At 51.0% G+C, this 136,690-nt stretch overlaps 5 protein-coding genes across 11 annotated transcripts; 3 read left to right on the plus strand and 2 right to left on the minus strand.

Moving 5' to 3' along the window:
- Nucleotides 1-17,756: 17,756 nt before the first annotated feature.
- On the minus strand, nt 17,757-72,352 carry Iqgap3 (IQ motif containing GTPase activating protein 3). Its single transcript, XM_045138219.1, has 38 exons — nt 72,257-72,352; nt 68,765-68,852; nt 66,522-66,678; nt 64,616-64,693; nt 62,709-62,785; nt 61,565-61,632; nt 61,363-61,476; nt 60,979-61,157; nt 60,490-60,568; nt 58,724-58,887; nt 57,235-57,322; nt 54,997-55,160; nt 50,645-50,802; nt 47,256-47,377; nt 47,018-47,181; nt 46,019-46,109; nt 44,238-44,405; nt 44,019-44,158; nt 43,739-43,909; nt 39,054-39,137; nt 38,892-38,963; nt 38,731-38,800; nt 35,686-35,894; nt 33,991-34,143; nt 33,171-33,334; nt 32,638-32,862; nt 31,734-31,874; nt 30,028-30,112; nt 29,433-29,665; nt 28,995-29,127; nt 28,774-28,876; nt 27,438-27,564; nt 26,038-26,125; nt 24,607-24,795; nt 23,443-23,609; nt 22,746-22,847; nt 22,348-22,456; nt 17,757-18,999 (listed from the first exon to the last, which is right to left on the minus strand). The coding sequence occupies exons 1-38, from the start codon at nt 72,291-72,293 to the stop codon at nt 18,886-18,888; spliced, it is 4,875 nt and encodes a 1,624-aa protein (XP_044994154.1). The 5' UTR covers nt 72,294-72,352; the 3' UTR covers nt 17,757-18,885.
- Nucleotides 72,353-76,655: 4,303 nt separating this feature from the next.
- Nucleotides 76,656-84,792, plus strand: Ttc24 (tetratricopeptide repeat domain 24). 5 transcript variants are annotated; one of them, XM_045137876.1, is made up of 12 exons: nt 76,713-76,771; nt 77,083-77,230; nt 78,170-78,296; nt 78,433-79,145; nt 79,301-79,504; nt 80,386-80,514; nt 80,644-80,756; nt 81,084-81,182; nt 82,215-82,330; nt 82,421-82,527; nt 83,338-83,545; nt 84,318-84,792. In XM_045137876.1, the coding sequence occupies exons 3-12, from the start codon at nt 78,268-78,270 to the stop codon at nt 84,499-84,501; spliced, it is 1,902 nt and encodes a 633-aa protein (XP_044993811.1). In that variant the 5' UTR covers nt 76,713-76,771; nt 77,083-77,230; nt 78,170-78,267; the 3' UTR covers nt 84,502-84,792. The 5 variants fall into 5 exon arrangements, with proteins under 5 accessions (XP_044993812.1, XP_044993811.1, XP_044993815.1 ...); XM_045137880.1 differs by having other exon boundaries at nt 84,334-84,792; XM_045137879.1 differs by having other exon boundaries at nt 83,404-83,545.
- A 3,081-nt stretch (nt 84,793-87,873) lies between these two features.
- On the plus strand, nt 87,874-90,260 carry Naxe (NAD(P)HX epimerase). Of its 2 annotated transcripts, none has more exons than XM_004667286.2 (6): nt 87,874-88,043; nt 88,111-88,219; nt 88,318-88,428; nt 88,510-88,623; nt 89,325-89,469; nt 90,007-90,260. In XM_004667286.2, exons 1-6 carry the CDS (start codon nt 87,874-87,876, stop codon nt 90,207-90,209), a joined length of 852 nt encoding a protein of 283 aa, XP_004667343.1. In that variant the 3' UTR covers nt 90,210-90,260. The 2 variants fall into 2 exon arrangements, with proteins under 2 accessions (XP_004667343.1, XP_044994301.1); XM_045138366.1 differs by having other exon boundaries at nt 88,018-88,043; nt 88,115-88,219.
- Nucleotides 90,261-90,726: 466 nt separating this feature from the next.
- On the minus strand, nt 90,727-99,151 carry Gpatch4 (G-patch domain containing 4). 2 transcript variants are annotated; one of them, XM_045138837.1, is made up of 8 exons: nt 99,076-99,151; nt 96,418-96,554; nt 95,973-96,046; nt 95,789-95,881; nt 95,607-95,693; nt 92,571-92,662; nt 92,324-92,374; nt 90,727-91,981 (listed from the first exon to the last, which is right to left on the minus strand). In XM_045138837.1, the coding sequence occupies exons 2-8, from the start codon at nt 96,494-96,496 to the stop codon at nt 91,240-91,242; spliced, it is 1,218 nt and encodes a 405-aa protein (XP_044994772.1). In that variant the 5' UTR covers nt 96,497-96,554; nt 99,076-99,151; the 3' UTR covers nt 90,727-91,239. The 2 variants fall into 2 exon arrangements, with proteins under 2 accessions (XP_044994772.1, XP_004667166.2); XM_004667109.2 differs by having other exon boundaries at nt 99,052-99,094.
- An 8,082-nt stretch (nt 99,152-107,233) lies between these two features.
- Nucleotides 107,234-119,925, plus strand: Hapln2 (hyaluronan and proteoglycan link protein 2). Its single transcript, XM_045138016.1, has 6 exons — nt 107,234-107,325; nt 117,683-117,785; nt 118,155-118,511; nt 118,612-118,728; nt 118,826-119,008; nt 119,633-119,925. The coding sequence occupies exons 2-6, from the start codon at nt 117,701-117,703 to the stop codon at nt 119,923-119,925; spliced, it is 1,035 nt and encodes a 344-aa protein (XP_044993951.1). The 5' UTR covers nt 107,234-107,325; nt 117,683-117,700.
- Nucleotides 119,926-136,690: the final 16,765 nt, after the last annotated feature.

The following is a 136,690-nucleotide window of genomic DNA, read 5'->3' on the forward strand; positions in this document are numbered from 1 at the left end:
TGCTAGGTAAGGCTGGCTTGCCCCAAGACTTAAGGTAGGCAGGGGCTCATCTGCCCCCCTCCACTTGGAGAGCAGACCCTTGTGTGGGCTTGAGGCTGTGGTGGGAGCAGGGTAGGAGAGTGCCCCTCCAATGTGGAACCTCCCTCACTTGTAGCCTCTATTTTTAGTGCTTCCCCAGGCTGGAGAAACCGTTTAGTCATCAGGGTGTTTATTTTCCGGCTGTTTCCGACGTCGGGAAAGCAGAATGTTGAGACTGGAGAGATCCAGGGCTTCTGGAAAAGACTTCTTAGGAACAGGCCTGGGAATACAGTCTTCAGACCATTGGGTCCCAGCTCACAGGGAAAAAAGAAAAAAAAAAAAAAAAGGCCTGGCGGGGGGCGGGGGTGGAGAGTGGGGGGACGCGGCCAAGCTCCCAGGGGACCAGCAGAGCTGAATTCTCAGCCTGCCTCCAGTGTGCAGGCCCCCCTAGGCCAAAGACCCCTCTGACTCAACACTGCCTGAAACTTTTCCCCACAAACATAAGGTGACCCAGAAAGAACTCCTCTTCCAGAATCCCCCTCCCCAACCTCTTGTAGATCGGCGTGGCAAGCCTCCCGCCAGCCACAGTTCCAGCCAATCTCTGCCAGAGGCAGGACTGCCCGAGCTCTGATTGGCTGCCTGGGCCTCCCAGGCCTGGAATGTTGGGTCCTTAACAAAGGAATGAGGAAAGAAGGTGAGTCACCTGGGGAGGGCATTAAAGGGCCAGCAGCACCACGGGAAAGGGAGTGAAGAGCTAGCTAGCTCTGTAGAGATGCAGATGCAGATGGTGACACAGCACGTGGGGCAGAATTTATAGTACAGAGAAATCGTCTTGTGAGAGGAAGAGTAACAAGCATGAGGCCTTGATCTCCATGGAGGACTAAGAAAGACCAACGTGGACTGGAGCGATGGCTCAGCGGCTAAAGGCACTTACTTGCAAAACCTGATGGCCTGAGGTTCGATTCCCCATTACCAGATGAACAAAATGGCATGAGCGTTTGCAGTGGCAGGAGGCCCTGGTGCGCTCATTGACAGTCTGTGTCCAGAGAGTAAGAGGCAGAGAGAGAGAGAGAGAGAGAATGGGCGCACCAGGGCCTTCAGCCACTGCAAACGAACTCCAGAGGCTTGTGCTGCCTTGTGCATCTGGCTTAGGTGGGTCCTGGGAATCCACCCTTGAACTGGGGTCCTTAGGCTTCACAGGCAAGCGACTTAACCACTAAGCCATCTCTCCAGCCCCTCAAATATTTTTAAATTGTATTTATTTTATGAGAGAGAAGTGCCACCTTGTGCATCTGGACTTTATGTGGGTACTGGGGAATCAAACCTAAGTCCTTAGGCTTTGTAGGCAAACACCTTAACCACTAAGCCGTCTCGCCAGACCAATAACCCCCCTTCTTTTTTTGAAGGGCTAGAGAGATGACTCAGCAGTTAAAGGTGCTTGCTTGCAGAGCCTGACAGCCTGGGTTCGATTTCCCAATACCCACATAAAGCCAGATGCATCCCCATAGTCACTCTGTCTCTCTCTCTCCCTCAAATAAATAAATACAAATATTTTTTATAAAAGTAATGTTGGAGCCGGGGTTGTGGCACATGCCTTTAATCCTCAGGAGGCAGAGGTAGGAGGATCGCCTTGAGTTCAAGGCTACCCTGAGACTACATAGTGAATTTCAGGTCAGCCTGAGCTAGAGTGAAACCCTACCTCAAAAAATTTTTTAATTGATTAATTAAAAGAGGCCTGGAGAGATGGCTTAGTGGTTAAGTCACTTGCCTGTGAAGCCAAAGGACCTCGGTTCTATTCCCCAGGACCCATGTAAGCCAGATGCACAAGGTGGTGCATGCATCTGGAGTTCATTAGCAGTGGCTGGAAACCCTGGTGCGCCCATTCTCTCTCTCTCTCTCTCTCTCTCTCTCTCTTTTATTTGAGAGCGACAGACACAGAGAGAAAGACAGATAGAGGGAGAGAGAGAGAGAATGGGCGCACCAGGGCTTCCAGCCTCTGCAAACGAACTCCAGACGCGTGCGCCCCCTTGTGCATCTGGCTAACGTGGGACCTGGGAAACCGAGCCTCGAACCGGGGTCCTTAGGCTTCACAGGCAAGTGCTTAACCGCTAAGCCATCTCTCCAGCCCCCATTCTCTCTCTTTCTCTGCTTCTTTCTCTCTCTCAAATAAGTAAAATATTTTAAAAATACTTTTAAAAACATAAATAAATAAGTAAAAGTAATGTTGGGGGCTGGAGAGATGTCTTAGCAGTTAAGGTGCTTGACTGTGAAGCCTAAGGACCTAGGTTCGATTCTCCAGGTCCCACATAAGCCAGATGCACATAGTGGCACATGCATCTGGAGTTCGTTTGCAGTGGCTAGAGGCCCTGGCACGCCTATTCTCTGTCTCTCTCTTCCCCCTCTCTCTGTCTTAAATAATAAATAAATAAACAAAAATTTAAAGTAATGTTGAGCTGGGCGTGGTGGCACATGCCTCTAATCCCAGCACTTGGGAGGCAGAGGTAGTAGGATCACTGTGAGTTTGAGGCCACCCTGAGAATACAGAGTGAATTCCAGGTCAACCTGGGCTAGAGTGAGACCCTACCTTGTATTTAAAATATATATATACATACATATATATACATACATACACACACACATATATATAAAAAGCTGGAGGGGCTTCAGTTTTAGTTTGCAGCAGTAATAGAGCGCGCGCGCACACACACACACACACACGTGCAAGTAAATAAATTAAAAAAAAAAAAAAAGGAAATGACTCACTGAATTATTTTCTTCTGGCCCCTGGACTTTGCATCCCAGAATCCTCTGTGTGTTAAATGACAGCGGGCTCTGAAGCCTGGTTCTCATGTTTCCTCCCTTAACCCTGCTTGCACACCACTCTCTTCTCGAGAAAAGTCAGCTAGCTGCCCAAAGTTGCTGTACAATCCCTCAGGGCCCTTAAGGACACTTAGATGCCCATCAAAGTCCTAAAAAGAATACTGTGTTAACTCGGTCAACTCCCCTGCGGTGCCGTCGTCACGCACTCCGACTGGGACCAGAACTCTACTCGCCTCTTATCCTCCCATTCCTAGGCTTTCCCGGTCTAATTGAGTTTATACAGGTTTGGCCGTCCTCTCAGCCTTCCTTCTCAGGGCTGTCTGTCTGTCTGTCCCGCCACAATGCACAGCCGCTTTCCTGCCCTGGGCCTCTAGGCTGCGGGGCAGGCGGGCCTCCTCTCTCCTTTCCCTTCCCAATCCCCATTCCCACCCAGCTCATCCACCAGGCTGAAATTCTTCCTCCAGTTTTTGGGTGATCCCAGCAAAGATCCCCCCCCCCCGACTCTCCCCATATCTGCCACCTCGCTCGTGAACAGGACCCTCAGCAAGGGTAGGGTAGGGTAGTTGGGCGCCTATAATCTCCGCGTGTGCTGGGGGCGCTCAGCGCCTGCTCGGAGGGTGCGGGTCACTCTGCCCCAAGGCGACCCACGCCGCCTCTTCGAGTGCCTGTCTCGGCAGCTCCCAAGCTCTAGCTGGGCAGCACACTCGCTCAGGGGCTGCAGGGCTGTGCCGAGCCTGCCTGGAGTGTGCTCAGCAAATGCGTGGGGATCTGGGCCCCCCACAACTTCACTTGAGGCCAGCGTGGTGGTGGGCCGGGGGAGGCGGGATGACAGAGTCCAACAGCTGACCAAGGCCATGCGGAGCTCTGCACGGGGGTGTCTGAGTGTCTGGGACCACACTCGGGGGCAAAGGGCAGACGCCCCACCCTAGAGGTGAGGGGCAGGGATGGGGTGCCAAAGCTAAGGCCCAGGTCCGAGCACGCCCCCCTCCCCGCAAAAGCTCCCAGCCCCCCGGCTGGGCAGGATGTGGTGGCAGCTGCAGAAGGGTGGGCAGGATGTGGGGGTGGGGGCAGCTGAAACGCAGTCATGTCCCCAGCTCCTCCCTCCACCTCTCCTGCCCCCCCTCCACCCCCTGCCTGTCACGTGCTCCCAGCCTGGGCACCGACGGACTATTTCCCCCTTCCCGCGGAAGGACATGCAGACGGCGCACACTCGAGCGGCCGCCGACTTCAGCCGCACCTCTCCATTTTCCTGCCCTATAGCCTCGGACAGAAAGTTTGCTCCATCCACGATTCCGTAAAGCACTGATCACAACTCCAAAGCGGTCCCTTTAAATGCAAATGAACCGCCTTCTCCCTCGCCTTCCCCCCCCCCACACCCCCTTCGCAACTTGGCTCCGCGTGCCCAGACTCCACCAGCTGCTATTGACGTCACGCGTGCGTCAGCGTCGCCAGCCCAACCAGACGGCACGTGGAGGGGAGGAGGATGAAGCCTGTCTTAAAGGGCCAGTGACCCCGGGTCGGCTTGCCTGCCTGCCGGGTTACTATCGTGAGATTTAGCCTCGAAAAGGAGGAGTAAAGTGGGATGCTGGAAAGATCTGTGGGAGCAGGAAGAAGTGCAGGGTAGACATTAAGAAGGGCTTCACAAGATAGGAGAATGCATTCTTTTTCTCTTTCTCTTTGTTGCTAGGGCTTGAACCCAGGGCCTCACACATGCTAAACACACACACACACACACACACACACACACAAACACACACTTTGCCACCGAGCTTACATGCCCCAGCTCAGGAGGGTACAGCCTGAGCCAGGCCGTTCCTTTAGATGCCTCCAGAAGTTTGGGTGTTTGTGCCTGAGAAAGAAACCCAGGAACAAGAAAAGTAGGACAAGTCAAAGTAAAGGAGGGCTTTAAGACTAATGACGTCATTCTTTCCCCTCTCACTGCCCGGTGTGTCCACCGGTGCAAGGACTTCCGCTCTCTTCTGTCCCCGCTCCTGGCACAGGGCACACAATGGGAGCTCCGAGGGGCTGCAGGGTGTGTCCGTCGGTGGTCGGAGCCCTGGGGTAGAGCCACCCCCTTTAAGGAGGTTCTCCCCATAGAGCTGTCGCGCATAAGCACACACACTCAGCTATCACCTTGGGCGCACCAACCTCCCTTCCTTCCAGCCTTTAGAGACCATGGGGCAATGGCGTCATACGAACCTGGGCTCCAACTCCGTTCCTACTGTGGAACTCACAGCGATCTTCCTACCTCTGCCTCCCTAGTACTGCGATTAAAGACCTGGGACACCGCAACTGGCCTGCTAGCCCAGGCTGACCTGAAATTCAGTGTGTAGTCTCAGGGTGGCCTCCAACTCTCTTGGCGATCCTCCTACCTCTGCCTCCCAAGTGCTGCGATTAAAGGCATGTGCCCCGCTTTGGCATTTTTCTTTTTTGTTTTTTTACAATTTGTTATTGACAACTTCCATAATTATAGACAATAAACCATGATAATTCTCTCCCCTCCCCCGCTTCCCCCTTTCCCCTTCTCAAATCCACTCTTCATTATATCCCCTCCCCCTCTTAATTAGTCTCTCCTTTATTTTGATGTCCTCATCTTTCCTTCTTATTATAAAGGTCCTGTTGGGCTGGAGAGATGCCTGCAAAGCTAAAGGACCTTGGTTCAATTCCCCAGGACCCACATAAGCCAGATGCACAAGGGGGCACATGCATCTGGAGTTCATTTGCAGTGGCTGGAAGCTCTGGCCATACCCATTCTCTCTCCCCCTCTCTCAGCCTCTTTCCCTCTTTCAAATAAATAAGTAAAAATAAAGGTCTTGTGTAGGTAGATTCAGGCAGCGTGAGGTCATGGATATCAAGGCCATTTTGTGTCTGGAAGATTGCATTGTAAGCAGACCTACCCTTTCTTTGGCTCTTACATTCTTTCTGCCACCTCTTCCACAATGGACCCTGAGCCTTGGAAGGTGTGATAGAGATATTTCAGTGCTGAGCACTCCTCTGTCACTTCTTCTCAGCAGTATGGTGCCTTTTGAGTCATCCCAGAGGTCACTGCCATCTGCAAAGAGAAGCTTCTCTAAGTGAGAGTAACAGTTATATATGGGTATGAACATTAAGAGAAGTGATAACTTTTTTTTTTCTTTATGCTTTCTTTTTTTTTTCTTTTTTCTTTTTTTTTTTTTGATAAGAGAGGATGAATGTGCTAGGGCTTCTTGCTGCTTCAAACAGAACTCCAGATGCATGCACCACTTTTACATCTGGCTTGATGTAAGTGGGGGGCAGGCTTTGCAAACAAGCACCTTTAACCACTGAGCGATATCTCCCCAGCCCCTTAGTGTTTCCTAGTTGGATGACCTTGAACCTGTCTCCACCTCTGATGGGGCCAGTGTTATTAACTTCTGTGTAGACTCGCTGTGAGCATTAAATGAGACCTTAAATGAGAGTTCCTGACTCTATTTTAAATTTATTTATTTTTTATTTATTAAAGACAGCCAGGGAGGGGGAGAGAGAGAGAGAGTAAGAATGGGTGTGCCAGGGCCTCCAGCCACTGCAAATGAACTGCCACCATGTGCATCTGGCTTACTTGGGACCTGGAGAATTGAACCTGGGTCCTTAGGCTTCACAGGCATGCACCTTAACCATTAAGCCATCTCTCTAGATGACACCATTTCTATGAAGCTCTTACATGACATCTACTGTGTAGCAAGCACTCAGGAATGGTGAGAAGGTGGGAGGGGCATTGCTCATTTGCTTTGCTTCTTTCAAGAACAGGGCCTTAGCATGCAGCATAGACTGGCCTCGAACCTTCCATCATCTGCCTCGTGACTATAGGGATTGTGGGCGTGTGCACCAGGTCTGGCTAAGAGCAGGTTTTAGGATGGCCCTCTCCCTCGCTAAACTGTGAGCTTCTCAAGAACAAAGCAGGGCTGGGGAGGTGACTCAGTGGTTAAAGGTACTTTCTTGCAAAGCCTGCCAACAGGGGTCCAATTCCTCAGTACCCACGTGAGCTGATTGTACAAACTGGCACATGCATCTGGAGTTCATTTGCGGTGGCAAGAGACCCTGGCATGTCTATATTCTCCCTCTCTCGCCTCTCCTTGCAAATCAATAAATAATTTTCTTTTTGTTTTTGTTTGTTTTTTTTTGAGGTAGGGTCTCACTTGAGATCAGGCTGACTTGGAATTTACTATGTAGTCTCAGGGTGGCCTTGAACTCATGGCGATCTTCTTTCCTATGCCTCTCAAGTGCTAGGATTAAAGGCATGTGCCACCATGCCTGGCTCATAAAATATTTTTTATTTAATTTTTTATTTATTTGACAGAGAAAGAGAAAGAGAAACAGGCAGATAGAGAGAGAGGGAATAGACACACCAGGGCCTTCAGACACTGTAAAAGAACTCCAAACGCATGCGCCACGTTATGCATCTGGATTTTGTAGGCCCTGGGAAATTGAACCTGGGTTGTTTGGCTTTGCAGGCAAATGCCTTAACTGCCAAGCCATCTCTCCAGCCCAAATAAAATATGTTTTATTTTTTATTTTTATTTATTTCAGAGAGAGAAAGAGGTCGGTGGGTGGGGGGGAGATGATGGGTGCATCAGGGCCTCCAGCCACTGCAAACAAACTCCAGATACATGTGCCACCTTATGCATCTGGCTTATGTGGGTCCTGGGGAATTGAACCTGGATCCTTTGACTTTGCAGGCAAGTGCCTTAACTGCTAAGCCATCCATCCAGCCCCCCAAATAAAATATTTAAATGTTTTTTAAAAGAATAATATTCTGCCACCAGTGGTGGTGCACACCTTTAATCCCAGCATTTAGGAGGCAAAGATAGGAGGACTGCTGTGAGTTTGAGACCACCCTGAGACTACATACATCCAGGTCAGCCTGGGCTAGGGTGAGACCCTACCGGAAAAAAAGAAAACAAAAGCAGGGCTGGAGAAATGGTTTAGCAGTTAAGCGCTTGCCTGTGAAGTCTAAGGACCCCAGTTCGAGGCTCGATTCCCCAGGACCCATGTTAGCCAGATGCACAAGGGGGCGCACGCGTCTGGAGTTCGTTTGCAATGGCTGGAGGCCCTGGCACGCCCATTCTCTCTCTATCTGCCTATTTATCTTTCTGTCATTCTCAAATAAATAAATAAAAATAAACCAAAAAAAGCAAAAATAAAAAAGGAATAAATAAACCGGGCATGGTGGCGCACGCCTTTAATCCCAGCACTCAGGAGACAGAGGTAGGAGGATCACTGAGAGTTTGAGGCCATCCTGAGACTACATTGTGAATTCCAGATCAGCCTGAGCTAGAGTGAGACCCTACCTCAAAAGACAAAAAAGAAATAAATACAGGTTTATACCATACTAATTTAATTCCCAGCACCAAGAGAAACATGAGACCTATAACTGGTGCTTTTAAAATGTTTGAATGGGCTAGAGAGATGGTTCAGCAGTTACGGTGCTTACCTGTAAAGCCTAAGGATCCAAGTTCATTTCCCCAATACCCACATAAAGCCAGATGCACAAAGTGACACATGCACCTGGAGTTTGTTTGCAGTGGCTAGAAGCTCTGGCGCACCTATTCTCTCTCTCTCTTTCTCTCTAAGTTTTTTGAGGTAGGGTTTCACTCTAGCTCAGGCTGACCTGGAATTCACTATGTAGTCTCAGGGTGACCTTGAACTCATAATGATCCTCCTACATCTGCTTTCCAAGTGCTGGGATTAAAGGTGTGCGCTACCACACCTGGCTCTCTCTCTTACAAATAAATAAAATATTAAAAAATTGTAAAAAAAATTTTAAATGTCTGAATGAGGGCTAGTATTGTAGGTCAGTGGTAGAATGTTGCCCTGGGTCTGTCCTCAGCAGAGAGGGAGAAAGAGGGAGGGAGGGAGAAGAGAGGAACATACAAAGTAGAAGTAAAATTTAGCCGAGCGTGGTGGTACACGCCTTTAATCCCAGCACTTGGGATGCAGAGTTAAGAGGATCGCCCTGAGTTCCAGGACAGCCTTAGACTACAATTCCAGGTTACTCTGGGCTAGAGAGAGACCCTACCTCAAAAAAACAAAATAATAAAATAATAATAATAACAAAATAATTTTTAGGGCTGGAGAGATGGCTCAGATGCACAAGGTAACACATGCATATGGAGTTACTTGCAGTGACTAGAGTAGATGTGAGCCCATTGTCCCCCCCTCTGTGTGTGTTTTTTTTTGTTTTTGGAGTGGTCAAGGTACAGTCGCTCTAGCCCAAGCTGTTCTGTAATTCACTATGCAATCTCAGCCTGGCATTGAACTCACAGCGATCCTACCTCTGCTTCCTGAGTGCTGAGATTAAAGGCATTTGCCACCACTCTCTGCCCTTTTTCTCAATCTCTGTCTTTTTTGGGGGGTGGTTGTTTGTTTGTTTTGTTTTGTTTTGTTTTTATTTTTGAGGTAGGGTCTCGCTGTAGCTCAGGCTGACCTGGAATTCACTATGTAGTCTCAGAGTGGCCTTGAACTCACGGTGATCCTCCTGCCTCTGCCTCCCAAGTGCTGGGATTAAAGGAGTGCACCACCATGCCCGGCTTCTCTCTCTCTCTCTCTTACATTAATTAATTAAGAAAGTAATTTTAAGGAGCTTATTATTAGCTCAGCTGGTAAAGTCCTTGCCTCGCACGCAAGACGCCCTGGGTTAGGACCCTGGCATTGCATAAAGCGGGCATGGTGGCACTCACTCATCTTAAGTGGCAGTTTTTGGCTCTTCACCCAGGCTTGGCTGGTTTGCATCGAAAAGTCAACCCCAGACAGGTGTGGTGGCACAAGCTGCCTGTCATCCCAGCATTAGGGAGATGGAAGCAGGATCAGTTTGAGCCCAACTTGGGCAACATAACATCCTGTCTCAAAACAATAAATAAATAAATAAATAAATAAATAAATAAATAAATAAATAAATTTAAAAATAAATAAATAAAAGTAAAAAGTGTGTTGAATGAATAAAAATAGAAAAGTGAATGACTTTAGTATTTCCCAAAACCTGAAATTTGTTCCCACACTGACATGGTCCCGAGGGAAAAAGAAAGCACCCATCTTGCCCCTCCCATGCTCCTTCTGTGCCCCAGATTTTAACCCTCTAGGGAGAATTGAAATTCATCTCTATAGCTGACCCAAAAGCACTGTACAAGCAAGCTACCCATGGAGTGACCCCTCTGCCTATCCGGCTCCTGAAACCCGTACCAGAAGGTTGGGGCCTGGCTTCTGCAGTGTGGCCTGAAAGGGAGGTGTAGCAACATCAGGCTTGCCCTCCCTTCCTCCCGCTCACCCTCACTCTTCCTCCCTTGTTCCTTCCCTCCCTCTTTCCCTCACTTTTCCTCCCTTCCTCCCTTCTCTTCCCCTTCCCTCAGTCTTCCTCTACTCCTCCCTCCTTCCCTCCCTCCTTCCCTCACTCTTCCTCCCTTCCTCCCTCCTTCTCTTCCTCCTTCCCTCACTCTTCCTCCATTCTGCCCATTTTCCCTTCCTCCTTCCCTTCTCTTTCCTCCCTCCTTTTCTTCCCTTTCCCTTCCTTCCTTCTTCCCTTCCTTCCTCTTTGTATATGTGTGCCACAGTGCACTTGAGGAGGTCAGAGGACAACTTTTCTGGGTCTGTTCCCTCTTTGAACCTCTTTTTTTTCTTTTAACTTTATTATTATTTTTTTTTTGAGGTAGGGTTTCACTCCAGCCCAGGCTAACCTGGAATTCACTATGTAGTCTCAAGGTGGCCTCAAACTCACGGTGATCCTCCTACCTCTGCCTCCCAAGTGCTGGGATTAAAGGCATGCGTCACCACGCCCGGCTCCTTTTTTAACATTTTATTTATTTATTTAAGAGAGAGAGAGAGGGAATAGGCATGCCAGGGCCTCTAGCCATTGCAAACAAACTCCAGACACATGCACCACCTCCTTGTGCATCTGGCTTATATGGGACCTGGAGAAGCGAATCTGGGTCCTTAGGCTTCACAGGTAAGTGCCTTAACCACTAAACCATCTCTCCAGCACTTTTTTGGTTTTTTGAAGTAGGGTTGAGCTCTAGCCCAGGCTGACCTGGAATTCACTCTGTTGTCTCAGGGTAGCCTCGAACTAATGGCAATCCTTCTATCTCTGCCTCTTACACCTCATTTTGAGGTAGTGTCTGGTTATTCCCCACTGCATTCGACAGGCTGGTTGATCTTCTGAGAAACTGTCCTTTCTCCCCTTTGGTGTGCCTGCCGCAGCTGCCACCTGGTCTCTGGGGATATGATCTCAGGCACTCAGGCTTGTGTGGAAGTGATTCATCCATAGAGCCATCTTCCAACTCTTTTTTTTTTTTTTTCCTCCCAGAGGCAGGGTCTCACTCTAGCCCAGGCTGACCTGGAATTTACTCTGTAGTCTCAGGCTGGCCTTGAACTCACAGCAATCCTCCAACCTCTGCCTCCCGAGTGCTGGGATCAAACACACAGCTCTCTTCTCACTAGTTTTGCCTCCACTACCCCCACCACATCTTTTAAGCCTTCCACAGCCTCCCCTGGGTGAGGGGTCAGGACCTCCTATCACCTGATTCCAGCAACTTGTGGCCCAAGACCACCCCATTACATCTTGGTTCAGACTGACTATCTGTATCTGTCTGAAGTCCAAGGCCTGACAGGCGCCAGAAAGCACTTCTGTAGCCGGGTTCAGAGGCAGTGGCACCCTGTTGGGCTTCTTTGAATGGGAGGCTCGGATCCTGGTGAGACCCTCCTCTGGCTGGGAGCAGCCCTGGGGGTGAGGGCGGCTTTCCCCAAGGAATCTCCTAGCAGCCTTTCCTGCAGGGGTGGGGTCCCACCATGAGCACTATGTTCCAGAAAAAAATAAAAACCAAAATAACCCACTGTTACTGTCCAGCTGCTATTTCTGTCCACCATGTTAAATTATTCAAACCCAAGTTGGGGAGTGAGCTATAAAAAGCTCTCCTACTTGGGGACCCAGGAGGGCTGGGAGACTCGCCAGGTCACAACGGCAGCAGCCGATGGAGTTTAGGTGAGATCACTTGGCTGGCCTCAGACTGAAGTTCCTCCTGCTGTCAGCCTCCCTCCTCAGCGAGAAGACGGCCTGCAAGGCCACCGCCGTCTGCTGTGTCCTGCTCTGTCCTCTCTGCTGCTCCGAGGTAGCTTTCCGCCAGCCCCCCACGCTCTGCCCTCAGCTGGCTCTGTGCTGGCCTGAGCCCTGACCAGCACCTTCTATTCTCTGCTTTTTTCTTTTTTTTTTTTTTCTTCCAGGTATGGTCTCGCTCTAGCCCAGACTGACCTGGAACTCACTATGTAGTCTCTCGGTGACCTCGAACTCACAGCGATCCTCCTACCTCTGCCCCCTGCGCACCAGGCGTTTGCAGGAACAACTAAGCTGCCAAAAGGCAAGTTAGACATAAGGAGGTTCCAATCTGCAGGGAGGGAGATGGGCATTTCCAAAGCTCCAGGCACTTGTCCCACAGCCTTTCTGGAAGGTTGGAGAAGAAAGGACCCAGTAGAGTTTGCTGACCCCAGCGGGACAATCAGCGTGGTAATAACAGCTGCACTGAGGGCTGGAGAGGTGGCTTAATGGTTAAGACACCTGCCTGTGCAGCCTAAGGGCCCATGCTCGAATCTGCAGATCCCACATAAGCCAGATGCACAAAAGGTGAGGCAAGTCCAAGGTCGTACATTCCCACTAGGTGGCTCAAGCATCTGGAGTTCAATTGCAGAGGATGAGGCCCGCAGGTATGGGGTGCTGGGGAGATGGCTCAGTGGTTATAGGTGCTTACTTGCAAAGCCTGGTAGACAGGGTTTAATTCCCTAGCATCCATGTGAAGCTGGACCCAAAGTGGCACATGTGTCTGATCTTTGTTTGCAATAGTGTGGCTTACATGGGACCTGGAAAGTCAAACATGAGTTCTTAGGCTTCGCAGGCAAGTACCTTAACCACTAGGCCATCTCTCCATCCTGCAGCAAGATTTTTTTTTTTTAATTTATTTGCAAGGAGGCAGGTGTGTGTGTGTGTGGGGGGGGTTGCATGCCAAAACCTCTGGCTGCTGCAAATGAATTCCAGAAACATTTGCTATCTGGAGACTTACATGAATACCAGGGAATCAAACCCAGGCCATCACCCTGATGGCTCTGCAAGCAAGTGCCTTTAACTGCTGAGCCATCTCCCCAGCCCGAGATGCTATATTTCTCAAGGAAAAGGTATAAAGTCTTTTCTGACCACCTTCGTTTTTTCGAGGTGCTGAGCATTGGCCCTAGGCATTGCATTAGACAAGCACTCTCTCACTGGGCCACACCTCTAGTCTGTAATCAAGCCAGGGGTGGTGGTGGTGGGCCAGGAGCTCTGCCGGTTCAGGATGAGTTGCGGGGGGGGGGGTCATTTGGGTCTAGGAGTTCAAGACCAGTATAGGTATGGTGAGGTCCCATCTTGAGTGAATAAATGAATGAATGAATGAATTGTAACCCTCACATCATCATCATCATTATTATTGTTGTTGTTTTCGAGGTAGGGTCTTGTTCTAGCTCAGGCTGACCTGGAGTTCACTATGTAGTCTCAGGGTGGCCTTGAACTCATGACGACCCTTCCACCTCTGCCTCCCGAGTGCTGGGGTTCAAGGCGTGCGCCCCCGCGCCCGGCTCCCTCACGTGACCCTTGTCCTACTGCCCCAGCACCTCTTTCTCCGCGGAGGCTGCCCTACACCTGTTCTGTTCAGCCCTGCGCACATAGAGGGCGCTGCGTAATACTTGTTAAGGATTACGGTTTTTCCAAGGACTAGCTGCTGGCCAGGGTGTGGTGAGACCCGCGCTTGAACACACTCATAGAGGGACTCGAAACTAGGTCAGTCGTGTTTATAAAATAAATTCTGAATTTGGCATGATTTTGGATTTCTGGACACGTGACAAAGCTGGCACAAAGAGTCCCTTGTGCCCCTCACTGAGTTTCCCTAAGGTAACCACTTGGCACATTTGTAAGGAGCCGGAGAGGCGGATGTGAACACACTGCTGTTGACGGCTGTCTAGAATGGATTCTGTTTAATTTCTTTTTCTTTTTTTTTAAAATTTTAATTTATTTGACAGAGAAAGAGGACAGATAGATAAGGAGCTCACCAGGGCCTCAGCCACTGCAAATGAACTCCAGACACATGTGCCACTTTGTACATCTGAATTATGCAGGTCCTGGGGAATCGAACCAGGGACCTTTGGCTTTGCAGGCAAATGTCTTAACCGCTAAGCCATCCCTCCAGCCTGATTCCATTTAGTTTCTTCCCCCACTAATATCCTTTTCTCTGTGCCAATCCCAGCCAGGGAAGCATGGTGCATCTGCCAGATGGATTGCTAAGCACCGATGGTCCTCGAAGAGAAAGGACCCTCTTATACTTCTCTGGCTGTCGCTGACTTGGAACATCACCAGTCTGAGCTCCTCCATGGTCCCAGGAGTATGAACGCAGTCCTTCTTGCCCTGGCATTTTAGGCCAAGGGAGGAAGTAAGTGGACAAATTGCAGTGGCCACTCAGCAGCACCCACTCACAAGCTGTGAGGAAACCAACTCACATCCAGTGATTCGCATGGGTCTGTCTGCTCCTTCCATGGGCCTTAGGGGGGAGAGTGGTCGTTGGGGGACTCTAGCCCAGGCTGACCTGGAATTCAAGTGCTTACAGGGTAGTTTGGTGAGCATAATATTTGTATTTAGCCAGACACCAGCAGGCATCACTCTCCAAGCTTTTGACTAGGTTTTCAGAACCGGGCATGAACTTCCTCCTGTGGAGTGGGCCTCTGGTCCAATGAGAGAGCGGTAGGATCCCCCATAACAGACAAACCACTACTGCAGCAGTTGGCACATTTGACCTGGTTGGCCAGTCTCGGGCTTGCAGTGTCCACTGCTGTTTAACACTGCTGATGACTTCTCTCTCCCAGAGAGCTGCATACAGAACAGCTGTTTGCAGCTTCCTGACAGCTGGTCAACAGGGAGGAGGTTTCCAGCTCAGCTCCAGCTTGCTTTCTCAACAATGGCCTCATTATTCAAAACAATTTTTTCCTTCCGTTGGTTCACTTTTACTCACGTGTGTGCATGCACGCCAGGGCCTCTTGCCACAGCGAATGTGCCACCTTTTGCGTCCAGCTTGTGTGGTTTGCTTGGGAATCGAACCTGTGTCGGCAAGCTTTGCAAGCAAGTTCCTTTAACCACTGAGCCATCTTCCCAGCCCCCCGTGCACACGTGTTAGCCCAGACAGACCTTGAACTTGTGGCTTTCCTGCCTCAGCCTCCCACATGCTGGGAGTATAGGTGTGTGCCACCATGGCCAGCTTCAAAACAGATTTTTCTTTTTTTTTTAAATTTTTTTGTTTATTTTTATTTATTTATTTGACAGTGACAGACAGAAAGAGGCAGAGAGTGAGAGAGAGAGAGAGAGAGAGAGAGAGAGAGAGAGAGAGAGAGAGAGAGAGAGAGAGGGAGAGAGAATGGGTGCGCCAGGGCTTCCAGCCTCTGCAAACGAACTCCAGACGCGTGCGCCCCCTTGTGCATCTGGCTAACGTGGGTCCTGGGGAACCGAGCCTCCAACCGGGGTCCTTAGGCTTCACAGGCAAGCGCTTAACCGCTAAGCCATCTCTCCAGCCCCAAAACAGATTTTTCTTTACCACTTCCCCTGCCCCACTAAGGAAGCTCCATCTCCATTAGTAGCCACTCTCCAGTCTCCTCTTTCCTGGGACCCTTCACTCCCTTTGGGTATGCTCATGGCGGACGCTCCACATACATGCAGCCATACTCTACATGGCCTTTCCACGCTCCTCTGTACTTCAGTGCTCCATTCCTTTTTGTTTTGTTTTTGTGGGTTTTTTTTGAGGTACGGTCTCACTGTGGCCCAGGCTGACTTGGAATTCACTGTAGTCTCAGGGTGGCCTCGAACTCACGGCAGTCCTCCTGCCTCTGCCTCCCCAGTGCTGGGGTTAAAGGCGTGCGCCACCACGCCCGGCCCTGTACTAACACTTCCAACAGTGCCGGAGCTTCCTCACGGAGGCCGGTGACCACGAGCACCTGCGTGCCCCTCAGACTGGTGGTGCCAGGCTGGGCTTACTAGGGGCCTCAGCAGGGCGGGGCTGTGGAGTCGGCTTGAGAGTGGTGTGAAGGGGGCTCACGGGGCTGGAGAGGCGACTTAGTGGTTAAGGCGTTTGCCTGCAAAGCCAAAGGACCCCGGTTAGACGCTCAGGACCCACGTAAGCCAGATGCACAGGGGGGCGCACACATCTGGAGTTCATTTGCAGTGGCTGAAGGCCCTGGCAAGCCCATTCTCCCTCCCTCTCTCTTTCTTGCTCTCAAATGAATAAATATATTAAAAGTGAAAGGGGGCTAAAAAGAAATGATGTCTCCTTTAATCCCAGCACTCGGGAGGCAGAGGTAGGAGGACTGCCGTAAGTTCGAGGCCACCCTGACACTACATAGGGAACACACAGGTCACAGGTCAGCCTGGGCCAGAGTGAAACCCTATCTCGAAAAACCAGAAAAAAAAAAAAATGCTACCCCCACCAGCTCAGCAGCCTAGGCCGTCGTCCCCTCTGAGCTCACACGCCCCATCCGGTCAGCGAGGACGGGCTTCTCCGCTCGCCCCAGCCTGGGACCAGCTCACAGCATGGAGCTGGTGTGCCATTTCCCCCTGTGGTGCATATGGCGGAGGAGCTCAAGTGCCTGGGAACACCGCAGGGGACAGTGTGGGAGCCATTGAGTGAATCTGGGAGTCTGATGACTGAGCATGTGTAGACACCAAGATCTTGGTGTCACTGTCGCCCAGAGCCGGGCAGTACTTGAAGTCTTTGCTGGGACACGCTAAGGGGGAGAGGCTGTGAATGAAATTGAATATGACAGCGAGATGGGATGGGTCGTGAGAGACAGAGTGGAGAAGGGTGGAGGGAGGGAGGAGGTATCAGGCCGGCGTGAGGCTGCTTGTGAGCTCAGATGTCAGGCAGGTGTCTGCTCTGTCCTCTCCCCAACAGGTCCCTGAAAGCAGGGGTTGGGGGGAGGAACTTTCCCTATGAGAAGGAGATTCTGGCCTATGCAGCTGTGTGGCTTAGCACACTGGGTGTCACCCAGGCTGGGGAAAGGTGGCTGCTAGAGTTATGACAAACCAGGTTGGGGAAGGGTTCAGATTTGGTTCTCCTTTCAATCACAAGTTTTTTTTTGTTTGTGTGTTTTGTTTTGTTTTTTTAAGGTAGGGTCTTGCTCTAGCCCAGGCTGACCTGGAATTTACTATGAAGTCTCAGGGTGGCCTCAAACTCTCAGCAATCCTTCTACTTCTGCCTCCCGAGTACTGGGATTAAAGACGTGTGCCACCAAGTCTGGCCTCAATTACACTGCTTTTCTTTCTTTTTAAAAAAATTATTACTTATTTATGTGACAGAGAAAGAGGGAGAGAGAATGGATGCACTAGGGCCTCCAGCCACTGAAAATGAACTCCAGATGTGTGCGCCCCCTAGTGCAGCTGGCTAACGTGGACCCTGGGGAATTGAACCTGGGTCCTTTAGCTTTGCAGGCAAGTACTTTAACCACTAAGCCACCCTTCCAGCCCATTTTTTCAAGGTAGGGTCTCACTGTAGTTCAGGCTGACCTGGAATTCCCTATGTAGTCTCAGGGTGGCCTCAAACTCATGGCAACCCTCCTACCTCTGCATCCTGAGGGCTGGGATTAAAGGCGTGCACCACCACACCTGGCTCAATTACACTTCTTAGAGTGTCTGGTAAAAACAGAATTAAAACCTCAGCATTCCTCCCCTTTATCTCCGAGGAGGGAAGAGGGGAAGAGATTCCCAGCGTGTCACACTTGTCCCCGTCTGGACAGCCCGCACTCACAGCAGGCAGGAAGGGCCTGGGGGAGGCTGTGGGATGAAGACCCCAGTTCTGGGAAAGTGTGCTGCACAACTCAAGGCCTGTACGGTGGGAAATGAAACAGGGATTGACGACAGATGTGTGGCAAGAGCTGCTTTTATTAAGATGAAATCAGACAGGCAGCAGAGACAGGAAGCTGGAAGGTGTGGGGTGGACAGAGAGACGATGGCGGAGGCAGGCCTGCAGATCTCCGGGAACGGATCAGAGGATTGACTGGGAGAGGGCAGGACTGAGCTTTGCTCTGTATGAGGCTGGGCTAACGAGCTCTCAAGGCCAAGACACATTATAGTCACTGAAGGTGACTATAACGCGAGGAAGAAGAGCATGGCACAAACACTGGTTTGAACAGGAGAAATGAACTTTTTCTTTGAGCTCAGACAGAGGAGAGAATTAAAACCACGATCAGGACGCAAGAGGAGCGGGACAGGCCGGGCGTGGTGGCGCACGCCTCTAATCTCAGCACTCAGGAGGCAGAGGAAGGAGGATTGCCGGGGGTTCAAGGCCAGCCTGGGAGTGCAAAATGAAGTCTAGGTCAGCCTGGGCTAGAGTGAGACACTACCTCAAAAACAATCAAACAAACAACACACACACAGAATAGGACAGTAACGACATAAAAACAGACGTAACGGCAGAGTTGAGGTTCACACTCGCGCTGTGGCGGAGGACGTCAGCAAGGGCTGTACCTAGTGCTCAACAGCTCATGACTAGGGACACGGCGCAGAGACCCGGGATAGGTGAGGCGTCAATGTCCACAGCTAATTAATGAGGGGGAGGCAGGAGCAGGCAGCCTGGCCTTGGCTTTGGGGTTTTGTAGGGAAGAAGGCAGAGGGGAAATGGGGCTGCCTGGCAGTCATTGTCCTAGTGGGCTGGCCACAGGGGGGCAGCAATATACACAAAAGGGACAGCCTTTCCAGGCACAAGGTTACACCAAAGATGACAGGGACATCAGGCTGGAAAATCATGAGGCTGTCATACGTGACAAAAGACATACACAGCTAGACTTGAGCAAGGCCCCCTTCAGCCAGGCAGAAAGAACAGTGCCTGGCGATTGAGTTGGCCAATGGCTCCGTGGCCTAGGAAGGGGCCAATGTTAGGAGGCCAGGCCAGGCCGGAGCTGGGCGCCGGCAGGAAAGCCACATATCCAATTAGTGTTAAAAGAGGAGAGGTCATCCGGGTGGGCGAGGCCTGGACAGCGCCACTGCCTCGGTCACTTCCGCAAGAACTTCTTGTTGAGGAGGAAGATGAGAAGGTTGACGTTGACTTTGGCCTTGTTGAAAAGCTTCATGACGGCCACACCCTCATACTGCAGCTGCAGGAGGTCCTAGGGGGGACGGGACGGCGGGCGGCTGAGGACGCCGGCAGTGGCCCAGCCAGCCACTGCGCCATCAGTCCTCACCCAGCCCCCACACAGCACGGAAAGCCCATTTCAACAATGAGGAAACCAAGACCAGGAGAAAGAACTAGTGACTTGGTCAAATGTCAAGATAAGTAGAGGGCTAGAGAGAGAGCTCAGCAGCTAAAGGCGCTTGCTTGCAGCTGGGCGGGCAGCACATGCCTTTAATCCCAGCACTCAGGAAGCAGAAGTAGGAGGATTGCCATGAATTTGAATACACAGTGAATTCCAGGTCAGCCTGGGCTAGAGTGAGACCCTACCTCAAAAAAAAAAAAAAAAAAAAGGTACTTGCTTGCAAAGCCTGATGGCCCGGGTTCAGATACACAAAGTGGTGCATGCATACAGAATTCTTTTGCAGGGCTGGAGAGACGGCTCAGCATTAAGGCGCTTGCCTGCAAAGCCTAACGACCCAGATTCAATTCTCCAGTATCCACGTAAAGCCAGATGCACAAAGTGGTGCATGTATCTGGAGTTTATTTGCAGTGGCTGGAGGCCCCGGCTTGCCCATTCTCTCTCTCTCTTTTTCTCTGCTTGCAAATAAATAAAAATATTTAAATAAACAGAATTATTTTGCTGTGCCCAGAGGTCCTGGTATGCCTATTGCACCCTCTCTGTGCAAATATATTTTAAAAATTCAAAAATAATGAGGGCTGGAGAGATGGCTTAGTGGTCAAGCACTTGCCTGTGAAGCCTAAGGACCCTGGTTTAAGGCTTAATTTCCCAGGACCCACATAAGTCAAATGCACAAGGGGGCACACACATCTGGAGTTCATTTTCAGTGGCTGGAGGCCCTGTCATGTCCATTCTCTCTCTGTGTATCTGCATCTTTTTCTGTCACTCTCAAATAAATAAATAAAAATTAAAAAATTAAAAAAAATAATAATGAAACCAGGCATGATGATGCATGCCTTTAATCCCAGCACTTAGGAGGCAGAGGTAGGAGAATCACCATGAATTTGAGGCCACCCTGAACTACATAATGAATTCCAGGTCACCCTGGCTACAGTGAGTCCTACCTCAAAAAAAAAAAAAAAAAAAAAAAGCGGGGGGGGGGGCGGGGCTGGAGAGATTGCTAAGTGGTTAGAGCCCTTGCCTACAAAACTTAACAACCTGGGTTCAATTCCCAGCTACCCACATAAAGATGGATGCAGAAAATGGAGCATCTGGAATTCATTTGTAGTGTCAAGAGGCCCTGGTTCACCTATTCTCTCTCTCTCACTGTCTCTCTCTTCCTGCAAATAAATAAACTACCAAAATTAAAAAAGAAATAAAGCTAGGGGATGGGAAGATGGCTCAGTGGTTAAGGGCACTTGCTTTCAAACCCTGAAGTCTGGGTTCAATTGCCCATTGTCCACATAAAGCCAGATACACAAAGTAGTTCATGTGTCTGGAGTTTGTCTGCAGTGGCTGGAGGCCTTGGCACGCCCATTCTCTATCCCTCTGTCCCTTCTTTCTCTCTGGCTCGTTCCCTCTCTCACTCTCTCAAATAAATAAATAAAATAAAAACAACAACAAAACACAAGGATTAAATGAGACAACATGCAAACAAAAGCCCATATGATAGGGCTTCATGAATTAATGTCTCTTCTGACAACAGTAGCCCACTACATGGCCCTAGCGCCGGGGCAGCGGGCCTCAGCCTGCATTCATCCCCACTCTGCTCTCTAGGAACAGACAGACAATTCGAGACTGACCAGCATCTAAAGCCCAGGGGCCTTTTAGTTTGTGGTAAAAAGAAGCGAATCCAGGACCTCGTGCATATAAGCAAGTACTCAACCACTGAACTATATTCCTAGGCCCCTTAAAAAAAAATTAGCCAGGCAGACCCTAGCTCAAAAAACAAAACAAAACAAAAAAAATAGTTTTATTGATTTGCAAGCAGAGACATAGACAGAGAAAGGTACAGAGAAAATAGAGAGAGACAGGGAGGGAAAGAGTATTTGCATGCCAGGGCCTCTAGCCTCTTCAAACAAACTCTAGATACATATCCCTTCCCTCATTTTTTTTGAGGCAGGGTCTCACTGTAGTCCAGGCTGACCTGGAATTCACTATGGAGTCTCAGGGTGGCCTCAAACTCATGGTGATCCTCCTACCTCTGCCTCCCAAGTGCTGGGATTAAAAGCGTGTGCCATGGGCTGGAGAGATGGCTTAGCGGTTAAGCTTGCCTGTGAAGCCTAAGGACCCCGGTTCGAGGCTTGGTTCCCCAGGTCCCACGTTAGCCAGATGCACAAGGGGGCGCACGCATCTGGAGTTCGTTTGCAGAGGCTGGAAGCCCTGGCGCGCCCATTCTCTCTCTCTTCCGCTATCTTTCTCTCTCTCTGTGTCTATCGCTCTCAAATAAATAAATAATAAAAAAACTTTTAAAAAAGCGTGTGCCATCATGTCTGGCTTCCCCTCCCCCCACATGTGCCACTTTGTACATCTGGCTTTATGGGGGGACTGGGGAATTGAACCTGGGTGGTTAGGTTCTGCAAGCAGATACCTTAACTGCTGAGCCATCTTTCCATCCCTCCAGCCCCTTTTAAAAATCATTATTATTATTATTTTAGTTTTTTGAGGTAGGGTATCACTCTAGCCCAAGCTGACCTGGAATTCACTCTGTACTCTTAAGGTGGCCTTCAACTCACTGCAATCCTCGTACCTCTGCCTCGCGAGTGCTGAAATTAAAGGCGTGCACTACCACACCTGGCTTTTCTTTTTTTTTTTTTTGTAAAAATTATTTTGAGGGGCTGGAGAGATGGCTTACTGGTTAAGGCACTGGCCTACAAAGCCTAAGGACCCAGGTTTGAGTCCCCAGGACCCACCTAAGCCAGATGCACAGGTGGTGCAAGTGTCTGGAGTTCGTTTACAGTGGCTGGAGGCCCTGGCATGCCCATTCCCCCCACCCCTGCAACTCTGTTTGCAAATAAATAAATAAATACATATTTTTAAAATTTGTTTTGAGACAGTGTCTCAATAAGTTGCCCAATCAGTGTATGGTTGGGGGTGGGCTTATGGGTGTTACAGACAGCTTCCTCTTGCCAGAGTTCGGCACACTCTCCTGCTGCTGTCGTCCACCTGACGTTGGCCAGGAGGTGACGCCCACCCTCTGCTCATGCCATTGCTTTCCCCTGCCATCATGGAGCTTCCCCTCAAGTCTATTTGCCAAAATAACCTTTTTTTATCCACCTCCCCCCAAAAAGTTGCCCAAGCTGGCCTTGAGCTTCTGACCCTCCTGCCTCACCTTCCCAAGTCGCTGGGTGGCAAGGTGACACTGGAGGAGGTGGGGTTCCTCACCTGATAGCACAGCTGAAACTGCTCCACGTGGACACCCAGGAACTTGGCATTTACCTCAAACTTCCCCGCCTCGTCTCCGGGGGCGATGTCAAAGATGACGTTTCTGAAGCTGTCAGGAGCAGGAGTCAAGAGATGGAGCCCCTCTCCTCTTCAGAACCCCAGCTTGGCTTCCCCTCTTGCTCCAGGGGTGGCCACCGCCCCACCTTCTCCCGTCTCTCTTGTCTGCTTCATGCTACCCAGCCTCCGGCGAGCTAGCCCAGCCCCCTGCGATGGAGGGTCTCCAAGCCCATGCAAGGTCCTCTGCTTCCACCCAGGGTCCAGCCCACAGCTCCGCCCTCAGAGCTGTCCCTCCCGGGGGACTGGAAACGTCTGACATCTTGCCCTCCAAAGACACATACTGAGAAACAGGAAGGTCTTCAATTTCCACCAAGACGCCCTTTTCCAGGAGCTGGATGGCTGTGTAATGAAGAGATGGCTGCTTCTTTCTCTTCCCAGAACTCCTGCTTAAAAGAAGACCCCAGGGCTGAAAAGATGGCTTAGCAGTTAAGGTGTTTGCCTGTGAAGCCTAAGGACCTGGGTTCAGACCCCCAGTACCCATGCAGAGACAGATGCACAAAGTGGCACATACATCTGGAATTCATTTGCAGTGGCTAGAGGCCCTGGCATGCCCATTCCCTCGCTCTCTCTCTCTCTCTCTCCTTGCAAATAAATAAAAATATTAAAAAAAAAAAAAAGCCAGATGTGGTGGCCTTTAAGCCCAGCACTCAGGAGGCAGAGAGAGGGAAGAGGATCGCTGTGAGTTCGAGGCCACACAGAGACTACGTGGTGACTTTCAGGCCTGCAAGACCCCAGATCACTTGCCAACAACTCATCACTGGAGATGCTGGCCCTCTGTGGCTGACCAAAGGCCAGAGCCGAGGAAGCCCTGGTGTGGAAGGAGAGGGGAGAGACCCAAAGGCCAGTCAGCAGCGGGGCTGTGCTGTGCCGGGGCTCACTCCCAACCACTACTCGGCAGTGGGCGGACAAGGGCGGACACGGGAGACGGGGACAGGAAGAAGGAGCGCTGGCGGGGGCGGGGGGCGGGGCCACACTTACTTGGGGCCGGGGGCCAGGTGGTCAAGGCAGGCCCGAATGTACTGGCTGTAGTAGTCGCTTTGCTCCTCAAAGAAGGTGGTCTTGGCACTCAGGCCGCGGAGCGTGGCCTCGAGTTTCAGCAGCTCCGCCTTCCGCCGCTGCCGGTGCTTGCGTTGGTGGCGGATGTCCTGCAGTTTGGGGACCGAGGGGGCAGACCAGTGGCCTTCCCGGCTCGACGTTTCAGGGCCTACTGCAAGTCCCAAAACAACTCACTAGTTCCCAGTAAGGGTGTTTTAGGAAAGCAGGACACGGGCCTGGGCAGGAGGAGGCCAATTTATACACTGCCTTTTATAAAAACATCAATTTTTGCTTTTTGGGTTTTTTTTTTTTTTTTTTTTTTTGAGGTAGGGTCTCACTGTAGCCCAGGGGGACCTGGAATTCACTATGTGGTCTCAGGGTGACCTCAAATTTTCATCAATCCTCCTCCTTCTGCTTCCTGGGTGCTGGGATTAAAGGTAAGTGCCACCACACACCTTTTTTTTTTGAGAGAGAGAATGAGTGAGAATGGATGTGCCAGGGCCTCTAACCAGTGCAAAGGAACATCAGACACATGTGTCACCTAGTGTATCTGACTTACATAGGTACTGGGGAATTGAACCTGGGTCCTTAGACTTCCCAGGCAAGCACCTTAACCACTAATCCATCTCTCCAACCGCAGACTGCTTTTCCTAGGAGGAGGACAATCTTGAAGACAGTCTCTCTGACCTCCCAAAGCAGTACTGAGAGCCTCTCTCCAATCTCAAGAAATAACAAAATAGCAGGGTGTGGTGGCGCACACCTTTAATCCCAGCACTGGGGAGGCAGAGGCAGGAGGATTATCATGAGTTTGAGGCCACCCTGAGACTACATAGTGAATTCCAGGTCAGCCTGGGCTTAAGCAAGACCTTACCTTGAAAAAATAATAATAAAATAAAAATAACTGGCTTCCAGGTTTTAGTGAAAGAAAGTTGGAAGAACATCTACCTCTCTGGCTAATTTCAGGACCTTTCCTTCAAAAAGGGCCCCAGACCTTCCTCGGGCTGGTGGCAATTTGGGGCAACACCCACCAGAGAGAGGCCTGCCCTTGGAATGGCGGTACGGGGGTTCTGTCCACACGTGCGACACGCAGTCCCGGCCCGTCATTACCTTGGCCAGCTCGTCCACCAGCCCCTGGTAGCCGTCGCTGGCACTGACCAGTCCCAGGCCCTCAAGTTTGCGCAGGTTCTTCAGGACGCGCCTCTGCTTCTCCGCCAGCGGCAGGAGGGCGTGCGCCGCCAGCGAGCAGCGTCTCCGCAGGGGCTCCGGGGTCCGCGCCAGCCTGGCCTGCGCTGCTTCCTGGGGGCAGAGGCGCGGAGGGGTGACCCAGGCCCTGCCGCCCTGCCCCAAGCCGGGACGCCCCGGCCCACCGTGTGCGCACTCCTGTGTGAGGGCCAGAGGGGTCGCGGCAGGGGTCTTCTGCAAGCCCTGCCCACCTTATTCTTGGAGACAAGGGCTCTCACTGATTCCCGAGACCAGACTAGCCAGCGCGCCTCGGGGACTCCCCGAGTCTGTCCTTGCCGCTCCTGCGCTGGGATCACAGGGGCGCGCCACCCCATGGGCTTTCTATGTTGGTGCTAAAAATACAAACTCAGGGCCCCAGGCTTGCCTGGCAAAGTACTCTACCCACGGAGCCAGCTCCCGGCTTCTCTGTGCACTTCTCTGGGTGTCCTTAGGATGGTGCCTAGAGCTTAGCTACTGGTGGGGGATTACCATGGGGGAGGAAGGACCCAGGAGGACCCAGATGGAAATACAGCAAATCTATTGATCCAGTAGACGCTGGCTGTGGGTGGTGATCTGACCACTGAGCTCTGTGCTTGGCAGGTATGTGGGCCACTTTCCTGTCCATCCTGTTTTTCTTTAAATATGTGTATATTTACATATATATGTGTGTGTATATATACATATATATATGTGTGTGTGTGTATTTTATTTTATTTTATTTATTTGAGAGAGAGTGGGGCAGAAAGAGAGACAGAGAGAGAATGGGTATGCCAGGGCCATCAGCCACTGCAAACAAACTCCAGATGCATGCGCCCCCTTGTGCATCTGGCTTAGGTGGGTCCTGGGGAATCGAACCTGGGTCCTTTGGCTTTGCAGGCAAACGCCGTAACTGCTAAGCCATCCCTCCAGCCCTGCATTCTGTTTTGGGACACGCGTTTGCCACCAGCACCTTCTCTCTGGGAACCTTGGCTTGGCCTTCACTCCAGCCAGCACAGCTGCCCTGGCACCCCTCCTACGCCACGCCTCCCAGCAGACCACCTCCTTTCCCACACAAGGCCCTCTCAGCCTCCCAGACCTCCCTCCAGCACTCCCTGACCCCAGTGTCATGTAGGGAATAGGGAGGGAGGGGGCTCTCTCAGCCTGGTCTATTCCTCAGCCTATGGCCTATGAGGTGAAGGGCTGAGGTGGCCTCCCAGGACCTCATTACCTGTGGACTGGGGAGGGGGATTCTGGGTGGCAAACTGGCTGGGGATGAGTGGTGCTGGGGGCGAGGTAGGGTGAAGGCCGCAGGCCCTGTAGGACAGCCCGGGCGCTTACCTGCTCTCTGGAAGGCGAGAGGGACAGGATCTCCTGGAGGGAGTCCCCAGGGAGGAACTGGAGGAGATCTGCCAGCATCTGCTTGGTGCTGCCAGGGGACAGTGGCGAGAGGGCTGAGGTCAGGAAAGCGTGCCCAGGGTGGTCCAAGAGCGAGGACAGGCAGGCTCTGCCCCCATGTCTTGGCTGCTAGGAACGCTTAGGAGGCGAGGAGCAAGGGCCTGGGGAAGGTGCTGTCTCCTAAAATGGCTTCCCTCAAACTGCCCTCTTCAGCTCTCAGTCAAAGCATGCGTGACTCTTCCCAGCCCCTGCGTCCCTCCTCCTGAGCTCTCAAGGCTCGGGACCCCTGCTTTTCGGAGGCTCTCTGCCGGTGTCGCCCCAGCCCTCCCCACTCTCAGCCCCTTAATGACAGGACAGTGTGTCGTGTCTGCTGCTGTGGAGAGACTGCATGACTGAGCTGAGGTCCGCCTGGCTGGCAGAGGCAGGCTGCTCACTTGTCCTGCAGGGCTCTCTCTTTCTTTCTTAAATAAATATTTTTAAAATTTTATTTATTTATTTGAGAGAGCAAGAGAGAAAGTCAGAGAGAGACAGTGTGGAAGAGAACGGGAGCACCAGGGCCTCCAGCCACTGCAAACGAACTCCAGACGCATGCATCACTTTGTGCGTCTGGCTTACATGGGTCCTGGGGAATCAAAGCTGGGTCCTTTGGCTTTGCAGGCAAATGCCTGAACCGCTAGGCTATCTCTCCAGCCCATAAATAAATATATTTTTAAAAAAGTAAATAATCAAGCATCGTGGCTCACAGCTTTAATCCCATCACTCAGAAGGCTGAGGCAGGAAGATCACCATGAAGTTTGAGGCCAGCCTGGGCCACATAGTGAGTTCCAGGTCAGCCTGGGCTAGAGAGTGAGACCCTACCTTGAAAAACCAAAACCAAGACATATAAGCAAACGAAAAGAGTAAATAATCAAAAGCATTTGGTCATCCACAACACACATGTGCAGAATATCTTTTTTCCTTTTTTGGTATTTCAAGGTAGGGTCTCTCTGTAGCTCAGGCTGACATGCAATTCACTATGTATTCTCAGGGTGACCTCGGAACTCTTGGCAATCCTCCTAAATCTGCCTCCCAAATTCTGGGATTAAAGGTGTGAGCCACCACTCCTGGCTAGAATATCTTCACACACCTTAAGTGACAATTATGCCAGAGGCCAACGAGCCAAGCTCAGAGACTTCAGACCATTCCTTTGCTTTGTACTATGACCCTGAGCAAAAGGATAAGGTTCCCAGAGAGAGAAGAGCTGAGACTATGGAAGGTTAGGCTTCAGGGAGAACTTCCCGACGGACAAGGGGGGCTGTGCGCTAGCAGCAGTGCTGGGGTCCTGAGGGAGCTGCCACACCCACCTCAGAAGCAGGCTCTGGGTGTTGGTCTGGCCAGCATCTGTCTCCAGACCTTCGAATTTGTTGGTGAGTGTCAGGGACACTTCAAGCTTGCTCGGGTCCACCTGTCCATCTGTAGGTATGTTCTCGCCTGAAGTGGGATAAGAGATGAGTGGGACGGTGTGCACACAAAGGAGTCACACGGCTCAGGTTTGATTCCCCAGGTCCCATGTAAAGCTAGATGCACAAAGTAACGCACGTGTCTGGAGTTTGTTTGCAGTGGCAGGAGGCCCTGGAACACCCATTCTTTTTTTGCGGGGGCGAGGAGGGGAGGTCTGAGGTAGTGTCTTACTCTAGCCCAGGCTGACCTGGAATTCACTTTGTAGTCTCAGGGTGGTCTCAAACTCACAGCAATCCTCCTACCTCTGCCTTCCGAGTGCTGGGATTAAAGGTGTGCACTGCCATGTCTGGGTGACTTTTTTTTTTCTTTTCAATTTGTTTTTTTTACTAACAACTTCCATGATTAAAAAAAATATCCCATGTTTGCCAGGTGTGGTGGTACGCGCCTTTAATCCCAGCACTCGGGAGGCAGAGGTAGGAGGATCGCCATGAGTTCAAGGCCACCCTGAGACTACATAGTGAATTCCAAGTCAGCCTGGACTAGTGTGAGACCCTACCTCGAAAAGCCAAAAAAAAAAAAAAAGAAAAAGAAAAAATTATATATATCTCCATCCTATGGTAATACCCTCCCTCCTCCCACTTTCCCTTTTGAAACTCCATTCTCCATCATATCCCCACCCCATCTCAATCAGTCTCTCTTTTATTTTGATGTCATGATCTTTTCCTCCTATTACGATGGTCTTGTGTAGGTGGTGCCAGGCACTGTGAGGTTGACTTTTTCTTGAAAGGTGGAATCACAGCAGTGGTGTTCCTCCACATACCTCTTCCGGGAACCCTTCCCATATCGCCCCATGCCACCACACCGTGCCCTCAACCCATATCCCCACGGAAGGACCTATGTTACTGGTGAAGGGCATCCACATACTCTCCCAGGGGTGCTGGACTAGAGCTTGTAGGGTGCTCCATTCACATTTTCTTTCCATATTCCTCCTGTTGCAGAGCTCTGATCCGCGCAGCTCCCACCACGTGTGCTTAGTGCTAGCTGGCCATTGGCACGGTGGTTCAGACTCTGCTGTGTGCACATTCTGCCCACGAGCCGTCAGTCTGTGTCCACTGGGACCAGAGGCAGCAACGGAGGAAGAGCGACAAGCTACCTGTTGCCTGACCAAGGCCACATGCACATTCTCACGCCCTGCCCGCCCGCTGTTAGCTGGCCCTAGGCACTGAGGAGGGAACCCACCAATGAGATCCAGGATGGTGGGCAACTCCCCAAGGTCCTGTAGGAGCTGGTGCAGAGGGTCTCCCTGGTCAGGGGCAAGCTGGTCCTCGTGCTCCAACAACAGCTGTGGGTGGTGGCGGGGAGGAGGAGCAGCGCTGAGCTGGGCCTGGCACCGACGAGCAGCCCACCTCCCCCTCCACTGTGGACCTGTAGCCACTGGCCCTCCGGCGCTGACGCCTCACCCTGTGCGTGCTGATCAGCTCCCCCACGGTGAGGTACACGACGGGTTTGGCCACAGCAACAGTGTCTGAATACTCATCCATGGCGAAGTGCTCTTCGGGCTCTGGCACCTGGCAGGCTCTGCAGATGAACTTCCTGTCCGGGGGCAGAGGGGAGGATGGGGGGGCACCAAGTAAGAATCATCCAATTCTCCTCAACCGATTCTGAAGCCTGTCTAAGCCCCACCCAGCTCCTGTCTGCCCAGCCTTTGTCCCAGCATGCTGCCTGTTGATGGTCCTCTCCTCTCTCCCCTGGGAGACCTCCTGTTCCCTCTAGCGCATCCCTTATGCCATAGGCCTCTGGGCCCCCATCCCTGAGACTCCAGAAGGGAGAGCCGGGATCTGAATCCTGAGAGGTGGGGAGAAAGGGCCAGGGACGAATAAGGTATCAGGAGCCAAGACCTGAACTTGAGGTGTGTGGCCTCCAGATAGTCGTTCAGGACGCGCAGGTGTTGACTCTCCCCGGAGAAGGCCTTGCCAGCAGCAGCGAGCTGCAGGAGCTGGGCCACAGCCCCCAGGGTGTGACGCTGGGGCGCGGCCAGGGCGCGGCCCGCTGCCAGGGCCACTATGTCGAAGGCGTCAGGGGCCACCACAGCTGGGTTCAGGAAGCGGTAGTACAGGAGGTTCCCAACCACCTGCGGATGCAAGAGAAACTCTCAGATGGGCCCAGAACTCACCTTGACAGCTACGGCCCTGCATCCCTAGTTCACGTGGCCAAAAGAGACCATCTGCACCCCCCCCCAAGAAAACAAGATCTAGACTCCGAACCAGATCTCCCAGGAGCTCCACTGAATTAGCTCACCCCAACCGGCTTTTCTGTCTGCAGCCACCCAAGGCCCCCCATGGTGGGCCAGGCTCTATTTGCAGGGTAGGGCCCAATTCCCTTCTGGGAGATTCAAAGCACCGGGTTTGGGGTCCTATTCCTGTCTGTCTGGGGTTCACGGAGCGCCAGCCGGGCAAGGAAGGCCTGAGAGGTCGGGAGGGCTACAACACTTGCCTTAAAGACCTCCCTCTCTGTGGCTTGGGGAAATTTCTCCTCCAGGCTTGTCTTCAGGACTTTGGCCACATAGCGCATCCCATACCTTGGGGCAAAGCAACAGGCACACTGTAGACCTGCCCATCCCCGTCCCAGGGCTCAGGGTGTGGAAGCCTGGCTGCATCTCCTCCCAAGCCCAGTCCACACACGGTTTATCCACCCACAGGGGGGCCCCTGCTGAAGTCTTCCATCTCTGGGCTTTGGCCCCCTTCCTCCTGCTCTTGTGCCCAAATGAGGGATCGGACTCTATCTAGAAAAGCCCTAAGGAGCCGGGTGTGGTGGCACACACCTTTGATCCTAGAATTTGGGAGGCAGAAGTAGGAGGATCACTGTGAGTTCAAGGCCACCCTAAGACTACCAAGTGAATTCTAGGTCAGCCTGGGCTAAAGCGAGACCATACTGCAAAAATAAATAAATATTTTTTAAAATATTATTTATTTATTTATTTGAGAGTGACAGACAAAGAGAGAAAGAGGCACAGAGAGAGAATGGGCGAGCCAGTGCCTCCAGCCACTGCAAACGAACTCCAGACGTGTGCGCCCCCGTGTGCATCTGGCTAATGTGGGTCCTGGGGAATGGAGCCTCGAACTGGGGTCCTTAGGCTTCACAGGCAAGCGCTTAACCACTAATGGCTTAGCAGTTATGGCACTTGCTTGCAAAGCCAAAGGACCAAGGTTTGATTCCCCAGGACCCACATAAGCCAGATGCACAAAGTGGTGCGTGCATCTGGGGTTCGTTTGCAGTGGCTGAGGCCTTGGTGTACCCATTCATTCTCTTTCTCTCCCTCTCTCAAATAAATAAAAATATTTTTAAAAACCTAAAATAAATAAATAAATATAAAAGATATCTCTACTTCCTGAGACAGGAATTTATGACTCATTGTGTATTTATTTCCCTTCTTAGACTTAAAACAATCTTTTCTTGCCTCTCACTGCAAATCCTCAATCTAGCACTCCAGTATGGGGCTCAGTTGTGAACATCTAGGTTCTCTCTCCAGCACCCAACCTCCCCCTGGCAGGGCTGAGCACCAGGAGAGTGGGCAGCTAAATGTTGGTTCTAAATAATATTCACCTAGTCACATTTTCAACCAGATGCTTTTCGGATAACAGCTACTGGCCAATATTCTTTTTGTTTAAGATAGGGCCTCATGTAGCCCAGGCTAGACTCAAATTACATATCTTGCCAAATCTGGCCTTAAGCTGCTGACCTTCCTGCCTTTACCTTCCAAGTTATTGAATGAATTTTAAGAAAGAAGAGCTCTTTTTGGGTATGATGGTGTACACCTTAATCCCAGCACTCGGGAGGCAGAGGTAGGAGGATTGCTATGAGTTCAAGGATACCCTGAGACTGAGACTACATAGTGAATTCCAGGTCAGCCTGCACTAGAATGAGACCCTACCTCAAAAAAAAAAAAAAAAAGAGAGTCCTATTTTTTCTTCTTTTTGACTTTGAGAACCAAAGAGCCCCACTGGTCCTCAGATAATAAACATAACCGCATCATCAGTTTGGATTTCTGCCCTTGGCCCAGTGACATCCAGCCAGTCACAGAGACCAGCTCAACTTCCTGGAAGGCAGGGCTTCTAGGGCCTCCACACACCCAGCTCCTGCCTTCTCACCCTCTTCTCCATCCTCCCAGCCTCAGCCGGCCTAGGGACTGCCACACATACGGAATTTGGTCCACAGCAGAAATGATGGCGACCAGAAACTTATCAGTCATAGAGAGAAGGTTGCGCAAGGAGATATCGAGTCGTCTCTGGACCTCGGCGTGGCTCAAGGCCTGTTCAGGGGTGACGTCATAGGGGAGATGGCTGCGGGCAGAGAGATGAGGTGAGGCTGGGGCTCCCTCCTCCTTCTTCCCTCCCTAGCCCCCCCCCCCCCCCGCCTCAACTCTTCTCTGACTCATGACAGCCCAGTGCGCCCAGAGGAAGGGCCACAGTAAAAACCAGGGCTCCTGGAGGACCCTGGGGTGCATAAGGATGAGGAAGGGTTGGAGGTCCCCAAAGAGTGGCTAGAAGAGTGAAGGGAGGAAGGTAGGCCCAGAAGCAGAAACCAAGGGGCTGCAGCTGGGACGGACAGCAGGGAAAGCCAGGACCTTGTACTTCCCACCAAAAAGCTACCGGTGGCACGCTGACTCGCCAACATGAGCACCAGCGTGCCTCAGCGCCTGGACACCCTTAGGACTTAGTGCTGACTTCTCCCACCATCTGTGGGCCTAGTTTCTGCTAAACCGAGTATCTATCCATGCTCCTATCAAAAAGGAGCCTAGATCCTAACTCCCAGCAGATCCAGCATGTGACCGGCAAACCCAGAAGGTAGTAATTGGCACATTTGCATATTCATCTGTGTCATCCTACATGGACCCCACTGGTGTGGAGTCATTTACAGCTGTGTCATGCCGGTTACCAGAGGGGTCCTGAAAGGCAACGTGATGATGCCTGTAGGGCCAGGGCCAGCTTTGCATAAGTCAGCACCGTTTGTATGACAACCTCAGGCTCATCCAGGCTGTCCCAGGGATGCCCCTGCAAGACCCGACCAAAGCGTGCCCGTCCCCCCCGCCCCCCGCTGGCCCACCTGCGCTGCCCAGTCTGCATCTCCATCTGGTTGATCCAGCTCTTGTAGATGTGGACAGGGTCTGTGTGGACGCTGAGCTCCCGTCCCTCCAGCACGTCCTGGACCACCTTGCCCAGGATCTCCCGGAGGGCGCTCTGTCCCCGCCCGTTCCGGTAGAACCTCACCGCCAGCCTCACCACCGTTGGATTGCCTGTCACCACATCCTGGGGCTGCTCCACCTTTGACCTGTGGGCCAAGAGGTCACTGGCACTAGTCCCGTAGCTCCGGGGAGGACAAGCAGCTGCTTTTCCTCTGTGAGGTCCTCTGGTCTTCAAGCTCTGGTGTCCCCACCTTGAGCCAGGTCCTTCGTGCCAACACATCGGCCCATATCTTCCTACTGCCCTGCCCCAGAGATCCCCACAGCCTCTCTGCAGGCTAGAGAAGAGCACCTTCGGGGGCTAGTCGAGCTGAATACCTCAAGGAGCTATCACCCCCATAATGCAGCCCCGGAGCCGTATCCAAACCCCACCCGCTCCTGTGTCAGAAGAACCCACTTGATTTCCCCCTGGAGCGCAGTCTTGAGCAGCTGCAGCAGAAGGTAGGCCTCCCGGCGGGTGGAGGTATAGTTGTACAGGCTGAGGATCACCGTCTCCATGAACTTGGTGGTTTTGCTCTGTGGCATCTGAAGGATCAGCTTGGCCAGGTACATGGGCTGAGTCTGGAAGTAGTTGGGGAGAGAGGGCTGGGGATGTTCTCGGAGAACTAGCGACGGGATCAGCTGTTTGAAGGAAAGGCTTTCCCCATAGAAAGCGGAGTGGGAGGGCTGGAGAGATGGCTTAGCGGTTAAGTGCTTGCCTGTGAAGCCTGAGGACCCTGGTTCAAGGCCCGATTCCCCCAGGACCCACGTTAGCCAGATGCACAAGGGGGCACATGTGTCTGGAGTTCGTTTGCAGTGGCTGGAGGCCCTGGCACATCTATTCTCTCTCTCTCTCTCTATTTACCTCTTTCTCTCTCTGTTGCTTTCAAATAATTAAATCAAAATGAACAATTAAAAAGAAAGAAAGAAAGAAGCTGGAGTGGAAGAAGTATCACCTTTCCTAGAACAAAGAACACTCTAGACAAATTCTGAGAGGCGGGCTTTCTCCCTGAGGACAGGGCATTGGGATTATGGGAAAGGATGACTTGCATGGGAGAGAAGGCCTCAAGGACCCAGGCCTCAAGAAGTGGAAGATAACTCTCCTCGGTTTTTTATTTGGTTTTCTGATTCTCAGTGCCAGGGGTTGAACCCAGAGCCTTGTGCGTCCAAGGCCAAGTGCCCCACCACTGGGCACAACCCCCAGCCAGAGACTTCACCTTGGAAAGTCCTCTGCCCACCTGGAGCAAGTAAAAGAGGTGTTGGTAAGCTTCTAGCTTCTGCCGTTTCTCTTTGCTCAGCGACTTTAGGCCCTTCTGCTTGTCCAGAACCATCATGTCCGACAGCTGCTCCTTATTCTTCCTGGTCAGTTTCTTGCAGTGGGAGACCACCTCCTGAAAGGGAAGGGGGGGCAATACAGCGGGCCCAGGCGAGCACCACGTGGAGCATGGAACATATGGTCCAGCGACAGCAGCTGGACAAGCCACAGCTCTCTGCCGTTCAAGGACTTGGCGAGAGAAGACCCTTCCTACTGCCCGAGACTCCATCCAGCACCTCTGCTCTCCCAGGGGTGACTCTCCAGAGATGACGGGGCTGCCAGGCAGACACATGGTGCCCAGTTGGGTGTGTTTTTGCTATTATTTCTTACTTGCTAGATCTACAAGCTTGGAGTGGAGACGTGGATATCAGTCTGTCACTACATATCTGAATGCAATTTGCCATTGAAAGAGCTTTCATATCTAGGCTCGCATCCAACCCGGGGAGGCAGACGCTCGTTACTCCAGCTTGCTAATGAGGAGACAGACTTCAAGGTTAGCTGACCACCTGCGGCCACATCACTAGGAGTCAGCAGATCCAGGCATTACCATCCAATCTACAGGGTTTTTGTTTTTTTTTTCCCCCAAGATAGGGTCTCACTCTGTAGTCCCAGACTGGCCTTGAACTCACAGAGATCCTGCTACCTCTGCTTCCTGAGTGCTGGGATTAGAGATGTGCGACACCATGCCTGGCTAAAAGAGGAAAATTCTTTTTTTTTAAACTTTATTTCTATTTATTTATTTATTTTAGAGAGAGAAAGGGGGAGAGAGAGAATGGGCAAGGCCAGGGCCTCCAGCCACTGCAAATGAACTCCAGATGCGTGTGACTGCTTGTGCATCTGGCTTACGTGGGTCCTGGGGAATTGAGCCTTGAACCGGGGTCCTTAGGCTTCACAGGCAAGCACCTTAACTACTAAGCAATATCCCCAGCCCCGTTTATGTTTATTTTTATTTATTATTATTATTATTTTTGGTTTTCCAAGGTAGGGTCTCACTCTAGCCCAGGCTGACCTGGAATTCACTCTGTAGTCTCAGGGTGGCCTCGAACTCACGGCGATTCTCCTATCTCTGCCTCCCAAGTGCTGGGATTAAAGGTGTGCGCCACCACGCCTGGCCTATTTTAGGTAGGGTCTAACTCTAGTTCAGGTTAACCTGGAATTTACTATGTGATCTCAGGCTGGCCTTGAGCTCACAGCGATCCTTCTGCAAGGTGTTTTTCTCCTTGGGCTGGAGCGATGGCTTAGCAGTTAAGGCACTTGCCGCAAAGCCAAAGGACCCAGGTTCTATTCCCCAGGACCCATGTTAGCCAGATGCAAAAGGGGGCACATGCATCTGGAGTTCATTTACAGTGGCTGGAGGCCACTGGCCTCACCTGTTCTCTCTCTCCCTCTTTCTCTCTCTCTCTCTCACTCTCTGTCAAATAAATAAAAATAAATTATTTTTTTAAAAAAAGGTTTTTCCTCCTGTATTCCACTCATCCACAACCAAGGGCAGAGGGCCACTGGCACAAGGAACGGAGGCAGGTGGCAAACTGCTCACACGTGACTAAGACTGCATTCGAAGGCAATGCGCCTTCAAAGCCAGCTGTATGGGGACAGGGTGGCCGGGTGGGCCCCTCACCTGCAGCGTGATCCGGTTCTTCACCAGCAGGCCTATCTTGATGTCCATGAGGCTGAGGTCCCGCTCCAGCTGCTGATTGGACCGGATCTTCCTGACCACCTCCTCCTGGAGCTTGACCAGCTCTGCCTCGGCCAAGAAGTCCTCCTGGCTCTGGTTCAAGAGGTGCACGAATTTGCGCACCACACTGAGGGGAGGGTGGCGGGCGTGCACTGGCGGGGAGGGAGGCGTTGGGTCAGGCAGGCCTCCCCGCTGCTCCCCAACCCCAGGCCTCTTCTGACCACCAGGCCTGACCCTGAGCTCCTTGTTTTGCACCCTAGGGTGACACACAGGTGTTCTCTGACCCCGATGTGCCCTACCTAGGTCTCTCCAGTGGCCTCTCACGCTAGAGCCAGAGCTCAGCTCTCTGATGTTTCTCACAGGAATCCCTCACCCACTTCTCTTCCTGTTGGGCCAACGCGCCCATCCTCCACCTGGCATCCTGCTCGGCCTCCGCGGCCCGCTGGCCTCCTGCAGAGCTTGAGCATTGTTTGTGACTGGGCTGCGCCCAGGTGGGCAATGGGCTTTGTAAAAATATGGGGAGTCGGGCATGGTGGTGCACGCCTTTAATCCCAGCTACTCAGCAGGCAGAGGTAGGATCACCATGAGTTCAAGTCCACCCCGAGAATACAGGGTGAATTCCAGGTCAGTCTGGGCTAGAGTGAGACCCTACCTTGAAAAACAAAATCTAAAAAAACAAAACCAAAAAAATAAATAAATGCTTGCTTGCAGAGCCTGTTAGCCCAGGCTTGATTTCCTAGCACTCACTGGATGCAACATAGTGCATTTGTTTGGAGTTTGCCTGGCACCCCTCCCCCACACCCTCAAGCACACATGCAATTAAATACATAAATTAAGAACAAAATAGGGCTGGAGAGATGGCTTAGCAGTGAAGGCCCTTGTCTGAAAACCCTAAGGACCTAGGTTTGATTCCCTAGTACACATATAAGCCAGATGCACAAGATGGTGCATGTGTCTTGAATTTGTTTGCAGCAGCTGGATGCCCTAGAGTGCCCATTTTCTCTCTCCCTCTCTCCCTACCTCTTTTCCTCTCTCTCAAGTAAATAAATAATAAATAAATAAGCAACAAATAAACCAGAAGCCTGAGCCAAGCTTTAAGTGATAACAAAACAAAAACTAATACACACAGTGTTCATTATAGGACAGTGCATTCCAAGTGTTTTGTTCTTTCTAAATAAAGGTAGTCTTACTTTTAGCCTAGGTTAGCCTCGAAATCAGGACCCTCCTGAACTGCCTCCCACTGCTGGCATTACAGATGACTGCCACCAGGCCTGGATCTAAGTGCTTTCTTTTCTTTTTTTTTAATTTTATTTATTTATTTTGGTTTTGCAAGGTAGGGTCTCACTCTGGCTCAGGCTGACCTGGAATTCACTCTGTAGTCTCAGGGTGGCCTTGAACTCATGGTGATCCTCCTACCTCTGCCTCCAGAGTGCTGGGATTAAAGGCGTGTGCCACCACGCCCGGCTTGCTTTCTTTTCTTTTCTTTTCCTTTTTTCTTTTCCTTTCTTCCTTCCTTCCTTCCTTCCTTCCTTCCTTCCTTCCTTCCTTCCTTCCTTCCTTCCTTCTTTCCTTCCTTCCTTCCTGCCTGCCTGCCTGCCTTCCTTCCTTCCTGCCTTCCTTCCTTCCTTTTTTTTAAGTAAATTTCATTTTTATTTATTTGCAAGGAGACAGAAGACAGAGAGAGAGAGAATGGGCATGCCAGAGCATCTAGCCACTGCAAATGAACTCCAGATACATGTGTCCCTTCTGCATCTGGCTTATGTAAATCCTGGGGAATCGAATCTGAGTCCTTTGGCTTCACAGGCAAACACCTTAACTGCTAAGCCATTTCTCCAGCTCCCCCGCCTTTTTTTTTTTTTTTCTTTTAACTGTTACTTACTTATTAGAGAGAGAGAGAGAAAGAGAGAGAAAGAATGGGCACATTAGGGCCTCCAGCTACTGCAAATGAACTCCAGATGCATGTACCACCTTGTGCATCTGGCTTATGTGGGTCCTGGGGAATTGAACCTGGAGCCTCTGGCTTTCCAAACAAGCACATTAACCATTAAGTCATCCCTCCAGCCCATTGTTTTATGTTTTTTTATTTTTTATTTTTCAAGGTAGAGTCTCACTCTAGCCCAGGCTGATATGGAATTCACTCTGTATTCTCAGGCTGGTCTTGAACTCACAGTGATCCTCCTACCTCTGCCTCCTGAGTACTGGGATTAAAGGCGTGCACCACCACACCTGGCCAAGTAGCTTACTTTTGGAATCACATACACCTAAGAGATGGCCAGCTCTGGGCACTGAGGAAGTTGAAGGAAGTACTAGGAAAACCCTTTCCTACAGAAACTGTGAACTGAAGAGGAACACACAAAAAAAGAAGCCAGCCACAGCAGTTGCCTCAGTGCAAGAGAAAGAGAAGATGGTGACGCCAGGCAGAGGCCAGAGCAGAGGGAACTCAGCTGGGGCTAGAAGCAGACTGCCTGGGGCCGCTGGTCAGGGGGCTGAGGAGAGGAAGATGATGGGCTGCGTGGCCTGAAGCCTCAGAGTAGCATCTGCCCTGCAGAAAGGGGCTTGAGGCTGACGTGGAAATGGACCACTGATTCATCTTCCCCAAGACTGGGTGAGAAGCCCCCCCCCACACACACCCCAGGGCTTCTCAAGTCTCCAGGACCGTGGCGAGGCTATGTACCTTGCCAGGCCTGTGTGTCTGTCTGTCTGGACCACAGAGGAAGCTTAAGATGGAGAAGAGAAGAAAGCTGAAACCTGGACACCCAGGGAGACAAGAAAGACCCTGGGACAGGTAGGCATGCTACCTACTAAGAGGAACCTTGCCTTGACAAGGCTATCTACTGTTGGAAGGTGGGGCTCCACATCCCCCCAGACAGCTTGCACCAGCCGGGCCCTTAGTACCTGCTAGGCATCCCCAAGGGAGATACCAAGACCTGCCTGGTTCTGGGGCTCCTGATGCCCTACCAGACAGGACGGGAAGACTGAGCAGCTCACCTAGCATCCTGTAGTCACCCCGGGCTTTCCTGGCTCGGAAAAATGCCTGGATCTTCACGATGGAGTCAGCCTGCCATGGGCACAGAGAACAGAGTGGATGTCCCCTGCGCCCCCTTACTCGGGTGTCTGGGTAAGCCGGGGTGCACAGAGGCAGCACTCACGTTGTCCTGGAAGTAGCGCAGACGCCTGACGTATCGCCTCCGAGTTATCCACATCCGGGCCCAGGCCTGGATCTGGGGGCGAGAGACAGAGCCAAGCGAATTCAGCCCACTGCAGGGCCCCGAGGAGGGAAAGTGCTCTAAGGGTCTTTTGACCAGAGCTACCTTAATCACAGAGTCCACGTTTGCTTTGAAGTACAGCCGGCGCTCCTGGTAAATCTTGCGCTGTCTGTAACCCCGCCAGCGAGCCTATGGGGCAGAAGAAGGGACACCCCAGTCAATCTCCTTGGGCCCAAGAGGCCTGTGGGGACAGAACTGCGCTGGGCTCTCCAGGAAGGGGAGAGGGAGGGGAAAGCTGCCTCATCCTCAAAGGTCTTCCACTTTGACGGAGAAGACAGACAGCTGCACGTAACCGTCAGCCCTCACCCATGCTCTGTGGTCTCACTGGACAGTCTCTAACTGTGAGCCAGAGACCCGAGAGGTATTTATTTATTTATTTGTTTTGTTTTCAAGGTAGGGTCTCACTCTAGCCCAGGCTGACCTGGAATTCACTTTGTAGTCTCAGGGTGGCCTTGAACTCGCGGCGATCCTCCTACCTCTGCCTCCCAAAGAGTGCTGGGATTAAAGGCATGCGCCACCACGCCCGGCGCAAGAGGTGTTTATGATGCACACTGCATGCCCTCGGGTGTGTCACCCATCTGTGGGCTCCTCATACTGTGTCACCCACTCGCCTCCCTCACGTTCACAGAAGCTGGATGGGAGCCATCAGGAGTAGCTTAGGGCAGCTGGATAGGCTATATATAGGCACTGAGTCATGTGGAAATAATCTTCTGGTCCTGGGGATGGAACCCATGTCCTTGCACATGCTCGGTATGTGCTCTCCAGAGCCACGTCCTTTATCTAATGCTTCTGTGACACAGTCCAGCGCCTGAGCCCCGCTCTCAGCAAATCTTCCCACCGAGCTTCCTACAGTTCACCTGTTTTGACAGCCTCCTCCCTAAGTGGTCTGCTGCGAAGGGCCCAGCTGACCACCATCTCCCACCCTGTTCTAAAGCACGAATCTCTCTCTAGTAAGATAAAATAAAGCACGAATCTCATACCTCTGCTATTCTGGTCTCTCCTAGGAGCCTGGCCCCATTCCTCTTGTATGAAATTAACTTTCCTGAAGTAGCACTTGCACAGGGGCGCGCTCATGACACATCACTTCTTCTAAAAGATGTCATGTGACATTTTTGCCCCGAACCTCTTCATACACCCTCTCCTCCAGCACCACCTCACTCCCTGAAACCCTTCCTGTCTCCCCCACCCCCGAGGAAGGGTCTCACTCTAGCCCAGACTGACCTGGAATTCACTCTCTCTCTCAAATAAATATTAAAAATAAGAGGGCTGGCTTAGTGGTTAAGGTGCTTGCCTGCAAAGCCAAAAGACTCTGGTTCGATTCCCCAGAACCCACGTAAGCCAGAAGCACAAGGTGGCACATGTGTCTGGAGTTTGCCCTGGTGTGCCCATGCTCTGTCTCTCTCTCTCCCCCTCCTCTCCTGTCTATTTCTCTCTCAAATAGATAAATAAAAATATTTTTTAAAAATGAGAACAGGGCTGGAGAGATGGCTTAGTGGTTAAGGCACTTGCCTACAAAGACAAAGGATTCAGGTTCGATTCCCTAGGACACATGTAAGCCAGACGCAAAGGATGGCTCGTGTTTCTGGAGTTCTTTTCAGTGGCTGAAGGCCCTGACATGCCCATTCTCTCTGTCTCTTAAAATAAATAAAATAAAATAAAATAAAATAAAATAAAATAAAATAAAATAGAGGGCTGGGGATTTAGCTCAGCGGTAGAGCGCTTGCCTAGCAGGGGTACAGGTATAAGGTCCTAGGTTCAGTACCAGCCCCTCTGGCGCACACACACACACACACACACACACACACACAAATGCACATTTCCAATACTCGGCATGGTCGTGCATGTTCATAGTCCCGACACTCAGGAGCTGAGGCAGGAGGACTGTGTTCCAGGCCAACCTACCAAAAGTAAACAAAACACAGAGATGACCAATCCCATTACCTACTTGTCCTCCCGGCCTCCTAACGCCAGTTCTTCCAGCCAGGCTTCCCCTGAGGCTCACATAGATCGCTCCTCTGTCAGGAGATGTCAGAGGCAGCCGGGCCGTTTACAGATGCCAGAGGTCAGGACATCCCATTTCCAAGCCTACCCTCAGCTCTGCTTCCTCTCGCATCCCAGGAGCCACTGAGGAGACCTCTCTCTGCAAGTGCTGTAGGAAGAGGCAGAGGGGTGGCCTTCTGCCATGCTCCCACCAGCTACCAGGGACGACCCCCTGGAAACACACCTCCCAGGTGGACAAGGTGGCACACACCTTGTCTTTAATCCCAGTACTTGGGAGGCAGAGGTAGGAGCATCACCATGAGTTTGAGGCCACCCTAAGATTACATAGTGAATTCCAGGTCAGTCTGAGCTAGATGGAGACCCTACCTTGAGGGAAAAAACAAAAACAAAAACAAACGCCTCACAAAGTGGATTCATCAGCGTTCAGAACCTTGCCACAAGTTCCAGATAGGGTCAGAGCTTCTGAGAGAGAGGACAGTCTCAGGTCATCCCAGCTGCCTCCTGTCTGAGTCTCCGTCCCTCACAGCTGAGGCAAAGGGCCCGAGGCTCTGGGCTGCCTGCGTGCATGTGACTGCGTCTCAGGCCAGAGCCCATATAGCTCCACAGTGTGAGATACAAACACTCCCACCACCCCATCTCCATTCCGCCTGTGGCTTTTCTAAAAAATATTTTTATTTATGTATTTGAGGGAGTGACGGATGGAAGGAAAGAGAGAGAGAGGCAGATAGAGAATAGGCGAACCAGGGCCTCCAACCCCTGCAAACGGAACTCCAGACTCATGCGCCACCTTGTGCAGCTGGCATATGTGGGTCCTGGGGAATCGAACCTAGGTCCTTTGGCTTTGCCGGCAAGCACCTTGACCTCTCAGCCATCTCTCCAGCCGATCCTGTGGCTTTTTTATTTCCTTAGTGACAAGACCCAGCCTGGGCTCGGCAAGGTGCGTCCTTGAGGTCCTCCTACTAGACCCTCAGAGTCACCGCAGGAGGCGGGCACCCTCTCCGCCACGGTGACAGAGAGCCTGGGGGTAAAGGCTTCCGTGGGGCTGCAAGGCCACGACTGGGAAGCTGTTAGGAGCGGGAAGCAAACTCTGTCCTCCAACTCCAGAGCCTGAGCTGTCGGTCATCCTGCCGGCTCAGCCGTGACCAGGAGCATGTGCTCTGGGGCCGCCTGTGTCCTGTCCTGCCTCCATTTCCTGCCAGGGGAGAGGTGCAGCCCCGCCCCGAAGCTCTCAAACCCCTGCCTGGTATCCCACAATGCTTTGCAGGTACTGGGCACCAGAGATGCTTACTGAACAGAATACCTTTTTATAAAATTATTATTTGAAAGAGAGAGAAAGGGCACACCTGGGCCTTCAGCCACTGGGAACGAACTCCAGACACGTGTGTCCCCTTGTGCACATTCGCACCGCTGTGCATCTGGCTACATGGGACCTGGAGATTCGAACATGAGTTCTTAGGATTTGAAGGCAAGTGCCTTAACTGCTGAGCCATTTCTCCAGCCCTACCTTTATTATTATCATTTTTTTTAGAGAGAGCAAACGCGAGAGAGAATTGACACTTCAGGGCCTCAGCCACCGCGATTGAACTCCAGACACCTGCCCCGCCTAATGGGCACGTGCGACTTTGCACTTGCCTCACTTGTGTGTCTGGCTTACATGGGATCTGAAGAGTCAAGCATGGGTCCTTGGGCTTTGCAGGCAAGCAAGCCATCTCTCCTGAACAAAGCACCTTTACACTGCCAACATCCCCACGAGGGTCTGCAGGTCACACCTGCCCAGGGAGAATCGTCTCCTTCCCAGTTCAGTGTGTTGGCTACCTTCCCAGACACACCCAGACACCTGCAGGCCACGCACAGGAAGGAATAATATGGAAAGGACAGGCCAGAGGACCCCGGCAGGTTGCTATCATCTGCAGAGCTCCGTGCCCCTGAGGGAGGCTTTCTGTCTAGCCTGCAGCGTCCCCTCACGACTCCAGCCAGGTTTAGTGAACACGCCGGGAGTGTCTTTGCTCTCCCCTTGGAATGGGATGAGGACAGTAGGAGGCTTGTATCACGCTGTACTGTCCACAGGTACTCTGGACACTATCTCACCTCACCCCCTTTTTTTTTTTTTTTTTGGTTTTCCAAGGTAGGGTCTCACTCAAGCTCAGGCTGACCTGGAATTCACTAGGTAGTCTCATGTGGCCTCGAACTCATGGTGATCCTCCTACCTCTGCCTCCAGAGTGCTGGAATTAAAGGTGTGTGCCACCATGCCCAGTTTATCATATTTTTTTTAAATAATATTTTTTATTTGTTTGAGAGAGAAAGAGGCAGATAGAGAGAATGGGTGTGCCAGGACCTCCAGCCATTGCAAATAAACTGTGTACATGCACACACCACCTTGTGCACCTGGCTTACATGGGCCCTGGGCAATCGAACCTGGGTCCTTAGGCTTTACAGGCAAGCACCTTAACCACTAAGCCATCTCTCTAGCCCTGACCTCACCTTCTTAATCACCCTATACAGGGTGTTACTGTCACTTTTCAGAGTAGGAACTGCAGCAGAGAGAGCAGCTTACAAGGTCTCATGGCTCACAGGCCCAGGAGCTGGAGTCCAGACCTCACGCCCTTCACCACTATTGTCCAGAGCCCCAAACATCATCCCATCCCCATGGGGGGCGGGGAAGGAGGGAGGACACCCAACCGCTCCGATCTGCCCAGGCCCTGAGCGTGCAGAAAGCTAGAGTTGCCACCTGGATCCTGATGACGGCCGGGAGCCGGGTCCTCAGCAAGTGGGCACGCTCAGTGAACTGCTGGCGAGCCAGGAAGCCCCGGAGGCGGGCCTGGAGCCGGATGACAAGGCCGACGTTGGCCTCCCAGAGCAGCTGGCGGTCATGGGCAGCAGTGACCTTGGTGAGGACGGACTGTAGAAGTGGGAGGGAAGAGCCCTTTGGCGGGTGGGAACCTCTCCTGAGAGATCTGAGAGATGCCCCCCATGCACCAACCACAGCCGTGGCAGGGGGACCAGCCAACCTGGATCTCCTCCCGGGTCAGGTGGGAGGTGTTGTGGCGGAAGTTGGGGGGCTGCTCCCAGGTCCCCCGGAAGGTCTGCAGGTGGAAGTAGTAGGCGGTGCCATCCTTCATGTCATGTTTAACCCAGAAAGCTGTGTCCCCTGAGGGGAAAGCAAGGAAGCGGGACGGCTCAGAGGAAGTAAGAGGAAGACGCGGGGGGCGGCGCGGGCGGGGCCTTACCTGGCCGTCGCTTCCGCGTCGCGGCACCGTCCAGCGCCCGCTGGTAGCTGTCGGCGCACGCAGGAACCACCCCCCGCAGGGCCACGTTGGGGTTCCTCAGCACCCGCTCTGTCTGGGCCGCCTTTCCCTCCTTGATGGCTTGATTGATGGCAGCCACGCCAAGCGCCACTGGTGGGCATGAAGACAGAGCAGTCAACCCTGCTGGCACCGTTCTCTGGGGTGGGGTTCAGGACACAACGTGCCCCTGTCTGATGGGGGGGGGGGGAGCTCCAGCTAAGGCCGTTGTGGGCGTTGGGGCTGGGCAGGGGCTTCGCAGACACAGATCAGCTCGGCCAGAAGCTCGGGGCAGGGTGCAGACAGAGAACCTCGGAAGTCTCAGAAGAAAGCGCAAGAAATGGTGATAGGGCTGGAGAGAGGGCTTGGCGGTTATGGCGCTTGTCTACAAAGTCTAAAGACCCAGGTTTGATCCCCCAGGACGCATGTCAGCCAGACGCACAAGGTGGTGCATGCGTCGGGAATTCGTTTGTAGAGCTGGAGGCCCTGGAATTCTCTATCTGCCTCTCTTTGTCTCTCAAATAAGTAAATAAAATTTTTTTTTCCTTTTTTTTAAAAATAAATGGAAGCTGGGCATGGTGGCACATGCCTTTAATACTTTAGCACTCAGGAAGCAGAGATAGGGGGATCACCACGAGTTCGAGGCCACCCTAAGAATACAGAGTAAATTCTGGGTCAGCCTGGGCTAGAAGGAGACTCTACCTCAAAAAAAAAAAAAATAAAAGAAAGGAAGGAAGGGAGCCAGTCAGGGTGGCACATGCCTTTAATCCCAGCACTCGGAAGGCAGAGATAGCAGGATCGCCGTGAGTTCAAAGCCACCCTGAGACTACATAGTGAATTCCATGTCGGCCTGAGCTAGAGTAAGACTCTACCTCAAAAAAACAAGAACAACAACAACAAAGAACTGGTAATAGCAGATATACCACTAGCCTTCCATCCATCACAGGCCCAAAGATCCAACAAGCACCCCCTGCATCCAGGCCAGCACGCCCTGAGGCTACCTGCTTCCCCAAACTCTAGCCAGCCTTCTCCTGCCCAAGACTAAACATTGTCTAGCCATTGCTAATGGTTGGAACCCAAACTTAGAAATGGGGATGGAGGGCTGGAGAGATGGCTTAGTGGTTATGCCGTTTGCCTGCAAAGCCAAAGGACCTCAGTTCAATTTCCCAGGACCCACATAAGCCAGATGCACAAGGTGGCACATGCGTCTGGAGTTTGTTTGCAGAGGCTGCAGGCCTTGGCATGCCCGTTCTCTCCTTCTTTATCTCTTGCTCTCTCAAATAATTAAATAAAATTTATTTTTAAAAAGCCAGGCATGGTGGCGTACGCCTTTAATCCCAGCACTCAGGAGGCAATCTCCATGAGTTCAAGGACACCCTGAGACTAAATAGTGAATTCCAGGTCAACCTGGACCAGACAGAGACCCTTCCTCGAGAAAAAAAAAAAAAAGCAGGGAGGGAGGTGATGGATTTTTGGCTCCCATGTGACTTCACCAGCTTGCCTCCCAGGGACAGTAGCCATGGGAACAGGAAGAAGGGACAGGTGGAGTCTGGGTTCTGAACTCCTGAGCATTTCCTGCCCGCCTGTGTGCCAGGAAATCCCCCCTGTGGCTGAAGAGCATGACAGCTCTATTTGGGCACAGCTGAGAGGAGGGAGTGGAAGTGCCCGTCTGGGCTGCTGCTGACCCAGCCCCTCTCCCTCCCGATGCCCCGGGCAGGTCCCTTTACTTTTCTGCGCTCTGTCTGAGTCCTCGTTGGCTCTGCGCACTCCCTGGCGGATGTCCTCCAGCCACAGCACCGCCCCGCGGTCTCCGGTCACCTGGCAAATGGTGGGAGACGGAAAGAGACCAGAGCCCAGGCTAGTCCTTCCAGGCTCTCGGAAGGCCCTCCGGGGGGGGGGGGGGTCAGACTTCAGGTAGACAGGGCCACCTGCAAGGGCAGCAGGCCTCGGTGCCTTCTTCCTGCCTGGTGGAGGCATGCCCAGTGGCCCCCGGGTGGCTCACAGGGCCTTTCCCTGCCCCGCTCTCAGCCTCGGCTCAGCACCACCTCCGGCCTCTGCCTGCCTCTCACACCTCAGTGCCCAGCTGCTTCTCAACAGCTCACTGCACCTTCTTGTTCTTGGTCCATATTTTAGTTTTATTTTTAAATTTTTGTTTTTATTTGCTTATTTGAGTCGTTTATTTGTTATTTATTTGAGAGAGAGAGAGAATAGGCATGTCAGGGCCTCCAGCTGCTGGCCAACTCCAGACGCATGCACCACTTTGTGCATCTGGCCTTACATGGGTCCTGAGGAACCGGACCTGGGTCCTTTGGCTTTGCAGACAAATGCCATACCTGCTAAGCTATCTCTCCAGCCCCATGTTTTAGTTTTCTCGAGGCAGGGACTCACTCTAGCCCAGGCTGGCCTCAAACTCACAGTGATCCTCCTGCCTTAGCCTCCCAGCGCTGGGATAAAAGGTGTGCGCCACCACATCTGGCTTTGTTCCATATTTCTTGGCCCAACAATGCAATAGGAAAATTAAAAGACCACAGTTGCCAAGACCATGCCTTCGTCAGTAATGGACTTTGCAAACTAATTTGTGTGCGTGTGTGAGACGTGTGTGTGCACGCACATACGTGTGTGTGCAGAGGCCACAGTGGGGCATTAGGTGTCCTCCTCTGTCACTTGTACACCTTACTTCCTCGTGACAGAGTGTCTCTCTGAGCCTGGAACTGCCCTCACCCCACCTGGATCTTCTGTCTTTTGGCCGCCACGAGCAGGTGATGGTAGCGAGGGGCGACGGGAAGGCTGACGTCGTCCAGGCCAGTGGAGGGCAGCAGCAGGGCGGAGAGAGTCTTCTCGGGGCAGCCCTGGTCCAGGGCCTCATTGATGAGGCTGATGGCGAGGACCTCTGAGGACCAGACCCAGAGTTAGTGGCCCCAGACTCAAGGCTGAGGGGAGGAGCCACCTGAGTGGAGAACTCACGGTCTGTCTCTTCCTGGACTTGGGTGTTGACCTGGCTCACGGTGGCCTGCAGGTCATTCCAGCTCAGGAAGGGCCCTTCTGCTCCCCGCAGCTGTCGCAGCCTCGCCAGGGCGTCAAAATAACTAGCAATGGCAAGGGAGATGGGGTGAGTGATATAGGCCCGTGTCAGCCACAAGTCTGGAGTGCTCCCCGCTGGCTCCTCCCCAGCCCACTGTGCGTTCCGTTCCATGGTCTCTTTGCCCCTCACCGGCTTTTATCTCCCCCACCCCCGGCAAGCTAGGGTCTCACTGTAGTCCGGGCTGACCTGGATCTCATTCTGTAGTCCCAGGCCGGCCTCAAACTCACAATGATCCTCCTACCTCTGACTCCTGAGTTCTGGGATTAAAGGTGTGCACCACCATACCAGCTCACAAGCTGTTTTTTCTTTATTTTTAAAAAAATTTTATTTATTTGAGAGAGAGAATGGGTGCACCAGGGCCTCCAGCCACTCCAGATGCATCACATTGTGCATCTGACCTTATGTGGGTTCTGGGGAATCAAACCTGAGACCTTTGGCTTTGTAGGCAAGTGCCTTAACCTTAACCTCTAAGCCATCTTTCCAGCCCCAGGCTGTTCATTTTAAGCCTCCTGTGTGGCTCTTCCCTGACCTTTAAAGAGGAGCATCTCACTCTCCCTCCACACTCTCTCCAGGCTTCTCGCTGCATGCGCTAGGCTCCCAAAGGAGCACCTCCAGCCCCCACAGATGCTCCCTTGGGCTCCACTTGAATGCAGGTCAGTACCTCACACCCCGCAGCTCACGTCCGAGCTCCCTGTCTGCCAACCTTTGTGTTTCCATGCCTCACGGACTCTCTTCTAGCCAAAGACCTGAAGTCATATCCTAATGCATTCCTTCTACCAAGTCCGGATAATTCGGCTTCCCAAACATCCATGCAGGGCACACACCTTTAATCCCAGCACTTGGAAGCCTGAGGTAGGAGGATCACTGTTTGAGGCCACCCTGAGACTATATGGTAAATCCAGGTCAGCCTGGATTAGAGCAAGACTCTACCTTGAAAAACAACAACAAAACACATTCATAAAGCTGCAGCCTTCTTCCCACATGCTGCTACCGCCCGAGGCCAAGCAGGCTCTCTAACAGGCCACCTGTTGCTCCCCTGGGCCCTGTCCTGTCATAGGATGACAGCCAGAATGATCCTGGTGAAACTAGTCAGAGGGTCTCACTCCTCGTTCAACCCCACAGCTTCCTGTTTCACGTGGAGTAACAGGTTGATGTGCTGATCCCTGCTTCTCTCCCCTCACTCCACTGGGCCATCTGGTGGTCTTTGTTTTTACATTATTATAGTGCTGAGTGTTAAACCCAGAGTCTTAGGCTGGAGAGATTGCTCAGTGGCTAAAGACATTTGCTTGCAAAGTCTGACTGCCTGGGTTCAACTCCCTAAACCCCCATAAAGCCAGATGTATAAGGTGGTGCATGTATCTGGAGTTCATTTGCAGTGGTGGGAAGCCCTGGTGCATCCATACTCTCTTGGTTTCTCTTACATATAGTTTAAAAATATTTTAGGGCTGGAGAGATGGCTCAGTGGTTAAGGCAGATGCCTGTGAAGCCTAAGGACTCAGGTTCGATTCTCCAGGTCCCATGTAAGCCAGATGCACATGGTGGCACATGCGTCTGGAGTTCATTTGCAGTGGCTAGAGGCCCTGGCATGCCCATTCTCTCACTGTCTGCCTCTCTTCTATCTCTCTCTCTGCTTGCAAATAAATAAATTAAATATTTTAAAAAAGATAAATAAATATGCCTGGAGTCTCACACATGCAACATAAGTGCTCAATCACTGAGCCGTATTGAAGCCCTTCCTAATGTTCCTGGACACAAAGGACGTCCCTCTGCCCCAGAGAGCCTCATTGCAGTAACTCAGGCCCTTCAGGTCTCTCTCCAAGTGACTCCCTTCCTCAAGAGCCTTCTGTAACCACACTCTGTGAATAGGAAAATTGTCCCCATGACCAACTCTTTGTCCTGATTTGTTTTTCTTTCTTTTTAATATTTGTTGATTTATTTGAGGGCGAGAGAGGCAGATAGAGAAAATGGGCATGCCAGGGCCTGTAGCCACTGCAGATGCATGTGCCACTATGTGCATCTGACTTTACCCAGGTACTGGGGAATTACTGATCCTGGGTCCTTAGGCTTTGTAGGCAAGCGCCTTAACCACTAAGCCATCTCTCCTGCCTGTTTTGTTTTTTTCATGATATCTCTGTGCCCTGTGAATCATGTTTCCTGTGAGAAGCAAACTGGTTTTACTTACTGTGTTTCTTTCTTTCTTTCCTTTTTCTTTTCTTTTTTTGGTTTTTTTTCAAGGTAGGGTCTTGCTCTAGCCCAGCCTGACCTGTAATTCACTATGGCAATCCTCCTACCTCTGCCTCCTGCACCACCGTGCCTGGTCTGTTTCTTTTTCTTTCTTTCTTTCTTTTTTAATATTTTTGGCCGGGCATGGTGGTGCATACCTTTAATCCCAGTACTTGGGAGGCAGAGGTAGGAGGATCACTGTGAGTTCTCAGGGCACCCTGAGACTACATAGTGAATTCCGGGTCAGCCTGAACTGAAGTGAGACCCTGCCTCAAAAGCCCCCCCTCACCAAAAAATTTTTTTTAGTTTTGTGGTTAAGGCACTAGCCTGTGAAGCCTAAGAACCCAAGTTTGATTCCCCAGTATCCACATAAGCCAAAAGCATAAGGTAGTGCATGTGTCTGAAGCTCGTTTGCAGTGGACAGAGGCCCTGGCATGCCCATTCTCTCTGTCTCTCACGTAAATAAATAAAATATTCTTAAGCCAGTTGTGGTGGTGCATGCCTTTAATCCCATGTGGGAGGCTGAGGTAGAAACTTCACCGTGGGTTTGAAGCCAGCCTGGAGCTACATAGTGAGTTCCAAGTCAGTCTGGGTTACAGTAAGACCCTGCTTTAAGAAAGAAAATCTTATTTATTTGCAAGCAAAGAGAGAGCAACAGCATGGGCTTGCCAAGTCCTCTTGCCACTACAAACAAACTGCAGATGCATGTGCTACTTTGTGCATCTGGCTTTACATGGGCACTGGGGAATCGAATCCAGGCCAGCAGGCTTTGCAGGCAAATGCCTTTAACCGCTCAGCTATCACGCTAGCCCCTCGCTGTGTTTCTTGGCACCTAGAATGGCATCTTGTGTGTGTAGTACATCCCCACGTGTGTGCAGATGCACATGCCAGAGGAGAATGCCAGGTGTCCTCGATCACTCTTCAACGTTTGTCTCTCACTGGACCCAGAGCTGGCCTACCAGCAAGGCCCAGAGTCTCTGGTTTCTAGTCTCTGCCACGTCTCCTCCGACCCCTGCTTCCAACGTGTGGCTAAACCTTCCTCACTCACCGATGAGCATTTTCTCTTTCCACCTGGACCAGGCCGGTAGCGGGATTCACCAAACTGCTCCAGAAGCCGCGGGCATCGCCGGCCTCCAGGGCGCGGTTGATCAGGACCACGGCTGACAGCATCTCCACCGCCACAAACAGCTCTTCCTGGCCTAGCTCCTGCATCAGAGGGTGGCGGGTCTCAGGGGTCGGGGGCGTGGCCTAGCTCCTGCATCAGAGGGTGGTGGGTCTCAGGGGTCGGGGGCGTGGCCTAGGTCCTGCATCAGAGGGTGGTGGGTGTTAGGGGTCGGGGGCGTGGCCTATCCCCTGCATCAGAGGGTGGTGGGTCTCAGGGGAGGGGGCGTGGCCTAGCTCCTGCTTCAGAGGGTGGTGGGTCTCAGGGGTCGGGGCGTGGCCTAGCCCCTGCATCAGAGGGTGGTGGGTCTCAGGGGTCGGGGCGTGGCCTAGCCCCTGCATCAGAGGGTGGTGGGTCTCAGGGGTCGGGGGCGTGGCCTAGCTCCTGCTTCAGAGGGTGGTGGGTGTTAGGGGTCGGGGGCGTGGCCTAGGTCCTGCATCAGAGGGTGGTGGGTCTCAGGGGTCGGGGGCGTGGCCTAGCCCCTGCATCAGAGGGTGGTGGGTCTCAGGGGTCGGGGGCGTGGCCTAGGTCCTGCATCAGAGGGTGGTGGGTCTCAGGGGTCGGGGGCGTGGCCTAGCTCCTGCATCAGAGGGTGGTGGGTCTCAGGGGTCGGGGCGTGGCCTAGCTCCTGCTTCAGAGGGTGGTGGGTCTCAGGGGTCGGGGGCGTGGCCTAGCTCCTGCATCAGAGGGTGGTGGGTCTCAGGGGTCGGGGGCGTGGCCTAGCCCCTGCATCAGAGGGTGGTGGGTCTCAGGGGTCGGGGGCGTGGCCTAGCTCCTGCTTCAGAGGGTGGTGGGTCTCAGGGGTCGGAGGCGTGGCCTAGCTCCTGCATCAGAGGGTGGTGGGTCTCAGGGGTCGGAGGCGTGGCCTAGCCCCTGCATCAGAGGGTGGTGGGTCTCAGGGGTCGGAGGCGTGGCCTAGCTCCTGCATCAGAGGGTGGTGGGTCTCAGGGGTCGGAGGCGTGGCCTAGCTCCTGCATCAGAGGGTGGTGGGTCTCAGGGGTCGGAGGCGTGGCCTAGCCCCTGCATCAGAGGGTGGTGGGTCTCAGGGGTCGGAGGCGTGGCCTAGCCCCTGCATCAGAGGGTGGTGGGTCTCAGGGGTCGGAGGCGTGGCCTAGCTCCTGCATCAGAGGGTGGTGGGTCTCAGGGGTCGGGGGCGTGGCCTAGCTCCTGCATCAGAGGGTGGTGGGTCTCAGGGGTCGGGGCGTGGCCTAGCTCCTGCATCAGAGGGTGGTGGGTCTCAGGGGTCGGAGGCGTGGCCTAGCTCCTGCATCAGAGGGTGGTGGGTCTCAGGGGTCGGGGCGTGGCCTAGCTCCTGCATCAGAGGGTGGTGGGTCTCAGGGGTCGGGGGCGTGGCCTAGCCCCTGCATCAGAGGGTGGTGGGTCTCAGGGGTCGGGGGCGTGGCCTAGGTCCTGCATCAGAGGGTGGCGGGTCTCAGGGGAGGGGAACTGTTTGGGCCAGCCCACCCCAGGGCTTGCCAACATCCCATCTTCACTCTCAAGCTGCGTTCATGCACCCGCACCCCGCATACACGCACAGGGATGGAACCTCGCAGCCAGGATTAAAATTTTCATAACAGTTCAATGCCGAAGGTACCACTAGTAGCCCTATTTCCCAGCCAAGCACATAGCTAATGATGCAAGTTAAATGGAGTCACCTGACTGCAGAGCTCACACTCAACCCATGGTCTTTGCCAGCAGTATTCTGGTCCGCACTTCACACCAAGAAATGCACAGGACTGGGCTGGAGAGGTGTCCTAGTAGGTTAAGGCACCTGCCTGTGAAGCCTGAGGACCCAGGTTCAAATCCTCAGTATACACATTAGCCAGATGCACAAGGTGGCACATGCGTCTGGAGTTCGTTTGTAGTGGCCGGATCCCCTGGTGTACCCATTCTCTCTCCACCTCTCTTGCTCACTTTCCCTCTCTCTTAAATAAATAATTTTTTTAATCTTAAAAAAGAAAAACGAAAGAAATGCACAAAACCAAGAGTGGAGTGCATGTCTGGAATTCCAGCACTCCAGGAGGCAGAGGCAGGAGGATCAAGAGTTCAAGTCTAGGGCTGGAGAGATGGCTTAGTGGTTAAGGACTTTACCTGCAAAGCCAAAGGATGCCGGTTTGAATCCCCAGGGCCCAAGTAGGTCACATGCACAAGATGGCGCATGTATCTAAAGTTCATTTGCTGAGGATGGAGGTTCTAGCATGCCCATTCTTTCTATCTTCCTCTTTCCCACTCTCTCTCAAATAAACAAATAAATAAAAATGTTTTTTTTTTTTTTTTAAAGTTCAAGTCCATGCCAGGCGTAGTGCACACACCTTTAATCCCAGCACTTAGGAGGTAGAGGTAGGGGACTGCCATGAGTTCAAGGCCACCCTGAGACTCCATAGTGAATTCCAGGTCAGCCGGGGCTTGCCAGGCATGACGGCGATAGGGCAAGACCCTACCTCGAAAAATAAAAAAGAAAAACTAAAAAGACTTCAAGTCCATCCTCAGACTTATAGCAAGTTTAAGGCCAGCTGGGTCTATGCAATACCTTGTCTCAAAAAGCCTACACCTTAGGGAGAAAAAACAAACAAAACAAAACAAAACAAAAATCACAACCCTATGCCTTTATTCCCAGCACTCAGGAGGCAGAGGTAGGAGGATCATTGTGAGCTCAAGGCCAGTCTGGGACTACAGAATGAGTTCCAGGTCAGCCTGGGCTATGGTGAGACCCTACTTTGAAAAAAAAAAAACAAACAACAAAAAGCCCAAACAAATAATTATATAAAATAAAATAACTGCAGGAGAGCTGGGAAAAGAGACTCAGGCCAAGTGGCCACCTCCACTCGATACTGCATACCATGAGGCCTTGGCCCCATTTCCTGACCTAGTTCTCTTTTCTTTTTCCTCCTTTTCAAAGACCTGCTTAGGCCTTACCCCTTCAGAAGCGCACTCACTGGATTCTACAAATACAACACTGTAACTGATAACAGCAATGACAGCTCTAAGCCAGTGTGTCGACTCATTAAGTCCTTGCAACACTTCTGTGAGTAACAGGGAAAGTAAATAACCTCTCCCATGTCACCTGGCTAGGAAACTAACCAGCCAGCCACATTTGAACTTGGACTTCTGAAAGCCCACAGCCTTAGCCACCCCACTACACTTTCACCTCCTGGTACTTAAGTGGTGCTCCCTTCCCCCCCCCCCCCCCCCGGTTTTATGTGGTAGGGTCTCACTCTAGTCCAGGCTGACCTGGAACTTACTCAGTAGTCTCAGGGTGGCCTCGAACTCACAGCAATCCTCCTACCTCTGCCTTCCGAGCGCTGGGATTCAAGGTGGCTTTGAGAGGAGGTTTGGGTTGGAGGCTTTGAGAGCTGGGTTTTGTGTCACACTCAGCCCTGATCTTGAGCAACTCTCTCATCAGAAGACCCTCTGTCCCTGTAGGCCTCTACTTTTTGTTGTTGTTGGTGGTGGTGTTTTGTTTTTTTTCCCTGAGGTAGTGTCTCACGCTAGCTCAGGCTGACCTGGAATTCACTATGGAGTCTCAGGGTGGCCTCGAACTCATGACGATCCTCCTACCTCTGTCTACCGAGTGCTGGGATTAAAGGCATGTGCCACCACGCCCGGCTTCTCTCTTCTATTTTGATGCCATCATTTCCCCCTGTTACGCAGGTTCTGTGCAGGTGGTGTCAGCCAATGTGAAGTCATAAATATCAAGGCCTTAAGTGGCACTTTCTTGTGCCATAGTTACTCAGACGTTGTGACTGTCATTCCTGAAGCAGGGCTGTGTCCAGGTCACAGCCGGTGTAAATGCTCTCAGGCACCTGCTCTGGCGGGATTTTCTGTTGGGTTTCTCTTCCAGGAAGCCCTCCCAGACCTTCAGCTCTGTGTCTGCTGCTTCCCTGGTTGGTGCAAAGTCCTAACTCCTGAGCAAGGCCCCCTGACCTCCCCATCAGAGGAGCTCCGTGGACCAGGGTGAGGTGGGACAGCCTTGCGTTAGCCATGTGTGCTGCCGCTCAGCCAAAAAGACAAGCCCCCCCCCCACCTCTGGTGCCAGCCTCTGCACCCCTAGAGCCGAAACAGTAACGCGCATGGGGCAGCGCTATCTTCAGGCCTGGGTGAGTATGGACATCAGTGTCTGCTCAAAGCACTGGCAGCCACGATGCTCAGGAAGACAAAGGTAGCAGAGGGCCAGCAGCCGGACCCCATCCCTCCAGTGCAGGGGAACCTCAAAGCTCGTTCCTGCACCCCAGACTTACCCCCTGCTGCTGCCGCTGGAGTGTGGCCAGCTCCTGCTGGTACACCGTAGCGGCGAAGGGGTACACTGGGGGCAGCTGGGCTGTAGGGCACATCAGCTCCTTCACGGTGTCAGTGGCCACGCCCCTCCGGATGGCTTTGTTGATCCTCTGCACAGCCTGGAGCACTGCAGGGGAGGACAGCGAGAGGCTGCTTCACTGTCCTCATGGACCAGGCCTGGCCAGGACCCATGAGGGGAAATGGCTTCCTAACTCCTGTACAGAACCATTCCACTAGCTTCAAATGTATTCCTAGGGCCTGGAGAGATGGCTTAGTAGTTAAGGCGCTTGCCTGCAAAGCCTAAGGAACCAGGTTTGATTCCCCAGCATCCATGTAAGCCAGATGGACAAGGTGGCACATGCATCTGGCGTTTGTTTGCAGTGGTTAGAGGCCCTAGTGTGCCCATTCTCTTTCTCTCCCTCTCAAATAAATAAATAAATAAATATAAATATGCATTTTTTTTTTTTTTGGCTTTTCAAGGTAGGGTATCATGCTAGCTCAGGCTGATCTGGAATTCACTATGCAGTCTCAGGGTGGCCTCGAACTCACACTGATCCTCCTACCTCTGCCTCCCGAGTACTGGGATTAAAGGCGTGCGCCACCACGTGCAGCTAAAAATGCATTTCTAGGGGCTGAAGAGATGATTCATCAGTTAAGTTGCTTGCCCACAAAGCCTATCGACCCGAGTTCAATTCCTGAGTACCCATATAATGCCAGATGCACAAAGTGGCACATGTATCTGGAGTTTGTTTGCAGCAGCTGATGGCCTTGGTGTGCCTCTTTCTTTCTTTCTTTCTTTCTTTCTTTCTTTCTTTCTTTCTTTCTTTCTCTCTCTCTCTCTCTCTCTCTCTCTGTTTATCTCTATGCCTCTCTCTACTTGCAAATAAATATTTTTTAAAAAAATTTAAAAGAATGTGGGGAGGGAGGGTATTACTATGGGATATTGTTTGCAATCATAGAAGTCGTTAATAAAAAAATTTAAAAGAATGCATTTCTAAATGTTCTGTAAGAAAATACACACAAACATACAGAACTACAAAATATATACACACACATATATACACATATATATATATTTTGTTATTGTTGTTTTGGTTTTCAAGGTAGGGTCTCACTCTAGTCCAGGCTGACCTGGAATTCACTATGTAACTATGTAGTTTCAGGGTGGCCTTGAACTCATGATGCTTCTCCTACCTCTGCCCCTGAGTGCTGGGATTAAAGGTGTGTGCCACCATGCCCAGCTCTGCATATGTGCTTTTTGTTTTTCCTTTTGGGCATGCGTGTGTATAGAGAATGTGTGGCCTAGCTGGGTATGGTGGCACACACCTTTAATCCCAGCACTCAGGGGCAGAGGTAGGAGGATCACAGTGGGTTTGAGGCCACCCAGAGACTTCATAGTGAATTCCAGGTCAGCCTGGGCTAGAGTGAGACCCTATATTGAAAAACCAGGAAAAAAAAAAAAAATCAAGGACTGGAGAGATGGCTCAGCAGTTAAGCGCTTGCCTGTGAAGCCTAAGGACCCTGGTTCAAGGCTCAATTCCCCAGGACCCACGTTAGCCAGATGCACAAGGGGGCGCACGCATCTGGAGTTCGTTTACAGTGGCTGGAAGCCCTGGCGTGCCCATTCTCTCTCTCACTCTATCTGCCTCTCTCTCTCTCTCTGTCACTCTCAAATAAATAAATAAATTAATTAACAAAAAATTAAAAAAAAAAAACAACTAAGCTTTGTTGAAAGCTTAGCTTTAAGGAAAAAAAAAAAATCAAGCTGGGCACATGCCTTCAATCCCAGCACTCAGGAGATTGAGGTATGAGGTAGGAGGATTGCTGTGAGCTCAAGGCCAGCCTGACACCACATAGTGAATTCTAGGTCAGCCTGGGCTAGAGTAAGACCATACCTTAAAAAAAAAAAAAATTACATTTTAGAAGCCAAAGAAATTCAAGCAGGTTGAAACTCAAAATCTCAGGCAAACTGCCTGAAAGGAAGCCGCCTGCCCAGGAGTCTTGGTCCTATGAAGTGCTGACATGTCATATCTGCAGTGTCCCTCCAGGGGGCAGAGGACAGAGTGTTTGAAGGGCAAAATCCCTGGCTGGGCTGGGAAACCGGGCAGCATTTTGGCCTGTCTGGAACAGAAGCCAGCAAATGGAGACCATGATCTCCAGGAGCCAACAAGGACGCCCCACCCCCACCTGAGCCTACTCACTGGCTTGCTCCTGATCTCCCTTCTCGTTGGCTGCCGCCACACCAGCTTGGATCTCCTCCTTTTCCAGAAACCCCACCAGACCCAGCTCCTGAAAGAGAACAGAGTTGCAACAGACGAGATGTCTTCTGGGCCGCAAACACGCATCAGGCACTGCCAGCATGAATGCCAGGCCCACCCGACCCTCAACCGCGCTCTGCCTTCAGGCAGAATGGCCCAGCCCACCCACCCTATCAGTGCAGCTTTAATCTCTTGCCCAGCACACATCTAAAGTTACAAGAGACCACACAAGCATGAACAGCATCAGACAAAAAGTCAAAACACTTTATGAGAGCCACAAGTTGGGCCTCAGAGACACTGCCCCTCCCCCATAGCTGACTGCTGAACCCACAATACATGACCCACAATCCCCATGGGGATGACCTGCATCCCCAACGAGGAGGGCCTCTTTGGAAAAGGGGCAGGGAGGAGGGAAAGGATGGTACCTACGCGTACTGTTTACATACTAAGTATGCCCATGACTAATAAAAATAAATTTAAAAAAATGGGGCTGGAAAGATGGTTTAGCAGTTAAGGTGTTTACCTGTAAAGCCAAAGGACCTCAGTTCAATTCCCCAGGACCCACCTAAGCCAGATGCACAAGGGGGCGCATGCATCTGGAGTTCGTTTGCAGTGGCTGGAGGCCCTGGCACGACTATTCTCTCTCTCTCTCTCTCTCAAATAAATAAATTTTAAAAATTAACTAATAATATAATTTTATTTAAAAAAAAAAAAAAAGAGGGCTGGAGAGATGGCTTAGCAGTTAAGGCATTTGCCTGTAGAGCCAAAGGATCCCAGTTTGACTCTCCAGGACCCAGGTAAGCCAGATGCACAAAGGAGCACATGCATCTGGAGCTCAGTTACAGTGGCTGGAGGCCCTCGTATGCCCATTCTCTCTCTCAAATAAATAAATAAATAAAATATATTAATAAATAAAAAATAAAAAAAAAATCAATGCCGGGTATGGTGGCACAAGCCTTTAATCCCAGCACTAGGAGGCAGAGGTAGGGGGATCACCATGAGTTCAAAGTTCGAAGCCAACCTGAGTTTACATAGTGAATAATTCCAGGTCAGCCTGGACTAGAGTGAAACCCTACCTCAAAAAAAAAAAAAAAAAAAGAAAGAAAAGAAAAGAAAAAGAAAGTCAAAACACTGAAAATAAGATAGCTAAGACCCCAGTTCAGCAATGGGGAGCGTATCACTGACCACTGGGCTGTTGTGGTTTCCCCACGGTCAGTCTAAGGGACTCAGGCTGATCCTGAGCAGCCATCGGCTGGCTCTGGGCTAATGTTAGCTTTTTGTTTTTGTTTTTCAAGGTAGGGTCTTGCACCTGACAAGGCAATTTTAACACGTGATTCGCGCTTTCCCAGAGCCAATCCTGACAGGGTGATACAAGAGTGAGAGGCCGGCGCCCAGCCCGCAGGTGGACAGACGGGACGGGTCAGAGCCCTACCTGCGCCTTCTGCTCCCTGTCGGAGCTCAGCTGTTCCAGGTACCAGTCAGCAAAGTGTCTCTTTACTCCGCGCAGGGCCAGGGCGGGGTCCTGAAGAGCCTCGAGCAAAGCCTCGGGGCTCTGTCTTCCCAGCGCCTCATCAACTCCTTCCAGAGCCCCTCGGACTGAAAATGAGGCCGAGGCTGACTTCAAGATGGAGTGTGGGAGCCTGCCTCTCACCAGCCCCAGCTGGCCCTGCCCATCTGCCTTGTCTCCAAGGCCCAGAGTTGCCTCCACCCTTGACCTGGGTCCATGTGGTCCCACCCATCCTGAGTCCATGTGGTCCGGCCCACACCTTCAACTTGGTCTTCACAGCCCTTCCTTCTCACTGTTCCAGACCCTGAGAATATCCTGACTTTAACATGCAAATGCCCTCTCATTCTGAACATTCAAGTTTCCTCACTATTCCTGATCTCCTCTACCCCTATCTATTCTCATACTTCCTTCTTTTTCTTTCTTTTTTTTTTTAAAACATATCTTATTTGAGGCTGGAGAGATGGCTTAGCGGTTAAGACATTTGCCCACAGAGCCAAAGGATCCAGGTTCGATTCCCCAGGACCCACATAAGCCAGATGCACAAGGTGGTGCATGCATCTGGAGTTTTTTTGCAGTGGCTGCAGGCCCTGGCATGCCCATTCTCTCTGTCTGCCCCTCTCTCAAATAAATAAATAAATAAATAAATAAATAAATAAATAAATAAATATTCTATTTGGCCGGGCGTGGTAGCACACACCTTTAATCCCAGCACTGGAAGGCAGAAGTAGGAGGATTGCTGTGAGTTTGAGGTCACCCTGAGACTACATACTGAATTCCAGGTCAGCCTGAGCTAGAGCAAGACCCTACCTTAAAAAACCAAAAACAAAAAGTATTTATTTATTTGAGAGAGAGAAGGAGAGAAAGAGAGACAGAAAGGGAAAGAGCATGTATGCCAGGGTCTCCAGCCACTGCAAATGAACTCCAGATGCATCTGGCTTACGAGGATCCTGGGGAATCAAACCTGGGTCCTTATGCTTTGCAGGCAAGCACCTTAACCACTAAGCCATCTCTCCAGTCCTCTCTTTTTTTCTTTTTTCTTTTTTTGAGGTAGAGTTTCACTTTAGCTCAGGCTGACCTGGAATTCACTATGTAGTCTCAGGGTGGCCTCTAACTCGTGGTGATCCTCCTACCTCTGCCTCCCCGAGTGCTGGGATTAAAGGCATGCACCACCACACCTGGCTCCCTCTCTCTCTTTTTTTTTTTTTTTGTTTTGTTTTGGTTTTTCGAAGTAGGGTTTCACTGTAGTCCAAGCTTACCTGGACTTCACTATGTAGTCTCAGGGTGGCCTTGAACTCACAGCAATCCTCCTACCTCTGCCTCCCAAGTACTGGGATTAAAGGCATGTGCCACCACACCCAGCCCTCTCTTTTTTCTTATGAGACGAGATAAAGTGAGTAGCCTTGTTGGGTTGAACTCAAATCCTCCTGCCTCAGCCTATCCCTTGCAGAGATTACAGGTGTATGCCACCATGTCCAGCTATACTCCCCTGCTGAAGGGTCCCAACCCAACTGTCCTCTAGCATCAACAGCTGAAAGGCCTGTCCCTTCGTCTCTGTCCTTCCTGTGGCTCCCTGGTAGGACCGCCTCTCCACCATGGCTGAGCACACACTCCTTGACCTCTGGATCTCCCCAAGGGCAGGGCCTGGCTCAGGTGAGGCCACAGGGCTTGTGAGAGCTCCAGCCGTCTCTTACCATTGATGTGGTTGATGTGGCCCTGGATCTCGGCCTGGGTGAGGTAGTAGTCATAGATGTCCTGCCCTTGTCTGTCATCCTGCAACAGCTAGAGTGAGAGGCTTCCTCCCCCATCCTTGTCTACACCCCCTCCCTCTGCCGCACACCTTCCCACAGCCAATCATCGCTCTGCTTGGGGCCCAGAGGAAAATGTGGGCACTAACCTTTTAACACCAGCACGGGCTGAATTAGCCTGTGACCCCTCTAGTCTCATCTCCTCCTGCACCACATCCCAGAGCCCCTCTCAGGTGGCCCTGAAGCTCACCCGCAGAACCTCATTCCCAGCCTTCACAGCCGGATTCACACCGCCCTCCTGCTTCTCTTAAAAATCACCAGCCACTTAAGGCTAAGAAGCAGCTTTGAAACCCAAGACAAGGCAGACAGGCGTCCTGGTTCCGCCTGAGACTTTCCAAGCCACTCCTCCTGACTGCGCCCTTGACGTCATCTTACCTGGTTCCTGAAGTTGGCGGCCTTCTCCAGCTTGGCCAGGGCCAGCAGCTCCTGGTAGATGGCTGCGAGGGGCTCCCGAAGATTCCCCACCAGCGCGCTGGGATTTTGCAGGGCAGCCATTGTGTCCTCCACCACCCCTCGCTCCACTGCCTCGTTGATGGCAAGGACAGCTGCGTGGACTAGGACGGGCATGGGGACGGGTCCAAGATGCCAGGAGCACCCCAAGCCAGAGCGCATCCAGTGGTAACCCCCCTGCTTCCTCAGATCCCCCTGCCACTGCCACCCCCACCCCTGTGGGTGCGACACGCCGGAGCCCGTCCGTACGCTGCAAGGCTGTCTCCCCGCGCCCCCATGCCCTCCTCCAGGGCAGAACCCAGACCCTACCTGCAGCCTCGTCCACTGATAGCTCGTTGGCCAGAATGCCCCCAATCTTGCTGAAGGCAGGCAGCTGGAGGCCATACTTGGCGAGTTCAGAGGCCATGTTGCTGAGCTCCTCAGCTGCAATGGAACCAGAAGCACCCCTCCTCAGGCCCAGAACCCTCGAGCCCCTGTCCACACTGTGGAGATAAGGAAGGAGCTGGCTTACCTGTGAACTTCACCTTCCCATAGAGGTCATGGATCTGAGGGGCCAATCCCAGCCGGAAGAGGAAGAGACTGGGAGGAATGGAAGGTATTTTTTTTTTAAATATTTTATTTATTTGACAGAGAAAGAGGGAGAGAGAATGAGAATGGGTGTGCCAGGGCCTCCAGCCACTGCAAACAAACTCCAGACACGTACGCCCCCTTGTGCATCTGGCTAATGTGGGTCCTGGGGAATTGAACCAGGGTTCTTTGGCTTTGCAGGCAAACACCTTAACCGCTAAGCTATCCCTCCAGTCCTGGAAGGCATTTTTAATATATGTATTTTAGAGAGAGAGAGAATTGGTCTGGTAAGGTCTCAGCCACTGCAATTGAACTCCGGACACTTGCGCCACCTAGTGGGCATGTGTGACCAATGTGCTTGCCTCACCTTTGTGCATCTGGCTTATGTGGAATCTGGAGAGTGGAACATGGGTCCTCAGGCTTTGCAGGCAAGCGCCTTAACAGCCAAGCCATCTTTCCCGTCCAAGAATGGAAGGTATTGGGAGACACTGGGATCAATTTGTTGCCACGCTATACCCACAGTAGATATGTAGGATAGATTATGAGGACCAAGACACTCAGCACCTCCCCTCAAGTCACCCCCAGCCCACAGGAAGAAATTAGCAGAGGCAGGAACTACAAAAGGGAAACAAGGTGTGGCAGGTGGGAGGGTGGGGCCGGTCTGCAAGGACATGGAGCAGCAGCTGGTCACAGAGGTGCGAGGCCAGCAACGGAGGCACAGAAGGAAAGGAAGGCAAATAGAGATGATACGGTGACCACAGGGACTGGCCACTTTCCGTGACTCAACTGGCTGCTGATGGCCACCTGTGAGTGGGACCAAGCAGTCCTCCCCATTGAGACTAAGTGGCTTTCACGAGGTGCTCCTGTCCCGAGTCCTTCACGCCCAGTCACAAGCTGAAGGTCTCATCCTGCCTTCCCTTCGCCCACAGTGGTCAAAAGTACGTGCGTCCACAATCATGCACACGTACAGCTAAGATCTCTCCCTCATGACCAGTGCTCCCTGGGGCTCCCTCCTTCCCCTCCCACTGCATTAATGCTGTCCGCTGTTGGCTATAGCCCCCCGCCCCAGGCCGCTGGGGCTCCCTCACCTGAGAGCGTGGATGCAGTAGATCACCCGGGGCATGTTCTTCTTGTCATAGATGTCTGTGGTCTCTGGAAAGAATGTCTGGAGGGGAGAGCAGCCAGGGATGGAGAGGGCTCAGCAACGCAGCTTCCTCTCCAGCACAGCTGTGAGCGCCTGCGTCTCATCTTGGGGCTACCAGGTCAGTCTCCATAGCCATTTCCATTTGTTTGTTTTTTTTGGTTTTTCGAGGTGGGGTCTCGACCAGGCTGACCTTGAATTCACTATATATGGTTTCAGGCTGGCCTCCTACCTCTGCCTCCTGAGTGCTGGGATTAAAGGCGTGTGCCACCACACCCAGCTCCACAACCTTTTCCAATCAGCCCAGTGTTTTAAAAACAAAAAGGCAGTAAGAACATATCCTAAGCAGAGCTCAGTCACAGCCAATGTACTGGATTCAGTGAACAGTGCAGCAGGCTCTGGAGACTGCAGGAGCCAAGCCATGCCCTGCAGGGAAACAGTCCCCACAGTGAGCCTCGGCCCTTAGACACTTCCCACAAAAGTGCAAGGCTGGCCATGCTCCTTGACAAGACCCAGTGAGGCCTGCACTGCCAAAGCCAGCAAAGGTGCCAGGGTATGCCACCCTGTTTCCAAGACAGAGAGGGGCCCCTCTAAGAACTGAGGTTGAACTTCAATACATATTGGCTACATTTAGGTTCCTGACAAAGGACCAAATCTAGAGACTTGGGCTGGAGAGATGGCTTAGTGGTTAAGTGCTTACCTGTGAAGCCTAAGGACCCCGGTTCAAGGCTTGATTCCCCAGGACCCACGTAAGCCAGATGTACAAGGTGGCACATGCATCTGGAGTTCGTTTGCAGTGGCTGCAGGCCCTGGCATGCCCATTCTCTTTCTCTCTATCTGCCTCTTTCTCTGTCTATCACTCTCAAATAAATAAATAAACAAAAATAAAAAATCTAGAAACTTGGTGCCTCAGTCACATTGAGACTACATGCCTTCTACAAAAATGTCTGCCTGCCTCTGTCTCTTTGAGACAAGGTCTCATTACATGACCCAAGTGGCTTTTAACTTTCCCATGTAGCCCAGGCTGGCCTGAAACTTATGATGCTCCTGCCTCATCTTCCCGAACGCTGGCTCACAGGGATGAGCTGCCAAACCTTGCACCCTCTTTCCTTTATTTATTTAGTTATTTAGTTTGGTTTTTCAAGGTCTTTCTCGAGCCCAGGCTGACCTGGAATTCACTATGTAGACTCAGGCTGGCTTGAACTCACAGCTGTTCTTCTATTTCAGCCCCAGAGTGCTGGGATTAAGAGGGGTGCGCCCCCACGCCTGGCCGTCCTTTCCTGAGCCAGCTACGCAGGGCCACGCCCAGCAGAGCGCCTTTCATGCCACTGCTCCCTCACCTTAGTCACCTTTCACAGGGAAGGAACACACAAAAAAAGGAGCCGTTTCAGGCAGCCTTCATCTGCATAGTGTTCCACAAAGGGAGTTCACACAGAACACGTGACTCTCCTGCCAATGCGATCAGGTGGCCAGGCTGTGGATGACAGCCCTGTTTTCTACATGACAAACAATGTCCAAGTTCATGGAGGGAAAGGACTTGGGACATAGGTGTTACTGGGGATTTAAGGCCTAAGCTTCCAGCTTGAAGCCTCCCACCTAGGGATGTGATATGCTCTCGCTTCACTCTGAAATCCCGGTGGGAAGATGGCTGGCTGACAGGAGTCCCATCTCCTGCCTTATATATAATATATGACCAGAATAATGCTCCTTGGGCCCAGAGAGCCTTCAATTCCTTTCCTCCACTGGAAGGTGAAAACAGAGAGCAAGGAATCGGGTTCAAAGGCCTCCAGCTTCTTGCCCCAAGGAACTGTTCTCTTGGATTAGATGAACAAAAATCTTGGGGCCCTTTATTACCGAAGGCAGACCGATGTGGGCAATTGCAGACAGCCAAAAGTTGATGTTGTCTGTGTGGCGGAAATGCAAGCCAGTTGCCTGAAAGGGAGGAAAGAGAGAAAAATCTATTTCTATAGTTCTCAGGCCTCCCGAGGGGCAGAGCCCAGGCACCTGTTTATTCTAGGAAGGAGGGATTGGAGGAGCTGGAGGACAGCACTCTCTGGATCCGCCCTGCACCTCCACTCCCAAATAGGTCAGAGAGATAGAGATGGAAACTACCAGGAGTGGGTGACCCAGGGGGACATTTAGGAAGGTGCAGGCCAAGCTGGTGCGGGGTAGGAGGCGCATGCTGGCTGGAACAGAGAAAGAACCCATGCCCAAAAACCAGCATGGCACAGCCCATGAGCCTTAGAGGGCAGACAGGAGTGGAAAACTCTGCAAGATGTGTGCATCGTGAGGAATCTTTGTTTTCCCTTTGCTTTTTTGTTATTGTCATTGTTGATTTGAGGTAGGGCGCACACTAGCCAAGGAATTCACCATGTAGTCTCAGGCTGGCCCTGAACTCACAGCAATCCTCCTCCCTGTGCCTCCCGAGGGCTGCATTAAAGGTGTGCCCACCACTGCTTATTTTAGAACCAGGTTTCACATACCCCAGGGTAGTAGCAGAGGGTAGTCTTGAACTCCTGATCCTCCACCTTCCAAGTGTTCAGATTATGGGCATCGGACTCACACCTGGCTCAGGGCATATTCTATTTATTTTGGTTTTTCAAGGTAGGGTCTTGCTCTAGCCCTACCTTTAATCCCAGCACTCTGTTAGGCAGAGGTAGGAGGATCCCCATGAGTTCGAGGCCACCCTCGGAATAGAGTGAATTCCAGGTCAGTCCAGGGCTACAGAGTGACACTCTACCTCAAAAAAAAAAAATAATAATAATAATTAAATAAATAAAAATTAAAATAAGAAAAAGTGGTGGCATACACCTTTAATCCCAGTACTGCAGCGGCAGAGGTAGGAGGATCACCATGAGTTCGAAGCCACCCTGAGAATATATAGCGAATCCAAGTCAGCCTGGGCTAGAGTGAGACCCTACCTCAAAAAGATAGTATGTATTTACTTGAGATGGAGTTTTTCTTCAGCCCAGACCTGCCATTTTTGCAAGCCCCACCAATTCTCTGCCTCAACTCCTACCCCACCTCCAAGGACTGGGGTTACAGACATGGGTGGCTTCGTCCAGCTTTTCATCTTTTTTTTTTTTTTCAAGGTAGGGTCTCACACTAGTCCAGGCTGACCTGGAATTCACTATGTAGTCTCAGGGTGGCCTTGAACTCATGGCGATCCTCCTACCTCTGCCTCCTGAGTGCTGGGATTAAAGGCGTGCGCCACCATGCCCGGCATGTCCAGTTTTTCAAATAAGGTGCCAGGGAATCAAACTCGGGCAGTCTCGGATCCTCATGCTTAAGCGGCAAATGATCTTCCCCACAGAGTCATCTCCCCAGCCCAGCTCAGAGCCTACTAAGATCCATACAGAAGTGTTCCTGGCCGCTAGAACAGCACCCACAGAACTTGCTGGGAGACACTAACGAATAACTGCTCTCCCAATGTGATGGTTATGAGCTCTCCTTTTCATACTCAAAAGTGTTCAAACTTGGGGCTGGAGGAATTGTTTAGTGGTTAAGGTGCTTGCCTGTGAAGCCTAACCCAGGACCCACGTAAGCCAGATGCACAAGGTGGCACACACATCTGGAGTTTGTCTGCAGTGGCAGGAGACCCTGGTGCACCGATGCTCTCTCTCTCTAATAAATAAACAAATACATACATATTTCAAGTGTTCAAATTTGGACTCCACGTGACACTGTCACCATACCCTCACAGCTGTGACAAGGGGCCGCTTGGAAGGAAGGAAGATGTGACAGAGGACGCTATACCAACCTGGTACCGCAGCTGCTCCACATCATAGATCTTCTTCAGGGGGACCACAGAGGGTGCAAAACAGTGGCCCAGCTTGGCCAGCAGCACCCCGTTCCGGAGGCTCTCCTCCAGCTCCACCGGGGAAGGCAGTTCCTCCTTCAAGCACGCCTCCATCCAGCTGCAAACAGAACAGGACCTTCTCACCCACCGGGGCCGCCACGCTGGCTATCGATACTCCCCCTGCAGGAGATGCTCCTGCTCCTGGCCAGCCCGAACACCCCTCTCAGGCCATTGCTCCACCGCCCCTCCCTCTCCCCAGGCTGCACCTGATGCCTAGACTAGTCAACCTTCGCCCCGACCCGCCCTGGGAGATCTTCCCCAGGTGAGGTGGATCCCACACCGGCTTGTCTTCAGGGAGGCATGATGAGACTCTCACCTACTAACTAACGTGACCTCTCACTCTATCTGGCTACATACGTGACCCAAACCAAAGGGAACCTTCCACTCCGCTCATTGTGCATGGTTCTGAGGACTTGTGTGCAAAAAGTTCATGTCTGCTGAAATGACCTTCACGGTCAGTCCGCACCTCACTTTGAAGATGACGAGAGTAACGGGGACATCGCGGGTGGATGGAAGAGAAATAGCACAAAAGGACAGAAAGGCCACGGCTCCTGGAATCAAAGGCCCCCTTTCTAGTCCGTCTCCCCCAGTTCACCTCCAAGCCTCAATCGCTTATCTGCAAAAATGAGGCCAACGCCACCTGCACTTCCTGCTGCAGCAGGCAGCTGCCAGGATCAAATGACCTAGTGATGGTGGAAACACCTGGACTATGAAAGCCTTTGGCCTGCCGGTGGCTGCATGAGGGCGAGAACAAAGGTGCCTCGGTTGGAGTCTCCAGGTTTCCCTACATACTGAGGGGCACAGGACACCTGTTTCCAAAGACAGCTGTGCCTTGCTTGCTTCATGCTGCTTTTGCCATAGATCCTGTCTGCTCCACCTTGCCTGTATTTTAGAAGAACTAAAAACAGACTGCTAGTTAAAAAGAAAGAATTACATATTCAAACTGACCTTCCTGGACAAACTGAATTGCAGGGTAACCATGTACCCCTAAAGTGATGAGGTAAGTCCTTTTCTCAGAAAATAATTTCAGTTAATTCATGAAGAAATGACAGAATTAGAAAACAGTCATTTTGGGGCTGGAAAGAGAGCTTAGCGGTAAAGGCGGGCGCTTGCCTGTGAAATCTAAGAAGGCATGTTCAAATCTCCAGGTCCCATGTAGCCAGACGCAAAGTGATACAAGTGTGCAATGTCACACATGTGCACAAGGGGACACACGCACCTGGAGTTTGTTCACAGCGGCTGAAAGGCCCTAGCATGCCCATCCTCTCTCTCTCTGCCTCTTTGTCTCTCAAAAATAAAATAATAAGCCAGGTGTGTTGGCGCACGCCTTTAATCCCAGCACTTGGGAGGCAGAGGTAGGAGGATCACTGTGAGTTAAGGGCCACTCTGAGATTATGTAGTAAATTCCAGGTCAGCCTAGGCTAGAGTGAGACCCTACCTCAAAAAAAAAATTAATAATAAAATAATTTTTAAAATGTTACAATGGGCTGGAGTAATGGCTTTGCAGTTAAGGCACTTGTCAGCAAAGCCAAAGGACCCAGGTTCAATTCCCTAGTACACATGTAAAGCCAGATGCATAAGGTGGCACATGTGTCTGGAGTTTGTAGTGCCTAGAGGTCCTGGCACAAATCTTTCTCTCTCTCAAATAAATCAATTTTTTAAAATGCAATTTTAGGGGGCTTGAGAGATGTCTTAGTGGTTACGTGATTGCCTGCGAAGCTTAAGGACCCTGGTTTGAGGCTCAATTCCCCAGGACCCACGTAAACCAGATGCACAAGGTGTCGCATGCATCTGGAGTTCGTTTGCAGTGGCTGGAGGCCCTGGTGCTCCCATTCTCTCTCTCTCTCTGTCACTCTCAAATAAATAAAATGTAAATTAAAAAAAAATGAGATTTTCGAGCCGGGTGTGGTGGTGCACACCTTTAATCCTAGCTATTGGGAAGCAGAGGTAGGAGGATTGTTATGAGTTGGAGCCCACCCTGAGACTACACAGTGAATTCAAGGTCAGTTTGGACTAGAGTGAGACCCTACCTCAAAAAAAAAAGCAATGTCAGTTCTGGTCTATGCAGCATCCCAAGCCCACTGCATCTGCTTTAGGGCAAGTGCCTGAGGGTGAGGGGGAAAGGCGACCCTGGCGCTGCTCACCGCTTGGCTTCTTCCAGTCGGCACAGGTACTGATAGGCAACGTTCTGCCGCCTCTGCTCATCCATCTCCTCGGCTGTGAGGCGTTCATCTGGGGGACGGACAAGGGGAGAAGGTCAAGGAAGGGAGTTAGGCGGAGATCTTGGCAATGGCGTACTCCCCTAGGCATTCCAGTTCAGAGACCAGAAGCACTTGTCTACACCCCAACTCTTCTTCCCGGGCACCCATTATCAGGAAGCCTCCTCCTGTGCTAGAGGCGGCTGCCTTTTTTCCTCTGAAGCCATCTTCCTGTTCCCGCCTCTTTCCCAAGTCTACTTCAAGGGTTTGCCTCAATGCTGTCCAGAGTCTTGCTTGGCTAGAAGCTTAGCTGCTTGTCTTAACCACAGTTGAGGCTGACTTGGTAAAGAAATGCTATCAGGGAGCTGGAGTGATGGCTTAGCAGTTAAGGTGCTTGCCTGAAAAGCCAAAGGACCCAGGTTCGATTCACCAGGACCCACATAAGCCAGCTACAAAAGGTGGCACATGCGTTAGAGTTCGTTTGCAACGGCTGAAGGTCCTGGCATGCCCATTCACTCCCTCTCTCTAAATAAATAAATAAGTAAAAATTTTAAAATTTTAAAAGAATATCAAAAGAGAGACTGATTGAGAGGAGGAGGGGATATGATGGAGAGTGGAATTTCAAAGGGGAAAGCAGGGGGAGGGAGGGAATTACCATGGGATATTGTTTACAATCATGGAAGTTGTCAATAAAAAAAATATATATTATCAGGGCATGGTGATGCATGCCTTTAATCCCAGCACTCTGGAGGCTAAGGTAGTAGTATTGCCATGAGTTTGAAGCTAGCCTGGGCTGCAGAGTTCCAGGTAAGCCTGGAGACCTCTCCCCCATCCTCCAAAAAGGAGATGTGCTGGACCAGTCACGGTTCCCTCAGAGGCATGGTGATGCATCCAATCAATCCTCACCTAGCAGCAGCCATTCACTCTCTAAATATTTTTCTGCCAGGTCCTGGGCTAATGCACCTTGTCTCTTAAGAAACAGAAAAGGGCTGGAGAGATGGCTTAGTGGTTAAGACACTTGCCTGCGAAGCCCAAGAACCCAGGTTCAATTCCGCAAATGCACATGATGGTGCATGCATCTGGAGTTCATTTGCAGTGGCTAGTGGCCTTGGTACACTCTCTCTTTCTCTTTATTTGCCTTTTTTTTTTTTTAATAGGTCACTGGAAGTGCTCACTGAGAGTTTAGACACTTTTTTTTCAAGGTCGGGTCTCACTGTAGTCCAGGCTGACCTGGAATTCACTATGTATTCTCAGGGTGACCTAGAACTCACAGCAATCCTTCTGCCTCTGCCTCTGAAGTGCTGGGATTAAAGGCGTGCACCACCACGCCCAGCTCTAGACACTTTAAAAAATATATATATTTTTTGTTTTTATTTATTTATTTGACAGAGAGAAAGAATGGGCATTGGGCATGCCAGGGCTTCCAGCCACTGCAAATGAATTCCAGATGCATATGCCACCTTGTGCGTCTGATTTGCTTCTTTCTCAAGTAAATAAAATAAAATAAAAACATAAATAAATAAAAAGAAAGAAACATAGAAAGCTGGGTGTGGTGGCACATGCCTTTAATCTCAGCACTTGGGAGGCAGAGGTAAGAGGATCGCTGTGAGTTCGAGGCCACCCTGAAACTACATAGTAAATTCCAGGTCAGCCTGGGCTAGAGTGAGACCCCACCTTGAAAAGCCAAAAAACAGAAACTGAGCTGGGTGTGGCAACGCACATCTTTAGTCCCAGCACTTGTGACAGGCAGGAGGATCACCGTGAGCTCCAGGCCCAGGCCAGCCTGGCACTACAGAGGGAATGCAAGGTCAGTCTCGGCTAGAGTGAGACCCTACCTCAAAGTCAATCAATAAATAAGTAGGGCTGCAGAGATAGCTCAGCGGTTAAAGGTGCTTGTTTTAAGCCGGGCATGGTGGCGCAGGCCTTTAATCCCAGCACTCAGGAGGCAGAGGTAGGAGGATCACTGTGAGTTTGAGGCCAACCTGGGACTACAGGGTGAGTGCCAGGTCAGCCTGGGCTACAGTGTGGCCCTACCTCAAAAACCCAAAAATAAACAAATATTTTAAAAAGAAAGAAAGAAACAAGCAGATCCTCTCTGTGAGCTGGGTCTTAAGATGATTGGGGTGGGGGAGAACGGGGAAAGGTGATCTATGCCACACACTTGGCATTAAATGGAAGAACAAAGAGAACATTTAAAAGATCACCTGACGAGGAAAGTTATCTTCCAGTTAAATAAAATGCAGATAATGCTCTGAGCTCCCAACATAAAAATGGGGAATCACTTTCAAGGAGGCAGCATTCCCCCTCGGCCTCGGCCTCAGCCTCCCTGCGTGGTTCTCCCTCCCCATCTCTGTCTTCCTCACACACTCAGAAAATGAGCTCAGAGGCTGCCACAGACAGCTGGGCCAATCTGCACTTCTTTGATATTGTATGCTCTGCAGTATGATTTGAGGGAGGGCAGGGTTCACTGGAAGTGGCCTTTAGAAAAGTTAAACGTTTCCAAGCACAGATTTGAAAAGTGCTGGCCAACGGCAAAAAGCAATCCATCAGCTCCTCCACGTGGTCGGACCAGGAACAAGTGTTGGTTGTTAAGCACATAAAATAAACCAGTGAGTGAGTGACATCACCTCCGAGTTATGAAGGAGGGACTGACAGAGATGGGACAGGCTTGAGAGTGTGTGTGTGCGCGCACACACACACACACACACACACACACACACACGGTGTCCAAAAAACAAACAAACAAAACCACAAACGCCGCTCCCTACCCTCCTTGGGTTGGGCCTGGCCTTCCTTCAGGAAGTGCACACAGACTTGGCTCTGTGAACCCTAGAGCAGCGAAGAAGGGGTGGAGTGGGGTGAAGGAGTGCGTTTTCCTTTTCAGCCCTTTCTGCCCAACTTAGTCTCTCTAAAGGAGCGGCCGGCTCGTGCAGCCCTTGGCTAGCCCAGAACTGGATACATAGCTGAGGATGACCTTGACCTCCTGATCCTCCTGCCTCCACCTGTCCCCAGTGCTGGAATTACCGGATGCCCCCTCGCCCGGCAGGATCTACAATTTTATTTTGTTTAATTTTTTGTTTTCTCGAGGTAGGGTCTCGCTCTAGTCCAGGCTGACCTGGAATGCACCATGTAGTCTCAGGGTGGCCTCGAACTCGCGGCCATCCTCCTACCTCTGCCTCCCTAGTGCTGGGATTAAAGGCGTGCGCCTGGCCTAGGATCTACATTTTCAACGAGCAATTCTGGCACGAGACGTTTGGGAGGCCTTGCCTCAAAGCCCACGGGTTCCTGGGTCCTCTTAGGGATCCCAGAATCATTTCTCCAGGCTGCTCCCCAGCAAGCATTCCTACGGCCCGACTCTCCAGCAAGGGCCAGGCCCGCCGGATGCACCCCTGCTCCATCCGCCTCGGACCCCGGACCCCGGACCCGTCCGCCACTCACAAGCCGCACGGCCCGAGCCCGTTGCTCTCCGCTCCATGTTCCCTTCCAGGTTTGAATCTCCCGCCGCTGGGCCGCCGCCCCTCACCGGGACAGGACACGTCCGGTCCGTGCCGCAAGGGATCCTGGGGCTTGTAGTTCCTAGCCCTAGGCGGCAGCCCGCCCAGGGGGTGAGGGCCCCAGACTGGGGAGATGCACCCCATTACTGTCAGTTCCTTGGCTTGCTGTTTCTCCAAGGCGCCTTTGCTGACAAGCTGGGTTCTGTGTGGGGTTTTTTGTTTGTTTGTTTTGTTTTTCGAGGTAGGGTCTCACTTTAGCCCAGGCTGACCTGGACTTCACTATGTAGTCTCAGGGTGGCCTCGAACTCACTCACGGCGATCCTCCTACCTCTGCCTCCTGAGTGCTGGGATTAAAGGCGTGCGCCACCATGCCCAGTTTATTTTATTTTATGTTTTTTTTTAAGTAGTCTCTGCCCTTGCCCCTCGCATGTCTCACTTCTCTTCCTCACCATCAAACCCGCTCCTCTTATAGCATTCCAGCATCTCCCTCACTTGAGGACTACTTGGTGCTACGCATTGGCTTAGGTGACGGACACAGAGATGTACAGCGCGGTTAGCGCTCTGAGGAGGTGCTGTCGTGGTGCAAGTGATAAACATGCGGCCAGGTGACTCGGAGGTGAGCTATGCAGTGCGGGCGGGCAGGCGTCCTAGCAGATGTCGACAGATCTTGAGGCAGAATAGAAAGACACCTAAAGGGTGGCTGGAGGCGCACGCCTTTAATCCCAGCACTCAGGAAGCAGAGGTAGGAGGATCGCTGTGAGTTCAAGGCCATCCTAGAGCTACAGAGTGAATTCCAGGTCAACCTGGGCAACCTTGAAAAAAGAAAAGACATGTATAAAACAAAAAATTAGGGGCTGGAGAGATGGCTTAGTGGTTAAAGCACTTGGCTGCAAAGCCCAAAGGACCTATGATCTTCTCCTCAGGACCCACATAAGCCAGATGCACAGGGACGGGGGGGGGGGGGGCACGCATCTGGAGTTGGTTTGCAGTGGCTGGATGTCCTGATGCACCCATATTCTCTGTCTCCCTGCCTCTTTCTCTCTCTGTCTGTCACTCTCAAATAAATAAATAAATAAATAATAATTAAAAAAAGAAAGGAGATGTAGTGAACTCTGTGAAGAGATGGCTGGCAACTAGATGGGTCTTGCCTCTCTCTTATGTCTTATTATCCTGTGTCCCCTCAGTTTGGACTCCACCCTGGGGAAAGGACAGGGAACATCTCCAAATTGACTCCCAATGCCTCCACTGTATGAGTGAAGTTGAGGCTTGAAACAAGCTGCGTGCAGTCACAGGTCTTGACACCAGAGTGATTTTCCAACGCACAGCATCCATGCGTACTGAGAGCTTATTACGTGTGAGGTTCTATACGTACACAATATTACAAGAACCGCCCTATTTATTTATTTATATTTTATCTTACAGAGAGCGAGTGAGGGAGAGGGAATTGGTGCACCAGAGCCTCAGCCACTGAAATCGAACGCCACACTCTTGTGCCACCTAGTGGGCATGTGTGACCTTGCGCTTGCCTCACCTTTGTGCATCTGGCTTATGTGGGATGTGGCGAGTTGAACATGGGTCCTTAGGCTTCCCAGGCAAGCACCTTCACTGTTAAGCCACTTCTCCAGCCCAAGAACCAACCTACTTACTTGTCACAATACAGACAAGAAACTAAGGCTTAGGAAGATCACAACACTAGTGACTGGTACCTCCAAGGCCATGGCATGAGACTGCAGAAAAGAGGGTACATTGAAGGGGTGTCAGAGGTAGAGCCATCAGCTGAGAGAAAGAAGACTCCTGGTTTCTCTTGGGTTTCTAGTACATGGATTTTCTGATAACACTGTGCATGAGGAAATAGGAGTTTCACTTGAACAAGCTTGCTACAGATAAACATCTGGAAGTATTGGTGGTATTAAAATCAGAGCAGGGCCAGGCATGGTGGTGCACGCCTTCAATGCCAGCACTCGGGAGGCAGAGGTAGGAGGATCGCCGAGAGTTCGAGGCCACCCTGAGACTACATAGTGAATTCAAGGGCAGTGTGGACAACTTAGCATGACCCTGTCTCAAAATAAAATTTTAAAATGTTTATTTATTTATTTGCATGTGTGTGTCGGGGGGCGGGGTGTGATATACTAGGGCTGCTTGTTTCTGAAAACAAATACCAGGCACTGAGAATTAAAGCCAGGCTGGCAAGCTTTGCAAGCAACTGCCTTTAACCATTGAGCCATCCATCTTCCAGGCTTCAAAATAAAATTTTCCTTCTTCCTTTCTACAAAATACTATTTATTTATTTATTTATTTGAGAGAGAGAGAGAGGGAGAGGCAGAGAGAAAGAGAGAATGGGCGCACCAGGGCCTCCAACTACTGCAAACGAACCCCAGACACATGCGCCCCCTTGTGTATCTGGCCTATGTGGGTCCTGGGGAATCGAACTGGAGTCTTTAGGCTTCGCAGGCAAATGCCTTAACCACTAAGCCATTTTCCCAGTCTCTGTCTTTCTTTCTTTCTTTTTTTTTTAGTATATGTGCTACCAAAGCAAGCACCAAAATAAAATTTTTCAAAAGGGCCAGGGATGTAGCTCAGTGGTAGAACGTTTGCCTAGCATGCTGAGGCCCTCAGTTTAATCTCCAGTAGTGAAAAAAATCAGAGCAATAGGTGAAGTGTTCCTGGAAGCGCCTGTAAAGTCTTTTCTGTATGTAGAGATCAAGAGAGAATAGTGCTGGGCGTGGTGGCACACACCTTTAATCCCAGCACTCGGGAGGCAGAGGTAGGAGGATCACCGCGAGTTTAAGGCCACCCTGAGACTCCATAGTGAATTCCAGGTCAGCGGCCTAGAGTGAGACCCTATCTCACAAAATCAAAAAAAAAGAAAAGAGAGAAAGGATAGCACTGGGTATGGCAGTGCATACCTTTAATCCCAGCACTAAGGAGGCAGAGGTGGAGGATCGCCGTGAGTGAGTTTGAGGCTACCTTGAGACTACCTAGTGCGTTCCAGGTTAGCCTGGGCTAGAGCGAGACCCTACCTGGAAAAACAAAGAGCGAGACACAGAATAGCAAGGGCAGGATGTTGAGGAACACTAGCTCTTAGGTGGTAGACAGGACCCAGAAAGTGATGGGATTGTCAGGGAAGAAAAAGGGAGTCAGGACACAGTGGGTCATAGGAAGTGAGGAGGGGGATGCAGGGACATGGTGGATACAACAGGGAATCAAATAGAAAAATGGTCTAGAAATGATCGCTGGATTGCAGGCAAGTTATTGGCACCTTGGTGAGAGCAATTTCAGTTCCCAAATCCTTCTCCTGAAAGGAAGCCTGTTGAGTGAAGGGCCACAGCAGGGCCTATGTGGTCCAGGCAGGCTGGGTTGCTATCCTGAAGGCCCAGCCCCTGGGCAGATGCTGTGGCCGGCTGGGAGCTGGCCTGAGGTGTGGACGCTCTGTTAGGTGCCCTGGCCGCACCAACGCAGGGCAAATGTGGCTGAGCCCAACTTCTTCCTCTGAAGTTTGTTTCTGGCAAAGGCCTTTCTACTGAAAACAGAGTTTTCTCTAGGTAAAATGAGGACATTTGCTCTTGGATGCAGGCCACCCTGGGTGAGTTGGGTCATTGGGTCCCTGTGGTCTTGGAGCCTGTTGTCCTCTCATTAAGCAGAAACTGGACGTCACAGATCAGTGGGGCTGAGAAAAGGAGTCCGGGGACAGGGAGGCTCTTCTGATCTTCAGGCCTTTTATAACCATCACCTTTCACCCTGTTACCAAGTACAAAGCGACATGCAAGACCACAGTATGCATGTGTGTATATGTGGGCAAGGCAGTGTGTGCCCACGAAATTCGAGGACAGCCTGTGTCACTTTAAAGCTTGCAATCATCAGGTAGTGGGTGAGATACTAACCTAATGACCTCGAATCAGAAAATGTGGGTTTGGCGGGGCATGGTGGCGCACACCTTTAATTCCAGCACTTGGGAGACAGAGGTAGGAGGGTCGCTATCAGTTTAAGGCCACCCTGAAACTACATAGTGAATTCCAGGTCAGCCTGAGCCAGAGCAAGACCCTTCCTTGAAAAACCAAAAAAAAAATAAAATAAAATAAAAAATAAATTAAAAAGGAAAGATAGATAGGAAGAAAGAAAGAGAGGAGACAGATGAACAAGCAACCACCCACAGGACGGGACAGATGATCTGTGAGGGTGTAATTGATTAGCTGATAAGCTTTGAGCTGTTGCTTGAAGTGAGGAACTTGAGAGGCAGTTTCTGCAGGAAGAGGAGTCCCCCTCAGCTGTCTGCGGCTGAGCGCCTTTAAGCTTGGACACTAAGATAGGCCACTATAGCTGTCGCTCAGAGGATTCCCTAGGAGCGGAGGGTGGTGCCCAGGTGCCTGGTAACCCTGGGAGCTGGGAGCTAAAAGCTGCAGGAAGTAACGCAAGCCAGAGGGATTGTTCCAGAAGGCCAACTATGGTGGAGGGCACAGGGGTAAGCGGTTGTGGGGCCTCCAAGGCCGGGTGGGACTAGCTGGGAATATCTGCAGGTCGGAGACGTTGGAAAGTCAGTATTTCCGGTTAGTTTTAGCACTAAAGGGGAGGCCTTCCCCCTCCTCCTCTTCCTTTGTGCTGGGGGTCAGGCCCAGGACGTCATGCTTGCTAGGCAAGCATTCTACCACTGAGAAAATTTCAACCCCAGAAAATATTTCCTTAAAAAGAATGCATTCCTTCTCCCTGCTCCTCCCAAAAAAGAAAAAAGAAGGGAGGGCTGGGCAGTCAAGGCCTGTTCTGTGTCCCCCGCAGGGGGGAGAGTGGCCAGCACCGAGCCTGGGCCGAGGAGAGATGCCCACAGGAAACGCACGCTGCTGTGATGAGTGGGCCGGGGCTTAAGAGGACTCCAGGGACCAGAGCGGATGTCGGAGGACTGGACCAGACAGCAGAAAGAAAGGGGGTGGGTTGGGGAGAGAGAAGTTCCCGGAGGTGATGAGGGCCAGGGAGTGCAGATAGAGCCCTCTCCCGGCAGAAAGCTCATTGCCAGCTCGGTAGCCTGGCTCCAGGCAAACAGCAGGAGCTGGCGGAGCTGAGCTCCATCTTGGTTTACACATCTGGGTCCTGAGTGGGCGTGTGTGTGTGTGTGTGTGTGTGTGTGTGTGTACACATCGTGTGAGGGAGGTGATATGGGAGCGGCCCTGGCCACACTTTCTTTGCTCATTCCACAAAGTTTTTTTTTTTTTTTAATATTTTAGTTTTATTTATTTGAGAGAAAGAGAGAGATGCAGAAATAGGCAGGGAGAGAGAGAATGGGTGCGTCAAGGCCTTCAGCCACTGCAAAGGAACTTCAGATGCATACGCCCCATTGTGCAGCTGGCTTGCATGGGTTCTGGGGAGTCGAACCTGGGTCCTTCGGCTTTGCAAGCGTCTTAACCGCTAATAACCGCTAAGCCATCCCTTCAGCCCCACAAACAGTTTTAATTGTGGTAAAGTAAAACTTACCATCTTAGCCTTTTTTTTTTTTTTTTTTTTTTTTGAGGAGACTGCCCAGGACTTCTCAAAAGCTAAGCAAATACTCTATGAGCTGTTTGAAGTACCTGTTGTCTAGTTCAGTGCATTGCCATGCAGCCATCATTACCAGCCGTCTCCAGAGCATTTTATTTGGCTCAGTAAGCTGAAAAAAAAAATACTTTTTTGTTGTTTTGTTTTGAGGTAGGGTCTCACTCTAGCCCAGAATTCACTCTGTAGTCTCAGACTGGCCTCGAACTCACAGCGATCCTCCTACCTCTGCCTCCTAAATGTTGGGATTAAAGGTGTGCGCCACCACGCCTGGCCTTTTGTTTTTGTTTTAGGCTTTTTGTTCCTTCTTTTTTTTAAATTTCTTTTTCTGTTATTTTAGTGTTTGGAAGATATTTCTTTCTGAAGTTGGCGCTTATAGAAGGGGCTTTCTGAAAACCTGAGTCTTGAAGGAGAGTAGCACCTGAGAGTGAGAGTTGAATGCTGCCCAGGGGGACACATGAAGCAGGGTGAGATGTCAGAGGGACCTTCTTAAAGCCCCGTGACCCAGCGCAGGTCGCAGGTCGAGCTGAATTGCCCTCAAGGGAACCTGGTGAGGGGAGAAGCCAAGGCTGGCACCATGACCCCTGTCTTCTCTGCTATTAGCCCTGGATCGTGCTCCAACCCTAAGGATAGCTGTTGGGAGGCTGCACCTCTGGCCAAATCCTCAAAATGCAGAAAGAAAAAGAAGAGAAAGAGTCTACAGCAAGAGGCCAGCATCCAAGCCCTCACCAGGGCTGGCCTCAGGGCCCTGCAGGCTGGCTGGGCCCACGAGGCCCTGAGCAGCTTCCAGAAGGCCTTCCTGCTGGCCTCCGATGCCCCCCAAACCAGAAGCAGCTCTGTGCTTCGGGCGTGTGCCTTCAACCTGGGGGCCGCCTATGTGGAGACTGGGGATCCAGCTAGAGGTCTGGGAATACTTCTGCAAGCCCATCCTGAGCAGAAGGCCCAGGGCCGGGGCCACGGTGACCAGTGTTTCAATGTAGCTTTGGCCTATCACGCCCTTGGGGATCTGCCTCAAGCTTTGAGCTGGTATCGGCGGGCCCTGGGCCATTACCAGCCACAGGGCGACTATGGGGAAGTCCAGGCCAAAATGGGAGCATGTTACCAAGCTCTGGGATGTCCAGATCAAGCAGCCCACTGCTTGCAGGAAGCGAGCAAGTCCTACGCGCACGCAGGCCGGCCCTGGGCCTCGGCCCTGGCCCTGGGGGCCGCAGCGGGGTGCATGCTGAATGGCAGCGGGCGTGGGCCCAGTGACGTGCTGCAGGTACTGGAGGAGAGCCGGAGGCTTGCGGACGGGAGTGCCGAGTCGGGGCTGCTGGGTGAGGCCTTAGGCGGAGAAGGTGTGGTTCTGAAGAGGAGGCCAAGCCTGACAATGCCCAGAGGGCTGTGGTAGGGACTGGGGGGACCGTGGAGGAGCTGTGCCCACAGTTAGGGCTGATCTGGCTACTAGTGACCCTGCGTATGTGCCCTCTAGGGGCCCTCTACAATGACCTAGGCCTCGGCTACTCCCAGCTGCAGCTGTTCCCTCTGGCGGTGGAGACTTTCCTGCAGGCCCTGCCCCGGTGCCAGCGGCCAGGGGAAAAGGCTACTGTGCTGCAGAACCTCGGGATGGCTCACCTCGCCCTGGGCAACTATCACGAAGCCCAGGAGTTTCTCCAGAAGGCAGCCAACCTGCACGGTGGGTGCCAGGGCGGAGGAATGAGACTAGGGAGTTCAGCGGTGGTCCCAAAGCCAGGTGTGGGGGGTGGTGTTCCCAGCAATCAGGGGACACATCAGAAGTTCAAGGACATCTTAGGCTACACAGTGAGTTGGAGGCCAGCCTGGGCACATGAGATCCTGACAGAGAGAGAGAGAGAGAGCAGAGACCAAGGGTGGCTGGACCTCTGGGAGTATTTATTAGGCTGGGAGTGCCTGAGACGGAAAAGCCAGGTAGGACATAGTTGTGGGCCCAGCACCTGGTAACAGGAAGCTGGGAAAAGAGCCCGGCACCTCCTCCCACTGAGAGTGTGACACTGAGCAGCCAGGCAGTTCCCTCTGTGTTTCAGTTTCCACACATAAAAAGGGGGCTACTGAGCTGGAGAGATAGCTTAGCAGTTAAGGTGTTTGCCTGAGAAGCCTAAAGTCTCAGGTTCGGTTCCTCAGAACCCCCGTAAACCAGATGTAGAAGATGGCGCACGTATCTGGAGTTCATTTGCAGTGGCTGGAGGCTCTGGCACACCCATGCTCTCTCTCTTTGTCTCTCATAAATAAGTAAATAAAACCAAAAAATGTGAAAAGGGGGTTATGTTGGCACACGCCTTTAATCCCGGGACTCAGGAGGCATAGGTAGGAGGATTACCGTGAATTCAAGGCCACCCAGGCTACAGCGAGCCCCTATCTTGAAAAACCAAAACTAACTAAATAAAATAAATAAATACAAAGGGGGCGATTAACCCAAACTTGCCTGACTTATATGTTGTTACATGGCTCAAACTAGCCAGGGAAGGCATTTGGGCCAAAACTCAGGTTGCGAGGCGGGCCTGCACATTGGCTCACAGGAGGCCCCTGCTCTGCGGCCAGGCTCTGCGGGGCGGCGGCGGGAGCAAGGCCGAAGCTTCGGCGGCATGGCGTTCGCACTTAGCCAGCTGGGGGACCACAGCGCTGCCCGCGACAGCTACCTGCACGCTCTGCAGGCTGCCAGGGACTCCAGTAAGAGTGACCGGGTTAGCACGGGACTTGGAAGGGGGAACCCAAGGACTCGGGGGGGGGTGCATAGAGCTGGTGGGGAGGAAGATGGGGGACAGGGAGAGGGTCTGTGGCACAGGATCTCACTTCCAGGAGACAGGAAGGGACTCTGGCAGGCCTGCGAGGGGCTGGGGGCTGCAGCCGCCAGATTGGGGCGGCATGAGGAGGCCTTGGAGCGCTATAAGGAAGCCCTGGCCCAGGGTCAGGTAAGACCCGCTGTGCTGTGCTAGACTCCAGTCCTTCCCGCCATCCCCCCTTCCTCAGCCTTCTCCAGTGGGCACTACTGCCTCTGAGCCTTCGCCCCACACCCCTCCTGCAACCACCGAACAGGCACTGACTGGACACATTGTGGCACATTCCAGAATACTACTGAAAGATCCTGGGAAAGCCAGGGGGAGGGAAGACAAGAGCGGAGCAGAGTCCTCCTCTCTTCCTTCTCCTCCTGTCTCCATCCCTGAGACTGCAAAGCCCAGGCTTTTTTTTTTTTTTCTTTCTTTCTTTTTTTCACTCCCACACTGTCCCCTTCTCTCCAGCAGGAACCAGATTCTGTGCGAGAGCGGCTTGTGGCCAAGCTGGCGGACGCCATGCGGACCCACCTGGCCAGTGGGGGGCTGGTCCAGGCTCACAGCCTGGTGAGGTGACACTCCAGATGAAGCGGAGTGGGGACGGGCTGCTCCGAGGCCACGGCTGTCCGCAGGGCTGCTGGCCTTAGGGCTGCCACGCTTAACTGCGCACGCGTCCATCTCCCGCTGGGCTTGCACGTGGGATGTCTGTCCATCCGGCCGTGGGAGGCAGCGTGTGGGTGGAGATTGTGGCTTATCCCCAGCACAAGGGCTCACTGGGGATAAAGCCCTTTAGTGAAGACCTCTGGGTGATCAGGGATCCCAAGTCCTGCAAATAGTGGAACGGGTCCTTCGCTGCAGTTCTCAAAATGGCCACAGGATGGGGATGGTGCTCCAGGAAGACGACTCACTGGCTCTTAAAAAGATTGGAAGAGCCGGGCGTGGTGGCACATGCCTTTAATCCCAGCACCAGGGAGGCAGAGGTAGGATAGCTGTGAGTTCCAGGCCACCCTGAGACTACATAATGAATTCCAGGTCAGCCTGGGCTAGAGTGAGACCCTACCTCGAAACCCATTCCCTGCCCCCCCCCAAAAAAAGACTTGAGAGGCTGGAGAGATGGCTCAGTGGCAAAGGTGTTTGCCTGCAAAGTCTAACGACCCGAATTTGGTTCCCCGGTACCCACGTGAAGCCAGATGCACAGTGGTGCAAGCATCTGGAGTTTGTTCGCAGCAGCAAAGACTGGAGAATTTCTGGAAGGTTAAGGCAAAACCCAGGAGAGAAGTGCAGCTGGAAAGTCCAGGGCCAGAAATCCCACCTCAAGTGAGGTGGACCAGCCACGACCTACCCACAGGTTGTCCTCTGACCTCCACACACACACTGTGGTATGCGTGCACCTGCACTCACACACAAACGTGCACATATACATGAACACACACACACACAGAGACAGGCCACACACAGGTAAGCCGTGCTCCCTGGGCTGTCCCTATCCAGTGAGTCTGTCTGTGGGGCCATTTCAGCCACTTGAAGGCAGCTGCTGAGCACATCCATGGGATGGCTGTTCTCCTCACCCCATCCCCGGCATCCTCCCTTCATTTTCAGCCCCAAGATCCAGCTCTGGGAAGGCTCTGGGCACCCAGCAGGGCCTCCCTGGTGGTGCAGACTTCAGCCAGGGTGCAGAGCAGTGCAGCACGCGTCCTGCACAGGCGGGCTTGTGGGTAGGTTGCGGAAGAGGGTACTGCCAGGGAGGAGCGGGCCAGGGCAGGGTGGCCCGTGGCCTGGCCACACCCAGCTCTCTGCCCCTGCAGGCCTCCCAGTGGGTGGGATGAGGACGAGTTTGAAGAGGGTCACGAGGAGAAAAAGGAAGAGCGGCCCAAGACCGTGACTGCGACGTTAGGACCGTGGAGACCTGAGCGTGAGTGACAGGAGGCTGGCCGCTGTACTGCAGCTCCTGCGAGTGAAACTCTCTTCCCACAACCTGACCCTGGCTCCCCAGGTTTCCAGCCCTTGCAACAGCCTCCCCACCTCCCTGCATGCCTCTCCAGGGCCTGGTCCCTACCTTCCCCAGAAACTTTTGCAGATTCACATTTTCTCCTTGCTCCCACGGCTTTCCTTTCCTAAGGTCTACATTCTAGAATGTTGCATCTGGGCTGGAGAGATGGCTTAGCAGTTAAGGTGCTTGCCCGGGGAGCCTAAGGACCCAGGTTTGATTCCCCAGTGCCCACGTAAGCCAGATGCACAAGGTGGCGCATGCACACGCACACAAGGTGATGTGGGCATCTGGAGTTTGTTTGCAGTGGCTAAGGCCCTGGCATACCGACTCTCTGTCTCAATTCTCATTGAAAAATAATTAAGCTGGCGTGGTGGCACACAGTTTTGATCTCAGCACTCGGGAGGCAGAGGTAGGAGGATCACCATGAGTTCAAGGCCACCCTGAGACTACATAGTGAATTCCAGGTCAGCCTGGGCTAGAGGGAGACCCTACCTTGAAAAAAAAAAGAACGTTGCATCCAGGAGCACCGAGGTTTGTGGAGTCCCAGACACTGCAGGCACTTTTCCGACGGAGTCTCAGGGCTCAGCAGCCCCGTCCCCGCTTTGCAGCTCATGCGCAGTCCTCTGGACCTGCTGCCACGCCCTCTTCACTGCGCTTCCTTCCCGGCACCGTGACACGCGCCGCGGTCAGGCGTCTGGTCGCCTGCGCTTACCAAGCACCTGGCCTGTACAGGGCGCCCTCCCCGCAGAGACCGCGGCCCATCCTCGAACACCCACCCTCCTCGTTCTTCCCTTAAAGCTTCCTCTCCACCATTGTGTGCTGCTGTGGAGAGGCCTGCGATGGATGTGTCGGACCCTCTTCACGAAGGCCCCGGCCCCAAGGCTTGTGATCCCTCAGAAGGCCCAGGGATCCTGGTACCCAGTGGCTGCCAAGCCAGTAGGTGAGTCCTGTGGGAAGCCTGGGGAATGGAAAGAGGGAGCTTGCAGAGATTTAAAAAAAAATATTTGAGGGCTGGAGGGATGGCTTAGTGGTTAAGGTGCTTGCCTGCAGAGCCAAAGGACCCAGGTTCAATTCCCCAGGACCCACATAAGCCAGATGCACAAGGTGGCTCTTGTATCTGGAGTTCTCTTTCTCTCAGCTAAATACCTCTTTCTTTCTGTCAAATAAATAAATAAAATATTTAAAAAATTATTTTAGAGAGAGAGAGAGAATGGGCACACCAAGGCCTCCAGCCACTGCAAATAAACTCCAGACACATGCGCCACCTTGTGCATCTGGCTTATGTGGGTCCTGGGGAATCCAGCGTTGAACTGGGGACCTTAGGCTTCACAGGCAAGTGCTTCACCGCTAAGCCATCTCTCCAGCCCTCTTGCAGATATTTCAAGAAAGAAAGAGTAAAGTTGGGGGAAGATAGGCGCTGGTGCCCAGGCTGCAAGGCATCTTTTGGTGTTGCCCTTCAGCAGTCTGGCAACCGTTATCTGGCTGTGGAGGCCCAGGGAGCCCTTGCCTCTTACATGGTGTGAGTGCAGGCTTGAGAGACAAAGAGAGAGAGGGAGAGAGACAGAGACAGAGAGAGGTCAGCACTGCAGAAAGGGGAGATGTGAAGCTTAAGCCTGCCTCTTCCTGCCGGGAACGCAGCCAGAGTGCATGGGGAGAAAGCTGGAGCCAGGAGGCGAGGTGGCCTCCTGTAATCCTTAGTCTCCTCACCATAGGCCCCTTCTCCTTCAGGCCATCCTCATGGCCCACGGAAGCCCTCAGAAGAAATCCCCGGAGGAGACTCGCCCGGTCTGCCTTCTGCGCAGTCGTGTGACCTGCACCTGCTGGGCATGGCCCTCGCCTCTGCCCCAACTCCCTAAAACGCTGCAGGGGTGCTCGGGCACCATGCCACAGCACTAAGAGCGCTTCAGCCGTCAGGCGAGAGGTCCGGTGGCTCAGCAGACAGGTTCTTTTTGCTTCTTGTTGGAAATGTCTGAACTCAATTGAAAAAGGAAAATGAACAGTGAACTTCCTTTTCTTCCTGGATCCAGACCGTGTGACTGCTAAGGCCTATGGCTTCTTGAATGGGTGGCTTTAAAGTGACTTTCTCCAGACCTTTTCTCATATGGGAAACAGGGATGCAGTGTGACAGAAGACAAAAAGACACTGTCTTTTCTTTTTTTGTTTGTTTGGTTTTTGAGGCAAGGTCTCACTCTAACCCAGACTGACCTGGAATTCACTCTGTGGTCTCAGGGTGGCCTCGAACTCACGGTGATCCTCCTACCTTTGCCATACTTAAAAAAAAAAAAAAAAGATTCAAAATAAAATAGCTGGGCATGGTGGCACACGTCTTTGGTCCCAACCAGGCAGAGGTAGGAGGATCACCGTGAGTTCGAGGCCACCCTGAGACTACAGAGTGAATTCCAGGTCAGCCTGGACTAGGGTGAAACCCTACCTCAAAAAACAAAAAACAAAACAAAACAAAAGTTTATCTATTTTATTTATCACTGCAAGGCAGGGAAGGAGAATGGACACACCAGGGTCTCTTTATTTTTCTGAGGTAGGGTCTTGATGTAGCCCAGGCTGACCTGGCACTCACTCTGTAGCCCAGGCTAGCCTCCAAGTCATATGAGATCCTCCTAGCTCTCCTTCCAGAGTTCTGAGAATAAAGGTGTGGGCCCCCATTCCCTGCACACCAATGCCTCTTGGCACTGCAAATGAACTCCAGATGCATGCACCACTTTGTGTCTGGCTTTACATGGATACTAGGGAATTGAACCCTGGTCAACGGGCATTATAAGCAAGCACCTTTAACCTCTGAGCCATCTTCCCATCCCAGAAGACACTTTAATCAACACATAGCCTGCCTCTTCCTCCAAAGAGCAGATACCCTAGTCACTGCAGCCTGTCGGATGACACCAGAGTTAATGATGCTGTGACTTGTTGAGCACGAATGTGTGCCCTGCATCCTGAGCGCTTTACAAGCGCGTTCTCACCTCGAGCTCATGAAGCACTGTTCCGTCCTTTCATAGATGAGGCAGACAAGGCTGGGCATGGTGGTGTTGGCCTGTAATCATGGCACTCAAGTCGAGGCAGGAAGGTCACCTGGGCTACACAGCAAGCCCTTGTCTCTAAAAACAACAAAACAGGGCTGGAGAGATGGCTTAGCTGCTAAGGCACTTTCCTACAAAGCCAAGGGTTCCAGGTTCGATTCCCCAGGACCCATGTAAGTCAGATGCGCAGGGTGGCACATGCATCTAGAGTTCATTTGCAGTGGTTGGAGGCCCTGGTGTGCCTAGTCTTTCTTTCGCTACCTGCCTCTTTCCCTCTCTCTCAAATAAATAAACAAGAATAAATTATTTTTTTCCAAAAACAACAGAACAAAGACAGAGAAAAGAAGGGCTTAGGGCTGGAGAGGTGGCTCAGTGGTTAAGGTAATTGCTTGCAAAGCCTAAAACCCTGGGTTCAATTCCCCAGGACCCATGTAAAGCCACATGTACAAAGATTCATCTGGAGTTCATCTGCAGTGGCTAGAGGCCCTGATATGCTCATTCTCTGTCTGTCTTGTCTCTCTTCTTGATGTCTCTCTGTGTGTGCAGTAAATAAATATTAAAAAAAATAAAAGAAGTTTCAAAGGTTAATTGTGGGGAAACGGGGCAAAGAGATGGCTCAGTGCTTAAAGCACTGACTTGCAAAGCCCAGCAGTCCTGGTTCAATTCCTCAGCTACTCATGTAAAGCTGGACCCAAATAGTCACACAAGCATCTGACATTGTTTGCAGTGGCAAGAGGTCCTGGGGAGTACACATTGCCCCTCCCCCCGCAATGCGTGCATATGTGCAAACCAGAAAAAAAAAATTAATGATATTTATTTTATTTTATTTATTTGAGAGAGAGATAGAGAGAATGGGCACACCAGGACATTCATCACTGTAAAGGAACTCCAGATGCATGTACCACCTTGTGCATCTGGCTTACGTGGGTCCTGGAGAATAGAACCTGGGTCCTTTGGCTTCTCAGGAAAATGCCTTAACCACTAAGCCATTTCTCCAGGACCTCCCAATTTTTTTTTGAAGGTGGGCATGGTGGCGCACGCCTTTAATCCTAGCACTCAGGAGGCAGAGGTAGGAGGATCACTGTGAGTTGATGGCCACCCTGAGAATACATAGTGAATTCCAGGTCAGCCTGGGCTAGAGTGAGAACCTATCTCAAAAAACCCAAACTAAATAAAAAATTAAAATTTATTTATTTGTGAAAAAAGAGTAAGTATGGGTGAGCCAGGCCTCTTGCTACTGCAAACAAACTTCAGACACATGTGCCACATTGGGCATCTGTGGAATGAACCTAGGCCTACAGGCTTTGCAAGCAAATGCCTTTAACTGCTAAGCCATTTGCCAGCCCCCTTGTGAATCTTGTAAGTTTCAGGAGCTTCCTGAAACTTGTGAGTCTTAGTAGGCCTGTCCTAGTTTTGTTTCAATTTGGAGGGCATTGCCATGTAATATATAAGCAAGGAGATTGTTACACATTAGCAAAAAAAGGGGGGGCTCCCGGTTAAGGTGTTTGCCTGCAAAGCCTAAGAACCCAGGCTCAACTTCCCAGAACCCATATAAGCCAGATGCTCATTCGTGGTGGTTCATGCATCTGGAGTTTGTTTGCAGGTCCAGAAGGCCCTGGCAGGTCTATTCTCTCCTTTCCTCCCTCTATCTCTAATAAATAAAAAAGTTTTTTAAATTACCAAAAAAAAAAAAGATTCTAGACCAATTCTGCACTCAATTGCTTCAGGGATGTATTAATTGATCCCCTTTAGGGAAGCAAACTGGAAGGTGTAGGTTTATACAAGTAAAGGAAGGCGCTTGGAGAGATGGCTTAGCGGTTAAGGTGCTCGCCTGCGAAGACCCAGGTTCAATTCCCCGGTACCCACTTAAGTCAGCTGTACATGGTGTCGCATGCATCTGAAGTTTGTTTGCTGTAGCTAGAGGCCCTGGTGCGCCCATTCTTTCTCTTTCTCTCAAATAAATAAACAATTTAAAAGCCGGGTGTGGTGGCGCACGCTTTGAATCCCGGAGTGATTCCAGTGAATTCCAGGTCAGCCTGGGCTAGAGAGAGACCTTAAAAACAAACAAAAAAGAAACCGTGAATTATGCGGCCGGGAGCAAAGCGCTTCTGTGCAGGCCGGAACGGAAGGCGCGGGGGACGCCCGTCCCGGATGGAACTCGGAACCCCACGCCGGTTGCAAAGGGCTGGGAGCGCTGCCTGCGCATGCGCGGGCGGGCCGATGGCGCGCTGAGGGCCGGATGTCGGGGCTGCGCGCGCTGCTGGGGCTCGGGCTGCTGGTGGCGGGCTCGCGCCTGCCGCGGGGCACAAGCCGGCCGGGCGTCTGCCGAGCAGCGGCAGCGGCGTGGTGGGGCGGCCTTCGCCCGAGCTCGGGGGGCAGCATGGCCGGCCCGGGAGTCAAGTACCTGAGGTACGTCCGCGCCCTGCCCGCCCCGTCCCGGGCGGCGCGCGGACGCTCAGGCCCGCCCTTCCCCCAGCCAGGAGGAGGCGCAGGCCGTGGACGCGGAGCTGTTCGACGAGTATCAGTTCAGCGTGGACCAACTCATGGAGCTGGCCGGGCTGAGCTGTGCCACAGCCATCGCCAAGGTCGGTGGCACGCCCCGGCTTTGGGAAGGGGCGAGTGGGCGGGCCCCCGGGCCTGACGCCCCCGGGCCTAGCGCTAGTGCCCGGCCCTTTGCCCCTAGGTGTACCCCCCCACGTCCATGTCCAAGAGCCCCCCTGCAGTCCTGGTCGTCTGCGGCCCCGGGAATAACGGAGGAGATGGCCTGGTGTGTGCCCGACACCTCAAACTCTTTGTGAGTAAGGGGCCGAGGCTCCGAGGAGGGCAGCAGGGCCCTGGGATCGGGGCGTTGATGACCCCGGCCCCTCTCTCGTAGGGCTACCAGCCAACCGTCTATTACCCCAAACGACCCAACAAACCACTCTTCACCCGGCTGGTGACTCAGTGTCAGAAAATGGACATCCCCTTCCTTGAAGAAATGCCCCCAGAGGTAAGCGGCTGCAGTTTGAGGCGGCCCTTCTCCCAGAGGCCCTGCTAGCCAGACTGAGCGCACCGGTCTGGCGCCTGCCACAAACGGTGCCCGAAGGGTGCCCTCTGGATAGAACTGTGCTCCTGAATCGCACCCAGTACAACCACCGCCCAAGTTCTCCCCTGCCGTCCTCCTAACGTGGAAAACCTGATCTGGCCCTCGGGGACTGGAGTGTGTTCTAAAGGTGGTTTTTGTTTTGCATTTGGCTTTATGTGGGTACTGGGGACTTGAACCCAGGTCAGCAGTGCCTTTAACCATTGAGCCATCTCCCCACTTCCACAAAAACCTGTATCTAAATTTTCTTTAGATACAGCGACTTAAGGGTGAAAACTTTGAGACAAAAAAGTTTAGTGTGTCCTATAGATGAAGATGTGGTGGTTTGTCCAGGGTCACAGGACTGAATGGAGGCAGAGCTGACTAGCATCAGTCCCGGTCTCAAGCTGCTTGACACAGTAGCCTCCGTGTCAGGCAGGCACTCAACGGAAAATGTTTGGATTCAGACTGGCCTGAATTAGGGTCTTCTTCCCCTTTGCTCTAGGCCTTAGGACGGCCCCTGAAGGCAGGTTCTATCGTGGCAGGTCTGTGGGCACAGGAGCAGGACTCCCTGGCTAAGACACTAGCTGGGCAAGCGTCCTGACCTTGCCTTTGCCCGCCCCCCACAGCCCGTGATTGACGGACTGTACGAGCTGGTGGTGGACGCCATCTTCGGCTTCAGCTTTAAGGGCGATGTTCGGGAGCCATTCCACAGCATCCTGAGTGTCCTGGGTGAACTCACTGTGCCCATTGCCAGCATCGACATTCCCTCAGGTGCTGGGACCCAAAACGTTGGGGGTGGCTTTACCTTGCCTCAAGGCTGGGGCCTGGGAGACCCGAGTGCTGAGCCACAGCACAGAGCAGGGCAGAAGGTTTTAGTGGCCGGGGAGGTGGCTCAGTGGAGAAAGCACTCGCCACCGATGCGTGAGGACTGGAGTGTAGACCAGCAGCACCAACGTAACCTCTCCCCGAGGGTAACCTCACCCCCTCTCAAGATCAAGGCAGGGCCAGGGTGTCCACAGCCAGCTGGCTAGCTCTGGGTGTGAGAGAGTTCTGCCTCAATAAAGTGGAGCGCGGAGGAAGACACCTGACATCAACATGCAAGTACAGTAACATTATGTGAATCTAGGAAGGTAGAAGGTGGCCTTCTAGGTGAGCAAAATTTAAGCCGGCCATATGGAGAAACTCAAGCTTAGTGGTAGGTAGAGTTGGTAGAATGACTAAGTGGGGGGCTCCTTTAGGACTAAAGCTAGGTGCTGAAGAGGACTGACCCATGGCCTCTTCTGTCCGTCCTTGATACTTTCTTTTCAGGATGGGATGTGGAGAAGGGAAGCTCTGGGGGGATCCAGCCAGACTTGCTCATCTCACTGACAGCACCCAAAAAGTCTGCCACTCAGTTTACCGGTCGCTACCATTACTTGGGAGGTCGTTTTGTACCACGAGCTCTGGAAGAGAAGTACAAACTGAACTTGCCATCCTACCCTGACACCGAGTGTGTCTACCGTCTGCACTGAGGGAGGCAGGTGGGCAAGTTTCAATAAAGACTTGGTACTTTCTCTCCCCAACCTGGAGTCCTAGTGCTTTTGTTATCGCTACTGGGTGGTGGGAGTGAGAGCAATACTGGCAAAGTTGGGCTGTCTGTGGCGGACACCAAGCAACTGTGAACAAGGGAACACAACTCAGCTGCCAAGTCAGGTGGGATGGCATCGCACAGGAGTTATTTCCTGACTGGGCACACAAGGAAGTGGATGACAATTCCACATAACACCAGTGTAGCAAGACTCCAAGATGTTAACAGAAGCAGTTTCTTTAAAGGTCTCCAAGGAACATCAACTAGGATTGTATTCAAGACTTTTCCAGGTTAGAAGAGATAGTGGTTGGGACTGAACTGTTGGCTTGAGCCTGAAGCTCTCATTTATTCACAATTGGGTGTAGAAGTGGGCAGCCTGTCAACCGAATCCTAGACCAGACACCTAAATTTATGTTCTTATGCTTTACAATATTTGAAAATCAAGACATTTCACGTAAGTCTACACTTTCAGCTGCTTTTTAATTTTTTTTGACAACTTCCGTAACTGTAAACAATATCCCATGGTGACTCCCTCCTCCCATTTTCCTCTTTGACACTCAACTCTCTTATCATATCCCCTCCTCCTCTCAATCAGTCTCCTACTTTGATGTTATGATGTTTTCCTGCTATTAGGATGGTCTTGTGTAGGGAGTGGCTGGCACTGTGAGGTCATGGGTCTCTGGGCCATCTTGTGTCTGGAGGAGCACGTTGCAAGGAGTCCTACCCTTCCTTTGGCTCTTACATTCATTCTTTCCGACTTTGAGCTGCTTTTGTCAGGAAAATTCCTTCAAGTACAGCTGTGTCCCTCTGCAGCCCCAGCACACTTTGTCCCTTCGCTGCTGGGCTTGTGGAGGCAGTTGGGCAGCCATAGGGAACCATGTCTACAGATGCTTCTCGGCAGTTTGGTGTGTTGTTCCAGAGCTGTTTCCTCCTCAGGAGGGCCTCCTCACAGGGGTCATGCCGAAGTCCCACCTTCAGTGCCTCTTTTGTTTCTTCTTTTTGGCTCTCTGGTCACTGTGGTCATCAGCTGTCTCCTCTGGGTGTGGCCTGCTTCTCTTCTTGCCATCATTCTCTACGTCCCAAGTCCTGTAGGCTTCACTGCTTATGTCCGAGGCTGCCGCCGCCTCATACTGTTTTTCCTTCTTGCTTTTTCTCCCTGCTCTTTCTGCTTTGGTTCGGCCATCCTTCCCTTCTTCCTCCTGTGTTTTTGAGTCCTTCTCACACTGCCACTTCTTGCCTCTACTGCAGGCGTCCATGCCTGCTCCGCTGTTGGTCTCCTTGGCCACCTCCTTGCCTTCTTCTCTACGACAGACCTCCATCTCCTCCTTTTTGTGGTGCCGCCTCTTCTTTTTCTTCTTCTGGGGAGACCTATCTGATTGCTGACTCGTCTTCAGTTCTCCTGCAGCCTCTTCCTCCTCACTTCCTAGAGCTTTCACTCTCTCATCTAAGGCTTGTTCTTGCCGCCTTTTCTTTTTGCTTTTCTTAAAGGTCTGGTCAAAGCATTCTAGGAAGTCTTCATCTGTATTCTTTTCATTTGCTATATCCTCTTCCTCCTCCTTATGCTTCTTTTTCTTTTTCTTTTTTTGAGGGGGCTTGCTCTCAGTCTGTGGTTCAGAGGCCTCTAGATCTTGGCCTTTGAGACGAGCCAGGAAAGCTTGTTCCTGTGCCTCCAGGCGAGCAAGCTTGGCCTTCATTGTGATTCCAACCCGGGCAGCCCTGCGACACATAGGATCTGTGTCAGCCAGCTTACTGAGAAACAGGCCTAATCTTAGGCCTGCAGGAAAGTTGAGGGGAGAGAAACCTGGCTCCAAGTATGGAGGGATCAATAGAAACTATTTCCCTGGGACAGAAGAATTGAAAGAGCTGGGCTTGGTAGCAACTCCTTTAATTTTAGCAATCTGGAGACCATCAAGATAGGAGGATCACTGTGAAAGTTTGAGGCCACCCTGAGTCTAGACAGAATTCAAAGTCTCGAGCAAGACCCTCCCCGTCAAAACCAAAAACAACTGGAAGGTCACACAGGCTGTCCTCAAACGCCCAGTAAGCTGCCCTACTTACTTGTGTGCTGTTCTCCCTTCACAAGCTCTGAGCAGCATCTCGTCGGTGAGGCTGTGGAGCAAGCACAGTTACACACACCTGGTGGGAAGGCCTGACTCCCGTCTGAACGCTTCTCCAGCAGTTTCTGTTCAAGATCTGCTTTTTGGAGTGCCAGGATACAAAGATTAATAAAATCAACTCCACCCCCTCCCTGAACCCAGGCCAGTGTTAGACTCCCCCCCCCACCCGCAGTGCAGTGAAGTCTCACATCTTTGCAGGCTTGGGTCCCTGGGTGTCACCATCACTGCAGCTCTCCAAGTCTTTGTTTGGCTTCTCTCTGCCAGAGTCTAGTGTGGCCATCTAGAAGGAGGGATCATGGGATATGTGGGGCCACTTCAAGTCCAGTACAAACTTCTTCCCTTGTGGAAGACACTACCCCCTGGAATTTATAGCTCAAAGCAGGAATCTGCCACCTTCACCTGTTCCAATGCAGACTTCAGGGCTTGGGGAGGAATTTCTAGGAAAGGCAGATGTGTAAGCCACATGTGGAAGACAAGAAACAGCAGGTGAAAGGGTGAAGGGAAAACAATGGCAGAAGGAAGCCCATGTGCAAAACCTATAGGTAGAGCTTAGTCAGTAAAGTGCTTGCTTTGCCAGCATAAAGTCCTGACTGGAGATGGCTTAGCAGTTAAGGAGTTTGCCTGCAAAACTTAAGGACCCACCAGGTTCAGTTCCCCAGTACCCATGTAAGCCAGACACACAGGGTGACACATGCATCTGCAGTTCATTTACAGTGGCTGGAGACCCTGGCATGCCCATTCTCCCTCTCTGCCTTTTTCTCTTTGTCTCTCTCAAATAAATAAAAATAAAATATTTTTTAAAACATTTTAGTTGGGCATGGTGTACACACCTTTAATCCCAGCACTCAGGAGGCAGAGGTGGGAGGATTGTATGAGTTTGAGGCCACCCTGAGAATACAGAGTGAATTCCAGGTCAGCCTGAACTAGAGTGAGACCCTACATTGAAAAACAAAACAAACAAACATATTATTTATTTGAGGAGAGAAAGAGGCAGAGAGAGAATGGGCATGCCAGGGCCTCCAGCCACTGTAAACAAACTCCAGATGCATGTGCCACCTTGTGCATCTGGCTTACATGGGTCCTGGAGAGTTGAACCGGGATCCTCTGGCTTTGCCTTAACTGCTAAGCCATCTCTCCAGCCCCCTAAAATATATATTTTTAAAAATCATTTTATTTATTAGATACAGAGGGAGAGAGAATGGGCATTCCAGGGCCTCTAGCCACTGCAAACAAACTCCAGATGCATGTGCCATGATGTGCAGCTGGCTAACGTGGGACCTGGAGAATTGAACCTAGGTCCTTAGGCTTCACAGACAAGTGCTTTAACTGCTAAGCCATCTCTCCAGCCCCCATTTTTTTTTTTAAGGACTTGAGTTCAATCCTCAGAACCTCTGTATTATATAAATAGATATAAATGTAAAGGTGACAAACACTTATAACCCCAGTATTGGAATGTCACTGCAGATCAAAGAGGTGCCAGTGACACAGTGGGACTTGAACCCTCTAGGGGCTGGTGATGGAGCTTCTTGTTAAGAGTGCTTGCCTAGCAGGCGCGAGGCCCTGGGTTTGAACCACATCAACCAGGCAGATGGCTCTCGTCACAGCACTCAGGAGATGGCGGTAGTTAGATGAGAAGCTCCAGGCCTCATCTGTCATCAGGCAGACAGAAGCTAAGGACTTGGAGAGCTGCAGCGACCATGACAACCAGGAACCCAAGCCTCCAAGATGCCAGACTTCACTTTAGTGCAGGTAGGAGGAGAGGCCTGGGGAACTTAAGAGAATGAATCACAGCTAATGCTTGAATGGGTTGGGGGCTGGGTACAAAAAGTGTCAGGTCTTAGATACACAAAGTGGCACATACATCTGGAGTTTGTCTACAATAGCAGCCCCTGGTGTACCCATACTCACTCACTCCCTCTCTCTCTCTCAAATGAGTAAATCATTATTATTATTTTGGTTTTTCAAGGTAGGGTTTCACTCTAGTCCAGGCTGACCTGGAATTCACTATGTAGTTTCAGGGTGGTCTGGAACTCAGTGATCCTCCTACCTCTGCCTCCCTAGTGCTGGGATTAAAGGTATGCATCACCATGCCTGGCTAAAAAATAATTTAAGTCTAGGTCTCAGACTAGGAATGATGGCACATACCTTTAATCCCAGTACTCAGGAAGCTGAGGTACACAGCCAACCAAAAATGAACTCCTACATAGAGAGTTTGAGGCCAACCTGAACTACATGAGATCCTGCCTTAAAAAACAAACAAAAGGGAAACCGGGCGTGGTGACGCACGCCTTTAATCCCAGCACTCAGGAGGCAGAGGTAGGAAGATCTCCGTGAGTTCAAGGCCACCCTGAGACTACAGAGTTAATTCCAGGTCAGCCTGGACCAGAGTGAGACCCTACCTCAAAAAACCAAAAACAAACAAACAAAAAAAAGGGGCCAGAGGGATGGCTTAGCGGTTAAGGCGTTGGCCTGCAAAGCCAAAGGACCCAGGTTCGATTCCCCAGGACCCATGTTAGCCAGATGCACAAGGGGGCGCACGTGTCTGGAGTTCATTTGTAGTGGCTGGAGACCTGGCACACCCATTCTTTCACTCTCGCTCCCTCTTTCTCTGTCAAATAAATAAAAAATAAAAATTTTAAAAAAACAAAAGAAAAGGAAACCTGGATACTTTGTGGAGGTCAGGACTGAACTGGGGATTCAGACTTGAGGTAAGCAGGCTGTAAAAGAGGCGACAAGGGTCTGAACTGAAATAGGTGACAAGAGATGTAGAGAAGTGGGAAAGATGTGTAAGACAGCATATAAAGCTTGAATGCATTACAGATCACCATTATCTGTTTCCTTCTCCAGTAACAGCTGAAGACCTGGGTTCTAGTCTTTTTGCCACTGTTAACCAGCTACAGGCTCTTCAGCAAGCCGCTTTGGGCCACATAGATGAAATAAACATATGAAATAGCCCAGGTAACCTGTCAATCAGGTTTCCTGTCTCCCAAGTCTTTTGAATTAGACACCGGCATTTTCCTCCCCTCACCCCCTTCAACAGCTCCTAGCTGATCAGCTGTGCCCTCCCTCCAACTTCCTAGAACTTCCATGGAACCTGTTGAGGGTCTGTGCTGTCTCGAAGCAAGGCCAGGCAGGATCTCAGTATGTCAGGGCAGTCCTGAAGTGGTATGGCACACAAGACCCAAGGGAGACCAGAAGGGCTCTCTCAACCCAGCCTCCAGTACCTTCACAAACTTCTGATACAGCAAATTGGGCTTGGGGCGGTCATGCTGGGCAGTCTCCTTAGAAAGGTGCCTGATCTGTACTCCATCCTGCAGGAAAGTGTCAGTGAGTGGGTGGTGTGCGTGTACTCCACCCCCAGCAGCCCAGGCCATCATGTTTCATGAGCTTCCTGTCCAGCTCCTACCTCCCCTGAGTCTACCACCAAGCTGGCTGCGGTCCTGTTGAAGAGGTCACTCCACCAGTGGTCTGTGAACTCCTTGGCAGGGTCGTGTCCCACCTGCAGGGGAATAATGGTGATGAGCTGAGTTCTGCGGACCTCCGCCCTTGTGGCTCCTCCTCCCACCCTGCCAACCGGCCTTCAGGCTTACGCCGTGAGTGTCTTGCTTCAGTGTCACCTTGAGGGCCTGGGTGATGCCATTCTCCTTCCGTCCCAGACCTTTGCCTGCGGAGAACAGTGAATGACTTTTAAGCTCACAACAGGTGCCTCAGGCACATGCCACTCCTTGCCATCCACACACACAGCACTGGCTATCCTCTGCCTTTGGGAAGCCCAACTGCATTCATTCTAGGACTGCTCCATGTAGTCCCTGAGCCTGATCTGCCTTCTCTCTCAGACCTTGTGAGAAACTTCAGTGAGAAACTGCTTCCCCAACCACTTCTCCTGTCATGACCCAAGAACAGGAATTTCTCTCGTTCTTTCCTTTCCAGCTATGTCCCAACAAGCATTCTGCAAATTTCTCTGTAAACCAGCCTCTCTGACCAAATGACCATGAGGCCACTGGGGATATGGAAGAGGCGCCAGGAGACAGAGACCTTGCGTCCATCCATGCTTCAGCAGCTGCTCCTCGGCAAACTTCATCCCACGACTCTTAGCCTCTGGCGTGATACTCATGGTGGGTGAGGAGGCTCCGTCCTCAAGCTCTCACCAGGGAAGGAGAGGTGGCATCACCCTTTTAAGAGAAGGAGAGGGAGAGGGAGGCAGCTCAGTTGGCAGGGGGCTTGCCTAGCATGCATGTCCTCAGGATGCTGAGGCAGGAGGAAGGATCATTGTGAGTTTGAGGCCAACCTGGGTTACAGTGTGAATTCTAGGTCAGTCTGGGCTAGAATGAGACCCTGCCCCAAAATACCAAAACCAGAGAAAAGAGATCTCTCTTGAACCTTGGGGAGAGAAACCAGGGGCCTGGTGTTAATAATGGGCTAGATATATAGAGAAGCTACCACACACCAAGCTGTGCTTAAACGTGGACTACTTCATTCAACTTCCCACCACACTTAGCTCACAAGTAAAGAAACAAACCCTTAACAAAGTTAGATGGCTTGCTGTATGTCACACGCTGTGTGAAGAATTCATACCAGGCCGCTTGTCTACAGTCTGCCCTCTGCACTAGATGACAGCACCTCTCTAGATATCCACCTTATAAGAACAAAGCTACGAGATGTCTGATCTGCTAGACAAGAGTATGTCAGCAAGCCTATATCCTGTACCTGTACCCCAACATTTGTTCTGGTCTCCTGTGATGGTGATCCTCCTACCTTGGCCTTCCAGGTGCTGGAATTAAGGGTGTGCACCATCACACCTGACCTCATTTATTATTTATTTATTTAGTTTGGTTTTTTTTTTTTGAAGTAGGATCTTTTAAAAAATATATATTATTTATTTATTTGAGAGAGAGAGAAAGAATGGGTGTGCCAGTGACTTCAGCCACTGCAAAAGAACTCCAGACACATGCACCACCTTGTGAGTCCTTTGTGGGTCTTTTGGCTTTGCAGGCAAGCAAACACCTTAACTGCTAAGCCATCCCTTCAACCCCTAGAGGTAGGATCTTGATCTAGCCCAGGCTGAATCCTGGAGTTCACTATGCAGTCTTAGGCTGGCCTTGAACTCACACCAAAATAATAATAATAAAAAAATAAACAGGGCTGGAGAGATGGCTTAGCGGTTAAGCACTTGCCTGTGAAGCCTAAGGACCCTGGTTCGAGGCTCGATTCCCCAGGACCCACGTTAGCCAGATACACAAGGGGGCACACGCGTCTGGAGTTCTTTGCAGTGGCTGGAAGCCCTGGCGTGCCCGTTCTTTCTCTCGCTCTCTGCCTCTTTCTCTCTCTGTCGTTCTCAAATAAATAAAAATAAACAAAAAAAAATTAAATAAACAACCAGGCTGTGGTGAATTTCTGCAATGTCAGCACTGACAGTGAGGAGAAGGAAGAGACAAGAGATGGCTCTCTGCCAGTGCAGCAAAAATAGCAGCAGAGCAAGATGTAGAGAGACCCTGCCTCGAATGAGGCGAACCAGCCAGGACAGACGGGAGAGTTGTCCTCTGACCTCTGCATGCACCATGCCATGCCCACAGCTGCACTCACACACAAACATAGACCCGCACACGAATAACAAAACATTTAAAAAAATACTTTCACTTCAGGTCTCTTAAATGTTCTTTATAAAGTCAGACACTCCTCTACACACAATATATTGGGTTAAAGAATGATGAGCCAGCTTAGGTACAAAGGGGAAAATGATTAAGGTTTCTCCTGTGAAGGAAGCCTGACTGATACCTTGAAAGCTAAAACAGAAAAACACTGGGTGGAAAATGGCCCTATCGTGCTTGTATTCCGTTATCAGGTAACACAGTAAAATGCAAACTGCGAGGCCACCTTATAACTGCTTCCTTTCAGAAGTTATTTCTGATCTGCCAAACCCCAGAATTCCACAACCACAATAATCATATTCCTCCATACTTGTAATTGCTTCACACAGATTTCATTGAATCTTGCCAACAACCCTATTAGGAAATGCTAGCATCCATAATGTACAAACAAGGAGTTAGACACTGACAGGTTTAGCTATGCGCCTAAACCAAGTAACTAGCAAACAAATCGACCCAGGACTGCTAAGCCAGACATTCTAGGAAGGGGTGTCCCTAACAGATTACGTTTTTCAGTCACTCCCGGCTGTTTGGGCTTTCTGCTACAACTTCCCACATTTTTTAAGTCTTTTATTAATTTTTACTTATTTATTTATGGGAGAAAGAGGGAAAAGAGAGAATGGGCACACCAGTGTCATCAGCCGCTGCAAACGAACTCCAAACGCATGCGGCAGCCTGTGCATCAGGCTTGACGTGGGTCCTGGAGAATCGAACCTGGGTCCTTTGTCTTTGCAGGCAAGCGCCTTAACCGCGAAGCCATCTCGGCAGCCCGTCTGCCCACATCTTAATCCTTTCCCACAGCAACTCAAAGCTGCACGCCCCGGAGGTCGGACACAAGCGCCAGACATTTAGGACTCGCTGAGCGACCCAAGCGGGGCTGCTGTTGACACTTGCGCAACGGACAGAGCTGGGGGCGGAAGCGGCCCACCAGGCCGGGCCTCGGGCTCCGCCGCCGCCGCCTTCTCCTCCTCCCGAGCTGGACCCCGGCCCGCCCGCCGCAGGGTCACCGGGGTAGGCCGCCCACCTGGCCTTCACGCCGGCCGCTTACCGTCACCGAGGGAGCCGCTCCGGGGAAGCGCGTGCCGCGGCGCAGCTGGGCGCCGCCATCTTGGCGGAAGTGCCGGTCAGGCCCCTCTAGGCGGCGGAAACCATAGACGCGCCCCGCCTGCCCGCCCTCCCCCGGAGGCCAACTCGCTGGTCGGCCTCGGCGGAAACGGCGGTGGCGTGAGCGCCGGCTCTCCGCGCCCCGCTTGGCTTCGGGCTCGGGCTCCCCGCCTGCGCGCGGCGGGTGCTCTGGGTCCCCCGAGCTAGTCCCCCAGCGCCGGGAAGAGGGACGACAGCCCCAAGCCTCCAGCGAGCGGTGTGGAAGGCCCAGGAGGAAGCTTCTAGGTGTTTAGGGAAGGGGCCTTGGCAGCCGGAACCCTGCTCTGCGCCCTGACCGTGGAGCCCGCTCTCCCTGGACCACCGCTTTTTAAATATTTGTATTGCCTTCGCCACTTTTTTGCATCTGTCTCAGAGAGAGAATGAGCTGAGGTAGGAGGATCACCATAAGTTTGAGGCCAGCCAGGGCTAGAGTGAGACCCTGCCACGAAACAAAAGAGCAAAACAGGGCTGGAGAAGTGGCTTATCAGTGAAGGCGCTTGCCTGCAAAGCCAAAAAGACCTAGGTTCGATTCCCCAGGACCCATTTAAGCCAGATGTGCGAGCTGGCGCATGTCTGGAGTATGTGTGCAGTGGCTGGGGGCCTTGGCACGCCCATTCTCTCTTTCTCTGTCACTCTCAGATAACAACAAAAAATTTAAAAAATTAAAATGTTTTTAAAATTAATTAATTCTTTAAATTTATATTTATTTATTTATTTATTTATTTATTTATTTATTTATTTATTAGACAGAGAAAGAGCGGGGGAGAGAGAATGGGCAAGCCAGGGCCTCCAGCCAGTGCAAACAAAGCCAGATGTGGTGGTGTATGCCTTTAATCCCAGCACTGAGACTACAGTGAATTCCAGGTCAGCCTGGGCTAGAGTGAAACCCTACCTCGAAACACCCCCCCCAAAATAATAATAATAATAAGAGGATATAAATAATTCATATGGAAACCTACTTTTTTAGGGCACTGGAGAGGTGGGCATCATGGTGAAGGGCTCCTGGCTTCCTGTGTGAGAGGGGGTGGGCACGGAGAATGGCATCTTTTTGTTTGTTTTTCAAGGTAGGGTCTCACTCTAGCCCAGGCTGACCTGGAATTCACTATGTAGTCTCAGGGTGGCCTTGAACTCATGGTGATCCTCCTACCTCTGCCTCCCAGTGCTGGAATTAAAAGCATGCGCCACCACGTCCGGCTCCCTCTTAGATTTTGATTAGCCCTCCCTCCACCTTTCCTTTACTCAATCTCTTCCCCAACCTCACTTAGGCCTTTTCACCCCCCTTAATCTATTCCTCTGCTTACATATATACAATACCATCTTAATAAGTACCCCCCTCCCTTCCTTTCTCCTTCCCTTTATATCTCCTTCCTAGCTTACTGGCATATGCTACTGAGTTTTCTTCCTACTCACACAGAAGTCCAGTCATTTGTAGCTAGGATCCACATGTGAGAGAGAACATGCAATTTTTGGCTTTCTGGGCCTGGGTTACCTCACTTAGTATAATCCTTTCCAGATCCATCCATTTTCCTGCAAAATTCATAACTTCCTTTTTCTTTACTGCTGAGTATAATGAGTACAATGTATAAATGTGCCACATCTTCATTATCCACTCATTAGTAGAGGGACATCTAGGCTGGTTCCATTTCCCAGCTATTATGAATAGAGCGGCAATAAACATGGTTGAGCAAGTATCTCTAAGGTAGTGAGATGAATCCTTAGGATATATGCCTAGGAGTGGTATGGCTGGGTCATATGGTAGATCTATTTTTAGCTGTCTCAGGAACTCCACACTGATTTCTACAATGGCTGGACCAGATGGCATTCCCACCAACAGTGTAGAAGGGTTCCTCTTTTTCCACATCCCCACTAACATTTATGATCATCTGTTTTCATGATGGTGGCCCAATCTGTCAGGAGTGAGATGGAATCTCAATGTACTTTTAGTCTACATTTCCCTGATGACTAGGGATGAACATTTTTTTTAGATGTTTATATGCCATTTGTGGTGGTGGTGGTGATGGTCCTGCTTCTGATTCTTCTTCTTTTTTTCTTTTTCTTTTTTGTGAGGTAGGGTCACACTCTAGTTCAGGCTGACCTGGAATTCACTATGTAGTCTCAGGGTGGCCTTGAACTCACAGTGATCCTCCTGCCTCTGCCACCTGAGTTCTGGGATTAAAGGCGTGCGCCACCATGCCCGGCACATAGCCCATTTTTTAACTGGGTTGTTTGATTTCTTATTATTTAATTTTTTGAGTTCTTTGTATATCTTAAATATTAATCCTCTATCAGATGTATAGCTGGCAATGATTTCTCCCACTCTGTAGGTTGCCTCTTTGCTCTATTCACAATGTCTTTTGCCATACATAACTTTGTAATTTCATTAAGTCCCAGCGGTTGATCTATGATCTTATTGCTTGAGCAATTGGGGTTATATTCAGAAAGTCCTTGCCAATACCAATATGTTGAAGGATTTCCCCTACTTTTTCCTCTATCAGTTTTGAGAGATAAGGATCTATTTTCACCCTTCTACAGTTGCATATCCAGTTTTCACAGCACCATTTCCTGAAGAGGCTGTCTTCTCTCCTATGAGTATTTTTGGCATTTTTGTTGAATATCAGGTGGCTTTAGCTACCCAGACTTACATCTAGGTCCACTATTCTGTTCCATTGATCTACATGTCTGTTTTTGTGCCAGTACCATGCTGTTTTTGTTACTATGGCTCTGTAGTATAGATAAAAATCAGGTATGGTGATACCACCAGCCATATTTTTGTTGCTCAAAATTGTTTTAGATATTCGAGATTTTTTGTGCTTCCAAATGAATTTTTGGATTTTTTTTATTTGCATTAAGAATGTCATTGGAATTTTGATGGAGATTGCATTAAATGTGTAGATTGCTTTTGGTAAGATTGACATTTTCACAATATTGATTCTTCCAATCCAAGAACAAGGGATGTTTTTCCATTTCCTAATGTCTTCTGTAATTTCTCACTTGAGTATTTTAAAGTTTTCATTGTAGAGATCCTTCACTTCCTTGGTTAGGTTTATTCCAAAGTATATTAAGTTATTTTTCTGATGCAAATGTGAGTGGGAGTGATTCTCTGATTTCATCCTCTGTGTTTTGTGTTAGCATATGGGAAGGTTACAGATTTCTGTATGTTTAATTTTTATCCTTCTATATGGCTGTAGGTGTTTATCAGCTCTAACAGTTTGCTGGTAGAGCCTTTAGAGTCCTATATGTATAGAATCATGTCATCTGCAAATAATGATAACTTAATCTCGTCCTTTCCAATTTGTATCCCTTTTATGTGTGTCTCTTGCCTTATTGCTATGGCTAATACTTCAGTACTATATTAAATTAAAGTGGGACAGTGGACACCCTCATCTTGTTCCTGAGTTCATTTGCAAGAGGCTCTTGTGTGCCCATTCCCTCTCTCTGCTTAAAAACAAAATGTTCTAAAAAAAAAAAAAGCACAGACATATGACATTTGTTTGCAGTTACAAAAAGTTCTGGTGTACCCATATCACACGCACACTCAAATAAATGAAAACCACCACTTCATACTTCGGTGGTGGCTTGCTGCCTCACTTAGAACAAAAGCAACAGAGCCAATAAACTTCTCTCTTTTTCTCTGCTGGCCTGGAGGATAATTAAGGTTTCATGCATACTGCTGCAGGGAAGTTTAATCAGGGCTGTCTGCATTCTGCTCCAAGGGGAATTTAATCAGGATTTCTGCATGCTGACCCAGGGGAATTTAATCAGGGTGTCTGCATGCTGCTGCAGGGGAGTTTAATTGGGATGTCTGCATGCTGTTCCTGGGTACTTTAATCAGGGCTATCTGCATCCTGCTCCAAGGGGAGTTCATCAGGGTGTCTGCATGCTGCTCCTGGGGGAGTTTAAGCATGGTGTCTGCATTCTGTTCCAGGGAGAGTTTAATCAGGATGTCTGCATGCTGCTCCAAGAGAGTTTAATCAGGATGTCTGCATGCTGCTCCTGGGGGAGTTTAATTATGGTGTGTGCATGCTACTCCAGGCAGAGTTTAATTAGGGTGTGTGCATGCTTCTCCAAGGGACTTTAATCAGGGTATCTGCATACTGCTCCAGGGGAGTTTAATCAGTGCTGTCTGCATGCTTCTCTAGGCTGTGTTTAATTAGGGTGTGTGCATGCTTCTCCAAGGGAATTTAATCAGGGTGTCTGCATGCTGCTCCAGGGGAGTTTAACCAGGGTGTCTGCATGCTGCTCTGGGGGAGTTTAACCAGGGTGTCTGCATGCTGCTCTGGGGGGGGTTAATCAGGGTGTCTGCATGCTGCTCCAGGGGACTTTAATCAGGGTGTCTGCATGCTGCTCCAGGGGAGTTTAATCAGGGTGTCTGCATGCTGCTCCAGGGGAGTTTAATCAGGATGTCTGCATGCTGCTCCAGGAGTTTAATCAGGGTGTCTGCATGCTGCTGCAGGGGAGTTTAATCAGGGTGTCTGCATGCTGCTCCAGGGGAGTTTAATCAGGATGTCTGCATGCTGCTCCAGGGGAGTTTAATCAGGATGTCTGCATGCTGCTCCAGGGGAGTTTAATCAGGGTGTCTGCATGCTGCTCCAGGGGAGTTTAATCAGGGTGTCTGCATGCTGCTCCAGGGGAGTTTAATCAGGATGTCTGCATGCTGCTCCAGGGGAGTTTAATCAGGGTGTCTGCATGCTGCTCCAGGGGAGTTTAATCAGGGTGTCTGCATGCTGCTCCAGGGGAGTTTAATCAGGGTGTCTGCATGCTGCTCCAGGGGAGTTTAATCAGGGTGTCTGCATGCTGCTCCAGGGGGGGTTAATCAGGGTATCTGCATACTGCTCCAGGGGAGTTTAATCAGTGCTGTCTGCATGCTTCTCTAGGTGGTGTTTAATTAGGGTGTGTGCATGCTTCTTCAAGGGACTTTAATCAGGGTGTCTGCATGCTGCTCCAGGGGAGTTTAACCAGGGTATCTGCATGCTGCTCTGGGGGGGTTTAATCAGGACTGTCTGCATGCTGCTTCAGGGGAGTTTAATCAGGGTATCTGCATGCTGCTCTGGGGGGGTTTAATCAGGGTGTCTGCATGCTGCTCCAGGGGAGTTTAATCAGGACTGTTTGCATGCTGCTCCAGGAGTTTAATCAGGGTGTCTGCATGCTGCTGCAGGGGAGTTTAATCAGGACTGTTTGCATGCTGCTCCAGGAGTTTAATCAGGGTGTCTGCATGCTGCTCCAGGGGAGTTTAATCAGGACTGTTTGCATGCTGCTGCAGGGGAGTTTAATCAGGGTGTCTGCATGCTGCTGCAGGGGAGTTTAATCAGGGTGTCTGCATGCTGCTCCAGGAGTTTAATCAGGGTGTCTGCATGCTGCTGCAGGGGACTTTAACCAGGGTGTCTGCCTGCTGCTCTGGGGGAGTTTAATCAGGGTGTCTGCATGCTGCTCCAGAGGAGTTTAATCAGGGTGTCTGCATGCTGCTCCAGGGAGAGTTAATCAGGGTTTGCTGCATGTCTATGTTTAGTGGGTACTTTCCAGAGCTCCGGTAATTTGCAAGTCGCTCCCTCACTGAAGAAAATGTCTCACCCTCTCCAGCCACCATTAGTTGTCAGTATGCTCCTCAGCAAGTCCAGGGGGTCTCTTCAGTCCCTCTACCATCTTAGATAAGGTTGGTTTGCCCAAGCTTGTACAGGACATGTGTATGTCGCAATGTCACCTAGTTCATTAATGCAGCAGCCATGTCATACCTGCAGGCACTGCTCCCTACCTCTGCCTCTCACATTCTCTCTGCTAATGTTATGCCCAGTTCTCGGCACCCCCAGTGACCAACAAGGAGAACCAAACACGTATGCAAGGGCAAGGAACTTTAATTTGGACTTAAGTTCGGTCTCTTGACTTCACCAACGCAGTGGATCCATGCAGGAACCCCGAGTAGTGGGAGGGCAGGGTTTTTATAGGGATCTGGACATAGAAGAAGGGGATGGGTACATGATTGGTTGATTTAAACAGTAACAACACTTGTACTGTTCTGGTTGGCTTAGGATTTTGGTGGGCAAAGTTGGCAGGCTGGGTCTAGGGGAATTGAACTTATCTATGACTACAGGAATGTATGGAGTAGTCAGTTTCCAGTAACTGTTAAACCCACCCTTACCAGAAGATAAAAAACTTAGATCTTGCTGGGAAACAGAAACTTAGGCCTGCTGGGGACTCTGAAGCCTGTCATGGTGTCCGCCTGGTTCCTGAGTCCTTCACTTTCTCTTTTATAAGGTTCACTGAGTGTTTGAACATGACAGAGAAGTCTCATTCAGTGTTGAGCAACCAACAGTCACTTAATCTCAGTACTGAGTCAAGTTTTGAGTCTTCCCAGCAGTCTCCATTCTGTAAAAATACTTCTCTGACCAAAGCTAAGAGCAGCACTAAGTCTATGGACCTAAACACAAATATTTAATGGGCAATTTGGAGATTGGGGAGATGACTTAGCAGTTAAAGGCACTTGATTGCAAAGCCTGCCCATCCAGGTTGCTTGTGAATAAACACATAAGTCCAGATGCACAAGGAAGTGTATGCATGCATCTGGAGCTCATTTGTAGCACCCATACTCTCCCTGTATCTCTCCTCTCTCTCCTGCATGTTTTGGTGCACTCTTACTGCAGCCCAGGCTGACCTGGAACTTACTATGTAGTCCCTCCAGGCTGGAGAGATGGTTTAGAGCTTAAGGCGCTTGCCTGCAAAGCCAAAGGACTTCGGTTCAATTCCCCATGACCCACGTAAGCCAGATGTACATGGAGGCTCATGTACCTGGAGTTTGTTTGCAGTGGCTGGAGGCCCTGGCGTATCCATTCTCCCTCTCTCTCTCTGTCTCTCTCTGCCTCTTTCTTTCTCTGTCTGTTGCTCTCAAATAAATACATAAAAATAAACCAAAAAAATTGCCTGGCTTACTTATTTGCAAGGACATGGAGAGAATACGAATATGAATGGGTGTGCTCAGACAAATGCACTCCAGATAAATGCACCACTTTGTGCATCTGGCTTTATGTGGGTCATGGGGAATTGAACTCGGATTGTTAGGCTTTGCAGGCAAGCTTCTCAACCACTGATCCATCTCTCTAGCTCATAAAACAATTTTTAAAAATATTTTAATATTTTATTTATTTGAGAGTGAGAAAGAGAGACAGTGGACACACCAAGGTCTCCAGCCACAGCAAACCAACTCCAGATCACACACATGTGCCACCAGGACCCATATAAGCCAGATGCACAAGGTGGCTCATACATCTGGAGTTTGTCTGCAGTGGCTGGAGGTCCTGACACATCCATTCTCTCTCTTAACTCTGCCTCTTTGTTGATCTCTCTCAAATAATATATATATATATATAATCCTCTTGTCCACAGTCACTCCATACTCAGATGATCCTGTGAATATCCAACTTGGTCTCCCTGGGTTCTCTTACTGCCCTCTGAGGCCTTAAAGTCAACAAGAATGAGTGAGAGCCTTACAGAGCCCCAATTTCCTCAGCGCCCACTTCCCCCTTGACTCTGGTCTTAGTCTTTCCCCCCAACATCTGTATCTTGGGCTGTCTTCCTGGTTATACCAGTGCACTTTAGGGATCCCTTACACCTACTCTCCAGCACCTCAGCTTCCACACCAATGGCCCCACTCAGCTTGACTAAGATCAGTCATTGTCCCAATTCCCTCAGTAGTCAGGATTACTCATACAGAGTGGGATTGAAGCAGTGTAAGGGTGACAGGACCCCCAAAGTAAGTAAGAAATGTAATGTCTTTGAAACTGTCCTTGCATTAAAAAGTTCCTTTCCAAGCCGGGCATGGTGGTGCACGCCTTTAATCCCAGCACTCAGGAGGCAGAGGTAGGAGGATTGCGGTGAGTTCAAGGCAAGTCTGAGACTCCATAGTGAGCTCCAGGTCAGCCTGGGCTAGAGTGAGACCCTACCTTGAAAAAAAAAAAAGTTCCTTTCCTAGATGTTTGTCCTTGAACTCAACTGGAATCCTTTCCTCCAAGCAGTCCGTCCCTCCCTGGAAGAGAGCCGTGCCCCTTCCTGAGAAGGCAACACCCTCCGTGGAAGATTGAGATTCCTGAACTGCCACCCAAAACCAGTCAGGCCGATCAAATCAGCTCCATCCAGACCTAGAAAAGGCTTCAGTCTGGCTCTCTAGGTGGGTTTCTCCATTTTCCTGAGACCACATCTTGCCATTGCTTGGGCAAAAGCTCTGCATTCCTTCCTTCTCTTAAGCTCTGGGCTTCACCATTTTTGAGAACCTCCTCCTGGCCATGAACGCTGTCTTCCCTCCTTCTCTTACATTTTTTTTTTCCCAAGGTAGGCTCTCACTCTAGCCCAGGCTGACCTGAAATTCATTATGTAGTCTCCTGGTGGCCTCGAACTCATGGCCACCCTCCTACCTCAGCCTCCCAGAGTGCTGGGATTAAAAGTGTGCACCAACATGCCTGGCAAGTAACTTTTTATATTTTATTTATTTATTTATTTGCAAGGGGAGAGAGAGGAAATATGAACAAATATGGGTATGCTAGGGCCTCTAGCCACTGCAAAGAAGGAACTCCAGATGCATACGCCACTTTGTGCATTGGACCTTACATGGACACAGGGGCGTCAAACCCAGGTCTTTAGGCATTGCAGGCAAATGTTTCAAGCACTGAGTCATCTTTCCAGCCCTTAAGTTTTATCTGTAATCTAATAAAGCCTCTAAACTCTACCCTCTGGTCTGTGGATGCCAGTTCTTTGAATTCATAAGACAAGAATCCAGAGGCCACTGACAGTGAGAGTTCATGTGACTGTTGAGTTTTCCAGGACCTAGCCCCTAAGTGTTGCCCATCCAAAGCTGAGAAATGCTCCATAACTTTCAAAAGACACTCCAAGAGATGGCTTAGCGGTTAAGCGCTTGCCTGTGAAGCCTAAGGACCCCAGTTCGAGGCTCGGTTCCCCAGGTCCCACGTTAGCCAGATGCACAAGGGGGCACACGCGTCTGGAGTTCGTTTGCAGAGGCTGGAAGCCCTGGCACGCCCATTCTCTCTCTCCCTCTATCTGTCTTTCTCTCTGTGTCGCTCTCAAATAAATAAATAAATAAAAATTTAAAAAAAAAAAGACACTCCAATATTCCTGTATCATATTGGTACATGGGCAAGGAACCCCAATTCCTGTAATATCACTATAGTCCAGGCTGACTTGTAACTCACTCTGTAGCCACAGGCTGGCCTCAAGCTCACAATGATCCTCCTATGTCAGCCTCCCCAGTGCTGGGATTAAAGATGTGTGTCAGTACGCCCAGTTTGTTAGCCTTTTTATTTTATTTATTTATGACAGAGATGTATGGAGAGGCAGAGAATGAGCATGTCACTACAAATAATCTCCAGACACATGGCCACCATGTGTAGCTGGCTTATATGGGTACTAGGGAATTGAATCTGGGTCCTCAGTGTTTGAAGGCAAGCGCCTTAACCACTAAGCATATCTCTAGCCCTGATTAGCCCTTAAAAAATAGCCAAACTGGAGGTCCTGGCATGCCCATTTGCTGCCTCTTTCACTCTCTCTCAAGTAAAAATAAAATAGCCAACTCATTATCCTTTTCTGTGCATGAGTTGCTATCTCTGTGACCAGCTGAGACACCCTTTGTTCTGACTTACACCTATTCATGAGCCACTGCTTACTTCCTTTGAGATTTTCCGCTTTCCAGTGCCATATGTGGGTGTGGACACTTGTCTGAGGAGGCCAATTCACTCTTTTATTTATTTTTTTTTAAATATTTTATTTATTTATTTGAGAGTGACAGAGACAGAGAGAAAGACAGATAGAGGGAGAGAGAGAGAATGGGCGTGCCAGGGCTTCCAGCCTCTGCAAACGAACTCCAGACGCGTGCGCCCCCTTGTGCATCTGGCTAACGTGGGACCTGGGGAACCGAGCCTCGAACCGGGGTCCTTAGGCTTCACAGGCGAGCGCTTAACCGCTAAGCCATCTCTCCAGCCCCAATTCACTCTTTTATAAGCAAGCACCTTTAACCACTGAGCAATCCTCCCAGCTCTAAATTCAGTCTTTCATTTGCCTACTTACATAGCTCATCTTCATTATCCACTCATCAGTTGAGGGACATGTAGGCTGTTTCCATTTCCCAGCTATTATAAATTGAGCAGCAATAAACATGGTTGAGCACGTACTTCTAAAGAAATGAGATGAGTCTTAGGATATATGCCTAGGAGTGCTGTAGCTGGGTCATATGGTAGATCTATTTTTAGCTGTCTTTAGGAGCCTCCACACTGATTTCCACAATGGCTGGACTAGATTGCATTCCCACCAACAGTGTAGAAGGGTTTCTCTTCTTCCACATCCTCACCAGCATTTATGATCATTTGTTTTCATGATGGTAGCCAATCTGTCAGAAGTGAGATGGAATCTCAGCATAGTTTTAATCTGCATTTCTCTGATGACTAGGGATGTAGAACATTTTTTTAGATGCTTATATGCCATCCATTTTTCTTCTTTTGAGAACTCTCTATTTAGTTCCATAGCTCATTTTTAATTGGCTTGTTTGATTTCTTATTATTTAATTTTTTGAGTTCTTTGCATATCCTAGATATTAATCCTCTATCAGATATATAGCTGGCAAAGATTTTTTTCCCATTCTGTAGGTTGCCTCTTTGCTTTATTCAGTGTCCTTTGCCATATAACATCTTTGTAATTTCATGAGGCCCCAGTGGTTAATCTGTGGTTTTATTGCTTGAGCAATTGGGGTTATATTCAGAAAGTCCTTGCCAAGACCAATATGTTGAAGGGTTTCCCCTACTTTTCTTCAGCAGTTTCAGAGTTTCAGGTCTGATGTTAAGGTCTTTAATCCATTTGGACTTAATTTTTGTGCATGGTGAGAGAGAAGAATCTATTTTCATCCTTCTGCAGATATATATCCAGTTTTCCCAACACCATTTGCTGAAGAGGCTGTCTTTTCTCCAATGAGTATTTTTGGCATTTTTATCGAATATCAGGTGGCTATAGCTACCCAGACTTACATCTGAGTCTTCTATTCTGTTCCACTGATCTACATATCTGTTTTTGTACCAGTACCATGCTGTTTTTGTTACTATGGCTCTGTAGTATAGGTTAAAATCAGGTATGGTGATACCACCAGCCTTATTTTTGTTGCTCAGTATTGTTTTAGATATTTGAGGGTTTTTGTGATTCCAAATGAATTTTTGGATTGTTTTTTCTATTTCTGTGAAGAATGCCATTGGAGTTTTGATGAGGATTGCATTAAATGTGTAGATTGCTTTTGGTAAGATTGCCATTTTCACAATATTGATTCTTCCAATCCAGGAACAAAGGATGTTTTTCCATTTCCTAATGTCTTCTGCAATTTCTCATTTGAGTGTTTTAAAGTTTTCATTGTAGAGATCCTTTACTTCCTTGGTTAGGTTTATTCCAAGGTACTTTTTTTTTGGATGCAATTGTGAATGGGAGTGATTCTCTGATTTCATCCTCTGTATGTTTGTTGTTAGCATATATGAAGGCTACTGATTTCTGTGTATTTATTTTGTATCCTGCTACATGGCTGTAGGTGTTTATCAGCTTTAACAGTTTGCTATTAGGGTCCTTAGGGTCCTATATGCATAGAATCATGTCATCTGCAAATAATGATAACTTGATCTCTTCCTTTGTATTTCTATCCCTTTTATGTGTGTCTCTTGCCTCATTGCTATGGATAAGACTTCCATTCGATCAAATAAAATTAAATAAAAGTGGGGATAATGGACACTGTTGTCTTGTTCCTGATTTTAGTAGAAAAGCTTCCAGTGTTTCCCCATTTAGTAATATGTTGGCTGTCAATTCTCTCTCTCTCTCTCTCTCTCTCTCTCTTTTTTTTTTTTTTTTTTTTTTGGTTTTCGAGGTAGGGTCTCACTCTAACTCAGGCTGACTTGGAATTCATCTGTAGTCTCAGGCTGTCCTCAAACTCACAGTGATCCTCCTACCTCTGCCTCCCAAGTGCTGGGATTAAAGGCATGCACCACCACGCCCCGTGACCATTTCAATTCTTATTCTTCATAGTTCCCTCTCTAGTCCTTTGCTGACTTGACCACCCAGAACACTGCAGCCTGCCATGCAGATGTCTTCATCTTCTTTAAAATATATACATATATATATTTGAGAGAGGCAGGTAGAAAATGGGGTGCACCAGGGCCTCCAGCCACTGCAAAGGAACTCCAGACACATGTGCCACCTTGCATCTGGCTTACTTAGGTACTGGGGAATCAAACTTAGGTCCTTAGGCTTCATTGGCAAGTGTCTTAACCGCTAAACCATCTCTCCAGCCCTGTCCTCATCTTGATGTGAGATTACACCCTGTACCGGGGAAGCCTCCAGCTCCACACAATGCCTTGTTTCAGCTCTGAGCAGTGGAGATGCATTCATCACCCCATGAAGCTTCCCTTTCCAAAAAAAATAGTCTTTGTTCTTTTTTGTGTGTGTGTGTGTTTTTTCCTTTTTTTTTTTTTTTTCTTCGAGGTAGGGTCTCACTTTAGCCCAGGCTGACCTGGAATTCACTGTGTAGTCTCAAGGTGGCCTGGAACTAACTCATGGCAATCCTCCTACCTCTGCCTCCCAAGTGCTGGGATTAAAGGCGTGTGCCACCACGCCCACCTGTTCTTCTTCTTCTTTTTTTTAATGTAAACAAAAGTGGCTGAAATGTAAGAATCTCAGAGCTCTGTACCCAACTCCCTCCTCTCACCTGGCTGTGTTCTCACTAGACCTGGGGTTCTACAGCTACCTCCTGTGATGGTCTCAGATCTCAGAAAGAGTCATCTTTCCCTCTCCCAGTATGCCCAGACTAGGGAGGGGACCTTAGAATCCCTGCAGTGATGGGCTAAGCCTTTCTACACCAGAGCTGAGAGGAAAAACCAGCCACCACCTGTTGACTCTGGAGAGAGGTGACATCCAAAGCCCCATGTCCCAAAGAGCTCAGCAGATGGTCCAGCCAACCCGGCTGTTGGAGACTAGAGTCAGGCCTCCTCCCCACAACCCAGGCACCGCAAGACCTTCCTTTTCCCTTTCTTTCCTCCAAAGGACTTTAAAATGACTCCTTCTATTACCTGCTTCAGAGTCCCCTTTCCTCCTTGGTCTGGATCTTACCAATCTCTCGCCTGGCAGTAAATAAAGCCTTGAGCCCAGGAAACTGTCGTGATCTTCCATTTCAAACCCCGAACCTGAGACTATGTACACACAAGGTAAGAATTGTTGAGCTGTACACTGAAGTGTTGTGCATATGTGCACATGTTTAAAATGAAGAGTTCAAAAATGGGCTTTGAAAGCCAGGCGTGGTGGCACATCCCTTTATTCCCAGCGCTTGGGAGGCAGAGGTAGGAGGATCACCATGAGTTCAAGGCCATCCTGAGACTCCATAGTGAATTCCAGGTCAGCCTGGGCTAGAGTGAAAAACAAAAAACGGGCTTTGCCAAGCAAGGTGGCACACACCTTTAATCCCAGCACTCTGGAGGCAGAGGTAGGAGGATCACGATGAATTCGAGGCCACCCTGATACTACAAAATGGATTCCAGGTCAGACTGGACTAGAGTGAAACCCTACCTTGATACCTTGAAAAACCAAAAAAAAAAAAAAGGGGGGGGGGCTGTGATTTTGATTTTCAGCAGCAGAAAGTAAATTTCATCCTTTCCCTGAGAACTATTTATTTATTTTTGAGAAGTATCTCACCCTGCAACTCAGGCAGGTCTCAAACTCATGGCAATCCTCCTGCCTCAGCCTTCCATGTGCTGGGGTTACAGGCATAAGCCACCACACCAGTCTCTTGAGATTGCCCACCTGTGTTGAAGGAAGAAGGGGAAACTGGGGAAAACATGGCCTGTGTTTTAAAGCTGTCCTAGTCCCTTCATGCCAGAAGTTCCCGTGTCCCCTCTTGGGAACAGAAAAGTCCTCGTTTAAGTTCCACCTCTCCAACAGATATTCAGGCTGTTCCCTGCCCTCCATGGGCCGGGCACGCATGCAATCTCCTTAGAATCCTGGGGCTTGGAGTACTGAGGGGACCCCATTTCAACCTCCCCCCTCCCTATTCTCTTTGGATGTCAGCTCTCACCCTGAGCCCACTACCCACTCAGGCTCTTTTTCCGGTGGTATGTGCCAGCCGGTTCTGCATCCCACATCCCAGCTGTTGGCATTTTGATGCCATTATCCACAGGATGAAGAAAGGGGCCCTGTTACTCAACAATAGGGGGAAAGACAGAGACAATGGGAAATTGTTTCCGATGGGGTGGGGCAGAGAGGAAAGAACAGCCAGACAGATAAGGGGCTGTAGAGAAGGGGTCGGGGTCCTTGAAGCCGCTGGACGCCCTGGAAGTCTGATTTCCACCTTGACACCCTCTTTCCAAAGGCGATGTGTGCTCAGGAGCTGGAGGGCAGAGGTGAGAACTTGGGTGGACGAGGGGAGAGGTGCTGCTCTGCTCATGTGGACAGAGCTGGAGCCACATCTGGGGCTCTTTCCAAGCACAATCGTGCAAAACCCTCATACTCACCCATCAACCTCCCTTGTGCAAGCACGAGACACAGCGTGCCCGCTGTTTGTAGTCTTGTAGGTGATCATCCTGGGCCACCGCTTCACTCCATCTGCTGACGTCACAAGCCCAGGCCGGCCAGCACCACAGATCCAGTCACAGGACTGGTGTAGTGGACAGATGGGCTGTCAGCCTTCTCAGCACCTTGGCTTTTCCTTTGATCACAGGGAAGAAACCTTTCCAGAAAGGTGTCAAAGGAGCAGCAGCAGCCATCAGGTGTTCAAGCCCCGCAGCTTCAAGGTGCTCAGACTTGCCAGGAGCCCCGACATCCTTCACTGGAACGTCCTCCCTAAGGACGGACAGCTTCTAAGTGCCGTTCCCTTGGTCTCTGGGAAGGTACCAGCTTTCTACGGGTAGGCAGTGAGCTGCTGGCTACTTTGGCATTTTCTGCAAGGGGTATGAAGATGGTATGTGTGTACGTTTGTTTTGAAATACAGAGAAAGAGCTTGAGCCCAGCAGATCGGGACTCAAATCCACACAAGCCCGCCTTTTACGGCTGTGGCTGTGTGACTGCACACGTAACTGTGGGGTTTATTACTTAGGAAAATGAAAGCTCCTAAGTCAGTCGGGCACACCAGAGAGAGAGACAGGGAGAGAGCAAAAGAAAGGGAGGAGGGAATGGGGGAAAGGAGAGGAGAGGGAAGGAGGAAGAGGAGGAGGCAGAATGGGCACTCGAGGGCCTCTTGCCACTGCAACTGAACTGCAGGTGCATGTGGATTTATGTGGGGTCCTGGGGAATTGAACCTGGCTTCTCAAGCAAGTGCCTTTAGCAGCTGAGCCATCTCCCCAGCCTGTAATGCTAGCTTTCCGGCCTCCGTCCCACAATCACTCTTATTTGCCAGATTGTCTTGTGTCATGTCGAGGGGTGGGGGAGAGGTGCCTTTTACATTTTACCACTGGAAAATTATTTTGAGTTTTTAAAAATTATTTATTTTTTTAAAATTTTTATTAGCATTTTCCAGTATTATAAAAAAAATGTCCTATGTTAATTCCCTCCCCACCCCCCATATTTTGAGTTTTTTGAGGTAAGGTCTCCTTGTCCAGACTGACATGGAATTCACTATGTCTTCTCAGGCTGGCCTTGAACTCTGCCAATGTCTCCTGAGTGCTGGCATTAAAGGGCATGTGTCACCATACCCAGCAAATGTGCAGCTCAGGCTGGCCTCAAACTCCTGATTCTCTTGCCTGCACTTCTTCAGCAATTTCCCATGGTGTGTGTCACCACAGCTGGTGAAAATTCTTGATGTATCTAATTGTTTCTCCTGAGGCCTTTGGAGCTCAGCTTTTTTTTTTTTTTTTTTTTTTTCTTAAAGCGTGTGCCACCATGCTCTGCTTTTGTTTGTTGTTTTCTTTTGGTATTTTTATTTATTATTTGAGAGAGAGAGACAGACAGAGAGAACAGGCATGCCAGGGTCTCCAGCCACTGCAAATGAACTCCAGACACATGTGCATTTGGCTTACATGGGTCCTGGGGAATAGAACCTGGGTCCTTTGGCTTTGCAGGCAAGCACCTTAACCACTATGCCATCTCTCCAGCTCTTTAGATTTCTGGTCTCTTTGGGAATCTCCTTGCCTCATCATTCCAATGCTATATCTCTTCTCATCATGATTTAATGTAACTGATCTAACAATGTCAGCACATGCTGGCTCCTAACAGTTGAACAGAAACAATGCAAATAACCAGATAAGAGCTAATATGCCCACAGCTCTTATAACCCATTAAGCACTGTTTTAACCTTTTTACATGTGTTATTTTATTAATCTACCTGATTCTTGCAGTTACTCTGTGGGACAGGGTGTTAGTTATGCTTGTCATTTTGTGACCTAGTAGGTGATAGATTTATTTGGGTTCAGAGGATCAGTCCATCCCCCTGGGGAGGGCGGGAGGGACAGAGCAGTTCTCATCAGAGTGGGCCAGGGAGCGCAGAAAGACGAGAGCTTAGCCGACTTTCTCCTTGTCCAGTCCCAGACTGTGAGACAGTGGGCACTGCCCACAGTGAAGGTGGGTCTCCCCCAACTTAATCCTGTCTAGAAACAACCCCACAGACTCACCCAGATGCCTCACAGCCTCCTAGGTCTATCTCAGTTCCATCAGGCTGACACTGAAGACTGGTCTCCTCAAGCAGCAACCGTTATCCACAGACTGAGTTACAGTTCACGATTACCTCAACTCAGCTCCAGCAGCAGGGCCAGGAGATAAGTTTTAACAAAAACAAAATCTCAGGCTGGAGAGATTGCTCAGCAGTTAAGGCGCTTGACTGCAGAGCCTGAGGACACAGGTTGGATTGACCAGGACCCACGTAAAGACACCAGATAGACAAGGTGGCATGTGTCTGGAGTTCGTTTGCAGCGGGTAGAGGCCCTGGCACACCCTGCTGCAATAAATATTTTTTTTAAATCTTCAAAAAATAAAAATTAGCCAGGCATGGTGGCGCACGTCTTTAGTCCCAGCACTTGGGAGGCAGAGGTAGGAGGATCACTGTGAGTTCGAGGACACCCTGAGACTACATAATAAATTCCAGGTCAGCCTGAGCTAGAATGAGACCCTACCTCAAAAAGCAAAAAAGAAAAAGAAAAAAAAACCCAAAAACCCTCAAGGTGATAAGAATAAATATAATAAACAAAAGATACAGCCAAAACAGATCATTGCATTTGAAATCTTTTCTATAACTTTATTATTTTTAATACTTTATTTGAGAAGAAAGAGAGAATAAAAGGCAGATAGAACTGGTGTGCCAGAGCCTCCAGCCACTGCAAAAGAACTCCAGATGCATGTGTGACCTTGTGCATCTTGCTTTACTTGGGTCCTGGGGAATTGAACCTGGGTTCTTAGGCTTCACAGGCAAGTGCCTTAACCACTTAGCCATCTCTCCATCATCTCCCAGCTTTATTATTTTATGTACTGTGATTGCTGTGTCGCAGTCCATCTGTGCACACTTTTACCACTTTCAAATCCAAGGTTAGTTTAGGTACTGATGAAGTTTTTATAAGGGAAAAAAATCCCCATTCAGTCCCAGAGGATAGTGCTCCACAGTGAGGCATACTGGGGGGTGAGAAAAGGTTTCTCAGCAGGGAGGCCCGGTGAGAAGTAGGTGAGCTGGAGCCTGGACTGGTCAAGGGCATGGCGAAGGCCAGCGCGGGCCTATGCTGGCCGTGCGGGGGCGGTGGGGTCACTGAGCCCTTCGGAGGCTCCACATCCTCCTCAGCAGCTTTTTAAGGTGGGAGAGTAACAAGTTCATATTTACTGTGACTTTGGGATGGAAAAGTGGTGTTGGGAGATCAAGACTGGGGTTCACAATCCTGACAGCAGGCCCGGGAAGTACCAGGATGAAAGGGGAGCAGAAGAGGAGATGCTAAACCAATAGTGGCTAAAGATAAGGCATTTGTCTGTGAAGCCAAAGGACCCAGTTCGATTCCCCAGTTCTCCAGGACCCACGTAAGCCACATGCACAAGGGGCACTTGTGTCTCTGGAGTTCGTTCGCAGTGGCTGCAGGCCCTGGTGTGCCCATGCTCTGTCTCTCTCTTCTATCTCCCTGCTTGCAAATAAATAATTTTTTTTAAAAAAAAAAAGAATATTGGCTAAAAAAAAAAAAAAGATAAAGTGCTGGGTATGGTGGTTCACGCCTTTAATCCTAGCACTGGGGAGGCAGAGGTGGGAGGATCACTGAGTTCGAGGTCAGTCTGGGATTACAGAGTGAATTCTAGGTCAGCCTGGGCTAGAGTGAGACCCTGTCTCAAAAATACTAAAAATAAATAAAAAGAATGCTGGCTGAGGTGATGAAGAAAGTGGGAAAAGTTTTCACTGCCCCCAATTACTTTCCCTTTGTTGCCAGTCCTCCCCCCTCCCCCCTTTCTTGGCTCCCAGAGAGTCCGATTCCTCCAGGTACAGTCACTCATGCCCTCCTCTACCCTTTCCCTCATGCTAAGGAGCGCCCACCCTTTGCGTTCTGCAGACTATAGCTGACTCCACAATGCCAGGCAGAATCACCCTCCCTGCACTGTGCCATCTCCTCCTCCCTTGGACCTTCATCTTCCACAAATCCCTGGGGAACTCAGGTAAGACCCCAGCCCAGCTTCAAAGCTGGAGTGGGGAGAGGCTTCCAGGGTGGGACAGCGGCTAGAAGTAGCGGGGAGCGCCCGGTGTGGTGGCACACACCTTTAATCCCAGCACTGGGGAGGCAGACGTAGTAGGATCGCCGTGAGTTCGAGGACACCCTCAGACTACACAGTGGTCAGCCTGGGCTACAGCGACACCCCACCTCAAAAATCAAAACAAACAAAAGAAGAGGTGGGGAGGGAGGAGTCCGTGTAAAGGGGCGGTGACGTGTCAGGGTCCCTGCGCAAGGCCTCCGGAGACAGGGTCTGAGTGGGCGCTCAGGGCGGTGAGGATCAGAGGGTCCCTGCCACTGTGGCCCCTCTGCTCAGCACCCCACCCGGGCCCCCACTACCTCCTGCCCCCCATCCACGACGTCATTCACTCTCGTCGCGGGGCCACGGTCACGCTGCCTTGCGTCCTGGGCGCCTCGCCTCCTCCCAGCTACAAGGTGCGCTGGAGCAAGGTGGAGCCGGGGCACCTCCGGGACACGACGGTGCTCATCACGCACGGGGCGTACGCGCGCGGCTACGGGCCCCTGGGCACGCGCGGCAGCCTGCGGCGGGGGCACCGGCTGGACGCCTCCCTGGTCATCGCCAACGTGCGCCTGGACGACGAGGGCCGCTACCGCTGCCAGCTCATCCACGGCGTGGACGACGAAAGCGTGGCGCTGACGCTGTATCTGGAAGGTGAGGCCCCTGGGCTGCCGGGTCGGTCTGTCCGTCCGTCGGTCGGTGGGTCGGTCTGTCCGTCTCCCGGGCGCCGCCGCATCTCCGTGCCCCGCCGCAGGGGTGGTGTTTCCGTACCAACCGAGCCGCGGCAGGTACCAGTTCAACTACTTCGAGGCGAAGCAGGCGTGCGAGGAGCAGGACGGACGCCTGGCCACTGACCGCCAGCTCTACCAAGGTGCGCGGCGCGGGCGGGCGGGCGGGGCGGCCCCGGGCCCGGCGGGGCTCTGCGCTGCGCGCCGCCCGGCCCGTGACGCGCTCGCCTCCCCCGCCAGCGTGGACCGAGGGTCTGGACTGGTGTAACGCCGGCTGGCTGCTCGAGGGCTCCGTGCGCTACCCGGTGCTCAGCGCGCGCGCCGCCTGCGGAGGCCCTGGCCGGCCGGGCATCCGCAGCTACGGGCCGCGGGACCGCTGGCGCGACCGCTACGACGCCTTCTGCTTCACCTCCGCGCTCGCGGGTGAGAGGCGGGTCCTGAGGTCAGGGCGGGGCCTATGGACAGAGGAGGGTCTTGAGGTCAGAGGCGGGATCTGTGGACAGAGGAGGGTCCTGAGGTCAGGGCGGGGCCTATGGACAGAGGAAGGTCCTGAGGTCAGGGGCGGGATCTGTGGACAGAGGAGGGTCCTGAAGTCAGAGGCGGGATCTGTGGACAGAGGAGGGTCCTGAGGTCAGGGGCGGGATCTGTGGACAGAGGAGGGTCCTGAGGTCAGGGGCGGGATCTGTGGACAGAGGAGGGTCCTGAGGTCAGGGGCGGGATCTGTGGACAGAGGAGGGTCCTGAGGTCAGGGGCGGGGCTTATGGGCAGAGGAGGGTCCTGAGGTCAGGGGCGGGGTCTATGGACAGAAGAGGGTCCTGAGGTCAGGGCGGGGCCTATGGACAAGGAGGGTCCTGAGGTCAGGGGCGGGGCCTATGGACAGAGGAGGGTCCTGAGGTCAGGGGCGGGGCCTATGGGCAGAGGAGGAGTCTGAGTTTAGGTCGGGGGCGGGTACTATGGACAGGATGAGCCTGAGGTCAGGGGCGCGTCTCGTCTGCCCAGCTCGGTCCCTCCGTCCTCCTCGGTGACGGGCTCCGCTCCGCTCCGCAGGCCGCGTGTTCTTCGTGCCTGGGCGGCTGACGCTGTCCGAGGCGCACGCGGCGTGCCGGCGGCGCGGGGCCGTGGTGGCCAAGGTCGGCCACCTGTACGCCGCCTGGAAGTTCTCGGGGCTGGACCGGTGCGACGGCGGCTGGCTGGCGGATGGCAGCGTGCGCTTCCCCATCACCACGCCGCGGCCGCGCTGCGGGGGCCTCCCGGATCCCGGGGTGCGCAGCTTCGGCTTCCCCAGACCCCAGCAGGCGGCCTACGGGACCTACTGCTACGCCGAAACAGTCGTGGCCTGATGCCCCCCCCCCCCAGCGCGGGACAAAGTCTGCGGGCAGTGGCGGGTCTCCCCTCTCCCACGCGAGGAGGGACCGGGTCCTCAGACCTGCCTCCCCCAGCAGAGCTGCGCGCCGCGGACCCCGGCTGTCCCAGAGCTGGGGAGCTGGCGCCCCTGGCGGTCAGCGCGCACGTGACCCCTGGACCGGCGGATCGCAGAAGAGGCGGCGAAGAGGTCTCCGGAGTGTTAACTGACCAATAAAATAACGCGAGGGTCTCCTGTGTCTGATGAGGCTCTCGGACTTGGAGTAAGTGCGTGCGGGGGGGTGGCGGCTGCTGACCCTGAACCCAGAGCGCCCACCGCATGTCTAGGATCCGGCCAGAGAAGGCGCTTTACTTGGACGGTGGGGTCAGCAGAATATAGGGGTTGCGATGAGAAGTCACCTACACAAAGGGAGCGAGGACCAGCGGCCTGTGGCACGAGAACCTGGGCTGTTGTCGCCCCTGGCGGCCTCCGCACGGCCACACTCGGTTACCCTGGTCCAGATGTGCGCAGGACTGCCCGCCCTACCCTTTGGGCCCCGCAGAACAACTATGCAGTGGAGCTAAGCATTCCTTGAACTGGGCTTGAATGTTTAATCAGTCTCCCCGCTTCAAGGCCCACTATTAAAGATCAAAGCCAACCGGGCATGCTGGCGAGGTAGAAGGATTTAATCCCAGCAGAGGCAGAGGTAGGAGGATTGCTGTGACTTCAAGGCCACCCTGAGACTACAGAGTGAATTCCAGGTCAGCCTGGGCTAGAGTGAGATCCTACCTCAAAAAGCAAACAAACAAAAAGATCGGAAAGCCGAAGCAGGAGTGCAATCCCAGCAATCCGGAGGCTAATCTGCACGGAGAGTTCCAGGCCGTGGCAGCCTAGCAAGACCCCGTCTCAAAAGGCTGAGGAGGGGCTAGGGAGGTGCCTCAGTGGGAAAGAGAGCTTGCTATGCAAGCGAGGGCACCCGGGTTTCATCTGCAGCACCCAGGTTACCTGTGGCTGGACTCGCTCTAAACTGGGGCCCCATGGTGAGCCAGTTTAAACTAAAACAGCAGCAGTTTCTAGGCTCTGTGAGATCTTATTTCAAGGGAATAAGGCAGAAGAGAAATGGTGTCCACCTCTGGCCTGTGCATTTATGGGTACATGGCATCTACACACGTGACTACATCACACACACTACACATACACACAAAAGGAATGTGATATGGTATCACAATTGACAGGAAATTAACGTGCAGAAAGCAGAGACAATCAATTAACCCAAAACAGGAGTACTGAATACTGCAGGCTACGGGAACAGGGTAGCATTTGTCTCTAAAAGAGAAATGAAGGGCTGGAGAGATGGCTTAGCGGTTAAGTCGCTTGCCTGCAAAGCCAAAGGACCCAGCTTCAAGTCCCCAGGACCCACGTTACCCAGATGCACAATAGGGCACACCCATCTGGAGTTCATTTGCATTGGCTGAAGGCTCTGGCACACCCATTCTCTCTCTCTCTCTCTCTCATATAAATAAAAATAAAATATTAAAAGAGAAATGGTGATAACCTGCCTCAGGATAAAAATGGAGAGAGAGACAGGACAGTCACCATGAGTGGAGCTCTGGAAGTGGAGGAGCTCACCCCGGGTAAGGCAGTGAGTTAGTAAAGAGGAGCCATGAGGTTGGGACACTGTGTGATACTGTACCTGTAGCCACGGAGTCTACATAAATGATTTATTGTTGTCATTGTTATTATTTGGTATTTAGAGGTAGGGTTTCACTCTAGCCCAGGATGACTTGGAATTCACTATCTAGTCTTAGGGCGGCTTCCAACTCACAGCAATCCTCCTACTTCTGCCTCCCACGTGTTGGGATTAAAGGCATGTGCCACCATGCCTGGCTGATTTATTATTTTATTTTATTTATGAAAGAGAGAGAAAATGGACATGCTAGGGCCTTCAGCCTCTACAAACTTCAGATGCATGCACCCGTTTGTGCATCTGGCTTACATGGATTCTGGAGAATTGAACCTGGGTCCTTAGGCTTCTCAGGCAAGTGCTTTAACTGCTAAGCCATCTTTCTAGCCCCTGATTTATTTTTGTTTTTTAATTTAAAGTGTTAAGCCCTAGCAGTTAAGGAACATGCCTGCAAAGCCCAAGGACCCAGGTTCAGTTTCCCAGGACCCATGTAAGCCAGATGCACAAGGTGAAGCATGTGTCTGGAGTTCATTTGCAGTGGTTGGAGGCTCTGGCATACCTATTATCTCTCTGTCTCAAATAAATTTAATAAATTAAAAAAAATTTAAATGTTAAGTCAGTTCTATATCTGCCTCTCTCTCAAATAAACAAATTAAGTTAATTTTTTAAAAAAGAAGGCAGGAGCTGGAGAGATGGCTTAGTGGTTAAGATACTTGCCTGCGAAGCCAAAGGACCTAGGTTCAACTCCCCAGGACCCACGTAAGCCAGATACACAAGGTGGAGTTTTTGTTTCCAGTGGCTAGAGGCTCTAGTGCACCTATATTCTGTCCCTCCCTTCCTCTCTCCCTCTCTCTTTCTCTCTCAAATAATTAATAAAAATCATGTTTTTTAGAAAAAGCAAATAGGAGCCCCCCACTGGGCCATGGCCAGGTGACTGAGGCAAACTTCTGCACAGTTGTTTGCTGGGTTTCCTGGGGACCCTCCTCTTTGCAGCTTCCTCTCCTCATTTCTTTCCTTAGCCATGTGGTCGCCAGGCAACACTTACGTAATTGCTTATGCACTTCACTGTATGAGGAAATTATGTGCTGCTCCCATGCTCCCCTTCTATCTCCTGTTCTTCACCCCACTCCACCGAGGGCCCTCCCCACTGGAGCTGTTGTTATTCATCATGAAGTTATGCCACACTGGGGAGGGGGCACAGTGCCTCAGGGTACTCCTGCACACGCTGTGGACCCAAACAGTCCTTTTTTGTTGTTGTTGTTTCAAGGTAGGGTCTTGCTCTAGCCCAGGCTGACCTGGAGTTCACTATGGAATCTCAGGGTGGCCTTGAACTCATGGTGATCCTCCTACCTTGGTCTCACAAGTGCTGGGATTAAAGGCGTGTGCCATCATGCCCTGCGCCATACAGTCTTTTTTTTTTTTTTTTTTTTTAATTTTTCGAGGTAGGGTCTCACTCTGGTCCAGGCTGACCTGGAATTAACTCTGTAGTCTCAGGATGGCCTTGAACTCACGGCGATCCTCCTACCTCTGCCTCCCGAGTGCTGGGATTAAAGGTGTGCACCACCACGCCCGGCTCTTTTTTTTTTTTTTTTAAGTATATTTTATTTATTTGAGAGAGAGGAAGAGGCAGAGAGAAAGACAGAATAGACGCGCCAGGGCCTCCAGCCACCGCAAACGAACTCCAGACGCATGCACCCCCTTGTGTATCTGGCTTATGTGGGTCCTGGGGAATCGAACTGGGGTCCTTAGGCTTTGCAGGCAAACACCTTAACTGCTAAGCCATTTCCCCAGCCCCTTCCATACAGTCTTCTGAGACCATAATGTGTAGATGGCCTGTCACCAATGGCCATGTTATGCCGCCTGTGATTGTAGTCACTGGTCGAGCAATGGCGCCGCGTTACAGAAGGGTAGGGCAAGGGGTAAGCGTTCTGATGGTGCGTGGTGCGTGTGGTCAACTTGCTTCCCAGGGACATCACGTGAGGGTCAGCCAGTGGTGAGATGGACAGCAGATTCACAGACCATCACAAAGCACGTAGGACATTTGTGCCAGCTGCTGAACTCTGGCTTTCTCGGGTTGGTCATGGTTAATCATAATAATGTCTGTCTCCTGGGCTTGTTATGAAGACTGCCAGAGTGCTGGGTAGAACAAGGCTGGTACCCACAGGAGGCACTTACGAAGGTACCTCTGGTAATAGCTGCTGGAGATAAGGTAGCAGCCATCATTCTCTTTCAGAACCTGAAAATAATCACTGCGCAGGTTCTGGCCCATGCTCTGCAGCATAGGCTAGACCGTCACCCTCACGTCCCCAGAGGTTGGCCTCCGTGTGAACAAGGGGGTGCTTCTCACAAGTCCTTTGCTGAGCAGCCACCATCTCAAGTCTCAAATGCCGCCCAGCTGGTGCGGTGGCTCACAGGAAGATCTCAGCATCCCGGGGCTGAGGAAGGCGGGGAGTTGGAGGCGGTCCTGGGTTCCAGTGGAGACTGTCTCAGAAGACTGCCGGGGCCAGCAGGGGGCAGCAGACAGCAATCCTGCTTTAGCCTGGGAGCTGGACAGATGGAAGTGCCTGGCAGCCGGTGCCAGCAGGAAGGCTGACCTCAAGCACTGGGAAGGGCAGTCTAGCTCCTAAGGCACATTGACAGTCAGCCCTCTCCACCATTCCTGGGTTTCCCGAGTTCGGGCATACGATGAAGCCACAGCCCCGGAAAGCCAAGATCCTGGACGCCTCGGATCTGGAGGCAGGAAGGCAGGAGTTTTCCAGTACAACCTCAACCGTCTTGGCCAAGAGACCACCTCAGGCTGGGCATGGAGGCTCGTGTCTCCCATTCCAGCACTTGAGAGGCGGAGGCGGGAGAATCGGAAGCTCAGGGTCATCCTCAGCTACACAGTAACTTCCAGGCCAGGCTGGGAAACCCCATCTCAAAAACAAAGACAAAAAAACACTGGGGGTCCAGTGTGGTGGCACATGCTTTTAATCCCAGTACTTGGGAAGGAGAGGTAGGATTGTTCTGAGTTCAAAGCCACCCTGAGACTACATAGTGAATTCCAGGTCAGCCTGGGCTAGAGTGAGACCCTACCCCAGAAAACAAAGCAAAAACAAACCAAAACAAACCAAACAAAAAACTAGCACTGGGTGGGGGGTGAGTCATTCAATTCAGTGGTGTAGCTGCTGGTAAGTTTCAGTTTCCTGTGCTCTAGTAAATAACATCCCATCTATGCTCATGGGAGTAACCCTAGTTAACCTCCCTCAGTGGATCAGGCTGGAGAGACGGCTTAGCCATTAAGGCACTTGCCTGCAAATCCAAAGGACCTAGGTTCTATTCCCCAGGACCTATGTAGGCCAGATGAACAAGGCGGCACATACATCTAGAGTTTGTTTGCAGCAGCTGATGGCCCTGGCGTGCCCATTCTCTCTCTCCCTCTTTGTCTCTCAAATAAATAAATAAAATAAAATACTTTTTTTTAAAAAAGACATGAAAATAGGAGGGAGACTTCTTGGGAAGCAGGGGTTCATTGGAAGGGGAAAGAGAATAAGGGGATGAATATGATCAAAATGCATTATATAGGGCTGGAGAGATGGCTTGGCGGTTAAGTGCTTGCCTATGAAGCCTAAGGACCCCGGTTCGAGGCTCGGTTCCCCAGGTCCCACGTTAGCCAGATGCACAAGGGGGCGCACGCGTCTGGAGTTCATTTGCAGAGGCTGGAAGCCCTGGCGCGCCCATTCTCTCTCTCCCTCTATCTGTCTTTCTCTCTGTGTCTGTTGCTCTCAAATAAATAAATAAATAAATAAATTTTACAAAAAAAATACATTATATACATGTATGAAATTGTCAGAATATAAATAGAGGGCTGGAGAGATGGCTTAGCAGTTAAAACACTTTGGGCAAAGCCAAAGGACCCAGGTTCAATTCTCCAGTACTCATGTAAAGCCAGATGCACAAGGGGGCGCACGCGTCTGGAGTTCATTTGCAGGGGTTAGAGGCCCTGGCGTGCCCACTTTCTTTCTCCTCTATCTGCCTCTCTCATTAATTAGTTAATTAAGAAAATACAGAGCACGGGAGATAATTTGGTGCCCAAACTGCCTGCTGTGCAGCTCTAAGTACCTGAGTTGGGAATCCCCCACAAAAAAGCTGGAAGCCATGTCATATGTGCTCCTGAACATGCATACCCTTGCACACACAAACACACACACACCTAATAAACAATTTTTAAACGTAAAAAACTTTTAGGGGGCTGGAGGGATGGCTTAGTGGTCAAGGTATTTGCCTGCAAAGCCAAAGAACCCCGGTTTGATTCCCCAGGACCCACGTTAGCCAGATGCACAAGGGGGCACACACATCTGGAGTTCATTTGCTGTGGATGGAAGCTATGGCGCTCCTCCCATTCTTTCTCTCTTCCTCTTTCTCTGTTCAAAAAAAAAAAAAAATCTTAGGGCTGGAGAGATTGCTCAGTGGTTAAGTTGCTTGCCTGCAAGGCCTAAGGACCCAGGTTGGATACCCCAGGACATCTGGAGTTCATTTGCAGTGGCTAGAGTCCCTGGCAAGCCCATATTCTCTCTCTCACAAGCTAAATAAATAAATTTTTAAATTAAAAAAATTAACTCAGAAAAAAATATGAAGGAAGGTGGGGAAGAGCTGAGGAGAGAGCTTGTTGGCTAAAGACGCTTGCTTGCAAAGTCCAGTGGCTGGGCTCTGTTCCTTCATGCCCACGCAGAGTCAGAAGCACAGAGCAATGAACGCATCTGGAATTCATTTGTAACAGCAGGAGGCCCTGGCACACCCATATTCATACTCTCTCTGTCCTCACAAATAAGTAAATAAAAATACTTTTTAACCAAAAGAGAGGGGGGGGTCACTGGGAAGATGACTCAGTGGTTAAAGGTGCTTGCTTGCAAAGCCTGTTGGCCCAGGTTTAAATCCCAAGTGCCCACGGAAAACCAGGTAAACAAAGTGGCATATTCATCTGGAGTTCATTTGCAGCAGCAAGAGGCCCTGGTGTACCCTCAGTCTCCTCATAAATAAATAAATAAATAAACAAATAAATAAATAAGTTCAAAAAAGAGAGAGGGCAGGTGGGAAGGAGGAGAAGAGAAAAGAAAACAAAACAAAACTGGGTCATTTGTTTCTTGCCAACTTCCCACATTCTGGATTTGGCTGAGTCTCCTTGCAATGTCATCTTACATACTCCTCTGTGTTCTGCAACTATATTTAGAAGTTTGATTAAATTCCACTTGCCTTTTCCCCAGGAACAGTCCATAAACGACACTGGACACTTCCTTGTCACAGCAGGAGGCACGCTGTGACTGGAGGCTCTGCTTCAGGGACGCTGGGGTGGACTGGCACATTGGTACGGCCAGCCTGACCCATTCCTTATGCATTTCCCCACTGTGTTTGTTTCCTGCGTCTCCTCAAACAAATCGCCACAGACTCGGCTTCAAGGGCAGAAGCCAGCTTCCAGCTGTGAGCTGACTGCACCCCTGGAGCCGCCTTGCCTCCTGCAGCTTGCAGTGGCTGTGGGGCTCCTAAACTTCCCATCTCCCATCGCAGCCTCATGGCCACCGTGCCTCCACCTCCCCTGCGTGTGACCATGCCTCTTCTCCTGACTCTCAGAAGGATGCAGCCCTGCATTCACCCACTTGGTTAATCCAGGATGTTCTGGCACACGCCCTTAATCCTACCACTTAGGAGGCAGAGGTAGGATGAACACTGTGAGTTCAAGGCCACCCTGAGACTACATCAGTGAGTTCCAGCCTGGGATTCAGAGAGACCCTACCTTGAACCCCCCCAAACACACACACACAAACAATATGTTTAGATGGAGGCTGGAGAGATAGCTCAGCAGTTAAGGCACTGGCCCAAGAAGCCTAGGGACCCAAGTTCAATTCCCCAGTACCCATGTAAACCAGATGCACAAGGTGGAACACCTGTCTGGAGTTCGTTTGCAGTGGTCAGGAGGCCCTGGTGCACCCATTCTCTCTATCTGCCTCTCTCTCTCTCACCTTCAAAATAAGTAAGTAAAAAAAAAAATTTTTTAAAGGGAATGTGACCAGGCATGGTGGCACATGCCTTTAATCCCAGCACTCTGAAGGCAGAGGTAGGAGGATCACTGAGTTTGAGGCCACCCTGAGACTCCATAGTGAATTTCAGGTCAGCCTGGCTAGAGTGAGACCCTACATTGAAAAACCAAAAAACAACAAGAAAAGGGGTGGGTGTTGAGCTGGAGACAGTGACTGATGTCTGTGGTCTAGATGCATCATCTCATTAATAGTGCAGATCGGAGTCCGGGTATGTAGCTCAGTGGTACATTGCTTGCCTAGCACACACAAGGCCCCAGGTTAATTCCCTGGCACAAAAACAGAGTGCCAACTGATCTTTCCCTCCTATTGTGATGGTCTTGTAGGGAGTGTCAGGCACTGTAAGGTCATGGATATCCAGGCTATTTTGTGTCTGGAGGAGCACGTTGTAAGGAGTCCTACCCTTCCTTTGGCCCTTACATTCTTTCCGCCACCTCTTCCGCATTAGACCCTGAGCCTTGGAAGGTGTGATCGAGACGTTTCAGTGCTGAGCATTCCTCTGTCACTTCTTCTCAGCACCATGGTGCCTTCTGAATGGGTTCATTTCTTTAATCCCAGCACTCAAGAAACTGAGGTATGAAGGTCACAATGAGTTCAAAGTCAGACTGGGGAGTGGCAAGAGACCCTGCTTCAAAAGAAAGAGGGAGGGGGAATAGGTAAGGTAGCTTAGCTCAGTGGCTAAAGATACTTACAAAGCTTGCTTGCCCAGGTTTGACCCCAGCACCCACATAAAGCCAAATGCAAAAAGTGGCATATATGTCTGGTAATTAACTTGAAGTGGCAAGAGATGCTGTCACAGACATCCATCCATCCACACACACATTTTTTTTTTTTGGAGGTAGGGTCTGGCTCCAGCCCAGGCTAACCTGGAGTTTACTATGTAGTCTCAGGGTGGCCTCGAACTCATAGCCACCATCCTACCTCTGCTTCTCAAGTATTGGGATTAAAGGCATGCACCACTATGCCCGGCCAAAAATAATTTTTAAAAATATTTATTTTTATTTGAGAGAGAGAGATTGGCAGGCCAGGGCCTCCAAGCACTGCAAAGGAACTCCAGACGCATGCGCCACCTTGTGTTTCTTGTTTTAGTGGATCCTGGGGAATTGGGTCTGGGTCCTTTGGCTTTGCAGGCAAGCACTTTAACTGCTAATGCATCTTTCCAGCCTAAATAAGTTTGTTTTTCTTTTAAGTAAAAGCTGGTCACAGTGGTGCATGCCTTTAATCCTAGCACTTGGGTGTCTGAGGTGGGAGGATTGCAGTGAGTTTGAGGCCAGCCTGGAGCTACAGAGTGAGTTCCAGAGTGAAACTCTGCTTTGAAAAAAACAATAATAAAAGAGTGTAAAATGGCTAGGGAGTTGGCAAAGCAGTGAGAGCACTTGTTGCTTGAGCATGACTTGAGAATTGCTCAACGCACCAGAGAATACCTGGGGCTCACTACTAAACATGGCAGCTCTGATCTGAGAAACACACACACGCACAGAAAGAGAGGGAGAGAGAGAGAGAGAGGAGACTCATCTCAAGGAAGTTCACAGATGAACCTCCGTCCCAGGAACCAAGGCTCCTGACCCTGTGTTGCAGTCCGGTTCGCATTGCTGGTAGAAATCACCCAACCAAGAGTAGCTTCTGGGAAAAAGGTTTATTTTGGCTTACAGGCTCGAGGGGAAGCTTCACGATGGCAGGGGAAAACGATGGCATGAGCAGAGGGTGGACATCACCCCCTGGCCAACATAAGATGGACCACAGCAACAGGAGGGTGTGCCAAACACTGGCAAGGGGAAACTGGCTATAAAGCTCATAAGCCCGCCCCCAACAATACACTCCCACCAGGAGGCATTAATTCCCAAATATCCATCAGCTGGGAACTTAGCATTCAGAACACCTAAGTTTATGGGGGACACCTGAATCAAACCACCACACCCTGCAAGGCCGGAGGCACTGGTTACCCACACTAACCTGCAGGCCACTAATGCTAACAGCCGGGCAGCTGTGGTCACCCCCACCCCTGGCTCCCAAGCCTACAGTACCTAGCGGTAGCGTTAACTTTTTCTGGGAGACGTGGCCAAACGTCTCTTCACACCAGAGAGGGCACCAACGACAGGACAAAGAAGTGATTCCACCTGAGCATGGTGGGCTAGGTTTACTGGGGCTATTTCCAGAAGCATGAGCGAACCCAGTCACAGCAACAACAACAAAACAATTTCACCCCAACATGTAGGACAAGCTCCCCCATAGCTGAAAAGATGGAGTCACCTCTTCCACCCACTATGAACTCCAGCACCTCCCAAGGCCATGTGTGGCTGGGGCAGAACTACCTCCAGCAGGAGGATGGAGCGGCTGCAGCCTCAGGGCACCCTCTCCATGCCCTCCTTCTACCAGGGACTGTCAGCCAGCCTGGCCTTGGCAAAGGTCTCTTGCAGGTAGTCACAACTGCTATAGCCAAGATGTAATGGCTATTGTCCTTGGAGGACAGTGTTCCCCAACACTAGCTCTCTGGGGTACAGCACCGTATAATGGCCAGTGGCTCAGAATATATTCTGGGGCTAGAGAGATGGTTCAGCAGTTGAGGCATTTGCCTGTACAGCCTAACAACCAGGGCTCAATTCCCCAGCACCCACATTAAGCCAGATGCACAAGGGAATGCGTGCTTCTGAAATTCACTTGAAGCAGCTAGAGGCCCTGGAGTACCCTTTTTCTCTCTATCTGCCTCTTTCTCTCACGCAAATAGATTAATACTTAAAAATTTAAATATAAACCAGGAGTGGTGGCACATGCCTTTAATCCCAACATTTGGGAAACAGAGTTAGGAGGATCACCATGAGTTCGAGGCCAGCCTGAGACTACATAGTGAATTCCAGGCCAGTTTGGGCTAGAGTGAGACCCTACCTCAAAAAAATTATAATATATTATTATTATTAATATTAATTAATATTAGTATTAATAATGGGAGTTGTGGCACACTCCTTTAACCCCAGCACTCAGGAGATAGAGGTAGGAGGATCACCATGAGTTCAAGGCCACCCTGAGACTACATAGCTAATTCCAGGTCAGCCTGAGCTACAGCGAGACCCTACCTCAAAAAACCAAGAAAGGGCTGGAGAGATGGCTTAGTGATTAAGGCGTTTGCCTGCAAAGCTGAAGGATCCTGGTTCTCAAGGACCAACCTAAGCCAGATGCACAAGGGGCGCGTGCATCTAGAATTCCTTTGCAGTGGCTGCCTCTTTCTCTCAAATAAATAAATAAAATATAGTTTTAAAAATCATGCCATGACTATTACGGGGTAACCAACTGGTCTCTGATTGGATTTTTGGGAGTGAATCCATGCCTGGTACTAAAAACCTGATCAAAAAACTGTGGCTGGGCTAGAGAGATAACTAAGTGGTTAAGGTGCTTGCCTGTGATGCTTAAGGACCCAGGTTTAATTCTCCAGTACCCGTGTAAGCCAAATGTGTATGGTGGCAAAATGTATCTGGAGATCTTTTGTTTGTTGTGGCTAGAGGCCTTGGCACACCCATTCCCTCTCTGCCGTTCTTTCTCTCTCTCTCTTAAACGAATAAATAAATAAATTGTGGCTGGGGAGGTCATAGGCCTTGGAGGGAAACGTCTACTGTTTGGCTAAATGGCTGTGTTGAGCCCATCAAATCACCTTCCATCTACCTGCATGCCCATACATTAGTAACCTGCTCTCACCTTGATCACAGAAGCTTCCTTTTGCAGCTGGCAGTGATGACTGGGAAGACTCAAAACTCAAAAGAGCTGAGAATAACGGAGTGCTCAGTGTTAAGTAAGACACCCGCATCACCCCCTCCAGAGCTCAGGGAACAGTGTGGAAGAGGAGGGGGAATGAAAAAGCCAGTGAATGGGGAATGCTGTCTCCTGGACATGACCGGGACATGACACGTCCACGTATCCACGACCTCACAGCCACTATTACTGTGCCTGGGACCTGCACAGAATCGGGCCCATCAGCACCCCATCATGGGTGAGGGAGAAGGGTGTGAGGCCCCCATCCCTCGTTGGGGAATTATTGACAGTTAGTGGTTGCCGGGGGAGCAGGAAACATTTTTTTCAGTGTTGTGTCAACTCATGAATTTCACATGCTCTGGTAAATAATCCCCACACATGTTCACAAAGGCAACCCCAATGAAACTCAGTGGGTGACATCTGGGTGTGATGATCATGCCTTTAATCTCAGCACTCAGGAGGCACAGGTAGGAGGATCACTGTGAGTTTGAGGTCACTGTGAGACTACATAGGGAATTCCAGGTCAGCCTAGACTAGAGCAAGACCCTACCTCGAAGAAAACAAAATCAAAATTCAGTGGGTGATACACACACACACAAGGAAAAAACAAGGGCTGGAGAGATGGCTCAGCGGTTAAGGTGCTTGCCTGAGAACCCTAAGGACCCAGATTCAACGCTCCAGATCCCATGTAAGCCAGACGCACAAAGGTAAGGCAAGTGCAAGGTCACACATGCCCACTAGGTGGCACAAGCATCTGGCCCAGGTTCTAGCTCCCAGTACCCATATAAAGCCAGAGACACATAGTGGTACATGTGACTGGAGTTCGTCTGCAGCAGCAGGAGGCCCTGGCACACTCATTCTCTCTCACCCTCTTTTCTTTTCCTTCTCTATCATAACTAACTAAATAAATATTGTTTTAAAAGTTATTTTCTGGGCTGGAGAGATGGCTTAGCGGTTAAGCGCTTGCCTGTGAAGCCTAAGGACCCCGGTTCGAGGCTCGGTTCCCCAGGTCCCACATTAGCCAGATGCACAAGGGGGCGCATGCATCTGGAGTTCGTTTGCGGAGGCTGGAAGCCCTGGCGTGCCCATTCTCTCTCTCTTCTCTCCCTATCTGCCTCTTTCTCTGTCTGGCACTATCAAATAAATAAAAATAAAACAAAAAAATTTTTAAAAAGTTATTTTCTTAAAAAAGAGAGAGATACCAACCAGGCATAGGGTTCATACCTGTAATCATGAGCTCTGGAAGCTGAAGTAGGCGGGTTCCGACTTTGAAGGAAGGAGAGAAGGGAGGGAGGAGGGAGGGAGATCCGAGTGTGCCATCAGCTCACAACTGCAGGTGAGAGTGCTCTGCAGAGTCAGTGGACCCCGTGAGCAGGTACCTGTCACTTTTCCTCCACTGTGAAGGGCAACCCCTCACTTGGAGGTGATCTGAAGGAAGCTCGTGAGGGCACACCGTTTCCTTTGTGCTCCGAATATTGGTGCTGGCCAAGGCACTCGGTTGGTGCAAACAAATCTGTACCCAGAATATGCCCCAGTGAGAGGGTGCTGGTTCCTCCCTAGATCACAAAAAACCCATGGCAACCAACATGCCCCCAAGCCTGGTTGGCCGTCTTCAGGGCTGGTACTGGTGTCGAAGACCAAGGCTTGAAAGCTGCGGGCAGAGGTCTGGAGGACTCTGGCACGGTCTCTATAGCCACTGCCATGGCGACTCCACTGGTGGGCACGTCCTGGCATGGAGGGGATGACGGCTGCCTCGCTGTCCCTCTCCCTTCTGTGGGGATGCTCTGCAAGGCTGCTGATATAAAGTGTAAGGACCTGTACGCCTGCCCCACCCCGCCACAGCGCCTGCCTCGGCCTCCCCAGCCTCCAAACCTGCACGCTTGCTCCTCCTGACTCTGCCAACCAGCCAGACCATGGTACTGCTGGGGAGTGGGCCCACGTCCCCTCAGAACTCAGGCCACTGCCGGCACTATGGAAGGGACACAGCAGCTTGAGGGCCCCTTCTGGGAGGTCCCAGCCACTTTCACTCGGCTCCTGCAGGTGAGGAGGGACTTCAGTTCACACTCAGCCTCCACCAGGGTCTCCTCGCCTAAGTCTGGTCTCAGCACCCCCTTTTCTTTTCTTTCCTTTTTTTAAAAAATTTCTTTTTGTTCATTTTTTATTTATTTATTTGAGAGCGACACACACACAGAGAAAGACAGATGGAGGGAGAGAGAGATAATGGGCGCGCCAGGGCTTCCAGCCTCTGCAAACGAACTCCAGACGCGTGCGCCCCCTTGTGCATCTGGCTAACATGGGACCTGGGGAATCGAGCCTCGAACCGGGGTCCTTAGGCTTCACAGGCAAGCGCTTAACCACTAAGCCATCTCTCCAGCCCTTTTTTTGGTTTTTTGAGGTAGGGTCTCACTCTGGTCCAGGCTGACCTGGAATTAATTCAGTAGTCTCAGGGTGGCCTTGAACTCACGGCAATCCTCCTACCTCTGCCTTCCGAGGGCTGGGATTAAAGGTGTGCGCCACCACGACCGGCTTTTTTTCTCTTCTCTTCTCTTCTCTGCTCTGCTCTGCTCTGCTCTGCTCTGCTCTTCCCTCCTCCTCCCCCTCTTCTTCTTCTTCTTTTTAGTTTTTTGAGGAGGGGCCTTTCCCTAGCCCAGGCTGACCTGGAAACCTGGAATTCACTATGCAGTCTCAGGGTGGCCTCAAACTCACCACAATCCTCCTACCTCTGCCTCCCGAGTGCTGGGATTAAAGACCTGTGCACCACCATACCCGGCTTCTTCTTCTTTTTTTTTTTCTCAATTTTTATTAACAGTTTCCATGATTATAAAAAATATTCCATGGTAATACACTCCCTCCCCCGACTTTCCCCTTTGGAATTCCATTCTCCATCAATCATATCCCCTCCCCATCTCAATCAGTCTCTCTTTTATTTTGATGTCATGGTCTTTTCCTCCTCTTGTGTGGTGGTCTTGTGTTATGAGGTCATGGATATCCAGGCCATTTTAGGTCTGGAGGTGGCTTCTATGTTTTTTTTTATTTAATTCTTTCTAATTAAAATTTTTTATCTTAGTGATAAAAAAACAGGTATATTTCCAACATCAAGAGCACTCAACAAATTATTAGCACCGTCTTATGTGAGGAACTCGCGAAGCTGAGAGAGGCGTGTCCCAGCCTCACAGAGGAGGAGGTGGGGAAATGTGAGGGGTTCTTCTCCGGAAGAGCGGGTGTGTGTACTCAGTTACCATGGGGGATATCTCCTCTGAGCGCATGGGCCCGAATCCACTGGCCAGGGTCTGGGCAGCTCAGGACAGCTGGCTCCCGCTGATACAGCAAGGGTCTCCCCCAGTGCTCAGCCTCACCCCCTCCAGCTGTAAGAGCCCTCAGAGCCCGCCCCACCCTGGCATTTCTATATCCCTGGCTAAGTGGGGTTCTGTGCTTCCTGGCCCCTTTCACAGGCCATCAAAGCCCCCATTCTCCCAGTGCAGCTGTACCAACGCTCAGCCCCACCCGCCGCCCGTGGTATGGACCCCAGGTGCCTGTATGGTCACCCAGGCTTTACAGAGGCGCTTGGCTTCCTGCCCCTGCCCATGCAGCCGTGCAGGAAAGGGAACAAGGGTGGGAGCGACAGGCCTCTCAATGCCACCACGGGTGGGGGTGGGGTCAGAAAGCACGGCCCGTCGGGGGCAGGGTCTCAGAGCGGATCCAGCCATGCCGTCTCTCAGCAGGTGAGTGGGGATGACTGCTGCTTATCCGGAGAGCCTGGGAAAGGCCCTGGGGCCTGGCTGAGCAGCAACCAGCTGTGAGGTGCGAGGAACAGGGGGGAGAGTGGCTGCCTCGCCCCACCCAGCGTGGCCAGAGGTTGGCACGGTGCTGGCAGTGCCGATGGAGACAGGTCACTCCTGGCGCAGCCAGTGCCACAAAAGGTGCGCACCACCTTACGTCTCTAGGCACGCTTCCTCATCCAGAAGACCCTATCTGAGCCGCTATCACCTTTCTGAGACAGGGGCTCTGCTAAAAAGCTGGCTTTCGGGCTGAAGTGATGGCTCAGTGGTTAAGGCTCTTGTTTGCAGAGCCTAACAACCTGGGCTGGATTCCCCAGTACCCATGTAAGCCAGACACACAAAGTGGCACATGTATCTGGGATTTGTTTGCAGTGACAGGAGGCCCTGCATGCCCATACTTTCTCTCTCTCTCAAATAAAATATGTTTTTAAAAAATAGCTGAGAGTGGGATGGAGGGATGGATTAACCATCAAGGCATTTGCCTGCAAAGCCAAAGAACCCAGGTTCGATTCCCCAGGACCCATGTTAGCCAGATGAGCAAGGGGGTACATGCGTCTGGAGTTCGTTTGCAGTGTCTGGAGGCCCTGGTGGGCCCATTCTCTCTTTCTCTGTCAAAGAAATAAATTTAAAAAAAAAATAGCTGGGAGTGGTGGTGCACACCTTTAAATCTCCACACTCAGAAGGTAAGAGGATCACTGTGCGTTCAAGGCCAGCCTGAGACTACATAGTGATTTCCAGGTCAACCTGGGCTAGAGTAAAGGCCTACCTTGAAAAACCAAAATAAAATAAAATAAGGCTGGAGAGATTGCTCAGTGGTTAAGGCAGCTGTATGGAAAACCTAACGACCCTGGTTCGATTCCCCAGGACCCACATAAAGCCAGATGCGCAAAGTGGTGCATACATCTGGAGTTTGTTCACAGTGGCTAGAGGACCTGGTGCGCACATTCTCCCTCTCTCTGTGAAAATAAATAAATAAAAATAAATTTTAAAAATGAGCCAGACATGGTGGTGCACATCTTTAATCCCAGCACTTGGGAGGCAGGGATAGGAGGACTGCCGTAAGTTCCGGGCCAGCGTGGGAGTGCACAGTGAATTCCAGGTCAGTTTGGGCTATAGTGAAACCCCACCTTGGAAACAATAAAAATGTTGAACAACAAAGCGGCACCCGAGGTTGTCCTCTGGCCTCCGCACGCACGCGCGTGCGCATGCGCCTACCTGCACACGTGGGAACACAACCTGTTCATGCACCCAGAAAGAAATGGGGAGAGGCCCGATGCCAGGCTTCATAATGGGGGCCCTCCATCAGCAATGGCTGCCCAGGTGCAGTCAGAACTCAGGGTAAATGTCCCCAGCTGGCATCAGGGAGTGTGTCCACTTCCTCCTGGATGGCTTCCTCCCAAAGCTCCAGTCCTTCACGGTCCCCAAAGGCCTGCTGAGCCCCTGGCCAGCCTGGAGGATATCTGACCGCATGCGTGAGGGAGAGGGAGA

This window comes from Jaculus jaculus, chromosome 19 (genome assembly GCF_020740685.1).
Source record: "Jaculus jaculus isolate mJacJac1 chromosome 19, mJacJac1.mat.Y.cur, whole genome shotgun sequence".
In the NCBI taxonomy this organism is placed as follows: Eukaryota; Metazoa; Chordata; class Mammalia; order Rodentia; family Dipodidae; genus Jaculus; species Jaculus jaculus.

Bases quoted from the DNA above. Each gene is read 5' to 3' on its own strand.
- Iqgap3 (XM_045138219.1), bottom strand. From the start codon at position 72,293: ATGGAGCGGAGAGCAACGGGCTCGGGCCGTGCGGCTT. The intron at 61,158-61,362 runs GTAGGGTCTGGG...TGCCCGTCCTAG, and splicing joins ATCAGTGGACGAGGCTGCAG to TCCACGCAGCTGTCCTTGCC. The intron at 23,610-24,606 runs GTAATGACGGGC...CCCAAACTGCAG, and splicing joins TGGTGGACGAGCTGGCCAAG to GACATCCGCCACCAACGCAA.
- Ttc24 (XM_045137877.1), top strand. From the start codon at position 78,268: ATGCTGCCCAGGGGGACACATGAAGCAGG. The intron at 80,515-80,643 runs GTAAGAGTGACC...TCTCACTTCCAG, and splicing joins GCAGGCTGCCAGGGACTCCA to GAGACAGGAAGGGACTCTGG. The intron at 80,757-81,083 runs GTAAGACCCGCT...CCTTCTCTCCAG, and splicing joins AAGCCCTGGCCCAGGGTCAG to CAGGAACCAGATTCTGTGCG.
- Naxe (XM_004667286.2), top strand. From the start codon at position 87,874: ATGTCGGGGCTGCGCGCGCTGCTGGGGCTCGGGCTGCTGGTGGCGGGC. The intron at 88,220-88,317 runs GTCGGTGGCACG...CTTTGCCCCTAG, and splicing joins GTGCCACAGCCATCGCCAAG to GTGTACCCCCCCACGTCCAT. The intron at 88,429-88,509 runs GTGAGTAAGGGG...CCTCTCTCGTAG, and splicing joins CCCGACACCTCAAACTCTTT to GGCTACCAGCCAACCGTCTA.
- Gpatch4 (XM_045138837.1), bottom strand. From the start codon at position 96,496: ATGAGTATCACGCCAGAGGCTAAGAGTCGTGGGATGAAGTTTGCCGAG. The intron at 95,882-95,972 runs GTAAGCCTGAAG...ATTCCCCTGCAG, and splicing joins TGAAGCAAGACACTCACGGC to GTGGGACACGACCCTGCCAA. The intron at 92,663-95,606 runs GTACTGGAGGCT...CCCTCCTTCTAG, and splicing joins TGTATCAGAAGTTTGTGAAG to ATGGCCACACTAGACTCTGG.
- Hapln2 (XM_045138016.1), top strand. From the start codon at position 117,701: ATGCCAGGCAGAATCACCCTCCCTGCACTGTGCCATCTCCTCCTCCCT. The intron at 117,786-118,154 runs GTAAGACCCCAG...CCCTCTGCTCAG, and splicing joins CAAATCCCTGGGGAACTCAG to CACCCCACCCGGGCCCCCAC. The intron at 119,009-119,632 runs GTGAGAGGCGGG...TCCGCTCCGCAG, and splicing joins CTTCACCTCCGCGCTCGCGG to GCCGCGTGTTCTTCGTGCCT.